The sequence below is a fragment of the Heloderma suspectum genome, chromosome 1, assembly GCF_057233095.1.
Source record: "Heloderma suspectum isolate Gila_16-S chromosome 1, 16-S_ref, whole genome shotgun sequence".
Lineage (NCBI taxonomy): Eukaryota > Metazoa > Chordata > Lepidosauria > Squamata > Helodermatidae > Heloderma > Heloderma suspectum.
This window is the reverse complement of record NC_139458.1, coordinates 21,729,168-21,873,346: the sequence shown is the minus strand read 5'-3', so window position 1 is coordinate 21,873,346 and position 144,179 is coordinate 21,729,168. Positions and strand designations below refer to the sequence as shown.

The 144,179-nt window shown below is 45.6% G+C and overlaps 2 protein-coding genes across 8 annotated transcripts; one reads left to right on the top strand and one right to left on the bottom strand.

The window, feature by feature from the left end:
• Nucleotides 1-7,593: 7,593 nt before the first annotated feature.
• Nucleotides 7,594-30,419, bottom strand: CKB (creatine kinase B). Of its 2 annotated transcripts, none has more exons than XM_084837908.1 (8): nt 30,356-30,419; nt 23,244-23,459; nt 19,677-19,831; nt 17,470-17,602; nt 15,796-15,967; nt 12,215-12,338; nt 10,527-10,716; nt 7,594-8,057 (listed from the first exon to the last, which is right to left on the bottom strand). In XM_084837908.1, exons 2-8 carry the CDS (start codon nt 23,434-23,436, stop codon nt 7,879-7,881), a joined length of 1,146 nt encoding a protein of 381 aa, XP_084694034.1. In that variant the 5' UTR covers nt 23,437-23,459; nt 30,356-30,419; the 3' UTR covers nt 7,594-7,878. The 2 variants fall into 2 exon arrangements, with proteins under 2 accessions (XP_084694034.1, XP_084694023.1); XM_084837897.1 differs by lacking the exon at nt 30,356-30,419 and adding an exon at nt 25,419-25,506.
• Nucleotides 30,420-49,444: 19,025 nt separating this feature from the next.
• Nucleotides 49,445-122,275, top strand: TRMT61A (tRNA methyltransferase 61A). 6 transcript variants are annotated; one of them, XR_014788251.1, is made up of 6 exons: nt 49,445-49,545; nt 53,903-54,267; nt 78,830-79,096; nt 98,089-98,207; nt 118,099-120,056; nt 120,195-122,275. XR_014788251.1 is itself a non-coding variant. In XM_084837846.1 (5 exons), the coding sequence occupies exons 2-5, from the start codon at nt 53,937-53,939 to the stop codon at nt 118,399-118,401; spliced, it is 1,020 nt and encodes a 339-aa protein (XP_084693972.1). In that variant the 5' UTR covers nt 49,445-49,545; nt 53,903-53,936; the 3' UTR covers nt 118,402-122,275. The 6 variants fall into 6 exon arrangements, 4 of the variants coding, with proteins under 4 accessions (XP_084693972.1, XP_084693996.1, XP_084693982.1 ...); XR_014788253.1 differs by lacking the exon at nt 98,089-98,207; XM_084837846.1 differs by having other exon boundaries at nt 118,099-122,275.
• The last annotated feature ends 21,904 nt before the right edge of the window (nt 122,276-144,179 follow it).

Genomic DNA, 144,179 nt, shown 5'->3' with positions numbered 1-144,179 from the left:
TGGCTCCTGCTTGTCCAGTTATAATGGATATTTTTCCATTTGTACAGACCAAGGATGTGCACAGGATCCTTGGAGAGGTGAAGCCTACGACTTGAGTGCTGGAGCCGTGCCCTTCCTGGCTTATAAAAGCAGCTGGGGGGGGGGGTAGAGCAGACTGGTTGTGTGGGTAAGGGCAGTAGTGAACACCTCTTTATGGCAAGCTATGTTTCCATCTTCCCCTTCATGGATCACTGCCTTGTTGTGGCGAAGGGGCTTGCGTAACTCAGTGAAGCCATAAGCTATGCCGTGCAGGGCCACCCAAGATGGACAGGTCATGGCAGAGAGTTCTGACAAAATGTGGTCTGCTGGAAAAGGAAATGGCAACCCACTCCAGTATTCCTGCCAAGAAAACCCCATGGAATGTATCACAAGGCTAAAAGATATGACGCCGGAAGATGAGCCCCTCAGGTTGGAAGGTGTCCAATATGCTACTGGGGAAGAGCAGAGGGTATTTCCAAGTAGCACCAGAAAGAGTGAAGCGGCTGGGCCAAAGCCGAAAGGACACTCAGCTGTGGATGTGTCTGGTGGTGAAAAGAAAATCCGATGTTGTAAAGAACAATATTGTTTAGGAACCTGGAATGTAAGATCAATTAATCAAGGTAAGCTGGAGGTGGTCAAACATGAGATGACAAGATTGAACATCGACATCTTGGGAATCAGCGAACTAAAATGGACAGGCATGGGCGAATTTAATTCAGGTGACCATTATATCTACTACTGTGGGCAAGAATCCCTTAGAAGAAATGGAGTAGCACTCATAGTCAATAAAAGGGTGGGAAAAGCAGTACTGGGGTACCATCTCAAAAACAATAGAATGATCTCAGTTTGAATCCAAGGCAAACCATTCAACATCACAATAATTTAAGTCTATGCCCCAACCATTGAGGCCAAAAAAGCTGAGGTTGATCGGTTCTATGAAGACCTACAACACCTTCTAGAGCTAACAGCAAAAAATATGTCCTTTTCATCATAGGGGATTGGAATGCCAAAGGAGGAAGTCAAGAAATAACCAGGATAACAGGCAGGCATGGCCTTGGTGTACAAAATGAAGCAGGACAAAAGCTAATAGAGTTTTGCCAGGAGAACACGCTGATCATAGCAAACACTCTTTTCCAACAGCACAAGAGGCGACTCTACACATGGACATCACCAGATGGTCAATATCGAAATCAGATGGATTATGTCCTTTGCAGCCAAAGATGGAGAAGCTCTATACAGTCAGTAAAAACAAGACCTGGAGCTGACTGTGGGTCAGATCATGAGCTGCTTCTTGCAAAATTTCGGCTTAAATGGAAGAACGTCGGGAAAACCACAAAACCATTCAGGTATGACCTAAATCATATCCCTGATGAATATACAGTGGAGGTGATGAATAGATTTAAAGGATTAGACCTGATAGACAAGAGTGCCTGAGAAACTATGGACGGAGGTCCGTAACATTGTTCAGGAGGCAGCAACGAAATCCATCCCAAAGAAAAAGAAATGTAAGAAAGCCAAGTGGCTGTCTGATGAGGCTTTACAAGTAGCTGAGGAAAGAAGGGAAGCGAAAAGCAAGGGAGAAAGGGGAAGATATATCCAACTGAATGCAGATTTCCAGAGAATAGCAAGGAGAGACAAGAAGGCCTTCTTAAATGAACAATGCAAAGGAATCGAGGAAAACAACAGAATGGGAAAGACTAGAGATCTCTTCAAGAAAATCGGAGATCTCAAGGGAACGTTTTGTACAAAGATGGAAATGATAAAGGACGAAGAAGGCAGGGACCTAACAGAAGCAGATGAGATTAAGAAGAGGTGGCAAGAATACACAGAAGAACTATACAGGAAAGATCTTAATGTCCCTGATTGTCATGATAGTGCAGTCACTGTAGTTGAGCTGGACATCCTCGAGAGTGAAGTCAAGTGGGACTTAGGAAGCATTAGTAACAACAAAGCTAGCGGAGATGACAGTATTCCAGCTGAGCTATTTAAGATCCTAAAAGATGATGCTGTTAAAGTGCTGCACTCAATATGCCAACAAATTTGGAGCACTCAACAGTGGCCACAAGACTGGAAAAGGTCAGTTTACATTCCAATCCCAAAGAAGGGCAACGCCAAAGAGTGTTCAAACTACCGCACAATTGCGCTCATTTCACATGCCAGCAAGGTGATGCTCAAAATCCTACAAGCTAGGCTTCAGCAGTATGCGAACCGAGAACTACCGGAAGTACAAGCTGGGTTTCGAAGAGGCAGAGGAACTAGAGATCAAATCGCCAACATTTGCTGGATCATGGAGAAAGCCAGAGAATTCCAGAAAAACGTCTATTTCTGCTTCATTGACTACGCTAAAGCCTTTGATTGTGTGGATCACAACAAACTGTGGCAGATTCTGAAAGAGATGGGAGTACCAGACCGCCTTACCTGTCTCCTGAGAAACCTGTATGAGGGTCAAGAAGCAACAGTAAGAACCAGACATGGAACAACCGAGTGGTTCAAAATTGGGAAAGGAGTACGACAAGGCTGCATATTGTCGCCCTGCTTATTTAATTTATATGCAGAGTACATCATGAGAAATGCCAGGTTGGATGAATCACAGGTCAGAATTAAGATTGCCGGGAGAATTATCAACAACCTCAGATACGCAGACGATACCACCCTAATGGCAGAAAGCGAAGAGGATCTAAAGAGCCTCTTGTTGAGGGTAAAAGTGGAGAGTGCAAAAGCTGGTTTGAAACTCAACATTAAAAAAATGAAGATCATGGCATCTGGCCCCATCACTTCCTGGTATATAGAAGGGGAAGAAATGGCAGCAGTGACAGATTTTATTTTCTTGGGCTCCAAGATCACCGCAGATGGTGACTGTAGCCATGAAATTAAAAGACGCTTGCTCCTTGGGAGGAAAGCTATGGCAAACCTAGACAGCATAATAAGAAGCAGAGACATCACCTTGCTGACAAAGGTCCGTCTAATCAAAGCTATGGTTTTCCCAGTAGTAATGTATGGCTGTGAGAGCTGGACTATAAGGAAGGCTGAGCACCGAAGAATTGATGCTTTCGAACTGTGGTGCTGGAGAAGACTCTTACGAGTCCCCTGGACTGCAAGGAGGTCCAATCAGTCCATCCTAAAGGAAATCAACCCTGAGTGCTCATTGGAAGGACACATACTGAAGCTGAAGGTCAAATACTTTGGCCACCTAATGCGAAGAGAAAACTCCCTGGAAAAGACCCTGATGCTGGGAAAGACTGAAGGCAAAATGAGAAGGGGACGGCAGAGGATGAGATGGCTAGATAGCATCACGGATGCAATGAATATGAACTTGAGCACGCTCCAGGAGAGAGCAAACAGGAAGGCCTGGCATGCTATGGTCCATGGGGTCACGAAGAGTCGGACACGACTTAACGACTGAACAACAACATGTTTCCATCTTGCCTAAAGAAAGCTGTAAGATCTTTGTTTATGTTTTAATTTAAAAAACCCTTCCTGAACCCCCCTTGGATAATTTCCAGCCAGTCTCCAATATTCCATTCTTGGGCAAGGGCTGGAGAAATCCCTTCTCAGCTCCAGGGATTTCTGGGTGAGATGGGATTATCTAGCTCCATTTCAGTCTGGCTTCCAGCCTCATTATGGGACAGGGACTGCTTTGATCTCCTTAGTGGATGATCCACACTGGGAACTGGACAGGGGGAGTGTGGCCCTGTTAGTTCTGCTGGACCTTTTGGCAGCTTTTGGTACCATCGACCCTGGTATCCTTCTGAGGCAGATGGGGCTGGGAGGCACCGTTATGCAGTGGCTCAGGTCCTTCTTGGGAGGCCGCTCTCAGAAGGTGGTGCTGGGGGATTCCTGTTCGATGCTTTGGCCCTTGGCCTGTGGTGTCCCTCAGGGTTCCATCTTATCCCCCATGCTGTTAAACATATACATTTAACCTCTGGGAGAGATTGTCCAGAGTTTGGGGGTTTGGTGTCACCAGTATGCTGATGACATCCACCTCTATCTCTCCTTTCCATCAAGAGTCAAGCAAGCTCTTCTGGTTCTAAATCGGTGCCTGATGTTGGTAATGGAGTGGATGAGATCAAACAAATGGAAGCTTAATCCAGATGAGACAGAAGTTCTTTTAGTCAGTCGAAAGGCAGATCAGGAAATAGGGATTCAACCTGTGCTGGATGGGGTTACACTCCCCCTGAAGACTCAGGCCCACAGTTTGGATGTACTCTTGGACTTGGCCCTGGAGCTAGATGCCCAGGTCTTGGTGGCAGCCAGGGGTGCGTTTGCACAGCTGAGGCTAGTTCCTAGAAATATCTGATCTAGCCATAGTTGCACATGTCTTAGTTGCATCCCATTTGGACTACTGCAACGCACTCAATGTGGGCTGCCTTCAAAAACTGTTCAGAAACTTCAGCTGGTCCACAGTGCTGTAGCCAGACTGTCAGGGCCGGTTACAAGGAGCGCACAATTCCCTTGTTACAGCAGCTTCACTGGCTAGTGGTCCGCTTCCAGGCAGACTTCAAAGTGCTGTTTATGACCTATAAAGCCCTGTACCGCTTGGGACCAGGCTACCTAAAAGATGGCCTTCTCCCATATTAGCCTGCCTGGTTCCTAGTGTCTTCTGGAGAGGCCGTTCTTTTGAGACCGCTGCCTTCAGAGGCACATTTGGAGGTAACCGGAGAGAGGCCTTTTTTCAGTGGCTGCTCCCAGGCTCTGGAACTCCTCCCAGAGCAGGCTAGGTTTGCTCCCTCTTTGATGTCCTTCTGGCAGCAGGCAAAGATCATTTTATTTAAGAAGCCTGTTGACTCTAAGTGGGTCTGGTAGGCTGGGTGCTGTTTTTAATAATATTTTGTCCTGTAATTGTTATGTTTTTATTGCATTTTACTGTATCACTTTAATCCACTTTAATTGGTTCTGCAAGCCGCCTTGAGTGCCATTTGGGGGTAGAAAAGCAATGTGCAAATAAAATAAATGTTGGGAATCTCTCTGTGGGGTCCCACAGACATTCCCCAGTTCTTTAGAGTGAGCTTTGGCCAAAAATGCACTAGGATTGGCTTCAGATGGACCTGCCAGAGGCAACCAGGCGCTTCAAGCAGTGCCAGTTCAAGGTTTTGGAGGGCCCTTGGAAAGACACCCTCAGTGGGCCCCCTCCCTCAGTGAGTCTGCCTTCTCACTGGTATTATCATCAGCTGCTGTTGATCCTCATCCTGCCTCCTGTAATTGCTACCACTTGCGTTCTTGACAGACAGAGAGCCAGTGAGCAAGTAGGGAGCGGCACCTCCTGCACCTCCTGCTCACCACCACTGTTGTCTGGGCCAGAGTGAGAGGCAGGTGCCATGGTGACGAGGAGGAACAAGTCCAGGAAGATCTTGTCAGTGGGCCCTTGTTGGGCTGTAGGCCCTCGGCAGGTGCCCCACCATGCCTACCCTTGACACCAGCCCTGCCTTCAGGAACTCCATGTAACATGTGACAGTACACTGCTGTGTATTTTTGTAAGTCAGTGTTCAGTACCAACCTTTTGATACCCAGGGCACAGCAGTCTTCTGGATTAAAACTGGAGCCATGCTTCCTCATGACTCATACGTATCTTCATAACAGCTCTACAAAACTGCCATGTTCAGAGGTGGGATACTACTACGTACCAATTCACAAGGGGAAACAGCAGGTGCCTCTCACTGAATCATAGTTATTTATTTTTATTGATTATTACATTTATGTCCTCCCTTTTTCCTCTTGCAAGGAACCCGAGATGGCTAACATAGGCCTCCTCCTCTCCTGTGAGGTAGGTTAAGCTGAGAGTCAGAGACTCACCTGAAATCACCCAGTGAGCTTCAAGATCGAGTGGAGACTTGAACCTGGATTTCCCAAGTCCAAGTCCAACACTAAGCACTACACCACACCGGAGAGCCAGTGAACAGATGCAGGTATACATAACCATTTCTTCAGGTAGGGGTAGGGGTGTGTGTGGCAGCGGTGAACAACGTAGCAGCATGAATACTTCTCATTATCAGAGACTTGGATGGTTTTGCCATCTTCTCAAGGTCTGTTTTTTTTAATCAAATAACTACATGGTTTTCATCCAGACATCAAGTTGCCTAGAAACCAAGATTTTTTTTTAACCTGTGTCTATTTGCTTAGTGGGCACCTTGGTGCAGTGTACTGCCTCTTTACACACAGCACACCAAGTCTAGCTGGGCGGAGTAGACAATGCATAGCTGCATTCCGGCTGGACGAAAGGACCAGGCCGCTCCGGTTCTGTGGAAACCAAAGTTGTAATTAAAAACAGAGAATCAGGCAATCAGGAGTAACAACTGGGATGCATTAGTCCCCAAAGCCACTGTGGCAAAGTGCTTATGATGATGGACTAAGACTGGGGAGATGCATGTTCAGCATTTCATGTAACTTACTTGATGGTTTGGGGCCTGTCATGGCTGGATTCACACAACACGCTAACCCACGCTCAGTGGTTGAGTGTGGGCTGTTTTGAGCCACGGGTTGTTTGTTGAACCGTGGATTAGCGTGTTGTCTGAACCCAGTGCATTTTCCACAGGGTGGCTTGTTAACCATGCAGTGTGGCTTGTTAACTACCCTGAACAACCCAACAACAAACCTGGGGTTCTCAAGGTGGCTTGTTTGAGAAAAATAAGCCACACTGCATGGTGGCTTTCTCAACATCTGTAGACATTGGGGGAACTGGAATCACAAGTCCAATTTTTATTTATCATGGGTAACTTGTGACCCTCCAGATGTTTTGGCCTACTAGTTGCTCACTTCTGCTTTAACAAAACAAATAACAGCTTTCAAGAGCCTTGTCTGTAGTATCCAACTGTGTTAGCTTTGGGGGTATTGGGTTTTCCTACACACCTAGAGCTCAACACCAAAAGACCCTTCACATATGTGCTTGGCTTATATGTATGTAACATGCATGCATCCATGTAAACTGAAGCATAACTTGGTTCACCTCACCTTTCCTTCTTCATATGAACCAGGAAGAACTTTACAGAGCAATCCTCTGGGGTGTGGGAGGCATCAGCAGCTAGCCTTGCTGGTGCCAGAGTGGTATTGGGCAGGAGAGAAAGACACCAGATTTTTCTTTTCCCCTCACATTGACTTCAATGGGAAAGAAATCACCACCTCAACCCTGGTTTCAGGCAAACTTCATGAGTGTCTTAGGAGAACGAAGGGCTTCAGATCCTATGCAGCCACTCCTGATAAACCCTCAGAAATGCCCCATTTCTCCCCCATCCCCAAAGATCTACACTAGCGGCCCACAGGTGTGCCAGCAGGGTCTCCAGCAACATAGGGGTCATCGTGCCTGTGGAGGGGCTGTGGCTCAGTGGTAGAGCCTCTGGTTTGCATGCAGAAGGTCCCAGGTTTGATCCCCGGCATCTCCAGGTAGGGCGAGGAAAGAATCCTGCCTGAAACCCTGGAGAGCCGCTGCTGCCAGTCAGTGTTGACAGTACTGCGCTAGAGGGACCCAGCATCTGACCCCATAGAAGGCAGCTTCGTATGACCTCCCTCCCCACCAACAGAGCCCTTGCACCGCCTCCTAAGGCCCCTCAGTCCGCTATTGACCAGCTGTAGAACTGCAGTCTTAGCTCTAAATGCTTATTTTAATATACATATGACGGAAGATGACAATCCAGACATTTCTCAGGCCAAACAATGGTTTATTTCAGTTTCTCAGTGACATTTCAGCCATCAAAAAAATAAACTCTAACACATATGGATGGAAGACTTTCTACAAGTGGTACTAAGTGGAAATTTCTTTTGACTCCAGGGTTTTGGACTGGAGTGTCTCCTTTTCGTGTGTGTATTATATTCATCCAATAAGTTAGGAAGAAGCATGGGGGTGGGGGCGCTGGGATGTTAAAGTGCTTTTCATTTCTGAGATGGGATGAGGTTGTCGATGCACTGGCCCTTTTCCAGGCGTTTCTCCATTTCAATCAGCAGCTTGACTCCATCAACTACCATCTGTACCAGCTCCACCTCGGAGAACCCAAGACGGTCGGCGTTGGAGATGTCAAATACTCCTCCCACTGCCGCTGTGTCCACACCACCTAAAAAACAAAATGCAAGTCAGGAATCAAATTGAGAGGCAGAGGCCTCCACAACAGGAACAGCTGATGTGGTACAGTGGATAGACTGCTGGCCTATGATGAGGGAGGCCTGGGTTCAAATCCCAGCTCAGCCACAAGGGTCATTGGGCAAGTCATTTTCTCTTGGGATAACCAACCTCACAGGTTAGTAGTAAGGATAAAATTAGGTAGGGGAACCATGAAAATTGCCCTCAGGCCCTTGGAGGAAGAAGGCAAATACTAAACAAATGAATACAATAAAAATATGACTTGCTCAAGTGTCACCTTAACTCAGGAGTGGGCAACCTAAGGCCCTCCAGATGTTTTGGCCTACAACTTCCATCAGTTCTAGATCACATAGCCCAAACTTCCCCAAATCCTGCACCCTCCAAATGTGTTGGACTACAACTCAATGGCCTTGACCAACGGCCAGGCAGGCTGAAGGATTGTGAGAGCTGTAGTCCAACACATCTGGAGAGTGCAAGTTTGGGGAAGGCTGGCACAGCCAATGGTGAGGGATGATGGGAATTGCAGGCCAAAATATCTGGAAGACCACAACTTGCCCACCCCTGCCTTAACTGAAATCTGAACCAAATTTCAGGTGGCAGGGGGGAAGCTCCCTGAAGATGAAACATCCAAGAATTCAAGTCAAGAGTACTTCTGTTAAGACCGAGCACAATTTCTCTTGAGGCGGAAGAGATATATACATGCTTAATATTAATTTTGATTTGTTAGTTACATTTGTATCCTGCAGTCTCCCCTCCATGCTTAACAGGCTGCAGATGTCGGCTGTACTGCCTAAGCAGTCATGCTGCATTTGCCAACTGCATGAATAAGAACTCTCTATCTCAAGCACTATCTGGAGCCAACCAGAAGGAGGTAAGCCATTTTGCAGACCACCCAAGCCCTGGTTCTTCTGGTAGCGGTAAACTTGTCTGGGTTATACCAATTCAGATGAAAGGTGGAGACATGAATCACAGAATTATAGAATGGTAGGGTTGGAAAGGGCCTATAAGACCATTATAGTCCAACCCCCGCTCGATGCAGGAATCCAAGTCAAAGCATCCCTGACAGATGGCTGTCCAGCTTCATCTTGAATGTCTCCAGTGTGGGAAAGCCCACCACCTCCCTAGGTAATTGGTTCCATTGTCCTAATGGACAATGCTCTAGTTAGAGCCGTTAGTGCTCTAACGGTCAGGAAGTTTTTCCTGATGTTCAGCCGGAATCTGGCTTCCTGTAACTTGAGCCCATTATTCCGTGTCCTGCATTCTGGGATGATCAAGGACAGATCCTGGCCTTCCTCTCTGTCACAACCTTTCAAGTACTTGAAGAGCACGAACGTATCTCCCCTCAGTCTTCTTTTCCCAAGGCTAAACACGCCCAGTTCTTTCAGTCTCTCCTTGTAGAGCTTTGTTTCCAGTCCCCTGTTCAACTTTGTTGCCCTCCTCTGAACCCTCTCCAGTTTGTCTGCATCCTTCTTAAAGTGCGGTGCCCAGAACTGGACACAGTAGTCAAGATGAGGCCTAACCAGTGCTGAGTAGAAGGGAACTAGTACTTCACGTGATTTGGAAGCTATACATCTATGAATGCAGCCCAAATAGCATTTGCCTTCTTTCAGCCATATCACATTGTTGGCTCATCTTCAGCTTATGATCTACAACAATTCCAAGATCCTTCTCACTTGTAGTATTGTTGAGCTTGAATTTTTCTCCATTTAAAAGATATAGGAAGGTAGGTGTTGGGAATAGTAAAATATGAAGTGCAAGTGGTCATCATGACAGCTCCCATAGTCCTAGGCCCAACAAGAGTGTCCAAAAATTCAGCTAGCATTTCAACAAACCAGTTCTAGCGCTTCTCATTTCCAACAGAAGTAGGACTTTTGTAGAGCCAATAGGCCTTAATCGCCCAATTCAAGACCAAGCCATCCCAAAATAGTTTACATTCCAACAGCGATCGCTCACAACAATACATCATTGCTGGGAAAGCAAGTATGTTTTGGGTGTATATTGTTGCTGTGAAAACAACTGTACAACCCAGCTATGGTGAAGATTGCAGCTAAGCTTGCAGGGAACAGGGAAGCCAAAGGGGGTGCCAATGATGTCACTGTCCCCCCCTTAATCCCAAGGTCCTGGCACTTCGACCCTGTGAGCTGGGCTCCATTACACCACTGTCTGGAGGAGACGACTTTTAGTTTTAACTTCTCCCCAATATCTCTATTTTATTTGTGTATCACGGAACACTTTTTGGGCTCAGATGAGAAGGCCTTTGGGCTTTGTTTCTCTTTATGTTGGGTTTTTAAATGCCTACAAAACAAAATCAGTTTGTTTTGAATGGTTTCCATGGTATTTTTATGATTCAGTTGGGATGCCTGACCATCCCAACTGAAGAGCTGGTTAGTCACTGTTAAAAAAATAAAGGATGAACGGAAGACCCCAAGTTTCCATTTCTCACCTGTGCCACGTTTCTGCAGCCTCAGCCTCTTGAGGACTTCACCGAATTTCTCATGCTTGCTAAGCTTGGGCAGCTTAATGTGAACTCCTGCACGGAGACCCGTGCCCAAGTTGGATGGGCAGGTCAAGATGTAGCCAAGGTGGGAGTTCCACATAAATTCATAGTTTTTGGATTTGAAGAGTTTTTCAATCTACACAGAAAGACAGACCATTATGAAGAGCCTTTTCCTTTGTCAAGATGGAAGAGCTGCAGACTTACTTTTATATTAATCGTACAAAGGCAACTTAGCTCCATCTCCGCCCAAAATACATTCAGTGGAGGAAAAGCTAGTGCCCACACTGCAGGATCATAAGAACATAAGAGCAACCATGATGAATCAGACCAAAGGCCTATGTAGTCCAGCATTCTGTCTCCACAGCGGCCAACCAGCTGCCTGTGGGAAGTCCACAAGTAGGACATGAGCACCCTCCCACCCATGTTCCCCAGCGACTGGTATTGACAGGCATGCTGCCTCCGATACTGGAGATAATATATAGCCATCAGAACTAGTAGCCATTGACAGAGTGATCTTCCATGAATTTGTCTACTCCCCTTTTGAAACCATCTAGGTTGGTGGCCATCGCCACATCTCGTGGCTGCAAACACCATCATTTAATGGCATGCTGTGTGAAGCGGTCCTTTCTTTTATCTGTCTGGAATCTCCCACCATTCAGCGTCATGGGATGACCCCTTTGGGTTCTAGCATTATGGAAGATCAGGAGTCATGGCATGGTTTTCCACATAGTGCAGTTTCCCTCTTTGGATATCTCTTTATGCCCCTTATAGTGGCGTGCTTAAACACAGGATCTAGAGGCATGTAGAGAATGCACACATGAATCCCTTTCAAAGCTCCATGTGGATGCCCCCTAGGGCAACTACTCCAGCGGGTCAAGCAGGGCCAGCCCCAGGTTTTGGAGAGTGCTTGGGCGTGGCCCCTCCACAGATGCCTCTCCCTGTTGGCAGCTGCTGCTCCTCTTCCTCATCATTGCTACCTCTGGCTTGCTTGACAGGCGGAGAGCCAGTGAGCAAGTACGCAGAGGCATCTATTACTCCTCCTTCTCATCACCTCTGTTGTCTGGGTCTGGGCCAGAGCGAGAGGCGGGTGAATAGGCAGGTTGCGAGGGCTCTTTGTCAGTGGGCCCCCTGCTGCAGTGTGGGCCCTTGGCAGGTATCCAGCTGTGCTGACCCTGATGTCAAGTTACTGTATACATGAATGCTACTTTTGAAGCTACATACAGCTGCCTGCTGGTGTTTTACATCTGCAGACACACGCACCACAGGGTTTGAGGAGTGCTGTTTAAGCATGCAGGGCGGTTAGCATCCCAATTCTGATCAGTAATTTCAGGGACAAAAGTCTTTATGGGTGCACATGAGGCACAGTTGATATGCCTCAGATTTCTATTCCTTCAAATACAAAGAGTGCAGGTACTCCAGTGCTGGCAAACGGACTACGTCATCAAGAGGGATCTGCAAACACACTGCACCACCACCTCTCGCCTGTACCAGGAATTCAAAGCCATACTGACGCATGCTGCTGCATTTATTTATTTCAGAGCCGACACCTAAGTCAGCACTTTGAGTTGAGCACTGCAGAGAAGGCTGTGCCAATTCAGCCCCCTAAGGATGCCTCTGCCACCAATCATATTTACCTGCGTTAGCCCAGTACAGAAGCGGGTAAAAACTTCCTTCATGTTTCCACCTTTCTGCATGGAAATAACTCTAAGATGGTCTTCCTCATTGATCCATACAAGGAAGGTCTTGTTGTCATTATGCCTGGGAAGACAAGCCAGCAAAGCTGATGAGCGCACGCCACATTTCTTCTACCCAAGCCACAGATCTAGTCAAAGCTAGCCACACTTTGATCTATATCATACGTGTGCACCAAACATTAGTTTCTGCTTTTGAAATCCCTTCCATAAACACTGATTGAACTCGCACACAAGTTACTCAGCTGTAGCCCCACAGAAGGCCACTGAAACTACCCCAAGCCGTTTTGACCTTTCTGCTTTAAAAGGAACATTATGTGCACAACTTTACCTTTTGGCCAGCAACCGATCTGCAGGCAGGTTTTGTCTGCTACCAAAAGATCAACACGAGGAATGTCCATGTTCCCTCGCCTAGGACAGTTAGTCAGCAAGGAGCTGCTCGATCCCAAACTAAAACTAATTCCTTTCTTATGTCAGCTTCCTGGTTTTAAGATGCAATCTATTTTTATGCTTAAACTGTTTCATGGCCACTGATTTTAGTGAAGAGGCAGATGGAAGGGGGCAGGTTATGATAGAGCATGTCCTAACTACTGCTGCAAGTACACTGGAATATTTATTCAGTATTGCCCCCCTTTTCTCCATCTCTGAACTCAAAGCACTGGGGATGAGGTTCCCAGAAGCCTCTCCATCCAGGCACAGAACAAGACCAGCTCTGCTTAGCTGCAGCCAGGTAGCTGCAGGGAGAGGCTGCCGCTCAATGGTACAGCACATGCTTGGCATCTTGATGTTCCCAGGTAATCTCCACGGCTTCACCAGGTAGGGCTGGGAAAACCCTTGACAGAAACCCTGGCAAGCTACTGCCACTAAGTGTCAACAATGTAGGGTACATGGGCCAATGGTCTAACTTGGTATAAGGCAGCTTCCTAGGTTCCTAGCAGCATCGTGTACCCTTCATATCCTCTGGAACCTAAGCACATTGAGTCCTCATTGGTTCGGGCGCTGGGAGAGCAGCACTACATATGGTGGTGGCTTTACCGACTGGTATAGTATATGGCATGGCTGAAAACGCAGAGAACTTTCCCCCTCAACTCCCAATCCCCATCAACTTCATTTTAAGCCAAAAACTTTGCAAGCCACCCTTTGCTTAGCTAACCTGCAAGACCTCCAAGCGGACATGTTGCTTTGTGCCCGCATGGGATAGCCAATGTTTTAAGTAAGGAAGTTCATTTCTTGGGGCTGGCTGAAGCCGGCCTTCACACCAAGATTCCTGACGGCCAGCTACCATGGACAGCACTACCCATTTTGTTGTCCCATGATGGAGTCGTGAGATTTACTCCTTTGCTAGAGATGAAGGTTTCAGAAGTGCATTAGAGGGTGACATCAAGAAACTAAAGGCTTTCAAGATGGATGGCTAGGGATAGTTACAAAAGTGCAGGACAGAGTCTGGGTTCTTAAGATGACTGCATTTTAAAAATGAATAAAAGTGAAGCGTGCCATTTTCTAATGCTTAAGAAAGGCTTTGAAATATGGGGTGCACCTGTTTCAACTTCTAAAAAGAGGCTACCCAGAATGGCTTTTCAGGTTTTAAGTTCTAAGCGCTCAAAGCTAGGAGGTGTAGTGGATAGCGTGCTGGATTTGAACTTGGCATTTGCATTCAGATCCTAACTAGGTAGCCTTGGCAAGTGACTATTTCTTTGCCTAACCAACTTCAAAGTTATTTCACAGATAAACATACTACAGTTGCGGAGATAAAATTGAATAGCCCTTTGTATGCCACTTTGAGGCCTTGGTATCTAGCCCCAACCTTAAGTTTTAGGACCCATTCAGACTCCCAGATAACTTGCCAAGAGGTGGCACAAGGTTATTTACATGACTTGCCCATGGCTACCATAGTTCATATTATTGATAGAATGTCTAACCACCAGGCACTGTATAGAACACACAGGAAGACAGACCATGTCCAAACAGGCCAACACTAGAGGAGAAAGTCAATATTACAATCCAGGCTATTGGAAGAATTATGCAACGGGGGTTAGTTTGCATAGCTGGGATTAATTTCCATTATAGAACTTGCATTCCTTGACACAAGATTTAGCTTTTTCCAACCCAAAAAATCCACACTGGTTGCAGTTTAGAGCTCTCAAGTTGCTTCTCATTGCAACTTGTGGCCCTCCAGATGTTTTGGCCTACAACTCTCACCAGCTGTAGCCAACATAACCACTGGTGAGGTATCATGGGAGTTGTAGGCCAAAACATCTGAAGGGCCATGCGCTGCCCACCCCTTTATTCCCTTTGAGGCTAGACAAAGGTTCTGGAAGGTTCTACCAATTTTACTAAAAGATGTAGATCTCTGAGAAGGCAGAATCCCAGGGTTAATTTGGCAATTGCCACTTAATAAGCTGTGAGACCGGACTGTCAAATACACTGTGGAGGTACAGCCAGGTTGAATAGGTTTTTTCCCCCTGAGATAAAGTCAAACACCATCCTGGAAGCTATTATACCAATTCCAGGTCAGTTCAGTGGAACAGTGTTTTTCCATTTTGGAACCTGCACCTACCTACAGAAGGGCTGTAAGAAGAGTGTGTTGATTCATTGGAATGGTTTCCCCAATGTGCCAGTACCTCACGTATCATATTATATTGGGTAAATGAAAGGTCTAGTATGGGGCAGTTCCAAAGTCAGAAGTATTTAAGCAGATCAGGAAACTATGGGCAGTATCCAATGGGCCAATGAGCTGATGGTGTTGCTCCAGCGGGACCCACCCCTTGAGCAACAGGGAGTTAGCGCTTCACGAAGGAACCCTGGAAACTCTCATTTCTGGAATCAGACTGGTCAACAGAGATCCTGTCTGCACGCTCCACTGACCTGCCCCGTTCTGGAAACCAGCATTTCCGCTCGTTTTGGATTACTTCAACAACTGCCAGCTCCCTGTTGTGCTAGTGGTAATCTGCTGGTGCAAAGGCAGCATAGGATACAAACCTAGGCCCACAAGGCAGCTCTTCTCTCTTTCACAATGGTTTTGAGGGTGAGCGCTGAGCTGGAGCGGCTACCAAGATGTCCTTATGCCTAAAGAGCATTTCTGTACATGCAGCATTTTCCCAACTCAAGTATCACTGTGTTGAATGGTAACCTTTAGAAGGGGGTATTATTTGACAGCAGATGTCCCAAGACTAATGTCTTCGAGTATTGAATACATTTTAACCATAACTTAAAACGGCTCGATCTCATGTCTACTGAAGCTATCCTTCACGAAGACCAGCACCTACCAATATTAGGTACTGTATTAAGTCGTACTTGCTGCTGGCCAAATCATTGTTCAGGTCTACCTGGAGGAAATGGGGACAATAGGTAAACGCCAACCTAAGTCCTACTTAGAGTAGGCCCATTAAATCAATGGGACTTAAGGTAGTCATGACTACCTTAAGTTCCCTTCATTTCAATGGGCCTACTCTAAGTAGGACTTAGGTTGGATTTAACCCAATTCCACCATTTGGAAGGTGTTATTTCTCCTGGGTGTTACTCACCAGATACCTCGGCCATCAGGCCAGTCTCGTGCCATCCCAGAGGCCAAGAGGAGAGGAGAAACTGGCTTGTCAAACAGGAAGTGATCATCAATGAGCTGCTGTTGCTCATCATCTGTCATGTTCTTCAGCGCATAGTACGTTCCATTGAGGTCCCCTTCCAGGCTAGCTAAAGCTGAAAGAAAGAACAGAGATGCTTGCAGGGTGTCTGTGTGTGTATGTGGGGGGGGGGGTTGTTGAGAGTCAAATCAACCCTCAGTTCTTAATGAAGTACAAACAAGGTTCTTTTTCCTAACTTAGTGCTCAGTATGCCAAGATAGCAACAAAATTAAGCTTAGCTCAGCAACCTGAGGGTGATTTTTTTAAACAACAACAACAACAACCCACTTTTGTTTACTATCCAGCAGGGCAAATAGCTGGCCATTTTCCAACAGGTCAGGGGGGGGGAGAGGGAAAAAAGGGAAGTTTCACTCCTCTCATCAGCTTGCCCTTTTAGTTGCTCCATGTGTCAACATGAAGTTATTCAGACCTAATAAATAGTTCCTGTATTCTCCTGTCAGGTACATGTTCCAGAACTGGGGGAGGAGAGATTCTCCATACCAAGCCAGGGCTTATACAGAAGAACGTGTAAGTGTAACAGAACTCCCACAGCCCAACTTCCTCTTCCAGGTGTGCCTTGGCCGGCCCTGTGTTTGCCTCTATTGTGAGGTAAACTTCCTCTTTCACACTGAGAATTGGAGGTAAAAGCAGAGACTTTTCAAAAGGTGCCTTGGACTATTAGGTGTACCAAATCCCAGCTTTCAAGCTGGTGCTGAGGACCTTAACTGGGTACATCCTGAAAGAACCTGGTCAGTCACAAGCATCTTATTTAAAATAGAACTGGTGTCCTGCATTAAGACCAACGATTCACCATTCTTCGTTTTGCCTATCATTCATTTTATTTATTTCATTTCTATACCGCCCAAAAGCCGAAGCTCTCTGGGCGGTTCACAAAAATTAAAACCAAAAAGCACAGGGTAAAACAATAGAAAAGCATTAAAACCACAATATAACAAAACAACCAGAATAAAACCTAGCACCAACACATAGATTTAAAATACCGATTTAAAACACCACATCTAAAAGACTAGGAAGCTAAAATGCCTGGGAGAATAAACAGCTCTTTACCTGGCACTGGAAGGAATAAATCATAGGTGCCAGACAAACCTCTCTAGGGTGCTCATTCCACAGCTGGGGTGCCACAGCAGGAAAGGTCCTCTTCCTGGTAGCCACCCACCTCACTTCCCTTTGTCTATTGGATTATCAGGTTATTGCAGGGCTGGCCGAAAACATTTTGCTTCCTGAAGTAAAGGACAAAATGGTGCCCTTCTCCCATTTCATGTACAGAGGTCAAACAGACCGACAGTTGAATCTTACTTCAACACTGGTGATGGGACATTGTCTTCCACTACACCTGAGTGCAGCAGGCTGGCTTAGAGGGCACAAAGCAGGATACATGGTACCCACCCCATCCACCAACATGTTTCGGGGTGGGAACAGCAGTAACATCTTCCACCTCAGGCAGTCACCTCACTCTACCTCATCGAAGGGCCAGCCCCGGGCTAGTTTTAAGGCTACAGCCAAACTATGCTTGTTTGCGCCATGCGCTTGTAAACAGCAAGCCGTGTTGAACTTTACCTTCCACAGAAAGCTTTTCAATAGCACGTCTCTCTCCTCTGCTACAATGAGGGGGAAGGCAGAAGCCACGAATGCTCCTACCAGTTCGGACACGTGAACTTAGGACATAGTTGGGGTCTAGGTCATCACCGCCCTACAAGACAGAAGAAATATCTTAAATAGTTTCATCATCGTAGCAGAACCCATCATCAAGTCCTGCCTTGAATTACCTGCTCCTGTAGCACTCAGCAATTTAATGAGCACAACCAAGCATTATTTGGTATGAACACAAGTCATCCTGTTAAGCTTTTGTAGTGAAGCTCTAGTAGCTTCCTTCATAGCCTTTAATTATAAAATGCTGGGTGTACAATTCACAGCCAGCAGAATGCAAGTTCCCAGCTGCCTCCATCTGCTATGGCCATTTACCATAGAATGGCCCAGCCGATGTATTTTTCTGGTAGGAGTTCAGTGCTGTTTTATACTTTCGCTTCAGATGTTTTAAGCAAGGCCAAATCCTAAATAACAGTGCTGGTTCTGAAGGCCTGTAGAAGGAAGCATTTCAGAGCAACTTTTGTTCAAAGCCTTATAGATAATAAAGGAAGAGTGAAATGCTCCTACAGAGAAGACTTATTGTTATGGCTGATCTCTATACTAGAGATGGGACCTGGGCAGTAAAGGCAAGACTTACTATAGGGCCAAAACAGCGTGGATGGGCTTGCTACTCTAGGATGCATTTTGTCCATCAGATCAGGCCAACTAGCAACCCTGGGGAGTAGTTGCAGCTTAATTTATGCAGCTCTGACTTCAATGAAAGGGAGAGAAGTACTTTCCTTCATCTCCCCCCCCCCCGCCCACTCCCCATGCAGTTTGGAGCACTAGCCAAAGCCGGCTGCTCTACAGCCATCAGCAATATGATGCCCATTCATTCTTGACACCCCATAGTGTGAGAGCGCGCGCGCGCACACACACACACTTACTTTCCCTATCATAAGATAAGGGACTGGAGCAGGTAACTCCCATGTTCTTTGTAGTCCCATGTGAATGCTCAAGAGTATTACTGGTTTATTATATTCCATTCTTCAAGAGAGTTCCTTATTACAAGCTTCACATTTGCGGTACGGAGTGCAGGGAGAAGAAAAGGAGCCAATATTGCAGTGGCAGCTATGCAGCAGAGGGAAGAGTGTAATATTGCACAAATATTGTTCCACGGGTGCCATACACCCACTTAAGAGGAAAACATTTAACCCAGGGGTCCCCAGTGCAGCACCTGCAGGCATCATGGTGCCCAAGGGGACTCCAACAGCACCCACAAACCTCTGTCCTCCCTGCCCCCCTAAAAAATGTTTTAACAAAATCCTGGAAAATCTTAGGATGGTCTTCTTTCTCTCTAGCCTTGCTCTCCCCTTTGCCTTGCTATTTTGCTCCCACTCCTCTTTTGACTAGCCAGGCCCCAATGGCAGCCATTTTGTGACTAGCCACATTCACTGTGGGAGCCATTTTGTGGTGGTGTGCACAGCAGTTTCTCAAATTCCCAAATGTGCCCATGGATTCAAAAAGGTTGGGAACCCCTGGTCTAACCAGAACCATTTAAAGCAGCAATACTCCTGTGTAGTCACATACTGAGAATGACCCCTAACAGCAAGGCCTAACCAAGTTTCAAGATTTACATTCGCACCCATGCCTAATGCAGCCACTATTACAACATATTGGCCAGGATCTACTCCTTTAAGAAGTTCAGTCTTCTTATCCTATGAGGGAAGATATATACACACACATGCAGCCAGCATCATGGGGTGTCAAGAGTGAAGGGGCACCATATTGCTGACAGCTGTAGAATAGCTGGTTTTGGCTAGTGAGCCAAGTTGTATTTTGGGGGAAGGAAGGCATTTTGGGGATCCTGTTCCAGACCCAGGGATGAATCATGGGGAGAAATCTGTGGCTGCCATAACAGGCTATGACTGGCAGGCTATTTGGTAGGCAAAGTTATCACTTTAACTTTCCCCTGCTGCCTTTCCAGCAGAACTAGTCATCCTAGTCAACTGGTGCCATACTAAGGTCAATCTAGAGATGTCTTTAAATAAGCAGAAGGGACACTAAACATAAAGACCATATGGCAGATACATATGATATCAACCCCGTTAACAGAGATGGCAAGCGTGCACAAACCAAGACAACAAATTAACATGCTATTCTGGTCAATACTGACTCATTTTAAGAGGCTTCTGTACCTGCAAGTTATCAGAATTCAAGTCCGTCTTGTGCTGGTCCGTAGGCTTATAGCCTCCATGTCGGTCCTCAATAATTGGGTCAAAGACTTCCTTAAACACATCATATGTCTCCTCATCACCAGCTACAATTCCTACCGTCAAAATGAAAGGGTGACCTATAGAGGTTAACAAGCCAGAAGAGCAGAGTTGGGATGATGGTCCAAGATACCAGCCTCTTGCATTCCCACTCTCAAGTCATCGGGAAGACAAGCCCACAGATTTTGCATGCCATTAGCTTTATGAGGTGTAAACAAAGCATATCTGCTGTGATGTAAATGGCCAATTCAATTAAGACTTTACAGTTTGCATTCAATTTTGAGAGACCGCCTGACATGCTGACTTACTAAAAGCTTAATACATACATATGAGAGCCAGTGTGGTGTAGGGGCTAGAGTGTTGGACTGGGAGTTGGGAGATCTGGGTTCTAGTCCCCACTTGGCCATGGAAGCTCACTGGGTGACTTTGGGCCAGTCACAGACTCTCAGCCCAACCTACCTCACAGGGTTGTTGTTGTGAGGATAAAATGGAGAGGAGGAGGATTATGTACGCCACCTTGGGTTCCTTAAGGAGGAAAAAAGGTGGCATATAATGCAATAAACCAAGCTCTTAATTTTTAAATTTTTATTTAACAGAAGGGTCTAGGTCTCTGCACTGATTACTTCAAAATGATGCAATCAGAAAACTAAAGTTCTACAGTCACAATTAATTGGTTTATTCATGTTACAAAGAGTCTTTAGCTTTGGGGAGGATTATGGAATAAAGGAAAGCCTTGACAGGTCACTAGGGAATATTTAATAGTGGAAGGCTATAGCTTGGCAAATAGATGTTGCTGCGCTGCCCTCCATTCAGGCCTCTTCACTTCTCCCAAGTGTTTGGCCCCTGCTGTTCGCATACAGGGCTATGCCTCTTCACTGCCAATATTAAAATTCTGCACCCAAGCAATCCAAGTTCTACAGTTAGTTCATGTTATGCAATTTAGAAAAAGACCCACATTTTTGCATAATTCATCCTGCAATATATACTTGTGCTTAATTTAATCAGGCAAGAGCAAGAAGCTAACGCAGGGCACTGAAACTGCACACTCACGCCTCTGGAATCTTATTCAGGGACCTCTAGCTTCTGAGGTTTCACCAGGCATTGAGGCTAATTTATTTTTTCTAAGCTAGCCAGGTTTGTCAGGAAACCAAACTCTGCATTTGATACTACATTCTGTGCACCACAGAATCGTAGCAAACACAAGGCCCTACTCATATATGCTGCTCTGATTATACCTTCTCTCAAAGGCCTCACTTCCATTAACACATACGAGTTGCCCAGAACTGATTTACAACCATAAAGGCTCAAATGCATGTACTGGAAAATCAAAGTGTGAGGGGGTGGGGAGGGGAGGTAGCCATCCTGACCAAAAGAAAAACACCAAAATCCATATTAGTGTAATACCTTTCTTTATTAGGACAACCCAAAGATCACAAGAACGTGCAAGCTTTCAAGATCACCAGACCCCTTCATCTGGCTAGATGTTGCAAAAAGCAGGTTTGGATGGCTTCAACTGACTTTAAAACAAAACAAAAAAAAACCTAATATAGGGTCTAAAATCATCTCCAGCTTGGTTAGTATAAAGACTGACTAGTTCCTCTCTCTGATCCACTGGTAAAAGGGAACTGTGTGTTTCACCCAGGATGGAAACATGAGTAACAGCTGGATTTTACATTTTCAAAATGGGGGAATCCAGTATGTTTCCCTTTCTTGCTCCCAGCAGCCTTAGAGGCAGCTGCAGGTCCAACCGTGTAACCATCACATAACCTGCACAGCCTAATTCGAATGTCTGCAGACCCCTCCTCCCACTCTTCATCTTGGCACTCTGAACATGCAGACACTGTCTTCACCAAGTCAGGTCCCCTCCCCCTTCTCCCAGCCTGCTTTTTGTAACATCTTGCCTGAAGCGATCTGGAGTTCTCGAAAGCTTGCACTTTTTTGTGATTGTTTTGTTGGCCTAATAAAAGGTATTATACTAATATGGTTTTTGCAAGTTAGAAATCTCTCGAATGTGGTGCAATCACTCTGGCCATGGATCAAAAATCTTTTCCATCATGATCACAGATCAGTGTGGGAGTGGGATCTGCCAGTTATAGATTTATAAGGAGGACCTTTGTGGTGCCAATAAAAGGCTATTTAGCCCAGCATCCCGTCTCCAACAGTTGCCCAGTTGTCAGAGAAACATGCGAACAGGGCATCAAGACAATAGCCCTCTCCAAACTGTCTGGGACTCAAGAGGGATACTGTTGACTTTAAAGGTTCTGTTTAGTTGTCCTGGGAAGCTCATAAGCAGGACACAAGGGCAATCGCCTTCTCCTGCTGCTGTTCCCCTGATATTCAAGGCATACTGGCTCCTAGCCTGGAGGTAGCCAACATGACTAGTAATGGTTGATAACAGCTTCATCAATCTCCTTTTAAAGTCAATAAAATAGTGGTATTCACCACATCTGGCAGTGATATTAGGGGGCTGTTTCCAAGTCAGGAAGTGGGGAAATCCAACAAGAATTAAGGAGCCCCATCATATATTATTGTCAGGCTCAATTAACAGCCCTTTCATTTGATTTGGCCTTCTTGTTCTAACCATTTTGCATTTCTGTAGCCACAACTGCAGCCTCTCTCTCTGTCTTGCTCACACACACACACACACACACACACACCACCAGTGTCAGCTTAAGCAAAAGCCACTGTTATGTCAGCTGGTTCACAGAGAAGCATCTCAAGGCTTTTTTTTTTTTTATCAGGATTATCAACCCCAGTCTGAATGCAATCATTCTCTCAGCTTCTGGTACAAATCTGGGGTTAGAACTTTGGCCATGTGGTTGTTGTGGGCGCTCAGGTCTGGATATTCCTCATCGGCGGGCAGTTTCTGGTTACTAAAGGGGGCCATTTTGATCTTGCTAGAGAGTAACAAAACACAAACACTGCAGGGTTAAGATTGACAGCAAAACATCACCAAGATCTGCTCCCCCTTTATTTGCAAAGAAGTGCCATGGCAGATATCCAAGTTTTAGGAAAGGAAATGAGAACCCAACTTGTATTTTTTAAGGTCCAAAATTAAATAAAAATTTCTGGCATGGTGCATCAAATTGAATATTTAGAGCAGTTACATAGCAGTTTCGTAAGAGTTGGCCATGTCAAGCCGCTGCATGCATTAATCCGGTCTTCCCCAACCTGGTGCCCTTGAGATGTTTTGAACTACAACAGCCATCATTGCTGGGGATGATGGGAGTTGTGGTCAAACACATCTGGAGAGCTCCAGGTTGGGAAAGGCTGGCCTAGATTGGACAATTTGCATCCCTCCACAAATAAAGCCATCATTTTGGCTTGGACAAGGCGCTTGCACCCCTCCTCAGGGTTTGGGTTTTTGTTTTTAAGTAGCTAGGCCTTTTGTAAGGCTGTAGGAGTGCCTTCTGATGCCATTTTCAAAACAGCACTTCCTCCTTAACGAAGGGAGAACAGATCCGGATCTGAGAAGGCACCAAAGTCCTTTACCTGGGTTGTCAACCCCAGTCTGAATTGCATCGTCCACAGTAAATCCACTAGGAGTCTGTTTATCCCTCAGCTTGTTATACAGGTCCAAGGTCAGCACTTTAGCCATGTAGTTGTTGTGGGCACTCAAATCGGGATACTCATCCTCCACAGGGTACTTCTTCTTCAAGAGGTTGTGGCTGTTTGAGAACGGCATGGTGGGCACCTGCCTGCGAGCAGCTAAGGAAGAAGAAGAGAGGGGAGCACCCATCACCTTGCCTCCTTCAGGGCATCAGAATGTAGAAAACAGGCACCGGAAAGAAGACGGGCCCATGCTGGAAGGTCACCTTGCGATTTGCCCTACCTGCCCACTCAAAGACTTTGCCTGCACGGCACCTGCTGTTGTAGACCATCCCCAGGTACTTGGCAAACATTGCTCAGCTCCGCCCAGCACAGGTGGCAGCCCACGTGCACCCAGCCCAGTCGGAAGCCGGTGCTAAGAGATTTGCCCAAGGTCAAGGCCAACAGCAGTGGCAGCGGTAGGAATTGAAAGCAAACTGCCCCACTTCCTCGACCAGCTCGTCAGAGCTTCGTGGACAGCGCCTCCCTTCCTCTCCTTGGTCCCCAGGGGTCACCTTCAAGGCGAGCGAGCAGACATTTTCTGCCAGGCGAAAAGGGAAGGGCTGGGGACAGGGAGACGGAGGACCCTCCCAGCTGGAGTCCTTCTTCGCGGGCCGGTTACGCCGCCGCGGGCCGGTTACGCCGTCGCGGGCCGTCCCCCCCCCCCCGCAAACAGCTCCGGCTCCCGGGCCAGCAGAGCAGGCTGCGAAGCGAGCCAGAGGACCCGCCCCGCCGCCGCAGCCTCCCCGCCAAGGGCCGCCGCGCCCGCGCGCCCCAGGCACCGGCTCGTCTCCCTGTCGCAAGAGCAGAGGAGCCGGTTAGATATGCGCCTCGCTCGGCACGAGGAACGCCGGAGGAAGAGACGGGGCGAGGGCGGGAATCCCCCGCCTACGCCGTGCCGACGGGGGCTTCTGCAGCCCAGCAGGTGGACGGAGGGCCGCATCCCGCACGCGGAAGGCAGGCAGGCAGGCGCGGGAGGGAGGCCGCCGAACACCGCGCCTCGCGGCGAGCAGGTCGCCGGCGGGAGCGCACGGGCGTTACGCGGGGAGGCTGTTGCTGCCGCCGCCGCTGCCAGGGAAATCGGAGGATGCAACCCGCTCCTTCTGCCTCGCTCGAGCGCGGGGAGCCGCCGAGGGGGCCAGAGGGCGAGTGAAAGCCTCGCTTTGCGGGAGAGGGAGCCGGCCAGCCGGCTGCAACTCAGCGCCTGCACCAGCGCCACTGCCAGGGGGAAGGAGGAAGTCGGCGACCAGGAAAAGGGCAGATTCCTACAGCTGCTGCCCTCCCGCTCCAGAAGGACGGCGGCTTCGCCAACCGCGCAGATCCAGCTATTTGCGCTCCGGCCCCCTTTGAAAACAACACACGAGCAAAGGGCTGGATGCGCCCGATCTCGTGAGCTAAGCAGGGTCAGCCCCAGTTAGTACTTGGATGGGAAACCGCCTGGGAATTAGGCTTCCTGCACTGAGCAGGGGTTGGACTCGATGGTCTTGTAGGCCTTCCAACCCTATGATTTGGTGAGACCCCCCACCCCACCCCCAAGAGGGCTGCTGCTGCTTCCCCCCCCCCCATCTGTTTTATCAGCCTAGGAGGAAGGGACGAATTGAAAACGAAACAACCCCATTATATAACGAACTTCTGCACTGGGATGAAAGGTATGCAAATACCCTGGTAAATATCAATTAGATACCAGTTCATCTGGATTTAGGAGACCCAAACTGGGCAACCAACGTACCCCCGACAAAAAAATAATTTTTTTAAAAAAGCGAGGAATAAAATCGAAGCATCTCCCTGGTATATTCGACGCATCCATGTTCTGTGCGGTTTCCCTCTTCCTCCCTCAAGCAGAAACAAGCCAAAAACGGCTTTATAATAAAGACGAGCATCCCTGCCGCCGCGATGTGCTTAAAAACGCGCACGCACGCACAAAAAGAAAAAAGTTGTCCTTCTCCCCTTTTTTCTTCCCACCCCCTCCCCAAAATGAAGGGATGATCTCGACCTAGCTTCCAGCCAGCTCCGTAGCTAACCCGAGCCTCGTTCCATAGCTAAAGAGAGCCGCGGTGCAAATGGGCCCCGAGGACTTACCGCGGGGTTCAGAGAAGGCAAACGCGAAAGGGAGACGCTCTTTGCCACTTACAACCTCGCTGCTCTCCCAGAAAGACCTGCCGGGAATAGAACCCAAACCCCACCTTCCCATCACTTTTATACACACCCAACGCAGGCTGCCTATTGGTTAGTATTTATATTCCATTCATTCCATTGGAGACTTGCTTCCACTAAGGGGGCGGGTGAGTTTTCGTCGGGCCATTCTTTGCCCGTTACTGCTCCCGGGTCTCATAGTCGGACGACGGGTGTGGGAGGGGGGGATCGAGCCCCAGACTTGAATTCTCTGACCGCAATGAAAAGATCTTCTGACAAAGGGGAGGGGGGCTGGCTGGGATGTATGATGCATGCTGCAACCCTGTGCACACTTTTTACTTGGGAGGGCTTGCCCTGAAAGGTGGTTTATCAGCAATGCAAATAAGGTATTTGAGAGTGAGTGAAGCCCCATTGGAAGCAATGGGGCTGATTTCTAAGTTAACAGGTATTGGATCAGGCGGCCCACTCCATCGAATGCCAGAAGTATGTTGGGTTCATAATGATGGATCTTCCATCGTCAGGTAGGTACGTGTGTCCAGGTTTTCTTATTCATGGCCCCTGGCTTTATTGAGCATGTAAGGATGATTGTTAAAAATGAGCTGGAATACAAATAAAAGCTTTCAGGAACTGAGGCAAGCCAGCCCAAAGAGTCATGTGAGTGATCAACTGCCTCTCTGTGTGAACTTCATAGAAGGTATCAGCAAGAGTGCTTTGGGCTGCTATGCCTACTGCTTTGTCTAGGAACTGACCCTCTGCCCAGTATTTGCAGGCCAACCCTAGGCATGTTTACTTAGGAGTAAGTGACATTGATTTCAATGGGACTTGTATCCCCAGATCTGTGTGTATAGGACAGCAGCTTTCGTTCCACAAGGAATTTTCCTTGCAGGCTCCCCCAATCTCGGGCCCTCCAGATGGGTTGAACTCCAAGTCCCATCATACTCAGCAAGCGCTGAGCGCCAAAGAATTGATGCCTTCGAACTGTGGTGCTGGAGAAGACCCTTACGAGTCCCCTGGACTGCAAGGAGGTCAGATCAGTCAATCCTAAAGAAAATCAACCCTGACTGCTCATTGGAAGGACAGATACTGAAGCTGAAGCTCAAATACTTTGGCCACCTAATGCGAAGAGAAAACTCCCTGGAAAAGACCCTGATGCTGGGAAAGATTGAAGGCAAAAGGAGAAGGGGACGGCAGAGGATGAGATGGCTAGATAGCATCACCGATGCAATGAATATGAATTTGAACACACTCCGGGAGAGAGCGGAGGACAAGAAGGCCTGGCGTGCTATGGTCCATGGGGTCACGAAGAGTCGGACATGACTTAACAACTGAACAAGTCAAACAACAACTGATCAACAACAACATGGGAGTTGTAGTTCAACATAACTGGAGGGCACAAGGTTGGGGGAAGGCTACAGCCCAGCTGATTATATTTTTCTAAGGGCGCAATCCTATGCAGGTTTAGACAGGAAAAAAAGTCCTACAACTCCCAGCATTCCCCAGCCTGCTATGTTATGCTGGCAGGGGAATGCTGGGAGTTGTAGGACTTTTTTCTGTCTAAACCTGCATAGGATTGCGCCGTAAGGCGGTGTAAAGGCTTGGTGTTGTAGGAGTAAAGATGCTTTTAAAAGTGGCAGAAGTACATTCTATTGGGGAGGGGGTCTCTTCCAGCTGATGAGGTCTCCTGTGTCTTTAAGGGCTTTAACAGAAAATTAAAATTTCTCAGATGCAACTGAGAAAAGAGTTCCTGTATCTTTGTGTAGGAGAAGCTTTTTCAACAGGTGCAGCTGCAAAGGCCTAGACAGAGACTCATTTTTAACAGGGCCCATATTGTGAAGGGCCCAAGAGTTCCTTCATCATTGACTCCCTCCCCAGCTGGAGATGCAAAAGAAGGGTTCTTTTTAGCTTCTTGCATGCCATGTGAAAAGTAGACAAACCTTTGGCAGAATTCTTCCTTTGCCTGCTACTCTGGTGGAATTCTGTTTGCAGTTCGTGCCATGAAAGAGGAATCAAAGAGCCCCTTTGCCTGCATCCATAGTCTGGTCATTGCATGAAAAGACTGCAATTTCTCAGACTGCAGATGGAGGGCTCACATTTTTGACTGCTCTTGAGTGTGGAAAAATGTTCACTGTAAGGAGAAAAGTAGCACCACAGAAAGCAGGCAAGAATAAACCCTTCTCACCAATATACTACATCTTTTATTGCAGGGAGATATTTTCATGTTTCTGAAATGTGGGGGAGAGTTTTTCTTTTTAAATGCTGCACTGCTGTGCAAGATTCAACCGCCTCATCCTGCTGCATGTGTAGACCAAGTCTCGGAATGAGTCACCGAGGTGTACAATTTGTTTATTTAAAGCATTTCTATCTTGCCTTTCCAAAACGTTCAAGGTGGCTAACAAGGAAAAAGAAATATGACAGATTAAAAATGCAGTCAGAACCTGATAACACTAAGGCTGCAATTCTGTACCCACTTACGTGGGAGTAAGCCCCTTTGAACTCAATGGGACTTAATTTCTGAACAGACATGTAAGGATTGTGTTGTACATCATTATTAAAAGAAGAAAGAGCAACATGGACCAGAAAGATATAAAACCCTAAGAACAGCAGCAAGAAACTGTCAACCAAACTTCACTTAAATCACCAACAACTGAAGATCTTTCCAAAAGGAAGGTGTTCACACTATGGAGGAAGAAAAAGAGTTTTTGTTGGTAGGAACACAAGACAGGGCCTTTTCTCTGGCAGCACCCCAGTTAGGAAATCCCCCCACCCTCAAGGAGATGAGACTAGCCTCAACCCTGATGGTGCTCAGGCAGGCAGTGAAAATCTTTTTATTCCATTGGCTTTTAACATATGATTGAAGGTTTTAACTCTGGTCCTTTTGATTTTAAGGATTTAATTTAAATTTTTGTTACTTCATGGTGTGTTGCTTTTGTTCTTCAATGCAAGCAGCTTTGGGGGCTGAAAAGCCACACAAAAATGTTTTTATACATTTATAATTAAGGCCAGCAGGAAAGGAGCAAGGTGCATCTCTCTGGAGTTCCAAAGTCTCGGTGCATCCACTGAAGGAATGCACCCCATTATAATAATTCTTATGCCAGCCTTCCCTGGCCTGGTGCCCTCCAGTTGTTAAAGACTTCAACTCCCATCAGTCCCAGCCAGCATGGCTATTGGTCAGGAATCCTCGGATTTGTAGTCCAAACCATCAGGTTGGGGAAGGCTGCCTTATGCATAGGAACAAGCAGCTGGGTCGCATTGGCGTGGGAGGGGTTCTTGGCAGAACAGCCCCCTTCAGCAACCTGGTGACCTTCAGATGCTTTGGATTCCAACTCCCATCATCCTTGACCACCGGCTATGTTGGAAAAGGTCGGATTGGGGCTCTACTGCTGGTCATATGCAAAGCATGATAAAGAGCCCAGTGTGGTATAGTGGTTAAAGTACTGGGCTGGGACTTGGGAGATCTGGGTTCTAGTCCCCACTCAGCCAGGAAGCTCACCAGGTGCCTTTGGGCCAGTCACTGAGCCTCAGCCTAAACTATCTCACAGGACTGTTGTGAGGATAAAATAGAGAAGGAGGAGGATTGTGTATGTCACCTTGGGTTCCATGGAGGAAAGGCAGGATATAAACATAATAAATAAATAAATCCTTCCCTAGCCTGGGGCCTCCCAGATGTAATGGACTGCAATTCCCATCATTCTCAGCCAGAACAGCTATGAATGATGGGAGGTGCAGTCTAACACAACTGGCAAGCACCAGGTTGGGGAAGGCTAGTATGGTGGCTAGAGGTTTTTTTATTTTTATTTTTTCTATTTTTTGTCCTTTTTTATTAAGTTTCTTCAAGGTTAAAACAGCAATAAACCTTTGACCCTTCCTAACCCCCACAGCACATAACCGTTACATAATCATTCACCCCAACACATATATTCACATACATACAAGACAGAAGCAGGCCAGACAAAACAAAAAGAGGTAGGGAAAGGAAAGAGAGGGCAGTATCAACAGGAAAGTTGCACAAATCTCCCATTCATAAATTTGGGGAAACTTGTGCAAGTCCCCTGTTCAATCTCTCCTCGATATGCATAAATTTCCTGTTTGTGCAGAGCGAGCTGCGAACAGCAACTGGGCATGAGATGAGTGACGAGACAACGCTTGGAGAATCCTGCCAATCTCGAACATCGCTCCTTCATGGCTTAGCGCTAGCACTGTGACGGCACTGGATACTGCCCAATAAAACCGGTAGTGGGTGGAGCTCCAAGCTCACCTATCTAAGACAATTACTTACACAATTTAGGATGCAATCCTATGCATGTTTAGACATGCTGGCTGGGAAATGCTGGGAGCTGTGGGACTTTTTTCTGTCTAAACATGCATAGGATTGTGCCTTTAATCAGCAAAACATGTCTTTAATTAAGTACTACTGGACTGACCAGAGACATCTAAGAACATAAGAGCCCTGCTGGATCAGACCAAGGGTCCATCTAGTCCAGCATCCTGTTCACACAGTGGCCAACCAGCTGCCCACGGGAAACCCACAAGCCGGACTTGAGGGCAACAGCACTGTCCCACCCATGTTCCCCAGCAGCTGGTATACATAGGTATCCTGCCTTTGATACTGGAGGTAGCACAGAGCCATCCGGACTAGTACCTGTTGATTCAAAGCTTTGCTCAGCCATGAGACTTGTTGGATAACTTTGGGCCAGTGACTATCTCTACCCATCCTTACTCACAAGGGTGTTGTGGGGATAAAATAGAGGAGGGAAGGAAAAACTATGTACCATAACTGCAAGTTCCCTGGAGGAAAGGTGGGATTTGTTTAAAGCCTCTGTACCTTTATGAAGGTAGAAGACGAGATCTTGACAAGAGCAATTTATCATCTGTTCTGCACCTACCAAATTCCCGCTACAGCTGTGCACCTCAGTTACCCTCCATACCGGCAGCTTCCGTAACTGCAATAATGTGATAGGAAAACAAGCCACACCTGACCAAATTCTCCCTGCTGTACAACTTTTAAAGGTACAGGAGCTCACTCAGGCTCGGGAGCCAGTGATTGTTCTTCCCCATTGGAAAGAGAAACAGAAACACACACAATACAGTTAAAGTGAAAAAGTTGTGGACAGCAGCAGTTTACAGGCTGCTTAACATATGGATATATACTGTTGCACATTTGATCATCTTGATCACTGTGAGTAAGTGGTCAGAGATTTAACAAAAACATATTCATGTCCCTTGATAGCTCGGACATCCCTCTTCAGTCTTGGACTGTAATACCCGTCAGAGTTTTGGGAAGGTGATACCCACCAATGAAGTGAACGGATGCAAAAGAGGATAGGGCTTCATCACTTTTACTAGTTGTGTCTCTTTTGCTCCTGGCCACCCTGCCCAGCAATTTGGGAGAGATAGTAGATCCCAAATGGTGGGGCCAGAGCAGAAGTAGGTGGAGTTCACAGCACTGCAAGACTGTATAGCTCTGTCTCTCTCTATACCAGCCCATCTCCGTGAGCTGCATGATATTAGGCTGAGGGCCACAGGTTCCTCACCCTTGGATTTGTGGACTTGCTGCAGATTTACTTCCAGTAATGCTCTGCTTATATATTTGTAAATAAAACAAACAAAAAATTAAATCAAAAAGACATTGTAAGTCTCCTCTACTTTCTCATCCAAGAGAAATGAAACCCTAAAGCACTGTCCCTGGAATGTATCATTTGGGGAAGTGGGAAGCATCTATGCAGACTTGCCATCTCCCCTACCACCACCACCACAAAACAGGGACCTGTAATAGCTGCAGAAATTCAACAGGTGCAGCTTTCTTCATCATTGCACTTCAGTGCAGAGGAAAATTGCATCTTGGTGAATTTTTGCCTGTCACATGGTCATTAAGGGCACAGAAATTCTGTTGGGAAAATAAAAAGGTGGCAGCCTTACACAGTAATTGTATTTACTTTGAATCTCAACTCTAGAATAGTTTTATAGCTGAACTTCTCGGATGCCTTTATAAAGTAGAACATCGTGTTTCAAAACATTGTGCAGCTCCATTAATTTAAATAGGGCAACACACTGGTACGTGTTTGTAGAACTGGTTCTTTATCCAAGATTTACACAGGGATATGGCGAGATGCTTTGTCAACTGCTCCAGTTAATCACTTCCTCCTCCTAGTTGCATCTAATGTTACACAGAAACACAAGCCTGACTTTGACGAGATGGCAGATAAGTTTTCTGCAGAACTGGGATCAACAGCATCAGCGGTCAGGCTCACTGCATGACCTTGGGCTATTCACTATCATCTCTGCCTAGTCTACCTCAGAAGATTGGTGTGAGGATAAAATGGGAGGAGACCCACATTCAGCATCTGGAGTTCCTTGGAGGGAGGATGAAATAAAAATGCCAAATAAATCTTTATGTCAGCCTTCCCCAACCTGGCATCCTCCAGATGTGCTAGACTACAGCTTCCATCATCCCCAGTCAGACATGCTATATTGGGATGATGGGGACTGTAGTCCAGCACAGCTGGAGGGTGCCAGATTGGAGAAGGCTGCTTTGAAAATGTATTTATTTGCTAGTTCTGCTCTCTACTAAATTATACTGTTAAGGGTCCTAACTGACAGGCATATTAAGGCCAAAACTAGAGAATAATTGCTGAATGTTCAAAGGCACATAATTTATACACAATTAACAGAGGCCCCATGCTAGGAAAAAGTGCAGAAACTAGCACCATATGCATCCAAATATAAATGGTCCCAAATAAGGGCTTCCACCCTGTTATATGGACAGGCAGAATAGCATTTCCCATTAGTGCTTCTGCATGCTGGAAAAAAGTCCCACTGTTATGTTTCAGCCCATCATGCAACAGCTAAGCTGTGTGTAATTTTTTGTATATGTCATGTGTGTGTATTTTCCCAGGCATTTTAGTTTTTCAGTTTGTTTTTATTCGGTATTGTATTTTAAATTTTTGCACTGCTGCTAACTTCAGTTTTGTTATTTTTATATTGCAGTTTTAAACTTTTATATTGTATTTTATCATCTTGTATTTTATGGTTTTAATGGTTGTGAACCACCCAGAGAGCTTCGGCTATTGGGCGGTATAAAAATATAATAAATAAAATGTATGTGTGTCTACCAGCCACCAATCCAACCCTGCATGCAGCCCTCGGGGCCAAAGAAGTTATCTACCCCAGAGCCCAAGGAACAGGAACCACTCTCCCAATGGCATACAAAAAATTCAATGTCTGTAACACAGGAAAAAAGAGCCATGCTGGATCGGACCAAAAGCCTTCCTAATGGAACACTCTGTTTTCCGCAAGTCCCATGCCTGTGAGAAACTCACAAGCAGGTCATGAGGACGTTAACTGTCCCCTGGCTTTGTTCCCCAATGGCTGGTATTCAGATCCACACAGCCTCTGATCCTGGAGGTAGTCTAGCCACCAGGACTAGTAGCTTCATCCTCCGTGTATTTAATCTCCACAGGCAAACCAGATGCCTGCGGGAAGTCCACAAGCAGGACATGAGCACAGCAGTACTCTCAGGGTGGGCCTCAAGGGTAGGCATGGTTGGGCAGGAACCTCCTACCTAAGCAGGAACCTACTGACACGAGCCTCCTGGACTTACTCCTCCTCTTCACCATGGCAACCTGCTTGTTCACCTGCCTCTCACTCTGGCTCACACAACAGTGGGAAGGAGGAGCTGTAGATGCCACTGCTGACTTGCTCACTGGCTCTTTGCCTGCCAAGCAAGCAAGCAAGCGCTAGCAAGAGCAGCTGTGACACTGGTGCTTAAAAGTAGACTCACAGAGGCGCCACTGAGGTCATTTTGCCCAAGGGCTCTCAAATACCTGGAGTTGCCCGCCGAATCCCCTCCCACTCATATTCTCCCAGCCTCTGCTACTGGAAGTAATATATAACCATCGTGCCTAGTAGTACATTCCAGGCTCTGATTTCTTCTGACAACTCTTATGTCATACAAGGAGATGCAAACAGACCCATTGCCTCATTAGTGCTGCTCCAGCTGAGATTTGTTGCTGTTGTTCAGTCGTTCAGTCGTGTCCGACTCTTCGTGACCCCATGGACCATAGCACGCCAGGCCTTCCTGTCCTGCGCTCTCTCCCGGAGCGTGCTCAAGTTCATATTCATCGCATCGGTGATGCTATCTAGCCATCTCATCCTCTGCCGTCCCCTTCTCCTTTTGCCTTCAATCTTTCCCAGCATCAGGGTCTTTTCCAGTGACTTTTCTCTTCGCATTAGGTGGCCAAAATATTTGAGCTTCAGCTTCAGTATCTGTCCTTCCAATGAGCACTCAGGGTTGATTTCCTTTAGGATTGACTGATTGGACTTCCTTGCAGTCCAGGGGACTCGTAAGAGTCTTCTCCAGCACCACAGTTCGAAAGCATCAATTCTTCGGCGCTCAGCCTTCCTTATAGTCCAGCTCTCACAGCCATACATTGCTACTGGGAAAACCATAGCTTTGATGATACGAACCTTTGTCGGCAAGGTGATGTCTCTGCTTCTTACTATGCTGTCTAGGTTTGCCATAGCTTTCCTCCCAAGGAGCAAGCGTCTTTTAATTTCATGGCAACAGTCACCGTCTGCGGTGATCTTGGAGCCCAAGAAAATAAAATCTGTCACTGCTGCCATTTCTTCCCCTTCTATATGCCAGGAAGTGATGGGGCCAGATGCCATGATCTTCGTTTTTTTAATGTTGAGTTTCAAACCAGCTTTTGCACTCTCCTCTTTCACCCTCAACAACAGGCTCTTTAGCTCCTCTTCGCTTTCTGCCATAAGGGTGGTATCGTCTGCATATCGGAGGTTGTTGATAATTCTCCCAGCAATCTTAATTCCGACCTGGGATTCATCCAACCTGGCGTTTCTCATGATGTACTCTGCATATAAATCAAATAAACAGGACGACAATGTATAGCCTTGTCATACTCCTTTCCCAATTTTGAACCAATCGGTTGTTCCATGTCCGGTTCTTACTGTTGCTTCTTGACCCTCGTACAGGTTTCTCAGGAGACAGGTAAGGTGGTCTGGTACTCCCATCTCTTTCAGAATTTGCCACAGTTTGTTGTGATCCACACAATCAAAGGCTTTAGCATAGTCAATGAAGCAAAAATAGACGTTTTTCTGGAATTCTCTTGCTTTCTCCATGATCCAGCAAATGTTGGTGATTTGATCCCTAGTTCCTCTGTGTCTTTGAAACCCAGCTTGTACTTCCGGTAGTTCTCGGTTCACATGCTGCTGAAGCCTAGTTTGTAGGATTTTGAGCATCACCTTGCTGGCATGTGAAATGAGCACAATTGTACGGTAGTTTGAACACTCTTTGGCATTGCCCTTCTTTGGAACTGGGATGTAAACTGACCTTTTCCAGTCTTGTGGCCACTGTTGAGTGTTCCAAATTTGTTAGCATATTGAGTGCAGCACTTCAACAGCATCATCTTTTAGGATTTTAAATAGCTCAGCTGGAATACTGTCATCTCCGCTAGCTTTGTTGTTAGTAATGCTTCTTAAGGCCCACTTGACTTCACTCTCGAGGATGTCCGGCTCAAGTTCAGTGACCGCACTATCATGGCTATCAGGGACATTCAGATCTTTCCTGTATAGTTCTTCTGTGTATTCTTTCCACCTCTTCTTAATCTCATCTGCTTCTGTTAGGACCCTGCCTTCTTTGTCCTTTATCATGCCCGGCTTTGCACAAAACATTCCCTTGAGATCTCCGATTTTCTTGAAGAGATCTCTAGTCTTTCCCATTCTATTGTTTTCCTCGATTTCTTTGCATTGTTCATTTAAGAAGGCCTTGTTGTCTCTCCTTGCTATTCTCTGGAACTCTGCATTCAGTTGGATATATCTTCCCCTTTCTCCCTTGCTTTTCGCTTCCCTTCTTTCCTCAGCTACTTGTAAAGCCTCATCAGACAGCCACTTGGCTTTCTTACATTTCTTTTTCTTTGGGATGGATTTAGTTGCTGCCTCCTGAACAATGTTACGGACCTCTGTCCATAGTTCCTCAGGCACTCTATCAGGTCTAATCCCTTAAATCTATTCCTCACCTCCACTGTATATTCATAAGGGATATGATTTAGGTCATACCTGAATGGTTTAGTGGTTTTCCCTACGTTCTTCCATTTAAGCCGAAATTTTGCAAGAAGCAGCTCATGATCTGAGCCACAGTCAGCTCCAGGTCTTGTTTTTACTGACTGTATAGAGCTTCTCCATCTTTGGCTGCAAAGTACATAATCAATCTGATTTCAGTATTGACCATCTGGTGATGTCCATGTGTAGAGTCGCCTCTTGTGCTGTTGGAAATGCTATCTTTGCTATGATCAGCGTGTTCTCTTGGCAAAACTCTATTAGCCTTTGTCCTGCTTCATTTTGTACACCAAGGCCATGCTTGCCTGTTATCCCGGTGATTTCTTGACTTCCTACTTTGGCATTCCAATCCCCTATGATGAAGAGGACATCTTTTTTTGGTGTTAGTTCTAGAAGGTGTTGTAGGTCTTCATAGAGCCGATCAACCTATCCAGCGGAGATAATTCCTTTTAATTCCAGCCTTAAACGTCCCACTGGGTTATCTTAGGTGCTGTTCAGCTTATTCTAGAAAAAAGCATCATGGTCAAGACACCATTGCTCGATGATGTCCTTTTCTGCATTCATTTTACCAGCCCAATCTCCTCCAGCCAATCAATTCACTTTGCTCTCTGATGCTAAATCATTAACTTGATCCTGTGAACACCCTTTCTCTTTTTCATTGTTACTAGCGGTTATCTTAAAAAAAAAACCTGTCCTTGCTTCTGTGTCTTATCCTATGCATGTTTACACAGAAAAAAGTCTAGTGAGGGAGCCAGAGGGGAAAAGATACAGTGGCTCCTCTGCATTTAACATCCTAATGACAGGCAGACATTCAAAAGGTGAAGCTAAGGGAGATGAAATGACAGGAAAGCTGCAGTTGTTTGAATGTCAGCATGTCACGTTACTCTTTAAGACACAGGAGTTCTGCCAGGAAAAAAAAGTGATAACCTTCAGGCTCCTAAGGCCCTTGGGGCCATCAGTTGCCCAGCAGGTAAAGCTGGCACCTTGTTTAATTTCTGCCTTACCGCTATTAAAGGCAGGGCCTCTGTCAGCTAAAGGTAGTAGCCCTATAGATCTAATACTTGGCATAGCTTCCCCACCCCAGCATCTTAAAAATGCTAGCGCTCTATCCAAAATCAGTAGTGCAGTTAGGTAATTTTAGACTCTATTTAATGGGGGGAGGGGTTCTTCAGATCAGGGAACCTCCATTCCGTGGGTGAAGGGTTCCTGTCTGGCCTGTGGAGGCTTTAGCTCCCACCCAATTCCTCCCCAAGTCTGACCCACTAACCCCCTTTTATCTCCTATCATTGATTGGTGATAACAAGGGGTTTTCCCCTACTTAACACACTGCTTCTCCCAAGTGTTCCGTCCACCCTGCATCCTTTCCGATGGTAATGTATAGTCTTACAGGGGAACACTTTAGATGGTAATGTGTATTACCGGGGGGCTTCCTGCACATTCTGCTGAGCGCATCCCCAGTCTCTGCCCCCAGGTCCTGCTTTGACAGCATCAATGTGAAGACAGCAAAAACTGGTGACTTTGCAGCAGCATCCTTGAGAAAATGGACAGATACAGGATGTCTACCTGCTCGCTCGCTCTCTTACATCAGCTCATCCCAGCTTCCCCTGTGAATTAATTAAAATTGTTGTGTATTAGAGTTCTATGTCTCAAACACAAGGCAGTTTTGGCCACTTTATCTCAGACCTTTGCTGAGGTGGGATGCTTCCACCTCCATCCCAGCATCCTGCTAGTAACAGCTCTGGGGCAGTAGAAGGTAGCATTAGATATGGCCTAAGCAGACTGTGTAAGTGTCTTGTTGAATTATACAGCAGTTGGGCCTGAATTATAGAGCAGAAAGCAAGTTTGCAACCAAATACGGAGCCGTCAGATAATTGCTGCAAAGATGGGGGAAGAAACGCAGAAGTTACTCAGGGGGCATGCTCTCAGCTTCCCTGGTGGCTTCATTATAAACGATATGTAGTAAATAAGTGCTATAGGAAAGACTTCTTACACTTCTAAAATAGTCCAAGAGAATCTATGGGGTTAAGCAGGCCTAACTGTACAGAACTGAGATGCATAGCAACCTGGGCAGCTATGCCCTCATTTCCCACAAGATGTAGTGATGGCCACCAATTTGGACAGCTTTAAAAAGGGATTGGAAAATTCCTGGCGGCCACTAGTCCTGATGGCTATATGCTACCTCCAGTATCAGAGGCAATATGCCTATGTACAGCAGTTGCTGGGGAACATGGGCAGGAGGGTGCTATTGAGCTCGTGTCCTGCTTGTGGGTTTCCCATGGGCAGCTGGTTGGCCACTGTATGAACAGAATGCTGGACTAGATGGACCTTGGTCTGATTCAGCAGGGCTCTTCTTCTGTTCTTCATAGAATGGGGCCAACCTAAATGTGACACACCAGATCCATGATCAGGAGGATATTTGGCTGTTTTCTATTTATTTACAGAAATACAAGAAGCTGCCTTTACCAAGTCAGACAGGTGGTCCATGCAATTCAGTATCGTCTACACTGTCTGTCAGCAGCTCTCTAGGCCCCAGAGGAGGGCGGCAGCAGAAGCAAGGGAACACAAGGACCATGTGCAAAAATGGCCATAACAGCCCGTATGCAGCCTGCTGCAAGCCACGTGCTGCCCACTCCTGCTCTAAGGTTTCAGACAGGAGTCTTTCCTAGCCCTAGTTGGATATGATGGAGATTAAACCTGGAATCTATTGCAAGCAAAGCTATAGTGGCCATGTGTCCTACTTTACAGAGGACATTTCTCTGTTTGAAGGGCTGTCTACTCCAGGTCCAGTTTAAAGATATAGAAATATGAAGGGAGAGTGCCAGGCCTTGAGGTTGTCCATCAACAGCACCTGGACCGCAGACTTGGCAGGCACACAAGTTTTCTTCTCTGTGGTGAGGTGGATTGTATTTGAGAAGGTTACAACAGCTGGGATTGTTTAGCTTGGGAAAAAGGCAGGTAGAGGGAGACATGATAGAGGTCTACAAAATTATGCCTCGTGTGGAGAATGTGGATAGGGAGACATTTTTCTCCCTCTCTCAAAATACTAGAACCCAGGGTCATCCCATGAAGCTGATTGGTGGAGATTCAGGACAGATAAAAGGAAAGACTTCTTCACACAGTGCATAGATAAACTATGGAATTTGCTACCACAAGAAGTAGTGATGGCCACCAGTTTGGATGCTTTAAGAGGGGGTTAGACAAATTCCTGGAGGAGAAGGCTATCCATGGCTACTAAACTTGATGGCTATGTACTTCCTCTAGTACCAGAGGCAGTGAGCCTATGTACACCAGTTGCTGGGGAACATGGGTGGGAGAGTGCTGTTGCGTTCATGCCCTGCTTGTGGGTTCCTGGTCAACAGCTGGTTGGCCACCATGTGAACAGAATGCTGGATTAGATGGACCCTTGGTCTGATCCAGCATGGCTCTTCTTATGTTCTTATTTCTATTTAAATTATAGTATTTATTTCTAAATTTGCATCTATGCATATAAAATAGCATGTGAAAATTTTGTGCAAATTGGTGTCCTCTTTTGTTCTCTTTATTGGTGATGTGCAAGTGGCCACTCTATGCAAAGCACATGCTCTACCACTGAGCTACAGTTCACTCCCTAAATAATAGCCAGGAGGGCAATTTGGATCAGAACCATGGAGAAGGATTAACACTTCCCCCTACTCCATTTTCCTGATTAAGGGTGCAATCCATGGCTGGCTGGGGAATGCTGGGAGTCGTAGGACTTTTTTCTGTCTAAACATGCATAGGCTTGTGCCTTAAAATAACTTTCTGGCCTGCTATTTGCCCTGTGGGGCAAAACATACAAGTGTGACATAGAATTTCTACATGTGTTGTTGTTATTATCTTTTCTTTCTTTCTTTCTTTCTTTCTCTCTCTCTCTCTCTCTCTCTCTTTCTTTCTTTGCTAAAACGCCATCAAGGCAGTGTGTTTATTTTGCTATGGGGTGAATAGCAGACTTAGGGGGAGTGATTTTAACTGAGAAAATGGTACGGGGGAAAAGGTTGACCTCCCCTCTCCCAGCACTGCTCCAAATGGGGGTATCCTGCTGCTGCAGTTTAGTAAAACTGCAAGAGGTCCTACTCACAGATCTTCTCTATCGAGAATGGCTCTTATGCACATTGTTTTTCAGCAAAGGTGCCCAAGTCAGGGCCTAGATCAATCCCCAGACAGTTTTATCCAGCCCCCAGTGTTCTACCATATCTTAATCATCATTATCATCATGGTGATCACTCGTGACTGAGTAAGATTGTCTTCCAAAGATAGAGTCTACATAGAAAACTCTTTAAAAGGATTAGACAGATTCATAGAAGATAGGTCCATCAACACATTAATCTCTAGCAGTGGGTCTGCAGGTGGCTGTAAAGGCCGATCCTGGATCTACACCGCCTCCCACAGTGAGGACATAGATTTCCAGGTGGAAGGCGGTCAGGGTGAGGGTTTGCTTGACATGCCTTCCGCTGAGCTCGTTTTTCCCTTTTGCCCTGTACTCGTGCTTCTTCAAAGTCCATAGCACCTGTAATATAGACTGACCTCCAGTTGGAACGTTCATGAGTTCCCAGTTCTCAATGCTTATGTTACATTTTTTTAATTAGCTTTAAGATCATCTTTAAATCTCTTTTGCTGTCTACCAATATTCCGTTTTCCATTCATAAGTTGGAAATAGAGTAACTGCTTTGGAAGATGAAAATCAGGCATTCGAACAACATGGCCGATCCAGCAAAGTTGAAGTTGGAGAATCACTGTTTCACCGCTGGTGGTCTTTGCTTCTTCCAGTACGCTCACATTAGTCCATCTGTCTTCCCAAGTAATTTGCAGAATTTTTCGGAAGCAGCGTTGGTGGAATCTTTTGAGAAGTTGGAAGTGGCGTTTATAGATGGTCCATGTTTCACAGGCATACAGTAAGGTTGGTAGTGCAATGGCTTTGTAAACAAGCATTTTGGTCTCCCTGCGAATGTCCCGATCCTCGAACACTCTACGCTTCATTCGGCAGAATGCTACAGTTGCAGAGCTCAGGTGATGCTGAATTTCAGCGTCGATGTTGGCTTTTGTGGAGAGATGGCTGCCAAGATAAGAAAAGTGATCGACATTTTCCAGCATCAACCCATTAAGCTGGATTGATGGCGCTACAGAGGATTGCTTTGTGCTTGCTGGTAAAGCACTTTGGTTTTTTTGATGTTAAGTGAGAGGCCGAGCTTTTCATATGCTCCTGCAAAGATGTTTATAATAGTTGGGAGATTTTCCTCTGAATGTGCTCAGATTACGTTATCATCAGCATATTGAAGTTCTATGACACAGGATGTAATTACCTTACTTTTTGCTTTCAGCCTACTGAGATTAAAAAGTTTTCCATCTGTTGGATATATGATTTCTACACCAGTGGGAAGTTTCCCTTCAACAAGGTGTAGAATCATAGTGATGAAGTTAGTGAATAAGGTTGGAGCAGTGACGTATCACTGTTTAACGCCTGATCCCACTTTGAATGGATCACTTTGAGAGCTATTGTTATTCAAGATTGTTGCCGTCATGTCGTCACGGAGGAGCCACAAAATGTTCACAAATTTATTAGGGCATCCGGTTTTCAGAAGGATGGTCCAGAGAGCAGTACGATTTACCGTGTTGAAGGCCTTAGTCAGATCAATAAACGCCACGTACAGGGGTTGGTTTTGCTCCCTGCATTTTTCTTGGAGCTGTCATGCGGTGAAGATCATATCCACTGTCCCCCTGGAAGGGCGGAAGCCATTTTGGGATTCAGGGAGGATGTCTTCTGAGATAGGTAGAAGGCGGTTTGCGAGGATCCTTGCCAGGATTTTGCCTGCCGTAGCTAGAAGGGAGATGCCTCAATAGTTTCCACAATCTGTTCTATCACCCTTTTTAAACAGAGTGATAATTATGGCATCCCTGAAGTCTGCTGGGATCTCCTCCCTCATCCAGATTTTTTCGATGAGCTTGTGAAGCTGTTGTGTAGCTTCAGGCCCACCTTCTTTAAAGACTTCTACAGGGATTCCATCGGGTCCACTAGCTTTATTATTTTTCATTTGGTTAATGGCTTTACTGACTTCCTCCAAACTAGGGGATACTGCAAGCTCATCTCTGGTTTGTTTTTGTGGGATTTGCGAGAAAACCTCATCAGCCACAATAGAATTATGGTTAAGGAGGTTGTGGTAATGCTCTTTCCAACGCAGTGCAATAGACTCTTTGTCCTTTAGAAGTTCTGCACCATCTTTTGAGCGTAAGGGGTTTGTACCATGGTTTGTTGGTCCGTAGATGGCCTTTGTGGCATTAAAAAAGCCCTGTGTGTCATGGGCATCTGCAAAATGCTGGATTTCTTGAGCTTTCTTTATCCACCAGGTTTTCTTAAGTTCTCTAGTTCTTCTTTGGACCTCAGCCGTTGCACTGGCGTAGATTTTTTTCTTAGCGGCACAGTTGATGTCTTTTTGCCATATTTGGAAAGCTTTCCTTTTCTTATCAATAATATGTTCAATCTCCCTATCATTCTCATCAAACTAGTCCTGATGTTTCTGAGTTTGGTATCTGATAGTTTGTTCACAGGCTGAAATAATGGAAGTCTTCAGTTTATTCCAGTGTTCCTCAACATTTTCAGGGGTTTCCATAGGTTCCTTGAGGGTTGTTTGAAAGCAGGCTCACTTAATAGGGTCTTGAAGGGCTTGGGTGTTCATTTTACACCTTGGTTTTCTTCCTTGAAGCCTACATTGAGGGACAATCTTAATGGCCATCGTGGAACAAATTAATCAGTGGTCTGTCCAGCAGTCGTCAGCACTCGTCATGGCTCTAGTGAGGAGTACATCGCAGCGATCTCTGGCACGGACAATTACATAATCTAGAAGATGCCAGTGCTTCGACCGAGGGTGTTTCCATGATGTTTTAAATTTATTTTTCTGACAAAAGAGTGTGTTGGTAATGACAAGGTTATGCTCTGCACATTTAGTCAGAAGTAGAATTCCATTCTGGTTGCTATTGCTGACTCGTTCTTTCCCAATGGTCCCTGGCCACAAATCAAAATCACGCCCAACGCTTGCATTGAAATTGCCCAGGAGGATGATTTTATCAACAACAAGGTATCTCTGATAAGATGGTGTCCAGTTGGGAATAAAAATTTTCTTTGATGTCTTCATCAGCATCTAATGTTGGTGCATAGGCACTTAGAATAGTTGCCTGCTGGTTTTTGGCGAGTTTTATTCGGAGGGTTGAGAGTCGTTCATTAATGCCAGTAGGAACTTCTGACACGAGCTTCATAAGATCATTTTTAATAGCAAAGCCTACTCCATGTATTCGTCATTCTTGTTCAGGCAGTCCTTTCCAGAAGAAGGTGTAACCTCCTTTTTCTTCCTTCAGTTGTCCCTCTCCTGCTCTTTGAGTTTCTTGGCGTGCTGCTATGTCAATGTTAAAACGTCTCAGCTCCCTTGCAATGATGGCAGTCCTGCATTCAGGGCATTCACTATCTGTATTGTCCAGCAGTGTCTGTATGTTCCATGTTCCAAAGTTCATTTGTCTTTTGCAACTGCTAAATGGTGACCCCACTAGACACAATAATCCAGTCAGGGAGAAGATGAGGCAGACTATGTTTAGGGCACCTTTTCTAGCCCCCTCCCGATACGGGGTGAGCAGAGTGGATCCTGAATAGGACTGCTCAGTCGTGGATACAGCTGCCGAACTACTCAACTGCCTCAGTCCTTGAGTCAGGACAACTGAATCTGTATCCAATGCCCATGTGCCGGTCCATGACTAGGGGCTTCCGTATTTCACAGTCCTGCCCCCGTTGCCATTCGCCCATCGCCATGGGACTTTTGGTTGGTTGGGTTTAGATTGGAAGATGCCTGTGCGTGAATTTGTTTTATGTGTGGAGATCAGTGCACAATGATCAACACACAGTCTTCACAGAAAAGGCTGTAATCCAAGGGCATGAATATCATGACAATTAGTGGTCCTTTATCTGCTGCAGCCTTCATCCTCCTTCTCAGCCATTGTAACATACACCTTGTTATCTTCCACCTGTTCTGCCATTGAGGACTTTCTTGGATTGTTCTTTGTCTGGTTCCTCCCCCTTGACCTTGCCGCCATGGGTGACCCTGCTGGGAGTACATAACTCCCGAGGGCTTCGCTCACAGGGTTCATTGGAACACACAAGCCCACTCACCGCAGCAAGGTGATGATCCAGCGAGTAGGATCTTAATCACAGTATGGCAAAAAAGGAGGGAAAAACCCTTCCCCTCAGAAAAAGCGACAAGACTGCCAGTGCAAGTCTATGCATACTTACTCAGAAAGTATGTGTTGAACGGAGCTTAGCGGCTAATAAGTATGTTTAAGATTGTATGTAGCCTGCATATATGTATATATTTCATATACATTTTCCTGGCCATGGAAAATTGTGTCAGGAGTGGGGAATACTTTTGGGTCTTTCCTTCAATATCCATAATGTGGGGTTCCTTTATGGACATTATTTTGTGAAGGAGAAGGAGGAACAACATAACACTAGAATTGCTAGGGCATGGTGTTCCTGGCACAGTACAGTTCTCTTGTGTGGCTGTACCACCTCAGATTCCATGTAGAGTGGCATTTATTTGAGTATGCCTCTACATCAAAATTAAATCCCATGTGGAAAGCATACATATCACTCTTTGACATGCAAGCTAGTTTTACAGAGCAACCTATTCATGTCTGCTTAGAAGTAATTCCCTTGGTATTCAGTGGAACTTACTGCCAGGAAAGTGTGCATAGGTTCTAAACACACTTACAAGGGTGTAAATCCCACTGAACATGAAACAACCTACTTCTGAGTAAACATGTATAGGTTTGTACAGCCTGTTTATTTCTAACCCTTGACAAAAACCAGTTGCTCAAATCACACTGGGTTTTAAAGCATGACAATAGGCATGTTAGCAAATTCTTCCAAATTCATTCAAGTCTGAGTTTTTTAAAACAGACTTCCTGGTTACAACTTAACTCTGTCTGACTCTCAAAAATAAAAGATTTGAGAATCCCATTTTTGTTTGAATAAAAAAATTCCAGACTTACAGGAACCTCCTTGTGTTATCAATACTCAAACACCAATGTCAGACTACAAAAGGATAAGAAAAACAAAATTGCATACATATACATACGGGACAAGGTGGCCATGTTTGATACCTGGAGAATAATGTATGTAGCGTGAGAAGTTAAGATACAAGAGTGGTGTGCTAAATTGCAACTTATTCTTTTGCATCTTGAGAGATTTCATAAAGTTCATGTTGCAACATTTATTACTTTCTGAACTTGAAGGGTTTGTTTGTATTAATGTTTTGCATTGGCTCTTAGGTTGTTTGTGTAGGATAGTAAGGGGAACAATGGCCCTTAAAGGAAGCCATGGATCACTGTAGTACTTGGGATCTTACAATATTTAGATCCTGGAATGTTTGAGCAAGTCCTCAGATGTCTAAACTAATCCTGCCCCCGATACTGTGTCCTCTCAGTGACCCTTACAGTTAAATTCTTTCAGACAAATGATTGCCTTCCACTCACATGTGAAAGAACAGAGGCTGTTTTCCTGAGTGTGGAGATTATTTTCTCAAACCACTAGGCTTAGAAAATAATATAATTAGAGACATCTTTGTTATTTGCATTTCCTGCAGAATGTTATTATCCTCTTAAGTCCAGGGAAGAGAGCTGCATCTCCCCCATTTTAAAAGATATGAAACCAGAAGGGTGACATTGACATGTTTCATTGGCTGAACTCTCATTGGGTTAGGAAAATTCTGGGTCCAAGAAATATTATGAGGTTGCATGCACAGCAAAATGACCAAACCACTTCCATTTGAACATTTTTCTCATTCTTCCAGAACTGCAAATGTTTATATAATCAGCCTTGAACACGGCCAAGCAGATTAATTGTTCCTCTTTAGGCATAACCAGAATAGGGTTGCTAACTTTAAAAACAAAACAAAACTGGCTCTCTCCTGTCCGTTTAACTACAGTTTGACATGCTGGAATGTAGCAGGTGGGGCTTTTCCTAGCACAGAGGTGCTAGGAATTATTCTCCTGAATAATTCCTGCATATCCGTGATGCTGTTAAAGTTACAGGAGCAGATCCAATTAAAACAAAACCAAAAAACATGGCACCTGGAAGTGCCAGCTTTTCAGCTGTTCTCTGTAGATGTGCCTTTAGCAGTGGCTTGATATGCAGGAACGAGCAGATGCACCTGTTAATTATTGCAGAACAAACCACTGCACACTTAAAAGGGCCAGCTGAAAAGTTGGCAACCCTGTTGGTAACCCTAAATAGCACCATCTTGTGGACCAGAATAAGTTGTAAACTTCTTGTCTGACAGGGTCCCCGGTGCCTTCAACAGTTGTATGATGGGCCAAAATTCAGTGTCAGGCCCTTTGATTGCCATGATGACACAATTCAGCAGATTACTGTTATATTTCTGCCTGTTGTGCCATTGTTGTACTCCAAGGAAAGAAAAGTCAGCAACCCTTCTCTGGAGCCCACAGAGGAGGTTTAGATCAGAGGCCCCCAACCTTTTTGGGTCAGTGGGCACATTTGGAATTTTGAGAGACTGTTACAGGCACCCCCACAAAATGGCTGCCATGGGAGGGAGTTGACCATTCACAAAATGGCTGCCATATTGTGCCGTTCACAAAATGGCTGCTAGTCACAAAATACTCATTTCCTAGAAGGCAAGCTGGTGAGGCTAAGAGCAAAGTAGCTTACCCAGGAACAAGCACAACACAGAGGTGGAGACTGAGCACAAAAGCACTCATTTGAATCCACAGTTCAGATGAGGCTCAAAGACATGTCACGTGACCAAGAATGCTGTGTGGGGCATAGAAGCACTGCTGGAAACAAAGGTGGTGGTGGAGATCATCACCTCCTGTTGCAGCATGTCAGCCACCCAGCTAAAAAAATGTTTATTTCTTTTTTTAAAAAAATCTGAAATAAAATGAATACCAGGAGGGCCCAGGAGCTGGCAAGCCCCAAGAGAGGTGTCTGTGGGCACAGCAGTACCCACTTGCACTACACTAAAGACGCGACAGCCTCCTAGCTCATCCTACTGCATGATTTCAAGTTACACGGAGGAGTGGTCCATTGTGGCCATGGGAACACCTTTATACCAGGTTAGACTAGCTCGGTATCATCTACTCTGGGGGTGGGGAAGGAGCGGCCCTCCAAATGTTGTCGGATGGCAACTCCTGTCAGAACCTAACCCTGTCAGAACTTAACCAGCATGGCCAATGGTCAGTAGTTTTCAGCCTCCGTTATTCCATGAGTAAAATGAGATAGTTATGAAGGTGGAGGTGAGGTTGTGTGTGTGTTTTTAACCATACGGAGTGGTGAAGCCACCAGAGGAGAGAAAAGTCAGCCCACACCCTACACCTTAAAGGAGATGACATGAATCAGTTTTTGGAGGGATACAGAATGACTTGAATGGCCTCTAACCCAGTAAAATTTCCTTCTTAGACAGTGTGTATGTATTGATTCCTCACATTGAATTGTTGGGACAGGGGACACTGTCATCTGTCCATCAAAATATTCCCCATCCTTCAAGTGCCAGCAACAAGTAAACAGCTTCCTAAAAGGCTGAAGAAAATACAGGGTAACTTTATAGGCATAATTAGCTTGCAAAGTAGTGATTTGCATCAGCAGTGCTGTTCATATTGATAGGAGTATTTTGTTCTGCTTAATTTCTGGTTGTTTCGTATGTAAAGGGTTTGTGAACTATGTGCTAAGTTGCTTTGGAGTGGTTTCTTGACAGCCAGACTTCATAAATAAAATTGTGCCTCATTAAAAAAAAGAATTTGCTGCCATATAAAGCATGCCTCTCCTTATCATGCACCCCACCTCCCTATTCAGTCCTAACCATACTTTCTGCTAGGGAGCTGGTGTAGCATAGTGGCTAAAGCTGCAGTCCTATGCCCATTTAGCTGGGAGAAATTCCATTGAACTCAATGGGGCTTACTGCTGAGTAGGATTGCAGTGTAAGAGGCTGAGGTCTGAACCATGAAATCACTAGGTAGCCTTTGGCGAGCCCCTCTCTTTTAACTACAGTCTCCCTACTGAAAAATGGAGGATAATAATACCATCCTACCTTACAGGGTTATTACTGAGGAGTACTAGGACTTAGTTTCAAGTAAACGTGCCTAGGATTCAGTATAAGGAACTGTTAATACTCAGTTTGATTAAAAAATCTAATATAAATATTATATAAAAATATTTTGGTGTATGTTGCACTATGATTACTGCTAAGGAAGGGGCACTATATTCAACAGGACATGCTATCTAATCCTATGGATGTTTACTCAGAAGTAAGTCCCACTGGATTTCGTACACTTACTCCCAGTAAGTGACATGAACTTTATTTAAGGCGCAATCCTATTCAATTTTTGTGAACTACCCAGAGAGCTTCAGCTATGGGACAGTATAGGAATATAATAAATGAAATAAATAAAATGAGGGAGGAGCCCCATTAAGGGTGTCTTGCCCAAGGGCCCTCAAAACCCTGGAGCTGGCACTGGAGACGGGCACCAACACTAGAGACAGTATGAACTATTCAATTAAGAAGTTTAGGGTGCAATCCTATGCATGTTTAGACAGAAAAAAGCCCTACAACTTCCAGCATTCCCCAGCCAGCATAGGGCTTTTTTCTGTCTAAATATGCATAGGATTGCACCCTTAGGGTGCAATCCCAGGCACATTTAGACAGAAAAAACTTCCGGCATGCTCCACCAAAAAGTTGTAGGATGTTTTTCAGTCTGAGCATGCATAGGATTGCACCCTTCTCAAGGCATATCTTGTACATTAGGGAACAGAGTGTTGTTCAAATGTTGGGAGTTGTCATCCAGCACACCCAGAGGGTCCCAAGTGGGAAAAGGCAGCTTGAAAGCAGGAAACCAATGCTATGGTGTCAACAGGGCACTCCTATAACATCTACTCAGAAGTCCCATGACGTTCAATGGGGCTTGTTTCCCTGGTAGGCGCATTACAGGATTGCAGCCTGAATCCAATAAGAAGGGTGCATTCATTTTGTCTAGCTTTACTGAAGATGATATAATTGTAAAGCATTAGATGTGGGGCTGCCTCTGAAAACTGTTCGGGGTCCAAAATAGGGGAGCAAGACTTAACAGGGACTGGCCAATGTGATCATATTATGCCAGTACGATTCCATCTGCACTGGCTGCCAGTCCATTTCCAGGCTGGATTCAAAGTTATTAACATCCAAAGCCCTTAAATGGCTTGGGGCCAGGTTATGAAAGATCGTCTCCACCCATATGTACCTGCCTGGGCCCTCTGATCATCTCTGGCAGTCCTTCTCTGACAGCATCTGCCAAAGGAAGTGAAGGGGGCAGCTACCAAGAAGAGAGCCTTTTCTGTTTTGGCGCCCAGGTTGTGGAACGAGTTTCCTAGAGAGGCTCACCCAGTGCCTACATTGTGCTTCTTCCAGCACCAGGTGAAGACCTCATTTCCCCAGGCGTTTTAGCCATTTAGCTCTGCTGCTTTAAATCTGTTGTTGTATTTTAAATCTCTGCGTTGCTCCTACGTTTTATTCTTTGGTTTGCACCTTTATACCGTAGTTTTAAACATTTACATTTCTATATTGTAGGTCAGGATGTATTGTGTGGTTTTACTTGTTGCGAGCTACCCAAGAGAGCTTCGGCGATGTGGCAGTAGAGAACTGTAAGTAATTAATTAAATTCTGATGAAGGGGGTGCTTCATCATAATGGCAGCGGTGCAGCGACCCCATTACGCCTTCCGTGGGAAGAGCCAGGAGGAGGAGGGATGCGAAATTGCATCAGGAGGCAGGAAGATCGAGCTGCGTAAAAGCTGGGAAGGAGCCGCGCGCGCTCTGGCTCAGAGCCGGCGAGCCGCGAGGGCGGGGGAGCGTCAGCAGGCTGCGACAGGAGAGGAAGTGGCCGAGCCACGTGTCTGCACGGGCGAGAGAGTGGCTGTGCTCTGGCCCTGATCCTGCGCGCCTTCCATGCAGGCAGGCACCCGGAAAGGTAAGGGAAGGGGGTGGGACTAGACATCTCCTCCTTACTGCTCAAGGCTGTTGGGCGGCGAAGTCAACCCCGAGCAAATCGCGCCGAGTGCGATCGCTGCCTTTGCGCGGTTCCCTGGGGCTGGGAGCAAGCCCCGTTGGGCAAAGCGGGGCTTACTTCTGAGTAAAGCTGTATAAGGATCCTGGTTCTTTATTATTGTGATGAAATGGAGTTTCATATATATCGCTTACCGTATTTAAAAGACCGCCCCCCCCCATCTCTAAGGGGTTTACAAGAGAATTTAATTTCTAAAAAATATACTGTAATATATATTAAATATAATGATGGTGTAAAGGGGGGAAGTTGGTGAGCACCTCAAGGGAGGCCGGGTGTCGAAGAGGACAGGGCTCCTGCCTCTTGAAGAGTTGCCTACCAGAGGGGATTTTAGCGGGTGTAGCTTGGCATGCAAGCTACATCTGGTGACTTTTTCTCTTCTACACAACTGTTGAAGGTGCACCAGCCCTGGCTTCTTTTGCTTCTGGCCACCCTGAGCTTCTTTCCAAGTGTGTTGCTATCACTTCCTTGATGTTGTGGACTTTAGTCCATGCAAACTCATCCCATAATAAATCTGTAAGACTTTAAGGTGCCACATTGCTTTTCCTTCACTAGGTGGATCTGGTTGCCCTTCTGACAATCCTTCCTTGCTCTGTGTATTGTCCTTAGGACAGGGGAATGCTCTGACAATCAGTGTTTTCTTTTTAATGATTTCTAGAGGGAGGGAATGTGTTGATCTTCAAAGACTTTTTGCTGTTCTCTTTATTGCACTCTAGAGCTGCCATTTCTTTTTTCCCTTTTTCTTTTCACTGGCCCTGCCCCTGTTTCTTTAACAGCAGTCTGATACCCAAAAATCTAGCCGGTGATGTTTTTTCTCCCACTTGTTTCTGTGCCAGGAAAAGCTTCACTTCCTATATTTCTGCAATCCAGCTGCTTTTAATGGCACAGGAGCCAAGCCATTAAAAAAGTTGGCAGCGCATTCATATTCTAGCAGTCCATGGCAAAAAAGCCTTTGTGCCACCTGCCAGTCGCATTGTCCTTCTATATATTGTTTGTTTCTCTTTCTCTCTCTCTCTCTCTCTGTTTTTTAAATTCTTGTTGGCATGTAAATAGAGAATGAAAGTTAATCAGAGCGCAGGTTCACACTCAATTAGCTTTTTGGATTAACTGCACTTGGCTCTCAATTACATTCTAATAGTATGTGTGCTGGGAACATAAAGTTAAAAAAGGAGAGTGTTCCCCTCCTTGAGGACTTGCAGTGTGTGTAATTTAGGTCCTGAGTAATTTATTTCATGAATTCTTTCAGAGTTGGCCTTGACATAAATGGGGGAGCGCTAAGGGCTTTTCCTCAACACTTAACAGTGCAGTCCCATGCATGTTCACTCAGATGTAAGCCCCATTGAGTTTAATGGGACTTTCTCCCAGGAAAGTGCATATGGGATTACGGCCTTGTTACTATTTAATACAGCCTTCTCTGTCCTGGGGCCCTCCAGATGTGTTGGACTGCAATTCCCATAATTCCTAGCCAGCATGGCTAACAGGCATACTGGCTGGGAATTAATGGGAGTTGCAGACCAACCTGTCTGGCGAATGCTATGTTGAAGGCCTGATTTAGGCTGCAATCCTATGCAGGTTTAGATGGAAAAAGGACCCACAACTCCCAGCATTCCCCAGCCAGCATAGGATTGCACGCTTACTATATTTCTTAGCCACCTTTCAAGACTGTGCTTACTTGCTACTCTATTTTGGAGTAGGTGTAACAATTTCTAGGGTCCAACTTCCAGGTAGAGTCAATGGCCCTGTGTAAATAACAATAACCACAATTCAAATTTCAAAAATTTTAAGCACTAATATTTGGCTCAAGAAATGCTGTAACCCTTTGGATACATTCTGCAGTGAGGGCTCTTGTTAGGCCAATGTCAGCTACTAGTTTTACAAACCCTTTGGTACTTAGAATGCTTTTCTGTCCAGTTCTTGTGTGTGTTTCTGGAGAAGGCGCATCACCTCGGTCCACCTAATCCAAGAGAGTAGTGATGGTTTATGTATCCCCTCAGAGCGTCATGCCCTTGTGGAAGAAATTTGCTGCCATGGGCCCTGTCCTATTAGGATCTCTGGTCTTGCCGCTTAACTCTGTTCCTCTGTAACTCCTATCCCATGAATCTGTTTTCTTCTATTTCCTAGGACAATCTTCCCCACCTTTGTGCCATCCAGGTGTTTTGGACAACAGCTTCCATCAGCCCCAGCCAGTATGGTCAGGGATGTTTTGGACTACAACTCCCAACATCTGAAGGTCACCAAGTTGAGAAAGAGTGTCTTTGGTTGCAATGCTATGCGTGTTTACACAGGAAAAAGTCATACAGCTCCCAGCATCCCTCCACTCAGCCATGCTGGCTGCGGTATGCTGGGAGTTGTAGGACTTTTTTTCTGTCTAAACATGCATAGGGCGCAATCCTATCGCCTCTAGTCAGCGGCTAGACAGCCATAGTAGGTCAGTTCCTGGAGAACCCACCCCCACCCCCTCCTGCGCTGCCTCGTAGGCAGCGCTGATCGGCCCCGTGCTCCGCACTCATAAGAGCAATGCGGAGCAGTGAAAACTGGGCGTTCCTGGGGGTGGGGAGGTCAGAAATGCTGGTATGACACATCCTATGTGTTGTCCGGCCTCCCGCGCCCCACAGTCCCTTGGTTAGACAGCTGAAATTGGCTGTTTAGTCGCAAAAGCAGGTGGTGGGGAGCTAGGAGGAGATCCGCACTTCACCACTCCTCCCGCCCTGCACTGGATAGGTGGTTGCGTCTGGGCTCGGAGGCAACCGTCGATCCACATAGGATTGCTCCCTCTGGGTATTAAATTGGACAAAGTATGCTTATGCGGGATTGATCGTCCAAGGTTGGTACTTATACGAGCAAAGGGCTGGATGCGCCTGATCTCGTCTGATCTCAGAAGCTAAGCAGGGTCATCCCTGGTTAGCACTTGGATGGGAGACCACCTGGGAATCAGGCTTCCTGCATGGAGCAGGGGGTTGGACTCGATGGTCTTGTAGGCCCCTTCCAACCCTATGATTCTTTGATTCTATGATCTACTTCTGGAAGCCTTGCACATTTCATCACATTGGAATTGCAAGGATGAAGGAGAACTGGGATCTAAGTAGGTCTCCATCCTGAGGTAGCCTTTGGACTTCCCCAGATAATATATCCACGTTGCCAGTGCGACAGCCTGCTGTTTGTTGCCCAATTCACCTAATGACAAAATACAAGTAAAGAACTGAGATTTGAACGGCTCTGTGTCTCCAAATAGCACTTGGAGCACTCAGAATTTTACGTCTAAACCCACTGAAAAACAGTCCCTCTGAGAGTTGTTTATATGCCTTGTTTGTAGTCAGAAAGCTGTTTTGGCATGTATACTAATCGCTCCCTGTGAAAGCGAACTAAGGTGTTGAGTGCCAACAGAAATGAAACCCAAACAGGACCACTGGAAGGGGGCCTGACTGGCATCATCCTATTAGAAGGAGAGAATACTTGGTAACATTTTGCTCATTTCATTCTCCTGTTTCTGTGTCTTCTCCAACCTGGTACCCTCTAGACGTTTTGGGTCACAAATCCCATTGTCCCTGAGCACTGGCCATGCTGAAGTTGTAGTCCAAAAGATCTGGAGGGCACCAGGTTGGGGGAGACTCAGAGAGGTTACAGTCTAAGAGACAACAGTCAAAGGAAAGGCAAACAATAAGTGTTGAATGTGAGCAATGTTTGATTATTAGATTTATATCAGAGGTGCTCAACGTCCGGGGGACAGGAGGCCGCATTGCACCCTTGGAACCCACCTAGACTGCCCCCTGCCCCTCTGCTGTCATTGCTACCAAGTTTATCGCCACGGCGATTTTGCAAGGAAATAAGTACAGGCTTTGTCTCCCTGAAAGATCGCTATGTTTTTTGACACAGTGGTGGGAAATTCAGCAATGGAAGCCCCCCTCCCCCACAAAAATAGCCATGTGGGGCCACATACAGCCCTTAAGCTGTGTGCTGCCTGCTCCTGGTTTATGTCTTGTCTCAAGGTGGTGTTTACATGGGGTTCCAAGTTGGTCTTTCCTGCAGTTCCTGTCTAGGGCCAGGCCTGCTTAGCTTCAGCAAGGGTGCTGTGTCAGGTGCCTTCAGACCATGACCTGGCATCATGATCTTAAGCTTCCTCTCAGTTGTGGATGAGGACTAAGGAGTTAAAGTCAAAGGCACAAGGAGGGCTTAGAGTAAGTTTTCTAGGCAGGAGTGGTAGGCATTAGGGGAAGCAAGGGGAAATGGGTGGTCAGATTCTGATGTGTGTTTCCTTCTCCCTTAGCTGTAACTAAGCTGTCAACGGCAAGGTTATCGTGATGAGTTTCCTTGAATATGGAGACAAGATAAAAGAAGGGGACACAGCTATCATCTTCTTGGGCCATGAGTCAATGTTCCCGGTGAAGGTCCAACATGGTGGCAAAACTCAGACAAAGTATGGGGTCATTCGGCACTCCACCGACCTCATAGGCAAACAGTACGGCTCCAAGGTGACCTGCAGCAAAGGAGGTTGGGTGTATGTTCTTCATCCAACCCCAGAGTTGTGGACTGTGAACCTCCCCCACCGAACGCAGATTCTATATTCGACTGACATCTCTCTAATCACTATGATGCTGGAGCTGAAGCCGGGATGCATTGTGTGTGAATCAGGTAATGGTTCTTGTTGCCAGGCTTTTATCATGATAATTAGAAAGACTCTGTTTTGTTGTTGTTGCTAATTTCCATAGCTTGTTCTTTAAAAGCAGTCACCCCAATCCAAAAGAAAGTACCGCATAAACATAATTTCCCCCGCATAAACATAATTTCCCCGTAAACATAATTTCCTGTTTGTCCCCAACCCCAAGTAGATTATTTGGCTGCATTTGCATGGAACGCCAAGCCATGATTTATGTTACCCGTGGGTGTTGCTCTAGCCATGAATTGACAAGCAGACAAAATGTGGCTTGTTTTCCCAGTTTCTGCTTTGTTTCTCTCCCGTCTATTTTGCCAGCCTTCAGAGTGGTTTTGTTTTCAAGCTGCTCTTGCAGGCAGCAGGGCGAAAAAGCCAGGGATAAGCCACAGTTTGGGGCTCAGACATCATGACAAGCCATGGGCTTGTTTAAGCCATGGGGATCATGCGAACCAGACCATTGTGTCCAAACCCATCCTCACAGACAAGCCATAATTTGTTAACTAGCTACAAACCACAAATAGAACGTACTTGAAGCCAGATTTCAACAAACCACACCATTAGGAGCAAAGCAGGCCATTGAATGCAGTCCAGTCAGGGCTGTGTACATGCAGCCCTGGCTTTGTGAGTATATTTCCTCTTATTGGGTTGGAATTGACCTGGTTTGCATGATCGTTTTAAGCCACTGTGGCTGAAAATGATCGTGTGAATCCGCCCATGGTGTTTCTTGCTGGCTTGGTTTCTGTGATCTGAGGCATATCCACAGGGGCAGACCCCCAGCTCCTGTCCTCCCCCTCCAGCATTTTGTCTTTACTACTGCAGTCTGCAACACAATCACGGGAAGATGGAAATTGCAACGGAGGGTATCCCAGGATAGCCCTGTGCGAAATGGGCAGATGTAAGCTGATACCCTGCGGGTATGCACTTTGGGGCTCAGACATAGAAAAGGAAGGAGAGTTTGTTTACATGGCGAGCCTGTTTTAGTTCTTATTTAAAATATTTATATACCACCTTATAATCATGCTGTCAGGGAGGCTTGCAACAAAAGTAAACTCAAATATATAAAACATAGAATAAATCAATAAAATGTCATAAAACTGTAGCCCAGAGAAAATGAGTTTAAAGTGCAATCCTATGCAAGTTTAGACAAAAAAGTCCTACAACCAGCTAGGGCATGTTGGGAGTTGGCTAGGGAATGCTGGGAATTGTAGGACATTTTTCTGCCTAAACATCCATGGGATTGCACCTGTAAAGCAGGAACTATTTAAAAAGGGCCTGCCGAAATGACACCAAGATATAGAAGAAGCTGCGCTTAAGCTAGTGTGTGTTAGTTTTAATAGCCTGCCTCATCTCCAAGACCCAGGGTGGCTAATAAAACTAATTGCATAAACGCATCCGATAGATCAGAATAACATTTCAACTAAATTCAACTGTTGCTATCTTTCCCAACTTGATCCTGAGTCCCATACGCCACCCCCAAAAGGCAGGCCTTGTAAAGGGCTCGGGCTTGGTTTTTGGCAGGTCTGCTGCAGGAGAGAGTTCCATAACGGGGGGTGGAGGTAGCCACCGAGAATGTGGCGGCCACGCTCTTGCTCTCTGATGTGCTTGTGCCTCATCCTAGCCCCTTGTGTGCTGGCAATGTGGCGTAAGTGAATGCCTGTGGCTCTCGAGTGAAAGCAATAATGTTACGATTGCATAAGTCTTGGCAGGCTCCTGGCATGACCGTGTCTTTCTTGGACTGCCGAAATGCCATCTGTCATCCTGTTTCCTTACTCGGCAGGATGTTTCTCCCCCTCTGTGTGGGAAAACTTGTACTGCTGGTATAACAGTTCAGGGACTGAATACTCTCTGATGTGCTGGATTCTGAAACTAGGAAATGTGGTGCAGTTTTGTTGTGCTCCAGTCGCTTTAGCCTCTCTGTGTAAGATTAGGTTTGGAAATCCAAGATGGCAGCTTCAATCTCAGGGTTGATAAATAGGTGCTCTCTAGGTGAGTAAGATTCCTGTTCAGGTGACCAACCACAATGCACCTGTGAGTGGAGCGGAAATTGTTTCCTTTTTCTTTCTTTCCTTGCAAGTCGTCTGTGTACCACAAAGGCTTAACATAGGTATGGGCTAGTCATTTTTTGTGTATGGGCCAGTAACTTTTGTAGATTTATTTGCAAGTAGGGTTGCGCATTTGACTGATCAAAAAGGGGTTTGGTTAGTTGACCAGTCAAATATTGTTAATAAAGGCCAAATATTTTAAAATTACATTAACTTTATTAAAACAACAAAAAAGATTTTGGGTTTCCCTGACTCTCCAAAATTCAAATGTCTCACTTGTGGCAGTATTTGGCGTGTGTTGCTTAAACTGTTACCGTCAGTTGTTTCAACAGTGACTGTCTTTCTAGACCCCAGTCCAATCCCTTAGAGTAGTTTTACAGAGTAGATAGCCAGATTGCATGGAGGAAGCACTCCCAGATTCCTGCAGGAAGCAAGATGGCGTCAGGGGCACTCCTAAGCTGTGACCTTTGCCACTGGTGCCAGCTTCTGTTCTTGTTCCTGTTTTGGAGATGCCTGCAGTTACAGCAGATGACCAGTGGGAGAAGGTTTGCCCTTGGTTATAACAGGGCTAGTGGGCAAGCAGTCCTCATGATACCGCTTTCTGCGTAGCTCTTTCCCCTCTTGCAAACACCATAATAATATGCTGCCACCTTCACAGTGGCATTTCGTGTCTTCATGGAATATTTGAAAATACTTTACCAGTTTATTGACTGGCATGGCAGGACACTCGGGGAAGGGCCGTAGCTCAGCGGTAGAGCGTATACTATGCTGTCTGGGTTCAGTCCTCAGCATCTCCGAGTAAGGCTGAAATTGACCACCTGAAACCCTGGGAACTGCTGCCAGTCAGTGTAGACAATACTGAGTTTGATGGACTAAGGGTATCCTTCAGTGTAAGGCAACTTCCTGCAACCCAGCCCTGTCTGCAAGGCTGTGTTACATTTGCCGCAGGGATCAGCATCCTTGTGGAAAGTTTCCTGCCCATCTACCCTTCCCGTATAATTTCATGGAACTCTCCACATGGGTTGGGGGCCACCAGTTATGGGTGAGAAAACACTTGCTACGTGTTTTTCCCAACTCATATGGTAAATTCTGTTGAGTGAGGAAGTCAGGAATGGGTGTCCTGACACAGGTGTCAGTGCTCATGGCAAATGTAATGACTCATCAGCATGTCTGGTCATGGTGACCTTGTAGTCTAGATTCTTCACATTGATCCATGGGTGAGTGCTGGGTGCATGGGCCTTCTTTTGGGGCAAGGGGTTAGTCTAGGTCAGGGGTGTAGAACCTTAGGCTTGGAGGCGAAATCCAGCCTACCTGGGGTCCTCATCCGGCGCTATGGGTTTTCCTAGATGGCTCCTTTCCCTTCTCAACCACTGATCATTTCCCAGCTTTTGTGCAGTTTTTCCTCATTCTAAAAGGTTGAAATGCTTCTCCTAAGGCTTAGTTACTGGCAGTATGAACTTTAAGCTACAATATGCTGGTATTTTTGGTATTTAGTTCCCACCCATCACTGGAATACGGCTCCTGAAAGCTTCTCCAAAATGGAATTCAGTTCTCTGGGTCTAGATGGTCTCTTGGTTGCTTCAACTTGTTGTTTCTGTGCAATATTGCTAAATGCTCTACTAGAGATTAGCAACTGGAAGCCCCTGTGGAGAAACCCTGGCCTTCTAGTTTGGCAACCTGGAGGCCATATAGGGATGTATAAGGAGAGGTGGCTGCAGCATTGGGAATTGCTTGTGCTTGGCCACTTTGGGAGCAGAGGTTGGAAGGGATCAATTTTCCACCATATCTTTCTGGTAAAAGTATTTACGGACCAAGTTTTTGCTAGACCAATGGCAAATGGGAGATGTTCGCATTTATGTCAGTCAGGATTAGTCGGTGTTGCAAGTGAGTACAAGGGAGAGGGTCTTTTTGTGGTGGCCCCATACCTCTGGAATCCGCTTTCACTCTTCTTTGCAAGTCTTCAGGAAGGCTCTGAAGTCCCACTTGTTTTTGTTGGTCTTTTCATAGTTGGTGGGCTGCGAGTTTTATCAGTGTTACCTGTTCTATATCTCCCCTATGAGAGAAGGTTACAACAGGGGAGATATTTGGATGTGCATCAGTCAGGATAAGTCAGTATTGCAAGTGAGGTCCTGTCTGTCTGTGCCAGGAACACAGGGCGTGGGGGTTTGGCTTAATGGTGAAATTTATTGCCAACTTGACAGGCAGGATTTTTAATCATATGCCACCATCCTTCCATTGAGTCTCGTCAATTTTGCATTTGTTTTAAAATGCTTTTTATGTATTGCTCTGGCTTGTTTTACGTGTCTGTATTGTGTTTGAAATCACTCAACAGTACATATTGTCAAGCGGGGGCAGGCAGTTTGCTCAGTGAAAAGAATCGCATTGGAAATACACATATGCCCTGTGGGAAGTAACTAATTAACATTTTCAGTAGGATGTAATATAATTCTGCTAACATTTTTTGCATACGCGGTGGATGCCAAGCTACAGCTGAAGGACGTGTTGCTGCACTTTCATGTTGGCAAATTGTTAACCTTGAAAGTGCCAGATTTTGACAGTAAAGCCCTTGGAAAAGGTTGAGATGGTCATAGACTTCATGGGTTGCATCAGAGATGTGCAGTGGGAAAAATTCTGCCAGTGGCAGCATTCCGTGAACAGTTGCGTAAGGGCTAGTGGAAGACAACGTGTGAGGTTGTGCAGCATCTTGTACTAGCATGCATCTTGAGACCTTGTTTAAGAGATTGTGCAATGCCTTACACAAATGAAAGTGCACCTCAGTTCTCTTCTGTTACGCAAGGATCTTGCGCTAAGTTGGAAAAACGCTTCTGCGTGGGAAAGAGGCCTTCTACTCATAGAAGGGTGTGATTTGAAGAACGTTATTTATTTGTGCCTCTGCTTACCCTGTTACTTTTGATCTTTGAACCTGTGTAGCATAGGTCTCATAGGTGACTTAACAGTGCAGCCCTGTGCATGTCAACTCAGAAGTAAGTCGTACTCCCGGGTTAGTGTGTATGCTATATAGGACTGCCGCCTAAATCATGGCTTTTGTGGTACCTATTGCTCCCGGGCACTTGAAGGGTAGATCTTGAGTAACTGAAGAAGTGACTCAGTAGATTAACAGTTCAATACAAGTCTACTCAGCAGTAAGCCCAATTGACTTTGGTGGGATTTACTCCCAGGTCAGTGTGTATAGATCTGCAACGTAGTGCTCATTCCTGTGCGTGTTTAGACAGAAAAAAGTCCTATAAATTATAGGACTTTCTCCTGACCCATCATGCATAGGATTGCACTCTTAAAGGATGTAGCACTTTATCTGTTAAATGCAGCATAAATAATCTTTGCAAAGCCCTGGAAAGGGCAGACTGAACCAGCTTAAAAGGGGGGGGGGGTATTGATGATGTTGGATGTGATTAAGTTAGTTGAACTCTGAATGGAGAATCTCTTATAATTTATCATATCTGTATACAAGGCCAAGCCTGCTCAGGATGGTTTACAAGATAAGGTTTTAAAATGGTAAAATATAAAATTGTTGTTGTTGTTCAGTCATTCAGTCGTGTCCGACTCTTCGTGACCCCATGGACCATAGCACGCCAGGCCTTCCTGTCCTGCGCTCTCTCCCGGAGTGTGCTCAAGTTCATATTCATTGCATCGGTGATGCTATCTAGCCATCTCATCCTCTGCCGTCCCCTTCTCCTTTTGCCTTCAGTCTTTCCCAGCATCAGGGTCTTTTCCAGAGAGTTTTCTCTTCGCATTAGGTGGCCAAAATATTGGAGCTTCAGCTTCAGTATCTGTCCTTCCAATGAGCAGTCAGGGTTGATTTCCTTTAGTATGGACTGATTTGACCTCCTTGCAGTCCAGGGGACTTGTAAGAGTCTTCTCCAGCACCACAGTTCGAAAGCATCAATTCTTCGGCGCTCAGCCTTCCTTATAGTCCAGCTCTCACAGCCGTACATTACTACTGGGAAAACCATAGCTTTGATTAGACGGACCTTTGTCGGCAAGGTGATGTCTCTGCTTCTTACTATGCTGTCTAGGTTGGCCATAGCTTTCCTCCCAAGGAGCAAGCGTCTTTTAATTTCATGGCTACAGTCACCGTCTGCGGTGATCTTGGAGCCCAAGAAAGTAAAATCTGTCACTGCTTCCATTTCTTCCCCTTCTATATGCCAGGAAGTGATGGGGCCAGATGCCATGATCTTAGTTTTTTTAATGTTGAGTTTCAAACCAGCTTTTGCACTCTCCTCTTTCACCCTCAACAAGAGGCTCTTGAGATCCTCTTCACTTTCTGCCATTAGGGTGGTATCGTCTGCATATCGGAGGTTGTTGATAATTCTCCCAGCAATCTTAATTCCGACCTCTGATTCATCCAACCCGGCATTTGTCATGATGTACTCTGCATATAAGTTAAATAAGCAGGGTGACAATATGCAGCCTTGTCGTACTCCTTTCCCAATTCTGAACCAATCGGTTGTTCCATGTCTGGTTCTTACTGTTGCTTCTTGACCCTCGTACAGGTTTCTCAGGAGACCGGTAAGGTGGTCTGGTACTCCCATCACTTTAAGAATTTGCCACAGTTTGTTGTGATCCACACAATCAAAGGCTTTAGCGTAGTCAATGAAGCAGAAATAGACGTTTTTCTGGAATTCTCTTGCTTTCTCCATGATGCAGCGAATGTTGGCGATTTGATCTCTAGTTCCTCTGCCTCTTCGAAACCCAGCTTGTACTTCCGGTAGTTCTCGGTTCGCATACTGCTGAAGCCTAGCTTGTAGGATTTTGAGCATCACCTTGCTGGCATGTGAAATGAGCGCAATTGTGCGGTAGTTTGAACACTCTTTGGCGTTGCCCTTCTTTGGAATTGGAATGTAAACTGACCTTTTCCAGTCTTGTGGCCACTGTTGAGTGTTCCAGATTTGTTGGCATATTGAATGCAGCACTTTAACAGCATCATCTTTTAGGATTTTAAATAGCTCGGCTGGAATACTGTCATCTCCGCTAGCTTTGTTGTTACTAATGCTTCCTAAGTCCCACTTGACTTCACTCTCTAGGATGTCCGGCTCAAGTTCAGTGACCGTACTATCATGGCTATCAGGGACATTCAGATCTTTCCTGTATAGTTCTTCTGTGTATTCTTGCCACCTCTTCTTAATCTCATCTGCTTCTGTTAGGTCCCTGCCTTCTTTGTCCTTTATCATGCCCGTCTTTGCGCAAAACGTTCCCTTGAGATCTCCAATTTTCTTGAAGAGATCTCTAGTCTTTCCCATTCTGTTGTTTTCCTCAATTTCTTTGCATTGTTCATTTAAGAAGGCCTTCTTGTCTCTCCTTGCTATTCTCTGGAACTCTGCATTCAGTTGGGTATATCTTCCCCTTTCTCCCTTGCTTTTTGCTTCCCTTCTTTCCTCAGCTACTTGTAAAGCCTCATCAGACAGCCACTTTGCTTTCTTGCATTTCTTTTTCTTTGGGATGGATTGAGTTGCTGCCTCCTGAACAATGTTACGGACCTCCGTCCATAGTTCCTCAGGCACTCTGTCTATCAGGTCTAATCCCTGAAATCTATTCCTCACCTCCACTGTGTATTCATAAGGGATATGATTTAGGTCATACCTGAATGGTTTAGTGGTTTTCCCTACGTTCTTCAATTTAAGCCGAAATTTTGCAAGAAGCAGCTCATGATCTGAGCCACAGTCAGCTCCAGGTCTTGTTTTGACTGACTGTATAGAGCTTCTCCATCTTTGACTGCAAAGGACATAATCCATCTGATTTCGATATTGACCATCTGGTGATGTCCATGTGTAGAGTCGCCTTTGTCCTTCTACATTTTGTACACCAAGGTCATGCTTGCCTATTATCCCGGTGATTTCTTGACTTCCTACTTTAGCATTCCAATCCCCTATGATGAAGAGGACATCTTTTTTGGGTGTTAGTTCTAGAAGGTGTTGTAGGTCTTCATAGAACCGATCAACCTCAGCTTCTTCGGCCTCAGTGGTTGGGGCATAGACTTGAATTACTGTGATGTTGAATGGTTTGCCTTGGATTCGTACTGAGATCATTCTATCGTTTTTAAGATTGTACCCCAGTACTGCTTTTCCCACCCTTTTCTTGACTATGAGTGCTACTCCATTTCTTCTAAGGGATTCTTGCCCACAATAGTAGATATGATGGTCACCTGAATTAAATTCGCCCATTCCTGTCCATTTTAGTTCGCTGATTCCCAAGATGTCGATGTTCAATCTTGCCATCTCATGTTTGACCACCTCCAGCTTACCTTGATTCATTGATCTGACATTCCAGGTTCCTAAACAATATTGTTCTTTACAGCATCGGATTTTCTTTTCACCACCAGACACATCCACAGCTGAGTGTCCTTTCGGCTTTGGCCCAGCCGCTTCACTCTTTCTGGTGCTACTTGGAAATACCCTCTGCTCTTCCCCAGTAGTATATTGGACACCTTCCGACCTGAGGGGCTCATCTTCCGGCGTCATCTCTTTTGGCCTTGTGATACGTTCCATGGGGTTTTCTTGGCAAGAATACTGGAGTGGGTTGCCATTTCCTTCTCCAGTGGACCACATTTTGTCAGAACTCTCTGCCATGACCTGTCCGTCTTGGGTGGCCCTGCACGGCATAGCTTATGGCTTCACTGAGTTACGCAAGCCCCTTCGCCGCAACAAGGCAGTGATCCATGAAGAGGAAATATAAAATACAGCTACCTAATAGCCTGGTGACAGTTATCCATGCTCTGGTAACTTCCCAGTTGGATTACTGCAATGTGTTATATGTGGGCTACCTTTAAAGACAGTTCAGAAACTTCAGAGAGTTCAAAACAGAGGTGCTAGAATACGAACAGGGGCTGGCTGATATGACCATGTGATGCCAATGTCTTGTCAGCTGCACTGGCTCCCTTTCTGTTTCTGAGCCAAATTCAATGTGTTGGTGGCTTGGGACCAGAATATCTAAAGGAAGTCTCCTTGCACGTGTACCTGCTCAGACACTTTGGTCATCTTCATTGATCTTCCTCCAGGTGCCCCCACCGAATGATGCTAGGAGGGTGGCTATAAGAGAGAGGGTCTTTTCAGTTGGGGCACCCCACTTACGGAATGAACTCCCCAAAGAGGTCCGCTTGGTGCCTACCTTGTTATTTTATTATTATTATTATTATTTACATTTATGTACCGCCCCATAGCCGAAGCTGTCTGGGCAGTTTACAAAAGTTAAAACATTAAAATACAGTCTACAAAGTTTTAAAAAAAAACATTTACATAAAAGCATACAGACTCGATATGCAACAACATACAACTAAAAGCAACTTTGAACTAAAACAATATTTAAAAAATCCAACAATAAAACAACACAGGTTAAAACACCACAGCAGAAAAACAGCATACAAGAATCAACAAAGAGGAATGAGAGTCCTGAAAAGGGAAGGCCTGCCGGAATAGTGGAGTCTTTAATGCCTGCATAAAAACCTTCAACAAAGTCAGCAAAGGAAATGTCCTTTTCGGCACCAGGCAAAGACCTTTCTTTTCTGCCAGGCATTTTTAGCAACCTAGTTCTAGATTTTTATGGTTATTTTATCGATTTCTGTGCTGTTTATTGTTATGCATTATATCATATTATATTTTTTTAAATCATAGAATCATAAAATAATAGGGTTGCAAAGGGCCTATAAGAGCATCGAGTCCAACCCCCTGCTCAATGCAGGAATCCAAGTCAAAGCATCACTGACAGATGGCTGTCCAGCCTCATCTTGAATGCCTCCAGTGTGGGAGAGCCCACCATCTCCCTAGGTCATTGGTTCCATTGTCATATTGCTCTGTCAGTCAGGAAGTTTTTCCTGATGTTCAGCTGGAATCTGGCCTCCTGTCACTTGAGCCCATTATTCTGTATCCTGCACTCTGGGATGATGGAGAAGAGATCCTGGCCTTCCCCTCTGAGGCCTACCCAGTGCTGAGTAGAGGGAAACTAGTACTTCCTGGGATTTGGAAGCTATCCAAATATCTATGAATGAAGCTCAGAATAGCATTTGTCTTTTTTGCAGCCACATCACATTGTTGGCTCATATTCAGTTGTGATCTACAACAATTCCAAGATCCTTCTCGCTTGTAGTATTGTTGAGCCAAGTATCCCGCATCTTGTAACTACGCATTTGGTTTCTTCTCCTGGATGCAGAACTTGGCATTTATCTCTATTAAATTTCATTCTGTTGCTTTCTGCCCAGTTCTCCAACCTATCAAGATCACTTTGAATTTTGTTTCTGTCTTTCAGGGTATTAACTATCCCGCCCAATTTTGTGTCATCTGCAAATTTGATCAGCATTCCCTGCACCTCCTCCTCCAAGTCATTTATAACCGTGTTGAAGAGCTCTGGGCCCAGGACTGAGCCCTGCGGTACCCCGCTCGTTACCTCTCTCCAGTTCGGGAAGATCCCATTGATAAGCACTCTTTGAGTCCAATTCTGTAGCCAACTGTGGATCCACTGGATCGTTGTTTCATCTAGCCCACTTTGAGCTAGTTTGCTCATCAGGATATCATGGGCCACTTTGTCGAAAGCTTTGCTGAAGTCGAGGTATATTATGTCCACAGCATTCCCACAGTCCACAAGGGAGGTGACCTGATCCAAAGATTGTCTGGCAGGATTTGTTCTTGACAAATCCATGTTGGCTTTGAGTAATCACTGCATTGTTTTCAAGGTGCTTACAGATGGATTGCTTTATCATCTGCTCCAGAATTTCCCCAGGGATGTCAGACTGACTGGTCTGTAGTTCCCAGGTTCCTCCTTTTTACCCTTTTTGAAGATAGGGACCACATTAGCCCTCCTCCAGTCATCTGGCACTTCACCCGTCCTCCATGATTTCTCAAAGAGAATAGACAGCGGTTCTGAGAGTTCTTCTGCCAGTTCCTTTATTACTCTAGGATGCAGTTCATCTGGCCCTGGATATTTGAACTCATTCAAAGTCATTAGGTGTTCCTTGACCACATGCCTATCAATCTCAAGCTGCAATCCTGCCCCTTCGTCCTGTACTTCGTCTTTGCCAGAGGGGTAATAGACCCTCTTTTGAGAGAAGACTGAGCCAAAGTAGGAATTGAGCACTTCTGCCTTCTTTTTGTCATCTGTTATCATTTTGCCATCCTTATTTAATAGTTGAACCACCATTTCTTTCCTTTCTTTTACTATGTACATATCTGAAGAAAGCCTTTTTGTTGCTTTTAGCATCCCTCACTAACCTCAGCTCGTTCTCAGCTTTAGCCTTCCTGACGCCATCCCTGCAATTCTGTGCTACCTGCCTGTATTCTTCCTTTGTAGCTTGGCCTTCCTTCCACTTCCTGTATGTGTCCTTTTTTGTTTTCAGGTCATCTCTAAGCTTTTTGTGAAGCCACATTGGCTTCTTCTGTTGTCTTCCACCTTTTTTTCTTGTTGAAATTGTTTGTGATTGTGCCTTTAGAATTTCCTTTTTTAAGAACTCCCACCCATCTTGGACTCCTTTTCTCATTAGAGTCGCTTGCCATGGGACCTTACTGATCATTGTTCTGAGTTGATTAAAATTTCCTTTTGGCTACACTCATCTTTTGCTTCCTTTAGAAGCAAGAACTCAAGTATAACATGGTCGCTTTCCCCCAGAGTTCCTGTAACTGCTACTTTATCAACTAAGTCATCTCTGTTGGTTAGGATCAAGTCAAGGATAGCCGATCCTCTAGTTCCCTCCTCTACTTTCTGTAGGAGGAAGTTAAAAGCGATACAAGTCAGGAATTTCCTGGAGGGGCCATGTTTTGCAGAATTTGTCTCCCAACAAATATCAGGGAAATTGAAGTCCCCCATTACTACTGTATCATGTTTCCTTGAAACCTTGACAATTTGCTTTTCAAAAATTTCATCCTTGCCTTCTCCTTGATTGGGTGGCCAGTAGTAGACTCCGACCACCATGTTTCTTTTATTCTTTGCTCCATTTATTTTAACCCAGATGCTCTTAATAGGGCTACCAAGCTCATCCTCCTGTATTTCTGTGCAGAGATATGTATTTTTAACATATACTGCAACCCCACCTCCCTTTCTGTTCCTCCTGTTCTTTTCGAAGAAGTTATGTCCTTCAATTGCTGTATTCCAGTCATGGGAGTCATCCCACCAAGTTTCAGTTACACCTATCAAGTCATAATTTCCCTCCTGTATTAAGAGTTCAAGTTTGTTCTGCTTGTTTCCCATACTCTGGGCATTCGTGTATAGACATTGAACACCATGTGCTTTATAGTCTGGCTTTCTTCCTACATGCTTCTGAAGACTATTATTGGGCACTATTAGAGCTGTTTTCTCCATTGTGGTGCATGAGCTTTCATCCATTGTTAACCCCAACTTTCCCCCCGTAGGATTCAGTTTAAAGTCCTCCTGATGAAGTTCTTCATGCTGTGGCCAAACACATTCTTCCCAGCCTTTGTGAGGTGCAACCTATCCCTTGCCAACAGTCCATCTTCCAGGAAGTATAGCCTGTGGTCCCAGAATCCAAATCTCTCACGCCAGCACCACCTTCATAGCCAGTCATTCACCCAGAGTATTTTTCTTTCCCTTTCTGTCCCTCTTCGAACTACTGGAAGGATGGATGAGAAAACTGTCTGGGCCACAAAGTTCTTGAGTTTCCTTCCCAAAGCTTCAAAGTCTGACATGATTTCTTCGTAGCTCCGCTTGGCGGTATTATTTGTCCCCACATGGATGAGAAGAAAGGGATACCTGTCAGTGGGCTTTATGAGTGCATGCAACCCTTCAGTCACGTCTCTAATCCATCCTTCCAGGGGACAGCGTACCTGGCGAGTCCACGGGTCTTCGTGACATACTTGGGTTTCGATCCCATCCAGCAAGGAGTCTCCCACTATTACTACTCTTCTCTTCTTGTTGTAGGCCTTGGTTTCATCGCCTCTGCTTGACTGACCTGCAGCCTCTTGCTCGCTCTCAAGCAGGTTTCCCTGTAATTCTTCCTCTGCAGGCTGTCCTCCAGTCTCACCCTCAAATACCTGGAATCAGTTCCATTGCTCCACTGCTTCCACTGTGGTGCAGAGTGGCTTCTAGTTCCTCTGCTCCTTACTGTCACCCTTTTCCAAGGAGTATCTTGTACTGTATTTTTCCTCACATCATCATTTCCCTCATCTGCCTCAGCTTGGTGTTGCTCTTCTAGCTTCTGTTCTTCACTTTGCTGCTGCAGTTCCCCATTTCTGTCTAAGAATTCTTCGTGTTCTCTTATTCCCTGGAGGGTCGACAGTCGCCGCTCCAGTCCTCTTACTTGCTCTTCCGGTAGCGTGATCAACTTGCCCTTGTTGCATGTGTAGGCCATGTTGATCTCAAGCAAGAAAGCAAACATTGCACAGATTTTGCAGGTCACCACCACTGGAGGGTCTTTTCCTTCCATAGTCTCTCTTCCCTTTATGTTTCTAGCTTTCTGATTGTACTGGAATAGGCTGTGCTTTGTCCTCTATTCACTGGAGGTTAACAACAGAGTCCCACTGGTATGGAAGTGTGTGTTACAAGAAAAAGATTGTTTTTAAATGTTGGCATTGCATTTTATATTTGTATTGTATTTTATATTTTTAAGTCACAGAATAGAATAGAATCATAGAATAGTAGTAGGGTTGGAAGGGGCCTACAAGGCCATCGAGTCCAACCCCCTGCTCAATGCAGGAATCCAAGTCAGAGCATCCCTGACAGATGGCTGTCCAACCTCGCCTTGAAGGCCTCCAGTGTGGAGGAGCCCACCACCTCCCCAGGTAATTGGTTCCATTGTCGTATTGCTCTGACAGTCAGGAAGTTTTTCCTGATGTTCAGCCGGAATCTGGCTTCCTGTCACTTGAGCCCATGATTCCGTGTCCTGCACTCTGGGATGATCAAGAAGAGATCCTGGCCTTCTTCTCTGTGACAACCTTTCAAGTACTTGAAGAGTGCTATCATATCTCCCCTCAGTCTTCTCTTCTCAAGGCTAAACATGCCCAGTTCTTTCAGTCTCTCTTCATAGGGCTTTGTTTCCAGTCCCCTGATCATCTTTGTTGCCCTCCTTTGAACCCTCTCCAGTTTGTCTGCATCCTTCTTAAAGTGTGGTGCCCAGAACTGGACACAGTACTCCAGATGAGGTCTAACCAGTGCTGAGTAGAGGGGAACTAGTACTTCCCGGGATTTGGAAGCGATGCTTCTATGAATGCAGCCCAAAATAGCATTTGCCTTTTTTGCAGCCACATCACATTGTTGGCTCATATTCAGCTTGTGATCGACAACAATTCCAAGATCCTTCTTGCTCGTAGTGTGGTTGAGCCACGTATCCCCCATCTTGTAACTGTGCATTTGGTTTCTTTTTCGTAGGTGCAGAACTTGGCATTTGTCCCTATTAAATGCCATTCTGTTGTTTTCTGTGTTCTATGGCATTTTAGTTTTGTAACTGTGTGTTATCCGCCCGGAGACCATTAGTTAATAAATAACCCAGAGTGGCTGGGTGACCAGTCAGATGGGCGATTAATAAATTTAATAAATAAAAAATAAATAAACCAACCAGCATAAAACATTTACAGTAGGGGATACCTAACGGGGCCACAGTGCTCCCACTGATTAAGCTGCGTTAGCAGGACCCACTTCTTGTGTAACGGGGAATTGGTGCTTTGTAAGGGAACCCTGGAAATGAGCGTTTCCAGGTTGGGACAGGTGAGGTTTGTGGTGGAGGGCTGAATGAGCCCTATTTTTTCTCTCTCCCTGCTGGAAGGAGGCCTGGAATTCTGTGCCTCTGTCTAGCATGGAGGAAGGGACACGGCTGGGGCAAGGCGGGGCATCCACTCCTCTCAGCACCGTGGCGCCCCTGGCTCGGCACAGCTCCTGGCTCCCACAAATCCACTCTGCCTACACCAGCTGCTGTTCCCCACACAGGCAAGTCCCTCTGCCCCGAGGGGATTCCTCCAGCAGACGGGTTGGAGCCTAAACCCTGGCCCCTGGAGAAATCCTAAGAGGATCTGCGAGCCAGGTTGGGGTGCCTCGCAGGCCGAATATGGCCCGTGGACTGGAGGTTCTGCACCCCCTGATGTAGAAATTAAAAAGCAAGGGGGACAAGATAGAACCCTGAGGCACCCCGGAGGCCAATGAGGTGGAACAGTTACAAAAGGTCTCTTAATTGAAGGCTGGGATGAATAAGAACAGGGAAGACTGAAAGAATGATGATGATGATCAGGAACAAGGAAAGAGGAGGGGACTGACATCACAGTCATATACATGTGTACTTACAAGTAAGTCTTAGTGTGTTCATGGGGCTTACACTCATGTAGGTGTGTGCATAGGATTGCAGCTCAGAGATCAAGAACAGAACAGGAAGAGGTAATAATGAAAATCCAAAGAATGACCAGTAAGATGCTTAGGGCTGGGCCAAACGAGTGAGGGAAATAATCAAGAAGAGTAGTGGACCTCTGAGATGAAGAGAAGAGTTGTTGTTCAGTCGTTCAGTCGTGTCCGACTCTTCGTGACCCCATGGACCATAGCACGCCAGGCCTTCCTGTCCTGCGCTCTCTCCCGGAGTGTGCTCAAGTCCATATTCATTGCATCCGTGATGCTATCTAGCCATCTCGTCCTCTGCTGTCCCCTTCTCCTTTTGCCCTCAGTCTTTCCCAGCATCAGGGTCTTTTCCAGGGAGTTTTCTCTTCGCATTAGGTGGCCAAAATATTGGAGCTTCAGCTTCAGTATCTGTCCTTCCAATGAGCACTCAGGGTTGATTTCCTTTAGGATGGACTGATTGGACCTCCTTGCAGTCCAGGGGACTCATAAGAGTCTTCTCCAGCACCACAGTTCGAAAGCATCAATTCTTTGGCGCTCAGCCTTCCTTACAGTCCAGCTCTCACAGCCATACATTACTACTGGGAAAACCATAGCTTTGATAAGATGGACCTTTGTTGGCAAGGTGATGTCTCTGCTTCTTACTATGCTGTCTAGGTTAGCAAGATCAAAATTAATATGGACACCAGGAAATACTGATATTGATAAAAGCAACTGCCAGAGAGGAAGAAAGAATCTGAGACTGGCAAAAGACGAAAGTGAGAATTGGGGTTAGAGAGGAATGAATCAGAAATGACCTATAAAAGGAGAGAAGAGATGTATGGAATGAAACTCTAAAGAAGGGGAGAAACAAGGAGGGAAAGGAAGAGACTGAAGATGGCAGGCAGGGGCCGGGGCGGGGTGGGGACAGAAGACGATTGGCACCACCCTGGCCGATAGAATGGCGTGTACAAAAAAGAAAAAAAAATGCCTAGAGGGAGGTCATAGGGTCATAGAATAGTAGGTTTGGAAGGGGCCTACAAGACCAACGAGTTCAACCCCCTGCTCAATGCAGGAATCCAAGTCAGAGCATCCCTGACAGATGGTTGCCCAGCCTCATCTTGAATGCCTCCAGTGTGGGAGAGCCGTAGGTCACTGGTTCCATTGTCATATTGCTCTAACAGTCAGGAAGTTTTTCCTGATGATCGGCCAGAATCTGGCTTCCTGTTACTTGAGTCCATTACTCCATGTCCTGCACTCTGGGATGATGGAGAAGAGATCCTGGCCTTCCTGTCTGTGATAACCTTTCAGTACTTCAAGAGCGCTATCATATCTCCCCTCGGTCTTCTCTTCTCAAGGCTAAACATGCCCAGTTCTTTCAGTCTCTGCTCATAGGGCTTTGTTTCCAGTCCCCCGATCATCTTTGTTGCCCTCCTCTGAACCCTCTCCAGTTTGTCTGCATCCTTCTTAAAGTGTGGTGCCCAGAACTGGACACAGTACTCCAGATGAGGCCTAACCAGTGCTGAGTAGAGGGGAACTAGTACTTCCCGGGATTTGGAAGCAATGCTTCTATGAATGCAGCCCAAAAGAGCATTTGCCTTTTTTGCAGCCACATCACATTGTTGGCTGATACTCAGCTTGTGATCGACAACAATTCAAAGATCCTTCTCGCTTGTAGTGTGGTTGAGCCACGTATCCCCCATCTTGTAACTGTGCATTTGGTTTCTTTTTCCTAGGTGCAGAACTTGGCATTTACCCCTATTAAATTTCTGTTGTTTTCTGCCCAGCTCTCCAGTCTATCCAGATCACTTTGAATTTTGTTTCAGTCTTCCAAAGTATTAGCTGTCCCACCCAATTTTGTGTCATCTGCAAATCTGATCAGCATTCCCTGCACCTCCTCCTCCAAGTCATTAATAAAAATGTTGGAGAGCAGTGGGCCCAGGACTGAGCCCTGCGGTACCGTGCTTGTTACCGTTCCCCAGTTGGAGAAGATCCCATTGGTAAGCACTCTTTGAGTCCGATTCTGTAGCCAATTGTGGATCCACCTGATCATTGTTTCAAAGAATCCATGTGAAGCTGCAAGATTGTGGAGAAGGGCAGTTTTATTAATAGAAGGACGACCATTTATTTAACTGCCCACAAGTAAAGAATGCAGCAGAACAATAGGTAGAAATGAGATTTGGATGGGGTGAAAAGCAAGAGGTAGAGTCAGAGCCAGCGTGAAGGAGGTACTGCCAGTTGAAAATAATAGGAATAAAAAGAAAAGGAAGAAGATACCCAACATTGAAAGGCAAAAGCCATTTGGGGGTAGAAGGGAAATACAAGAGAGATGGGTGGTAGGGGAGAAAGAAGAAATGAACTCACTCACTCAAGGTCAGTCAGCACAAACAAAAGGAATAGAAATGCAAGACTAACTGTATTTGTCCTGGAAGACAAGTGGGGAGAAAAACCAGACCCAGCAAAACACCAGGTTAGTTGTAAAACTTTGGATAGAGCCCTTATGGCCTTCCCCAAAGAGAGAGGTAGGTAGGGGTGTGTGTGTGTGTGTGTGGCTGAGCAGGTGGAATTGCTCCTGCCCCTGACGGCTGATGCGTCACCCATTGCTTTTCCTGGAAAAAAGCAACCAAGCCCCAGTTCTGGGAATAGGCCTCCAGAGGCTGAAGACGGCTGGGGATGTCTAGGTGTATTCCCTCCAGCCCCTGGTGGTAGATGAATCATGACCGCAAGATGCTGTGATTTTTATTTGCATGTGCAAAACATTAGGGAATTATTAAATATTTAGATCTGCCTCGCTGTAGCTGAGTGGCTTGCGAACAGGAACGGTGGGTGCAGGCGGATCCGTGCAGTCTGCGGATGGCATTTGTATGCATGGCTGACTCCAGGAGCAGCAGCGGAGGCAGCTAAGGACAGTTTCTCATAACAACGGTGTAAAGCAACCTGGATTCCCGCTCTCATTTGCACTCCGAACACATCCATGATTAATGCGTCCTAGCTGAGCTAAAGGGCGGGCGTACTTTTCAAAGAGATTTTAATCAAGGCAGCACAAGCAAGGAACTGCTAGGTTTTCTTGCTGTTTCGGGGAGAGCATCTGGCATGCCATTGACAGGACGGAAAGAATCAGCTCTGGAATTTGAGCTGAACTTGCACCTCATCAACAGCATCCTATTTGATCTGTGCACCTTTCATTCTGGCCCTTGCTGGATGCACCAGCAGCTGCCAATAGTCATAATCCAGCGATAAATCCAGGAGGCCCTGTGAGCTCACTGTGGCGGCAGAGTTCAGTTTCTGCATTGCTGAAACTGAGGAAAGAAAGCTCTTGTGCCCTCTGTGCTTGGTGCTAGAGCACATGCTTTTACATGCACAGGGGCCCATGTTCGATCCCCAGTATCTCCAGGTAGGACTAGGAAAGGTTCCTGCCTGAAACCCCTGGAGAGCCGCTACCAGTCAGTGTCAACAATACTAGACCAGATAGACCGATGGACCAACTCAGTGGAGGCTGGTGGCTCCAGTGTCAGTGGGGCAGTGAATTCACTCCGGGTTTCAGTTAGAACCAGTCAGAACTCTAAAGGAGCTATCCAAGGTTCAAAGCTTCTGCTTTAGAGTTCTGACTGAAACCCAGAGTGGATTCACCACCCTACTGACATCGGAGCCACCAGCCTGCACTGGATGCCAGGGATTGAATTCCAGACCTTTTGTGCAAAGCAAGTGCTCTGCTAGTGAGGTATGGCCCTCCCAGAGCTCCCAAAAACCAGGGCAGTGAAGAGGGTGGTACAGGCACTCTGCCCTCCAGGCATGTTACCTCAGTCACGATTACATCAGCCCGGTAATGTAGTTGAGTAATGTAGTTGAGTATTATTCGTTGCAGAGATAGGGAGGCTGAGATTGATTTGCCTCGCCTAAGGCCCTTGAATGAGTTCCCGGCAGAGGTGAGCTTTGAACTGGGGACTTGCTGCTTCATAGTATATGTTTTTTTCCTGGCCATCCCTTCCTCCATCTCCTTCCTCTTCCTTGGTTGTCTTTTGAATGGTGGATATTAGACTGTGAACTTCTTGGGGCAGGGACCTGTCCTCTTATACTTAGTAAAGTGTTTTATTTTATTATTTTTATTAGTACTACTCATATACTGCTTAATATAATAACATCTCTAGGTAGTTGTGTGACTTCCAGACATGATGACATGGTGTCAAATGTTTATTTTTAGGTATTTATTTTGGAGGTGCAGACCTGTTCAAAGTCACCTTCAAACAGGATCTGCACCTGTACTCTGAATAAAGAATTCTGAATCAACTTAAGTGAGTTTCATGCAGGCCAAGAAGGAAGGGAGTCCAGTCAAGAGCTTCTGATTTTTCAATCCTCCCACAGCCTCTGATTTGTACACAAATAAATTGCAGTCTGAAGTAAGTCATAGCTGCGTAAAGAAGCCTACTTTGGATGCACACACAGGACAATATTAAGTTAGCTGATGGTGTGTGTCTGTGACAGACTGACTGCATGTAGCACTCATGATAAGCCTTGTTATCTCAGGTGTCTTTCAGGGAGTACTAATTTGTACAGGGTTGTGCATTTCAAATGTTTTGTTCTCATTACAACGGGAGCATTTGCAAGAACAATGGCAGATCTTGGTTGGAGGCAGGGCTGTCGTAAAAACGACTACCAAAAAAGAGCATTAGTAGCCTAAGTAGAAGAATTATGGGTATATTCTGCATTCTCCACATAGCAGTCACAGGTAGGGATAGTGTGGCATGAAGACCATGCAAGCCCCTAATGCTTTTTTGTGGCTTCCAGGCTTTCCGCCCTGCTCCTCATGAATCTTGAGAATTTCAGCTTTTTTTTGTTGTGCTTTGTTTTTTGTCTTTGTGTCAAGTTTCTAGTCCTTGTGAATACAAAGAACCTGAAAAAGCAGTGCGCCACTATAGAGCAAGTTAAAGTAACTGAAATGCTTTTCACAGTTTCCCTCAGTAACGAAGTCCACCTCATGATTGATTGGGTTCACACATGTTTTTAACACAGAGGTGCACAACCTTTTCTACCTCAAGGGCTGTATCAGGTGCCCGTTGGGCTGCAGTGGGCCACACATGCATGTGCACATCCACTCACAGGCACTCCAGCAGCAATAGTATTTGTTCCATGTCACAGCATCAAGGCCTTGAAGCCCCCTCCCCTCCCCAGCCCACCCACCCCCAACCCTGATCACCAAGCAAAAACACTCTAGGAAGGGGCTCTGTGTTTCCTGACATAGAAGCCTCATTCCTAGAACATCCCCAGAATATCTAGGAACGAGGCTTCTATAGCAGGAACCATAGAGCCGGTTCCTAGAGCATTTCCCCCACATACTTCTATTTTGGGCTGGCTGCAGATTCTGGGGCTTGGGGGCTGCCTGCAGTCCATGGGCAGCACCTTCTGCATCTCTGTTTTAAACAGTTGGAGTTAACACTTAGAAGGGAATGTTTTCACTCCAGCAGGTGTACCTAGTGAAGGGGGTGATAGACCATCTCTGCAGTACCTCTTTTCCAGGCTGCTGTCATTTGTAGCACACTATATTAAGGGGTAGTTATATTGTTGGCTTTACCTGGTTGCTGTTTTAAGGGCGAGGCTATGGCTCCGTGGTAGAGCACATGCTTTGCATACAGACAGTTCCAAATTCAATCCCCGGCATCTCCAGGTAGGGCTGGAAAAACTGCCCGTGTGGGCCCCACAAAAATGTATAGGTGTGTTGTTCTATTTCCCTTTCAGAATTGCTCCCCCTCCGTTGACACTCTCCTGCCATTCACATGCCCCACTCATACATACACACCTTTTTCACACACTTGCTCAGATTCTAACTCCGATTCTCAGATTGCTCAGATTCTTGCTCAGACAATAATTTCTGGTAGTTCTGCTCCACTTCTCTGCACCATATTGGTCCCTACACCTGGTCTGCTAACTTTTTTCAAAAAGTATTCTGAGAAGTTGGAATGTTCATAAACGTTCCATAATGCATCAGCTGGGGCAGTGGTCATAGTGGAGAGCTCATATCAATTTAATGGATGCCGGAGCTGCGACTTGTGTTTACCTCTCTTCTTCTTCAGAAGTTTCTCTGAAGATCTTTAGATTGTCAAGCCCATTATTTTTCAGCAAACCTATGTGTTCTGTGCTTTAATTAGATACTGCTTGATTTTTTTTTCCCACTGTTAAGTGCCCTAACAGATGGTCAGAAATGGACTTTGTGCAGTACATGTAAGACTAGTCAGACCATCTGTTCTGAGACAGTAGGGCTGTTCATTAGGCTCAGTCTGTTGATGGCTATTTGCCATTATAACTAATGGAACCTCCATGTTCTGGGGCGGTATACCTCCAAATGCCAAATAGGGCAGGACTAATGCCTTTGTGCCTAGCTTGTGGGATTTCCAGCGTTTGTGGCTGCAGAACTATCTGGACCTCTTCTTATGTTCTTAGTTGCATTCTTCCTCCTCCTCCTCCTTCATCTATTTCCAAGGCAGCTTTTTGGTGAGGAATTAACAAATAGCCTGCTGCTACCGTGGGGGGTTGTCCTGTTGGTAAGAACCACAAGCGCCTGGCATTAAAAGAAAAAAGTGGTCAGATTCCGGGCTTGGCATAAACAGGGTTTGTGATTAATCCCAAGAGCCAGGCAATGCGCCAGAGCAAGTTTTAATGGGGGTTCCTAGAAAGGAAAGGAGAACAGTGCCCTTCCCTGGTAGTTTCAGAGCAGATTTCAAAAGGCAGGTGATTAAAAATGTAGAAGAAATAGAGAGTGGGGGAAATTCAATATTTGTGCCAAGCTGCTGCCTTTGCTTCTCTCCACCCCTGCTGTGTTGACATCTTTTCTGTTTGCTTCTGAAGATGAACAGGAAGAGACCCAGAGTGAGGGCAGTGTTAACCCTCTGGGAGGCAAAAACCATTACACTCCCTGGGATACTGGAAGTCCCCAGTCACACAATTGTGGCTTCTGGCAAGAGAGGCTTCAGCGCGATGTGCTACTCTCGAGCTGTCGGTACTTTTGTCATGCCAAGCAATTGATAGGTAGTATTGTTCTCCGCTGGTTGTGTGCCGGTGAAATTACAGAAGCCTTGTGGTTACACTAGTAGAGCAGAAATGCTTGTGAGGGGTGGAGGGTTGACAATCCATGCGTGCAGGATAGCATCACACAATACTGGAACAGCAAGTTTCTTTGGGCTGTTGCAGAGAGGAACTGGGTTTTAGAGGTATGGAAAAGGTTTTGGCGGGTTGGGGGAGAGGTGACATATTATCTCAGAGGCAAAGAGGAAGGTATATTGGCTGCATATTTTATTCTGATTTTGCTTATCAGCGGGAAGAGAGGGGTGATATGCAATGTACTAAGCAGGGCTGGCGTGAAGGGTAGGTATAGTTGGGCCCCTGCCAAGGGCCCGCACCACAGCAGAGGCCCACTGACAAGAGCCCCCTGGAGTTGCTCCACCTGTTCACTATTGCAACTATTAGCCCATCTGTAAGCAACGCGGTGGGTTGGCTACCATCTCTTCTGCAACTGGCAGAGAGCTTCGGCTATTGGGCAGTATAGAAATGAAATAAACAAACAAACAAACTGAAGTCTTTCAGATAGCTTCTTGTTGCAGCATTTCCAGGGCATGGTCTGAAGGGACATGAGGCAACCACCTTGCTGAAGCTAAGCAGGTCTGGGTCTGGTCAGTGTGTGGAGGGGAGACCACCTGGGAACCACATGTAGTCACCTTGAGTTCCACAATGGAAGAAAGGTGTAATATAAATGTAATAAATACAAATAAAATAAATAAAATAAACATCTAGAGCAGGAGATCAGTTATTTGCAGTAGCGGCACAACAGCAGCTGTTGATTCCCAAGCAAATTGCTTCTGTTGGCAGTGAACCTGGATGCTGGATGGTATATATTCCTCTGGACCAGATAGTTCACATTCCTCTGGATCTGGGTAGTTCTTCTGGATAGTTCATATTCCTCTAGAACTGGCTAGTTCAAGATCTGGCTGCAAGCTCTCCTTTTATCCCTGTTTGGTTGGCACTTTGCAGCATACAAAACACTGCAACCAATGTCTGGTTAGCTTTGCTGTAACAGAAGGTGACCTCCCACAAGGCAGATGACCCTAACAGCCTCTTGACTCAGTTCTTTTCCCCACTAAGTGATGAACATATTCTACCACTGCCGACAGGAAATGGGTCAGATCCCCAGGCATGATAGAGCCAGTGTGGTGTAAGTGAATAGAGTGTTTGATTAGGACAGGGGAGACCCAAATTCAGATCCCTGCTCAGCTCTGAAGCTTGCTGGGTGACCTTGGACCAGTCACCATCTCCCGGCCTAATCTACATGACAGGGTTGTTGTGAGGATAAAAGGAAGGAAGAGAGACAATGTGGTGTAGTGGTGAGAGTGTTGGACTGGGAGCTGGGAGACCCAGGTTCAAGTCCCTACTCAGCCATGAAGTTCACTGGGTAACTGTGGGCCAGTCACTGACTCTCAGCCTAACCTATCTCACAGGGTTGTTGTGAGGATAAAATGGAGAAGAGGAGGATCATGTATGCGACCTTGGGCTCCTTGGAGAAAAGGTGGGATATAAATGTAATAAATATATAAAGAACCATGCATGCCATCCTGAACTCCTGGCGGGGAAGGGTGAAATAAAAAAGTCCATAATCATGTAATTTCAGTCTTCGGGGGAGAGCGCTGTTGGTTACATAGCCAAAATGGCACCATCTGTATCAGCCGGCTTGGGGGAATCCCAAGGTCTCCAGAAGTACAAAAAACCTTTTGGAATAACCAGTGGAAATTGGTGGCTCTGGTGTCAGTGGGGTGGTGAATCCACTCCGGGTTTCAGTCAGAGCCAGTCAGAACTCTAAAGGAGTTATCCAAGATGCAGAGCACCTTGGATAGCTCCCTTAGAGTTCTGACTGAAACCCAAAGCGGATTCAATGCCCCACTGACATCAGAGCCGCCAGCCTCCACTGGGAACAACAACAACAACCCAGTGAGGACTGAGCATGCTCAGTGTCCATGAAATGTCGACTGACTGGGGAGGGGAATGAAATGGAGTGTCTGGAGTCCTGAACAGGAAGCATACCTTGTCGCATGTCCCCTTTCTAATGATCAGTTGGGTTTTTATGAACCTTTATTCTAAAGTTGCCTACACTTGCAGACAATGGAGGTCAGATATAGAAGCACTTGCCCATGCTCCCACTGTGGCTGTGCAAATCCGTTTTTAACAAGCGTCTCTCTCAATGGCTGGGGGTTTTGCCCTTTCTTCCTAGGCACTGGAAGTGGTTCCCTCTCTCATGCTATCATCAGGACAATCGCTCCGACAGGGCACCTGTATACAGTGGAGTTCCACCAGCAGAGAGCCGAGAAAGCCGTAGAGGAGTTCCAAGAACACAAGATCAGCCACTTGGTGACAGTGAAGAACCAGGATGTCTGCAAAAACGGGTTCGGTGTCACCAGCGTTGCGGACGCGGTGTTCCTGGACATTCCATCACCATGGGAAGCTATAGGGCATGCGGAGGGAGCACTCAAATGTGAAGGTATGTGACCTGTGCCAAGATTTATCTGTTCAGGGCAGCCTTTCCCAAGCTGACGCCCTCTAGACGTGTTGACCATGCTGGTTGGCAATGGTGGAAGGTCCCAGTTTGGGGAAGGCTGATCAAGGGCCTCAGACTGGGGGAAACAAGTTTTCCAGATGCTTCAGTTGGACAACCCAAATGATGTGACTGGATTGGATTATACACTGTATAGTGTGAAATATCTTTTTATTCATCCGGCTCCACACTGTGAACGAGCACGTGTTTTAAAAAGTCCTACATTGAAAAACGATGTTAACGTGAAATCTCCTTTGGAAATTTTGGAATCTTGGCAAAGACTGGAGTGATCTGGAGTGGGGCGAAATGCAGGGGTCCCCAAACACTTTGGGTCAGTGGGCACATTTGGAATGTTTGGAGAATGGTAAGGGCACTCGCACAAAATGGCTGGCTTGCCCATTCATAAAATGGCTGCCAGGGTGGGCATGGCTGGTCACAAAATACGCATTTCCCAGAAGGCAAATGGTGAGACTGAAAGAAAGGAAACGTCTCCAAGAATCTTTCCCTATGAGGAGAGACTGAAAGAACTGGGCATGTTTAGCCTTGAGAAGAGAAGACTGAGGGGAGATATGATAGCACTCTTCAGGTACTTGAAAGGTTGTCACAGAGAGGAAGGCCAGGATCTCTTCGCGATCATCCCAGAGTGCGAGACACAGAATAATGGGGTCAAGTTACAGGAAGCCAGATTCCGGCTGAACATCAGGAAAAACTTCCTGACTGTTAGAGCAATACGACAATGGAACCAATGACCTAGGGAGGTGGTGGGCTCTCCCACACCGGAGGCATGCAAGACGAGGCTGGACAGCCATCTGTCAGGGATGCTTTGACTTGGATTCCTGCATTGAGCAGGGGATTGGACTCGATGGCCCTATAGGCCCTTTCCAACCCTATTATTCTATGATTCTATGAATCCAAATACAAGACAGAGGTGGGGGATCTGAGCTCCAAAACGCAATCAAGTATTTTGAACCCAAATAAAGATGGTGCAGGAGAGCAGCACTTCACTTTGCAGCATGGCAACCTCCCAGGTCAGAACAAAATTATTCTTCTAGAAATTTTAAGAAATAAAATATCAGGAAGCATCAGGAGCCTGATGGATGTCAAGAGAAGTGTCTATGGGCACGCTGGAGCCCACAGGCATGACATTGGGGACCCAAGGGTTAGGAAGGGGCAGGTCTTTTATCTTTGGGCAGGTCAAGTAAGGTTGGCAGCCTATGGGTTGGGCTTGTATTTATTTACTACATTTTTATCCTGGAGCATGCATGGTGTTCTCTCTGACCATTTTTATCCACACAACAACCTTGTGGAGTGGTTAAACTGAATGAGAGAGAGAAACTGGCCCAAGGATAACATAAGCTTTGTGGCTGAGTATGGATTTAAACCTGGGTCTCCCCGGTCCTAGTTTAACCGCTACATGACACTGGCTCCCATGCAGGTCTGTAGGATGCAGAGGCCATGAGGGAGGATGGATGGATGGATGGATGGATGGATGGATGGATGGATGGATAGATAGATAGATAGATAGATAGATAGATAGATAGAGATCATCATAGCCACTACATGTAATTCATTTAGAATTAGATGATGATGATGATTAAATTTATTAATTGCCCATCTGGCTGGTCACCCAGCCACTCTGGGCGATGTACAACATACAATAAAACAGTTTAAAACAATAAAATTCTACAGTAAAAACATTTTCTAAAATACCCTAACCCACCCCAAATGCCTGCCTGAACAACCACGTTTTTAATGCACGACGGAAGCTCATTAAAGAGGGGGCATGGTGGAGTTCCCTAGGGAGGGAGTTCCACAGAGTGGGGGCCACCACAGAAAAGGCCCTCTCGCTCGTCCCCACCAGTCCAGCTGTCCTGGCTGATGGGACAGAGAGAAGGCCATCCGAGGCTGAACTTGTTAAGCGGCCTGTCTGGTGCTGCTGGAGGCACTCCTTAAGATAGGCTGGGCCAGAACCATATAGGGTTTTAAAGGTCAAAACCAACACCTTGAATTTGGCCCGGAAAACAACTGGTAACCAGTGCAACTCCTTCAGCACTGGAGTGATGTGATCTCGCTGGCGGCTGCCTTTAATCAGGCGAGCCACCACGTTCGGTACCAGCTGCAGCTTCCGAACCGTCTTCAAGGGTAACCCCACGTAGAGCGCATTACAGTAGTCCAAACGAGAGGAGACCAGGGCATGTACTACCGATGGGAGCAGATGGTCGGGAAGGAAGGGGCGCAGCCGCCGTATCAGATGGAGTTGATACAGCGCTGTCCAGCTCACAGCTGACACCTGAGCCTCCATGGACAGCTGGGAGTCCAAAATGACCCCCAGGCTGCGGACCTGGTCTTTCAAGGGTAGCCATATCCATTCAACACCAGGTCAACATCCCCCAGCCTCCTCTTGTCTCCCACCAAAAGTACCTCGGTCTTGTCAGGGTTCAGCTTCAGCTTATTCCTCCCCATCCAGCCACTCACCGTCTCCAGACATTTGGACAGGGATTCTACGGCCAACCTTGGTGAAGATTTGAATGAGAGGTAGAGCTGCGTGTCATCCGCATATTGATGACACCGCACCCCAAACTTCCTGATGATAGCCCCCAGCGGCTTCACATAGATGTTAAATAGCACCGGGGAGAGGATGGAACCCTGTGGCACCCCACAAGTGAGTGGCCACGGGTCCGAAACCTCCTCTCCCAGTGCTACCCTCTGGTACCTGCCGGAGAGGAAGGACCGGAACCACCGCAATACGGTGTCTCCAATGCCCAACCCCTCCAGGCGGTCCAGGAGGATATCATGGTCAACGGTATCAAAAGTCGCTGAGAGGTCGAGGAGAACAAGGAAGGCGCATTCACCCCTATCCAGAGCCCTCCTCATATCATCTACCAAGACGACCAAGGCCGTTTCTGTCCCGTGCGCAAGCCTGAAGCCCGACTATATATCTATATAGATAGATATAATTCATTTTATTTGCAATTATAAATAAACAAAGGTTAAGGGAACTACAAACAACAACAGCAATAGCAGGAACATAACTATAAAAAACACTTCAATCCGCCATAGCTTTCCACTACACCATTGGTTAAAAGAAAGCAAAAAATGATTTGACACTTCTGGTTCAAATGTGCACATTAGTAAAAGCAGACCATATATCTAAATATATCATATCTAAATAAGCATCCAGATGAAGTTGGCTACTGTAATATATACATTCAAATACAGTAAGATCTTTAGTCCATTAAATAATACATGGTGGGTGTTTATCCTTCCAAGCTTGGAGTATAAGTCTAGTGCTTATATGACTACAGTGGAAAGCTTTGATGCTGTAGTTCTCCTTTCATCTCTGGACTCTTGATGTATGCTACGCAGAGGTCCACCACATCCCTGATCTTGTACATCTCACCTTATCCAGTTATATTCAAGGTGTCTAAGAGGCAGCTTCCCGTTCGACTGAAATGTATGTACTCTGCTCTAAAACAACATATTTTTTCCAAAAAGGCAACCCAGATTCTGGCCCAAGAAAAATCTGCCATCTCTGAAATCATGTAACATTGGCATAATTCTGCTCAGAGAACTTAAGGTAGAGGCAAGGACTAAAAAGAGTAATGAAATTCTACTCCATGGCTGCTAGTATTATACTTGACCCCTCCCTCACCATCTAATACTTCACTAGACATTGCCCTCCATATTTTCAGCCTTTTAAAAAATATCATTAAGGACTAGAATCTTGCTGTCCTATATTAAGCAAAAGCTAAGAGTCCCAGTATTCTTCACCAATGTCAAATTCCACGTTTGCAAAATGCATAAAGCCCTGCTTCAAGCACTCTGTAGCAACGAGTTAATGCTTTCACACACGCACGCTTCACCCAAACTGACTGGAAAAGGATCGCTGATGGAGAAGATGGGGGAAAGGAGAATCCTTCTCACTTCACATACTACTATTGTTAGACTGGGAGAAAAGAACTCTGCCTGCCCGCTCCTGCTCTATTCTTTTGTTGTTTGAGCACACATGAGAGCAAATACCTGCCTGTGTGAGTAGGTGTACTTGGCTTTTTGTGTCTGTGCATGCGCGCTGATGTGAAAGGCAGCTTATAGACTTGCATTCTTTGGTGTAATTTCACAGACCAATTTATATAAATTACCCACGGCGTAAATTTCTTAGTAATATTTTACATCCCGTTGCTAATAAGTCTACCTTAGAACCAAGCTATATTTTTCTTGCTGGCAAGGATGTGCATCAGGGGTAAGCAATCTGGTGCCCTTGAGCACCAGTGCGCCACCAGATACCCCTCTTGGTGCTCACCAAGGTGCCCTTCCCCTCCCACTTTTGGTGGTAATCGAGAGAGAGAGAGAGAGAGAGAGAGAGACAGAGGAATAGTGGGAAATGAGGTGCAGCGGAGGCTGATGGCTCCCATGTCATTGGGGCAGTGAACCTGTTCTGTGCTTCACTCAGAACTTTAAAGGAGCTATCCAAGGTGTGGAGCACCTTGGATAGTTCCTTTAGAATTCTGACTGGTTCTGAGTGAAACCTGGAGCAGATTCACTGCCCACCGACATTGGAGCCACCAGCCTCCACTGATGAGTTGGCTGGTAGAGGAGGAGGGAGAGAAAAGGGGGTTGCCTTCTGTGACGTTATTTTCTTTTGGGGCTGCAAACTGTGGCTTCAAAGGAATTGTTTAGTGTGTTGGGGCTCAGACCCCACCTCTGCCTTGTATTCAGTCTTTTGGGCAGATTACTTGTCCTTTGTGACCTGGCACGCCTGCCTTGGCAGCCATTCCACGGGCCCTGATTTATATTACAGTGGGGGTGGCACAATTCGCTTTGTCTGCAAAGAAAGTCCAAACATAATAAATAAAAGATCATGGGGTGAGTTACGCTTTTGATCCTCTTACCTGATATTAAATATTTTATTTGTATGGAGGTTTTGAGATTTTAATATTTTGTTATAAGCCTTACAGTATCCAGAGCGAATTTATTTTGTTTTTATACAGTTGTGGGGTATTGAAGTTATGGTTACCATTTGTTTGTTTACTTCTGTATATATTGGAGGGTTTAATTTTGTATCTCTAGATTATGGTTGCATCAGCTAGAAGCAATAACATTTGTAGCAACTGTCCAATTGCCAATTTTAAATCGGCAATATGTATGATAGAGCAGAAAATGGTTTCTCATCTCTGTCATATCTGGCATTGCCCATACTTTTTCATCCTATACAACAACAGTCATGAATCCTTGGAATTTGGTTTTTTATGTTTTGTTATTTTTAAATAAATGAAAACTGAAGTTGTATGAGAGATGGTGTAGCTGCAGTCCTACGCACATTTGCTTAGGAGTAAGTTCCATTGAGTTAAATGGGAAATGTTTCTGAGCATTCATAGGATCTCACGGTAAGAGACTGAGCTATAAATCAGGAAGTTCCCAGTTCGAATTTTGCTCTACCATGAACTCATGGTTTTAGGTAAGCCAGTCTCTTGCAGCCTCAGTTCCCCTTTTGGTAATATGGGGGGGAAATAATACTATTATCTTGCAAGCCTGTTATCAGGGTCACAACTAGATCATGCATGTTTTATTATTTATAAAACAGTTCTGTACCACATTTCAGGTGTAAAAAGAGCCCCCAAGGTGGTTTACAACAATAATGCATCAATGCAATGAAAAATAGCATTCAAACTACAATAAAACGGATAAATAAAACCATAACTAGATAAAATGAAAACACATTGAAAGCCAGACAGAACAAGAATATCTTAAACCGCTCACCTAAAAGACAGCAGAGAAGGAGCCAGTCTAACCTCCCTAGGGAAGGAGTTCCACAGTTGGGGTGCTGCCACCAGAAAGGCCCTATCCCACATTCCCATCAACTGCCTTGGTGACAGAATGCAGAGCAGGGTCTCAGTAGATGACTGCAATTGACAGGGAGGTTCATGCAGGAGGAGGCATGCATATAATACAGATGATGATGATGATTTATTTCATTTCTATACTGCCCAATAGCTGAAGCTCTCTGGGCGGTTTACAGCAATTCATAAGACAATAAAATACAGCAGAAAATATAGAATGAAGAGTTAAATAGACACAATTTAGACAGCAAAGAACAATTTCATTACAATACTAGACCTGTTTAGACGACTGGCATAAATGCCCCATCATATGCCATTAAATGCCTGGGAGTAGAGGACAGTCTTAACCTGGCACCGAAGAGATTACAGTGTTGGCACCAGGCAGGACTCAGTGGGGAGGTCATTCCAGAGTTGGGAGGCCACCACTGAGAAGGCCCTCTCCCTTGTCGCCACCCTTTGAGCCTCCCTCGAAGAAAGGCCCCAGATGTTGATCATAGTGTCTGGGCAGGTTCAGGTCAGGGGAGGTGTTCTGTCAGGTATTGTGGTCCCAAGCTGTATATGCATATGATTACTCTTGTTCGTTTTCTTATTTTATTGCCAAGTTGTGAACAGGGCAAGTGTCATGTAGATTTTTATTTTTTTTGTACTCCAGCCTCCATCTGTATTTGTGTAGAGCTTTTCCCAACCTACAACCCCCAGCATTTCTGACCATTGGCCATTCTGGCTGGGGCTGATGGGAGTTGAGGTCCAAAACATCTGGAGGGCACTATGTTAAGGAAGGTTGGCATAGAGAAACATGTTGCTGCATGTATGGGGCTCTTAACTTTAAGCGGTGTGATTCTCGTATTCTAATGCTAAGCCTGTTGATGCCAAGATCTATTAAGACTTAAAGTGGGAAGCAGGGAGAGAGCTTCAGGTTTTGCAGGAAGAGACTAGAGATCTGGAAGGAGAAAAACTATTTTCTCCTGCTGTTTTTTCTTTGATTGCCACTGTAGTTGGCATGTGCAGAATATAAAAAGCTCTCAGACTTCTGTCAAGCATGTTCTAGCTGAGCTACCATTGTGTGGGAAGACGTAGTAACATAACTTGATGAGAGTAAGTGCTCTCTGACATTTTGTTGGGAGGGTATGTGTGTGTAATAGATATCTTTCTTTCTTTTTTTAATCCTTCCTGCATCGGAAATTGAATGGAACATGGGGAGCCATCTCTTGCGGACATTTGGCTTTAGTCAGAAACAAACACATATTTCGTACACTTGGGCATTCATCTCTTGATGACAAGACCATCAAGTGATGGGTGATTTGCATGTGTAAATGGGCCAGTACAGATGTAACAACACTGATAGATCTTTCACATCTCTCATTGCCTCAGATGTAGTGGTTTAGATCCAAAGAGGTGTGTGCGGAAGGAAAATAGCCACTTGAGCTGTTCTGCAAATGCCTGTGCAAGAGTTTGCACAGTGCCCTAAGCAGGGATGAGGGAGAAATTTATTTGATTTGCATTTTAAACCAGACCTACCTAATTATCACTCCCTGACCCAATATGCCAGGTAGGACTCAATTATTCTTTGATAGTCACACTTTTCTGAATTTTGCGATATAGTTCTCCAAACAGAAAATGTGTTCGAAAATGTCTTTTGGGGTAAATGAAGCACAAAAATGTGTATTTTAGTGAAAACAATGTACAAAAAACACATTAGGCAAAACTGCTTGCAAAAATGCACTTTAATGTATTAGGCAAAGTTGCGCACAAAAATGCATATATTAGGAAAAATTAATACAAATTCCCATGCAGTCTTAAACATAAAACTGCAAACCAATGTGGAAACTGGCTGAAATGAACTGAAGGTTGGAAAAAAGAAAAACTAAGTGAACCCGAAATTTAGAGCATCTGTCTCTAGCTCTAAGGGGTAAGTTCTGTTGTAATCTTGAGCTTATGCTTGCACAATAGATTGCAAAACATATTTCACAATAGGTTGTGCAACATCATTTTTCTCATGCTGCTCTCTAGCACCAGGTATAAAACAGCACTTCTATGGAGTGGAAGACATCATCTGCATGCAGAAGGGCAGGGCACATTTGGATCCAACCCAATCCTCCTCAGTGCAGTTGGTTTCCCACATTCATCTACCTTTAATCAAGTACAGAGATTGCTTCTCCATCATCCTAGAATGCAGGACACAGAATAATGGGCTCAAGTGACAGGAAGCCAGATTCCAGCTGAACATCAGGAAAAACTTCCTGACTGTTAGAGCAATACAACAATGGAACCAATTACCTAGGGAAGTGGTGGGCTCTCCGACCCTGGAGGCATTCAAGACGAGGCTGGACAGCAAACTGTCAAGGATCCTCTGACTTGGATTCCTGTATTGAGCAGGGGGTTGGACTCGATGGTCTTATAGGCCGCTTCCAAGCCTTCTATTCTATAATTCTGTAATTCAGGTCTCCACTTTTCATCTGAATTGTGTGAATGGGTCTGGGCAATCCTGCCAACTTCGGGTGTGGCCTTGCCCATGACTGGCATATGTGCCCCAATGTGCTTGCTCAGTGGCTTCCAAATCACATGAAGTACTAGTTCCCCTCTACTCAGCAATGGTTAGGCCTCATCTGGAGTACTGTGTCCAGTTCTGGGCACTGCACTTTAAGAAGGATGCAGACAAGCTGGAGAGGGTTCAGAGGAGGGCAACAAAGATGATCAGGGGACTGGAAACAAAGCCCCATGAAGAGAGACTGAAAGAACTGGGCATGTTTAGCCTTGAGAAGAGAAGACTGAGGGGAGATATGATAGTGCTCTTCACGTACTTGAAAGGTTGTCACAGAGAGGAAGGCCAGGATCTCTTCTCAAACATCCCAGAATGCAGGACACAGAATAATGGGCTCAAGCGACAGGAAGCCAGATTCCGGCTGAACATCACAAAAAACTTCCTGACAGAGCAGTACGACAATGAGACCAATGACCTAGGGAGGTGGTGGGCTCTCCCACACTGGAGGCATTCAACAGGAGCCTGTACAGCCATTTGTCAGGAATGCTCTGACTGGGATTCCAGCACTGAGCAGGGAGTTGGACTTGATGGTCTTGTAGGCCCCTTCCAACCCTACTATTCTATGATTCTAAATAAAAATAGCATAAATTAGGAGAAATGGGTGTATGGCTTCTCCCAGAGGACAGAATTGATTTGTCCATGTCAGTTTGGGAATGGGAATTGAGTGCTATCAGAAGCTCTCGATTCACGTCACGTTTAGATGAAGCAGAGGTAGAGAACCTGGTGTCCTCCAGATGTTTTGGACTACAGCTCCCATCAGCCCCATCCAGAATGGACAGTGGCCAGCCATTACAGGAATTGTTGTCCAAACATCTGCAGGGAATTCATGCCGTTGCTTACCCCTGACCTGAAGCATGGCTTCAAGCTCAGCCGCCTCATAGTCTGCAATCTTATATTCAGTTAGCTGGGGTGAAGGCCCACTAAACTTAGCAGGGCTTCCATTGGAGTAGGCATGTCGAGGGTTGCACCGCTAATGCGGGTTAACTCCTGTATTGTTTTCATGATGAATGTCTTTGGGAGTCGTTGCTGTTCCCATGGCAAGGCAACTCTTCGCTTCAGGAACTGGGAGGCTTGTTGATCTTTGATCTGGAATAATTTGTGCAGAAAGTAATGTTACAAGATTCCCGAGCAGTGGAAGAGCTTTCCCACAGTCCCATGGGTGCTACAACATTGGGTGTGTTCAAGCCGAGTCATGGTTGCAGTTCAAGTGAAATGCCTACGTTTCCAGTTAAGCTCACAGAAAATGTTTGTAGAATCATGGCTAGCGTACTCTAAGGAATCAACACTTCAGAGATTAGGACCTTCCCCCAACAGTTCAAGATTATGTGATCTCCCATCCCCATGCCTTTTTTTCTTCTTGGAAAGATAATGCTATCAGGATTTGGGTTGGCCACCATTGGGCAAAAGATACCAATGGAAAGGTTTCCAACACTTATCAGAACCCATAAATGCAGTTAGGGCCAAAGTGCACGGAACATTAAATACATAATCGCATTTAACTTGAATGTCTTATTCTCTTTTTAGTTTTATATGGCAGCTGTGCCATTATAATGGACCACAACGTGCATGAAAGAGCCCTTTCCTCCACTTTGCAGTCCCAGTGAAAAGAGAGGTTCAGTTATGGGGCGGCATAGAACTAAAATAACATAAATAAATACCCACCCACCGACCCCCGCCAGCAGCTGCTATTGCTGCAGGAGGGAAGCTGCTATATAGCAGCACCCAATAGCAGCTTCCCTCCTGGGCCAAGTAACAGTTGGGGGATGGAGGTGATTTTTGATCACAATGCAAGATGAAAGGGTCCCTGCACAACGTGGTCCTGATTCTGAGCAGGAGGCCCTGCAGTTGCAGTTTAAAAAAGACAACAGACATGTCAAATGTCATCACACATTTAATGTCACATTTAGCCTTCATATCAAAAGTAGGAATTAACTGAGCAGTGTTTCTGTGTGTGTTGTGCTGTAGCTCAGACATATCTGCATTTTACATTAAGAAAAGTAGGAAAAAACCATATCCCAGGACCCAACTTTTGCACTGTTGTTTTCTTCTGCTACTGCAAGTCGCAGAAGGGGTAAGGCACATAGCAGAATCACTACAAACCTTAGCCAATTCTCTCTCCTTGGCTTCTGTGATTTCACAAGATGTTGCTCCCCCACTTTTAGCCACTGATCTTCACCCCCATAAAAGACTAGAAACTTGCTTTAAAGAAATGAAAGATAGATAGATAGATAGATAGATAGATAGAGAAAGAAAGAAAGAAAGAAAGAAAGAAAGAAAGAGGAAAAGAAAAGCTGAAATTTCAAGGATCCTGAATTCAGCACATTATTCTATTCTGGGTTTGCATGAAATCACAGAGCTGCTTCAGACATGATGCAAATGCTTGGGAGATATGGAAGCTTCCATTGTGGGAACCATTTCCACATCCCTTTGTTGTGGTTTTGGACAAGATGGAAATGCAGAGGAACAGGAAATGCAAAGCAACATTGTGAAGCTCTGCACAGAATACACTCTCTTCCCACACATGCCCAACAGTGTCAGAACCACATGTTACGATGCCCACACTGCAGGGCAGTGCTTGAATTTCTGTGAGTGTGTGCACATGCAGAGGGACCCTGGTTACCTTACTTTTTAAGAACACAGGAGCCCTCCTGAATCAGGTCAAAGGGCTATCTAGTCTTTCTGTTTCCTACAGTAGCCAGTCAGATGCTGATGGAAAGCTCACAGACTATCGGCCTCCTTAGCTACTGTTTTTAGACATCTACCGGGGGGGGGGGGGGCATAATTTGGGTAAAATTTGGGGTAGTCAGAGCAGGGCTTGTAGATTTCATTCAGAGGCCCCTCCCCCGTCAGGGCTGGCCCTGTCCTTACGTAGACTCTACCTAAAGGTAGGACCAGCCCGGAGAGGGGAGCAATCTACCTGATAGAGTGAGGTGGCTGCCTCAGGCAACAGCTGCTTTGGGGTAGAGGTCAGCAGCAGCAAGACGTTGGAGGGCAGGACTGCCCCTAAGCTAGCCTTCTGCCTTCACATGTGGTGGAGGACACTGTCCCATTGCCCGTATTGAAGTAAGATTCAACGGCCAGTCCAGTACATGGCTTTAGTACATGGAATTGTGATTTGGGGAGGGTGGGGGATGTTCTTTGCCTCAGGTGGCAAAATGTCTTGGACCAGCCCTGCCCCACTTGGTCCCTTATCATTCAAACAATGCTGCACGGGGGCAGACATGTGGGTCAAGGCTAACCCATGACAGGTTGCTGCCTGAGGTGTAGCAGTACATGGCCCCTCCCCCACCCAAGTCTAAGTGCATAGTCAAGGCCAGTCAAGTTATTTTTGTCACCTGAGACAGGAAATCACACAAGTGCCTTCCTCCCGCCCTCCCTCGCAATAATATATCTATCTATCTATGACTAACAATTTGTTGTCCTTTCCTGACACCCAAAATTAGCTGCCTGAGGCAGCCACCTCACTCTGCTTAATGGTAGGGCCGGCCCCGACGTGGGCATTTCCCATTTGGAACTCCACCCCTCAGGAGGATGCCAATCAGCTGGGAAAGACCCACATGATTGGCCCCATCTCACATGGACATATAAGTCATGCACCTGCCCATGTGTCGTGTGATCCCACCACACAGAAGCAGCTCTCCCCTCCCCCACCCCAAACTGGGAGTATGATGGGGGCCTGATTTGTAGCCGGATGTACAGTCACTTTCTTATTGCTCAGTGGTCAAACAATTAACACAGTGCGGTGTGGTGCCCGTCCCTTACTCTGATGTTCCAGTCCAGTGGTTGTACTGCTTATCTGATTTCTCAGATGAGTGAACTGTATCGTGTTGAGTTATTATAGGCTGAATAATTCAGTAGATCTAGCTGTGCATTTCCACAGCTAAATGCTTTTCTGGTGGTTCTCTGGAAAAACCCACTGCGTGTTGAGGTATTTGAGATGTTACTGCCTGGCCATCAGCACCGTTTTCAGTAGTAAGAGCTGGATTGAAAATACCTTGTGGACTAGAAGACCAAAGTTACCTTTTGTATGTTTGATCCGCATAACATTAAAAAAAAACACATTAACATGGAAGATACCAGTCGGTGTGCTTATTCTACAATGTTCTTGGAGCCAACCTGGATGAGATTCCATTCATGCAATTAGCAACTGCATGAGTGGCCATTGAAAAGTAACTACAAAGCATGCCCTCCCAGTCTAGATTGGAGGGGGGATTAAAGGGTTAAAACTCCCTACCCCGTCATTAGGGTCACAATCCTGGGTGACCAGCCAGATGGGCGATTAATAAATTTAATAATAAATAAAATAAATAAATAAAAATCCAGATCAGCCCTTGCTCAGCACCTATTTACCTTTAAAAGCCAATTAATGCAATTGCTAATTATATGAATGGCCTCTCATCTCATTTTGCCCTAATTCTGAAACTGCAGTTCCTCAAATATTTAAAATGCATTCATTCATTCATTCATTGCATTTATATCCTGCCTGTTTTCTTCTTGCAAGGAACCCAAGGCGGCTTACATTATCTTCCCCCTCCTCTCCATTTTATCCTCACAACAACAACCCTGTGAGGTAGGTTGGGCTGAGAGTGTGTGACTGGCCCAAAGTCACCCAGTGACCTTCCATGGCCGAGTGGGGACTAGAACCCAGATCTCCCAGCTCTGAGGCAGCCCCTGAATAATCTTGATATGTGGACTTAAGGCAGGGATTGGCAACCTCCAGGAGTCATGAGTCTGCATTTGCTTTCCCTGACCCCTCTGGGGCCCAGAATTACTGCCAAAATTCAGCAGTGAGGCAGCGGCAAAAAAGCAGCAATTTTTTTACTTCAAAACAACGTGTGCAGAGGAGCACGTCTTATTTGGAAGCAACATCACACTCCCAGGAGGCTTCCAGAGCATTCACAGCTCCACCCACAGCATAGCTGCAGGTCATCAGGGCAACTTGAGGAAAGGTCTTACTGAGGAGGAGAGGCTCGCTCCTGAGTAACCCTTTACTCATGAGGAGTCTTGTTATTTAGATGGGCATTTGTTCACTTGGTGGCCAGCTGAGCCTCCACCGTTAGACATCTTGGACTAGGCAGTGGCTCGACACTTGCCTCTGAATCAGAAGAGGGAAGTGTTTCTCTCCATCTCAAGGGAACAATTTGGAAGCTGTCTTTCCCCAGGGCTCAGTATCCCCTTGATCTGCTGCCAGGCCCCTTGAAGCACACTGCTCCTCTGAGAAGTTCAGCTCAGAGAGCTCTAGATCCAACGAGGATTCCTCCAGAGCGGGCATGACATTGTAAATTAAAAATTAAGACCAGATTCCAAAAATCCTTAACTGGGGGGTGGGGGGAGAGACAGAGAGGGAGAGAGCTCACCCCCCCCTTGCGTGACTCAGTCCTGATCTCTGAATAGCTGCAATTCATTATTTTAATAGGCCCGAGGGTTAATGGTCTGTTAAGCATGCATCTTTCCTTGCTGTTCCTGCCCCAGATTGCTTTGAACTCCCTCTTTAACAACCTGTTATATTGCAAAGAATTAAGAAGCGCCATGCTTTGGGTTTGTACAATTTGGAGGTCTTTACTTGCTGCTGGATGGTGTGCAGGAGTGCCTTGTGCCTCACTTTTCGGCTGGGGCCTTCTGGCCAATGTCGCTCTTCGGTTTCTGACAGCAGCACTTCTTGTGTATCCGAAAGCTGCTGCACTGTGGATCTTGCTTCATCTTCTAAACCTGCAGAAGCTCCCCACCCCACCCCCTTCTTCCCTTTGCAGCATCTGTGGATGAATTCTTTTCGCTGCAACGGTTGCTGCCCCTGATGCCTGACCTTGATTTGAACGGAATATTTTAGAAAGTCCTTTAGGCTAAGGGTTTTTTTTAAGAGAGGAGGCTCTTTGCAGCTCAGCTGTACATAGAAAAGTGCAAGGACAAGCTTATTCTGAATTCCAACAACATCGGGAGGGCCACAATTTGCCACGGTGACTTGTTTAAATCATGGCACATGCGGATCGTGATTTGAATCATCACCATTCTGGTGCGGCTTGTTGTGTTGTCTGAACCTGGGTGGCATGGCTTGTTAGAGGGGGAAACAACCCTCCAATAACCCTACAACAGCCTATGGGTTATTGGAGGGTTGTTTCCCCCTCCAACAAGCCATGCCACTCAGGTTCAGATGACACAGCAAGCAGTACCCAAGTGGTGATTATGGAAATGGTGCCCAGGTCATTATCTCAGTAAGCCTTACAGGAACCCTATGTGGAAGATCAGTGTTGTCACCCCCTTATTGTAAATCAGGGCTGGGCAACTTGTGGCCCCCCAGATGTTGTTGCATTGCAACTCCCATCATCCCTCACCATTGGCTAGGGCTGATGGGAGTTGCAGTCCAGCAACATAAGGCTGAAAGTTGTCTATCCTTGTTGTAAATTTGTTTTTAAAAAATGAATCTTCCTGTCTGTGAAAGCTAGTAGGGAAAGGCAGAGTGGTAGAGCACGTGCGTTGCGTGCAGGAGGCCCTGCATTCGGTCCCCAGGGAAAGACCCTGTCTTGATACTCCAGAGAGCCAGTGCCAGTCAGTATTGTGCAGGATGGATCAGAGGCCTGCCTTGATTATTTCCTGTGTTCCTCGCATATCAAACTTCTAGCTTAGCCCAGGCTCCGCTGTGCTGGTTTTGCAGCACCGAGTAGCCCTGCACAGCAATTCTCCTCATGTCTAAACTGTATATATGAGGAGGGGGGAGCAAGGCCAAGCGAAGGACTGTGCCCCTCCTTCGCCTTTCTTGTTGCCTTCTACGTATGGGCTCCCTCTCTCCGTGGAAGTTTTCCCTGAGATTCTAGAACCCTGGAAAATTAGGATTCTGAGTTCTCCGGGAGAGCCTCTATGGATAGGCTATCAAAGAAATTGAAAATCGAGCCCCTCCCCCTCAGTCTGGAGTGGAACAGCCTCTGTTGGTGGGCTGTACCATGTTCATTTTCTGAGCCTGTGGATCAGCTCGTAGTGTCCTTTGAGTGACCTAAGGTAGTTCCCTAAGAGTGACCTAAGGTAATGCAACCGATCTGGAGAAGGCTGGGATAATGGAACTGTAGAAATGTTTATTTTTAATTCAAGTCTCGGGTGTGATGATTCAACTCTTATCACTGCTTGAATCGGGTAGCAACAGAAGTTCCCGGCTTGCAGAATCAACCTGCCTTCTCATTTTTTCCTCTTTCTGTATTAACCAACTAGACAGCTACGTGACTGCATGCCACTACAGAGCATCCGCTCTCACACTGTTCTGTCCTCAGGAAACACTTCCCACATCAATGAACTCGGGTCTGCCTGCTACAGAAACCCTGTGCACTGCAGGGGATTATTGGATGGAGGTGTTCCAGGGCGCTTGCATAGGACACGGGCAGGTAGATCTCCAGCTGATTTGCAGTACATCAGCAAGGATTTCCGACTCCCAGTGGTTTAACTATAGCAAAAAAGAAAAGACTTTTCTGCCCGCCCGCCCCCCTCCTGAATTAGGCTGCTGAAATCAAGAAAGCCAAAGGAGAAACAAGCATAGATTTATCTGTGAGCTCCAGTTCTGGTCCTGAAAATGCATTCCTGGGCTGAGCATGTGCTCAGAGATACCTTGTTACTCGATTCCATGTTTGTCTTCCTGAACCACTATTTTGCACCAGGTTTCAGTTTGTGGCCCATGGGGTTCTAATGAAAGGCAAAATAGATCCCACAAGTGTAAGGTCTGCTCACCCCTGCCATAGGTAGAAAAAAAGAGACTAGAATGACACAAAGCCTGAATGGCCAATTAAAAACTGAAAGCCGCCAATGGCCATGAGTCTGTCTGTGGGCATAAAGTGGTGTTGCTCCGTCTCTTCATATATCTGTGGTGAAAACCCATTTATAGCAGACTTCCCCAACCTGATGCCCTCCAGATATTTTGCAGTGCAATTCTCATCATGCCAAGACAGCATGGTTGGGCATGATGGGAGGTGTAGTACAACACATCTGGAGGGCACCAGGTTGAGGGACGGGGGGCTGCTATATATCTTGCATTGGAAGTTAGAGTGGAAGGTTTTTAGGCCAGCAGTGTAAATAAGGACTGTGATAGTGTGTGACTAGTCTTTTCATGTCTCTCTAGGGCAGGGTTAGACTACCTGGTGCCCTCCAGATGCTTTGGCCTACAACTCCCATCAACCCCAGCCAGCAAAGCCAACAGTTGGGGATTATGGGAGTTATAGTCCAAAACATCCAAAGGGCACCAAGTTGTCCACCTCTGCTCCAGGGTGCGCACTCAGCATGTGACGCTGACCAACCTCTCAGGCTTCACCATGACAAGAGTTGAGGGATGCACTGTACAACATATTCAGTATTCACCTGCAGATCTGTGTTGCAGGGAAAGGTGAGCAGGCAACCTGTCTTCAAGGAAACGTTGGCTGCCCTTACACATGTTGTGGTTAAAGGACCTTTGCTGAATTAATTCATTTTATTATCTAGTACATTTTATATTCTGGTTTTCTTCCGTCATGGAACTTAAAGGGGCTTACGTGCGGTGGTCTCCCATCCAGACACTGACCAGACCCAGACAAGTGTAGCTTCCACAAGGTGGCTGTATGATGTGCCATCAGACCATCAGGGATAAATTCTGTATAGCCCTGCTTTAGAGCCTGCCACATTGATATGATGTGTCATGTGGAATTCAGCATCTTGCAAAGAGTATTGGGAACTGCAGTGGGTATGTGGGGTGGAGGAGACTGCACGTTTGTTCCTGTAGCATTTTATACACAAGCATGCTTGGCATCTGTCTTCCATGCTAGGCTAGAGGCAAGCTTTAATGACACCCCCCCCCCCCGTAGTTCTGTCCCCTGTAGCGAACTACTTCCAGCCACTACAAGGACAAGTCTTTCTTCTCTTCTTTTCCTTTCATCATGAGCTTCCCCTCACCTACGGAAAGCTGAAGAGTTTGGGGGATTTTATTTTTTAGGCACAAAACATCGAGCTTCTAATAGAATTCCTCTTTAACTCTGTGCTGGAGAAGCGGAGATGCTGTGCTTCAAATAAACTGTGCAAAATTTAATTTGCATAATGTTCTGACTGCAGCATTTAAAGTCTTGAATAATTAGGAATAGCTTTGCATGGATGAGGAAGGCAGAGGACAAAGTAGAGGAAGCGAGGAATAGATGGATGAGGAAGGCAGAGGACAAAGTAGAGGAAGCGAGGAATAGATAGTTGTCCAAGGATGAAGAGCCCTAGAAAGAGAGGAGCTGTGCAAGGCTGAGAAACTACACCTTCTGAGCCAAGGGCCTATAGTTGAGGGCCAAAACAGACCTTACTTTAAATCCTTATGTAGCACTTACATCTTAAAAAAAAAAAAAAAGATTACTGTAGAGTAGGTGCAGGGGCCCTGATCTGGATTGGAACCCTAGCATTGGGGCAGGGGAGAGGGGGCCTTTAAGATCCAGATCAGGATCTAGCTGCTAGAAGTATATTTAAAGTAACATCTGTTTTGGTCCTTGGTTTGATAATGAGCTGAGCCTGAGTTTGATAATGGCCTGGATGAGGGTGAACAAGCCAAGATTAAATCCAGCCAAAATGGTGGGGCTGTTGGTTAATAGGAACCCTGGTTTGAAGATTGGGAGACAACCTGCTCAGGATGGGGTTGCACTCCCCTGAAAGATCAGGGGGGTGTTTCTACGACAACTGAAGGAGAAGGGAATGGAGGAGTATCAGATTTTTTTTTAAAGGAATCAGCTTTGCTGCACTTTGGTCTGTGCAGGGCTTCATGAGCGAGTGCTCCGCACCAGTAAAAATTGCTTGACAGAACATACTTCAGGGTGGGAATTGGAGTGAATGTCATCTGATTGGTAGGGGCTGCTCAACCAATAAGAGAGGCTCCCCCCTCCCCGCTGTCCCCCCTTTCTACTTTCCCCTGAAGGTCCAGATGCACCTGCATTTCAGGAGCAAGCCTCATTGAGCACAATGGGAGTTACTTCTGAGTAGACACACATATACTTGTGCTGGGAAAGGGCAGGGGGAACGCAGGGATGGGAAACTAGCCCCCTTTCTAACCCGATGCTGCAGAGGATCTCTGTAACGAAGGTGCAGAGTAGTTACTTCCTAAGGCAATAAACCAAACAACGGAAAATCGGAGCCTCAAGATCGCGCTTTAGAGCATTTAGGGAATCTGTGCTTTAAACTGTGCCATTTCAGTTGAGGGGGGATCTCTGTAAATTCTGATGTGGGCATTCAGGGGAGAAGCCTCATTGAGCACAATGGGAGTTACTTCTGAGTAGACACTAATTGGTTTGTGCAGGGACGGGAAACACTCAGGAAACACCCCTTGACCGGGGTCAGGGTGAAAGGCACACCCCTGGGCAGGGCTAGCATAAAAAAAAAAGGTAAAGGTGTCCACAACCAGTCGTGTCCGACTCTAGGGGGTGGTGCTCATCCCCGTTTCTAAGCCGAAGAGCCAGCGCTGTCCGAAGGCGCTTCCGTGGTCATGTGGCCGGCATGACTGAACACCGAGGTGCACGGAACGCTGTTACCTTTCCCGCCGAAGCGGTACCTATTTATCTACTTGCAATTTCTTGCTTTCGAACTGCTAGGTTGGCAGAAGCTGGGACTGAAGACGGGAGCTCACTCCGTCACGCAGCACTCGGGTCTCGAACTGCTGACCTGCCGACCTTCCAGTCTGCAGTTCAGCGTCTTAACCACTATACTCGAGGTAAATGCGGCGGTCGGGGCGCACAGCAACTATACTGGAGAGAACCCGACTTAAGGAAAAGAATCGGACTTTAAGCAGTCTCAGGAAATCTGGGGCAGCTGCTGGATGGCCATGACATCATATATCTCTAACAACCTCCAAACGCAGCCAGCTTGGAGTAAATCGCTCATGGAGACACCCCCCCCCCCCCGGTTTGTAGCTTGGAAGTGTTCCTGGATCCTACGCTGTCCCTGGATCTTCAGGTGTCAGCGGTGGGGAGGAGTGTGTTGTACAGTACATTTAGTGTGCCAGCTGTGGCAGTTCCTGAGCTAGTCTGACCTGGTAACAGTTATCCATGCCTTCGGTACGTCATGGTTAGACTATTGCAATGCACTATATGTGGGGCTACCCTTGAAAAGCACCCAAAAGCTTCAATTAGAGCAAAATCCGGTAGCTGGGCTGCTAACCGGTGCACAGTACTGTGATCACATCATCCCAGTACTGAAAGATCTGAACTGGTTGCCAGTTGTTTTCCGAGCTCAATTCAAGGTGTTGGTTTTAACCTTTACAAATCTAAATGGCTTAGAGCGTGGATCTCTGAGGGACCATCTATTTTGGTATGAGCCTGCTTAGTTATTAAGATCAGCAGGAGAAGGCCTTGTTAATACACCCTCACTTGCAGAGGCCTCTTTGTCGACAAGCAGAAAAGACCTTTCTCCTGTCTTGCCCCCAAACTCTGGATTCTGTCCCTGTGGAGTTGTGACTGGTCCCCATTCTCTCTGCATTCAGGAAGGGGATCAAGATGCATCTTTTTAACTTGGCTTTTAAAATTGTTATTGATGTTGCTTTTATTGTTTTATTATGTTTTTATCATCTAAGGGTGCAATCCTATGCATGTTTAGACAGAAAAAAGTCCTATAACTCCCAGCATTCTCCAGCCAGCCATGTTTACTGTTTTATTCTGAATTTCTTTTTCTACACCACCTTAGTTGGTTTCAGAAAGGCGATTTAAAAATACCTTTAAATAAATACATATATATCTATCTATCCCAAGGCTGAACAGAGATCTACTGGTAGATCTCTGGGTGATTTGCAACAGAGCGGTGGCAAGGTTTTCTAACTCCTGTCTGTTTAACAATAGCAACAACAAAAAGACATTTCCCACCTAAATTAGGCTCCTGAAATGAAGAAAGCTAGGGGCAAGGTGTGAAAGGGCTATGAGCTGAATTCTGATACTGAAAGCAAGTTGTATGCTCAGAGGAACCCTGTTCCTTAGTTCTACTAGGTATATGTCTGCCCTGAGCCACTATTTTGCCCCTGGCTCCATTTGGTGGACCTTGAAGTTCTAGTAAAACAATGCCAAATAGATCCTGGAAGCCTGAAGTCTGCCCACCCTGATCTGCACTATGAATAGTCCTTCCCTCTCCCCAGAGAAGTCTTGGAACAGTAGTTCTGTGAAGAATGCTAGAGTTCTCTTAACAGATAATCATCAGCATCCTCATCAAACAAATATTCCCAGGATTCATTGAGGGTGGCCATGACATTTAAACTGATATAAAACTGCATACATTTGTAGTATAGATATATGCCTAGAAACTCTGCCCAGTTCCTTTGCCTTCATCTGCATGCTATCCATAGATCTTCAGACTTTTTTTTCACTCCAGAACAGTGAGCACTAGAAGCTTGATTTTTTTTTTACTTTATTAAAGCAGAGACAATTTAGAAAGGCAAATGCTGTGCCAGCCAGTTCCAAAGCTGACATGTACAGACTCTTGCATGCTTTCCTTTCAGCCTAACCCTGCTTGAGTGAAAGGGGTGATGAGGATATACTACTTATCACCGACGTCTTCTGATTCTTTAAGGCTGACCCTGTCCATGGTGTCTTAATACAGGAAATGTGATGCTAAAACATCCTGATGGATAATGCTGTGATTTCTTGAAATCACATATATAATTTACTTAATTAAAACAGGGATTATTTAGAAAGGCAAATGCTGTGCCAGATATATAGTACTGAATAAAGAGCATTCCCCCCCCGCCCATCTCTTCTGAGAGCTGAACCCTCCAGTTTCCCTTGTCAGCGAAACCAAAACGTCAGTTTGCCCACGTGTTTGCTCACTTGAAGGACATTCTGTCCCCCTCTTTCCAAAGGCAATATTTTAGTGTGCTAGTAAGCAACTGAGCAAATGCCAAAAGGATGCTGTTGTCGGATGTCGCTGCCTCGCTCCCACCAACCATCCGTGCCTCCCACCACCATCACCACCACCAAGATACTAGCAATTTACCGCTGCTGTTGTGACGCTGCAGTGGCATCGCAGAACACAGTGAATGTTTTTCTAAAAATACATAAAGCCAAAAACTGCAGCGTTGCTGCTGCAGTTTCTTCCTGCTCCTTTATATCATTATGCAGAGTGTAGAGTTTGTGGAGGCGGGCGGGCACCCAATCTGATGTTCGAGGCTAGTATTAAGAATAAGGTATATAAATATGGGGAGCTACTGAGTCAGATCATCGGTCCATCTAGCTCAGTATTATCTACACTGACTGGGAGCTGCTCTCCCAGCTTTCAAGCAGGGATCTGGAGTGGGCTGGATGTGCCTGATCTTGTCTGCCAGGGATGGCTGGGCACACTGGCTCCTGATCTTGTCTGATCTTGGAAGCTAAGCAGGGTCAGCCCTGGTTAGTACTTGGATGGGAGACCACCAGGGAATCAGGCTACCTGCACTGAGTAGGGGTTGGACTCTATGGTCTTGTAGGCCCCTTCCAACCCTATGATTCTATGAATAGAACCTGGGAATTTCTGCATGCAAAGCCCTGTTCTGTGGCCCTTCTGATCTATGTGGTATGGGACACCTGTCTAGGCAGGGGAATGTCCAGTTAGACATTTGTTGAGATCCTGATGTTTTTTGGCATGCAATCCTTAGCAGATCTTACACACACCCCTCTTAGGGGGCCTGCATCCTTTTCAGGCTCTTGAAGCTGATCATCCTCTGCCGGTCCCATAGGTCAGCTAAAGAAGCAGTGGCCCCACTCTTAGGAGAAGAACCCCTCCTTGGTAATGTAACCCTGGATGCTGGGTGAAAACAACATAACAGGGCTTTTGCATCAAGGCCTTCCTGTGAGATGCCCAAGGAAAAAGCTGGCCACTGATGGAGGCAGGATCACAGATGAGAGATAACACCAGGATCTGTCTCTCCAGCTACTCCCCAAGCCACTAGTAGCCTCCAGGAGGCAGGGCTTGGGTAGAGGCCTGCCAAGGGAGCCCAAACCTTCATGGGCCGGAGGTTCCCCATCCCTTACTTAGATGGATGATGATCTGCTGCAGCATGGCAAATCCTACAGGGCTTAAGTTCTTGATGCAGGCATCATACATTTCATCCAAAGAGCACTGATCTCAGACTAATTCTAGATGCAGGTTTACCTTTCCTCTGTGAGAACTTGGAACAGCCTTGGGGAACATTGTCACTGCTCTTAGTACAGGCCCAAAATCCAACCTTTGTTCCTATGTCTCATTTCCACCAGATAAGTTTCTAGCTCTCATGATCTCCTCATGGGTCCAGGATTTGTTAGAAAACAGAAAAGAACAAAAATCAAACAAACCCATAGAGGATCATAAACAAAAGTGCAGGTAGAAAAACAGCTAAATATTTACTTCCTTCAGTTAAATGATTTCTACGTCTGTCATGGCAAGGATTGTCAAAGGACTTACACAGGTTTTTCTTACGCATAACAATTTTGGAAAGTGACTGTTTGCAGTACAGTAAGGGGCAGCAGCACATCTGCATCAATTGCAAAACATTAATCTGAGTTTTCTGAAAGCGATATTCAAATTATGGGAGTGCATGAATTATCCATGCCTTCCCCCTGTCCCTTTTTCTCTCCTGAGGGATTTCTGATACAGCCTTTATTGCAAAGCAGGCTATCCAAACCACCTGCCACATTTTAACATCGAAAAAGTGCCTGGGAAGATTCAGCACTGTATTTTATTTCTCCTGTATCTTTCCCTGCCTCCCACCCCTCATTTCTAATCTCCCCACCCTGAGCTGTGCTTTGACCTGTACAAACTCTGAACCCATTGGTACTAATAGCGTCTGCTGGCCTTCCGTCTAACTTCTTTCCCCAGCCTATGGAATGGGGAGATCTGACCTCTTAGTAAAACTGTTTCCGTGAAACTCTTCCCCCCCCTGCGTTGAATGGATGTGGGGTGGGAGAGTTTCCACAGACCCTCGTATTGTTTCCCCCGCCCCATGCTGCCTCCACATCAGTAGTTTTCAGTTGCATTATACATGAGTGCATTCATTTTTTAAGACAGCTCCCTCCAAATCAAAAGCCTCACACGGCTTCCCAATGTAAGCAGGACTAATCTGGGATAATTACTGTATCAACCCAGGCTAGCGTACAGATCTTATTAAACAAATTGAGCGGTGGCAGCTCCTCTGAAAGAGAAAAAAAGAAGTAGAAAAAACGCTTGAAGGAGCCATCTTTGGGGGAGAAGGTAGAGTGGCATTTGCACCACACCTCTTTCTCATTGGGGGGGTGTTCCTGTGATAGGATTCTCTTGGGAAACCAATTTGTGGAAATCATAGGCTTTTGCAGAAACTGCAGACCAGCAGTCCCAAGAGCAGACATTTTCCTGAATTAGGTTTGCCTCCTTGAAAATGCAGGGGGTTCTCTCTAAAACTGCATCATTTTAACAACTCTTATCTGTTAGAATCCTGTTCTGTGAACAATCCCATGGTGTGTATATACATACTCTGTCCATTTGAAGATACTATATATATATTCTCTCCATTTGCTGCTTTCTGGGCCTTTTTAATGGTTTTTGTTGTTTTTGTTATATAGAGTAATAACATTATTATTTTTACTATTGAATGGGCCTGGATTTGGACAGCTTGGAATGGCCTTTAGTCTGATACAGCAAAGCCTTCAACCGAATTTACACGGCTGTCAGAGGGACATATTGTCCCACCCCATCTGAGTGAAGCCACGCCCACTGGCACCCCTAGGCGCAGCTCCTGTCATGGTTCACCCCTCTAGCCCCTTGAAGGAGGGGTCTGTCTACTCCATTCACCTCAGAGGGGCTGGCCCAACAGCAGGGAGCGGGGACAGGTGTGTAACTCTGTCCCTCGGCCTACTAATCTCCGCTGGCTTCAAACTGGAGGAATGCAAAGCTATGTGCTGGTTATGGAAGTCTATCCCTAATGGCTGAAGATGTTACTGCAGGCAACCACATGAACACATTTAAATTAATTAAAATGAATGTGTTTTTAAAACAAAATAACCATTGGGTGCACATCCCTAGGGTCCCTTTAGTATGTGTGTCATGTTTCAGGTGTCTAGGTTTCATGTTCTTGGAGCTATGGTGCAATGGACACACAGACAGACATCTTCTTTATTATCATTATAAATTTCTCTGGAGCATGGCATATCATCATCAGGCGCCATTTCGACTGTCAATATAACACTCTCATAGCTTACAACATTCCAGCATAAACCACTACACAAAAACTCTTTAAAAGCCTGACATGAACAATAGCAAGCTGCTCTCATGTCTCCTCAGTGCCTTCTCCGAGCACAAAGCATTTATTGTGAGCTGACATTTCACTGAGATGAGATGCTCTGCTCCCCATTTCCTAAACGCTGAGAACTAGAAGATCTCTCCCTCCCCCTTTTTTAAACAGCCTCTACTTTAAAAAAAGAAAAGAAAAAAAGCCCCTCATGTTGGTGGCAAAACTCTGGAATATATTGTCTGGGCTGGGAAAAAAACTCTGTTCCAGATGTTCAGTGGTTTTGATGACTATACTGGGACACACACACACACACACACACACACACACCCTATCTCATTTTGTTCTTTGGATGTTCAAATTTAAACAGCATGGTCCTCAAACAGTGGCAGGTGACTGGGATTTCTGCGTTTTTAGCTGTTGCATTTTGAGAGAGAGAGAAAAAAATGCGTCTTGGATTTCAAAGGTCCGTGATAAAAGATTCATCAGCAGCAAGCCTGCCTTGACCTTTGTCTGTGTGTATTTATATACTGAGCTAAAAATCCAGCCTGCAGAACCATTTCTAGCAGGATTAGTTGGTGACGATTACTTTGACTGTGTCTGAATTTTCCTGCAACATCCATTGTATGCTCCCAGGGGTCCCAATTTACAAGGGACAGCTTCTGTTATTGGGTGTTTCTCACTGAGCCTATTTCGCCCTTTGAGTCTGCCTTTTTAAAACTTAAGTTAGTGAGCTCCTAGTTGCTCCCGTCCTCTAGAATTTAAATCTTTGGAGTTCCAGAAGCAGGAACATGGGTACATCTTAATATGCTCTGTGCGCTGACTATATGGTGCAATTTAATGCGTGGCCTGCTGTGTCTTATGCTGCAGCTGGGGAGGTTTGTTCTGAATTGTTCATCTACTATAGGCCTATTATGGATGGATGGATGGATGGATGCGTGGGTGGGTGGGTTTGTTTGTTTGTTTGTTTACTACATTTCTATACCACCCAATAGCTAACGCTCTCTGGGTGGTTCACCACAATTAAAACCATCAAAATACAACATGATTAAATACAATATAAACATTTAAAACTATGGTATCAAATAAAAATAAAAACCAAAATAAAACCTAGCAGCGATGCAAACATTTAAAATACAGTAACAGATTTAAAACACCAGAAACCGAAAGACTAAAGACTTATCATTTTTTCTACATCTTTTTTTTAAAAAAATGCTTTTAGAGCTAGTGCAGTATAGTAGTTAGAGCAGCCTTTCCCAACCTGTGCTCTCCAGATGTTTCGGACCAGTGCAGTGGAGGCTGCTGGCTATGAAGTCAGTGGGGCGGTGAATCCACTCCATGTTTCAGTCAGAACCAATCAGAACAATAAAGCTATCCAAGGTGCTTCCAGCATGGATAGTGGTCATGGACACTGGGAATCATAGAATAGTAGTAGGGTTGGAAGGGGCCTACAAGACCATCGAGTCCAACCCCCTGCTCAGTGCAGGAATCCAAGTCAGAGCATCCCTGACAGATGGCTGTCCAGCCTCATCTTGAATGCCTCCAGTGTGGGAGAGCCCACCATCTCCCGCAATTGGTTCCATTGTCGTATTGCTCTAACAGTCAGGATGTTTTTCCTGATATTCAGCTGGAATCTGGCTTCCTGTCACTTGAGCCCATTATTCTGTGTGCTGAACTCTAGGATGATCGCGAAGAGATCCTGGCCTTCCTCTCTGTGACAACCTTTCAGTACTTGAAGAGCGCTATCCTGTCTCCCCTCAGTCTTCTCTTCTCAAGGCTAAACTTGCCCAGTTTTTTCATTCTCTCTTCATAGGGCTTTGTTTCCAGTCCCCAGATCATCTTCATTGCCCTGTCTGAACCCTCTCCAGCTTGTCTGCATCCTTCTTAAAGTGCGGTGCCCAGAACTGGACACAGTACTCCAGATGAGGCCTAACTAGTGCTGAGTAGAGGGGGACTAGTACTTCCCAGGATTTGTAAGCTATGCTTCTATGAATGCTGCCCAAAAGAGCATTTGCCTTTTTTGCAGACATATCACATTGTTGGCTCATATTGGGAGTCATCACCTGAAACAACTGGAGGGCATCAGGTTGGTTAAGCCTGGTTTAGAGTGTTGAACCAGGACAGGAGAGACCAGGGTTCAAATCCCCACTTAGCCATGAAGTTCACTTCATAGGCTAATTGCCCGTCTTTCAGCCAAACCTAGTCACAGAGTTGGTGTGAAAATATAATGTGGAGGGTGATGTAAATTGTCCCGAGCTCCTTCGAGGAAGGGCAGGATAAAAAAAATATATTATTAATATTATTAGTAATAATAATAAATGTTAGGACAATCTACTGCAGCGTAAAGGACTGCAGAACAATCTACTTTAGAGCAAAGGGGTACAGCATATAACAAGCAGAGAAGAATCTTCAGAACTGTGCATATTTGTGTGGGTAATTTGATGTGAGGATAGCTGTGTATAAAGTACTATTTTTTTCCATGGAATATTGGCGCGTTTGTACTCAGAGATGTTCCACAAGACCCTTTTCAACAGACACAGAAGAATGAAATGGTGGAATCCTGAGGCAGTGGAGTGGACATAGGGTGAGGGCTGCCTTTACTGTTCTTTTTAAATGCTCCCTCACATTCTGTCTGTCTGTCTCTCTCTCTCTCTCTCTCTCTCTCTCACACACACACACACACACACACACGCACACATATCTCTCTCCTTGCACTTAGATAATTAGTTTATCAGGCAGAAAGATTTAACATAACCCTCTTTCTGGTTCAGATAGCTGTTTATGTGGAAGATTTAAAAAATGTGAACTTCCCACCTTCCCTTTGAAGTAGTACAAGTTCTACCACCTCATTTTGCTTAACTTGTGCAACATCTTGCAAGAATGATGCTTTCTTTTTTTTAGATGCAAAGCTTTTCTCTCTCTCTCTTTCTCTGCCTGCACCTTTCTCATTTTTAAAATGAGAGAATTCAGTATAAACCAGTGTCCCATTTAGCCTCTTATTTTTAGCTGATAGGTTGCCTTGTTATCAGCTGCATGAATTACATGTTTTGGGGGGGGGGTAGCTTGGTTAGAGGTCCCAGCAGCAAACGAGAGAGGTGGGAAGGAATGCAGAACAGTTCAGCAAAACCACGCCACTCCAGATATTATTTTTTCTTTCACATCCCCCACCCTTAAAACCCCCTTGTGTGCCCGGAAGCCTGCATTTATGGGGACATTATTACATCATGACCCAGATCACATGGTCCCCGGATTTCTGGCAGGCAAGATCCTTTTTAATTCCTTGAGCTGATTTGGCTGGGTAGCTTTTCAGAGTAAATCTGAAAGCATTCTATTCTCAGCTGCAAAGGTGACATTGTGATCAACAGGGATGGGTACCCCATAAGATGCTCCATGTCTTAAAAGCTCTGGGGTGGAAACTGTTTCAGCAGTAGAAAGGGTGGAGTCTTGCTAAAACAATACCGACACCAGGCTGTGGGTGTCTACCCCCTTGGTTCGGTCTGACTGATCAGTTAACCTTCAGGGGATTTTCCTTTGTCATCTGTTGTCAACTTGATACGTTCAGGAGTATGTTCAGGAAACGGGAGCCCTCTTGGCTAGAAAGCTAAAGTCTCCAGAGTTCTCCATCTAAGGACTGGAGATATTCTGTATACACATACCATCCCTCTTAAATAAACACAGCCAGTTCCTTCTCGTTCTCTGTCTCTCTCTGTATGTTTAATTGCAAGCAGTTCAAGTGCAGAGGCTGCCAGCCAAATCACAACCCATAAAGATTCGATGAATAGAGCAGGGTGCTAAGATACTTGAAGGACATATTGACGCTACAGATACTCTATCAGTTTAACTGGCTTTTCCCCAAAGGATCCTGGGAAGTGTAGTTTGGTGAGGTGTGGAGCATTCTCTGCCAGACATTCCTAGCTCCGTGTTCACAGAAATAATTTCCTGGGAAAAGAGGAATGATTATTGAACTAGTTTATAGTCTATACCAAACTCTGTGCCTAGCTGAAGATGAATGTTATTTTGTTTATGAAACCTCCATAAAACCTATGAACACTGAGCCACACCCTCCCCCCACTCCAGATTTTATCTTCTACTTTAGTTTGCCTTTTTGCTGTTATGGTTGTGTTTGGTATGTTGGTGTAAAAAACAAAACCCAGAATGGCGTAAGAGGTTCTTGCTATTTTTATTTAGTGTTCGGCTCTTTTGTTCACATGCCATGATGCTGTGGGATCTAGTTTTACCTCACTAGAGAAATTTCATTTTCTCTCTTACTTATGTATGTATGTTTGAGTCACCTTTTGGCTCAAATAGAACCCCCAAGATGACTTACCATTAAATGCAAGTTAAAAACATTAAATCATCACAAACAGCCCAATAAAGAGCAGGAGAAAATCTTAAAAACAGAGAGCAGAGCTACTCAGAAGTAAGTCCCATTGAGTTCCATGGCGCTTGCTCCCACTGATCTAGCACCTTTAACTGACTCTGACGACAAGGAGAAGTAATGCTGAGCATCATCAGCGTACTGGTGACACCCCACCCCAAAACTCCAAATGACCTCACCCAATGGCGTCATATAGATGTTGAACAGCATGGGGGATAGAATAGAACCCTGTGGCACCCCACAGCTTAATAGCCATGAACGCCGGGTTGGATGCATCACAGGTCGGAATTAAGATTGCCGGGAGAATTATCGACAACCTCAGATACACAGACAATATGGCAGAAAGCGAAGAGGATCTAAAGAGCCTCTTGTTGAGGGTGAAAGTGGAGAGTGCAAAAGCTGGTTTGAAACTCAACATTAAAAAAACTAAGATCATGGCATCTGGCCCCATCACTTCCTGGCATATAGAAGGGGAAGAAATGGAAGCAGTGACAGATTTTATTTTCTTGGGCTCCAAGATCACCGCAGACGGTGACTGTAGCCATGAAATTAAAAGACGCTTGCTCCTTGGAAGGAAAGCTATGGCAAACCTAGACAGCATAGTAAGAAGCAAAGACATCACCTTGCTGACAGAGGTTCGTATCATCAGAGCTATGGTTTTCCCAGTAGCAACCTATGGCTGTGAGAGCTGGACTATAAGGAAGGCTGAGTGCCAAAGAATTGATGCTTTCGAACTGTGGTGCTGGAGAAGACTCTTACGAGTGCCCTGGACTGCAAGGAGGTCAAATCAGTCAATCCTAAAGGAAATCAACCGTGACTGCTCATTGGAAGGACAGATACTGAAGCTGAAGCTCAAATATTTTAGCCACCTAATGCGAAGAGAAAACTATCTGGAAAAGACCCTGATGCTGGGAAAGACTGAAAGCAAAAGGAGAAGGGGACGGCAGAGGATAAGATGGCTAGATAGCATCACCGATGCAATGAATATGAACTTGAGCACACTCCAGGAGAGAGCGGAGGACAGGAAGGCCTGGTGTGCTATGGTCCATGGGGTCATGAAGAGTCGGACACGACTGAACAACAAGAACAAGAATCCCCCAATACCACTCTCTGGAATCGGCCCTGCAGGTAGGAACAGAACCACTGTAGCACAGTGCCCCCAACTCCCATCCTGCAGAGCCGATCCAGTACGATACCACGATCAATGGTGTCAAAAGCCACTGAGAGATCCAGGAAGATCAACAGGGTAGCACACCCCCTGTCTTTCACCCAGAGTAGGTCATCAGTCAGAGCAGCCAAGGCCATTTCAGTGCCACAGCCTGGTCTGAAACCAGACTGAAATGAGTCCAGATAATCAGTTTCCTCCAAGAACATCTGAAGCTGCCCAGCCACCACACGCTCAAGCACCTTGCCCAAGAAGGGGATATTAGTAATGGGGCAATATTTCTCACACACCTCTGGGTCCAGGGAGGTCTTCTTCAGGAGAGGGTGCATTACAGCCTCTTTCAAGGCAGCAGGAACCACCCCCTAACAGAGTGAAGTCTTTACCGCTCTCTGGACCCACCCGGCCAATCCACCCCTCCTAAATCGTATTAGCCAAGATGGGCAAGGGTCAAGCTTACATATGGTGGGATGGACTGATTCAAGCCTCTTGTCCACATCATCAGGCTGCAACAACTGAAACTGATCCCAAGAAACACAACCAGATGGAACATTGGACACCTCCCCAGACTCTGTGATAACTGTGGCGTCAAGCTCTGAGCGAATACAAGCGACTTTCTCCTCGAAGTGCCTAGGAAATTTATTACAGCAAATGACTGAGGGTTCCAATCCCAGTTTCTCTGAGCCCAAGCAAGATCCCAACAGGCTCTTCACCACTTGCAGCAATTCAGCTGGGTGGCATTTCGAGGATGAAATAACAGACTTGTAACAAGGTTTTTTTTGCCATCCTCACTGCTGTGTAATAGGCACAATGAAGAGTCTTTGCTAATCTTTATAGCAGTTTAAAAAAAGTAGTGCCATTATAAGAAGTATTAAGGCGAAACCAAGTCATAGTATGGGTTAAAAAAAAAACCCTCTACCTATTCCCACTTGCAGGTTAAGCAAGTCCCTTGCCCTCATTGGAGGCGAGGAGGATGAAGATCCTAGGCAAAATGTTTCTTGGTATAAACAACTTGCCGGAGTCACACCGTGGTGCACACATTGGCAATCACCAGAGCAAAACATGCTTTGGAATCTGGACGAACACCAAGAAAGACTGTTTGGATTGGCATTGGAAATTAAGGTGGCCTCAAGTGTTATGCTATCTGGGAACAGATAATAATGGAACAAGAAAGTCCAATGGTTTTGTTGCCCAAGTCTGATGATTTTGTTAATAACCAAAGACTGGATAAAAGATTGTGCTTCTTTCCAATAATTCCCACTGGAATGTGAATGGTGGACTGAAGAATGAAATAATTATTGTGGAACTAGGCTTGGCTTGTGATTAATCATTCGGCTGTGTTTGTGGGTAGATATGGTTGTTATAAAGCAGGGGTGGGAAACCTATGGCCCACCAGATGTTGTTGGATTCCAACTCCCATCAGCCCTAGCTAGCATGCTGAATAGTTAGGGATGATGGGAGGCAATGATTAGGGATGATGGGAGTGATAATGCTGTACTAAGGGTGGCCTATTCTTTTTAAGTTGCGGAGAAGGCCTTCCATAGCATGGAAGGATCCAGTCTCTTTGAAGTCATAGAGATGGTGGTCTGGATAGGATTTTATATAGACGGAACTGTTTTATGAATCTCGAGTAGCTAAAATAATGACCAATGGAAATCTGTAATGCTCAGATGTTCGGTTTGTTGCGAGCAATTTGCCAGGGCTTTCTCCTCTCTTGTTCACATTAATAACAGAATCCTTGGCAGAATTGCTCTGGGGGAGGACGTGGTAAAACTGTTGTTATATACGGATGAAGTTGTGCTATTCCTTTACGATTGCCTGAGGTCTATTGTAACTTTGATAGATATTATTTGTGAGTTTTCTGTTATAGCTGTGTACAAAATGCAGTGAAAATAGTCTCCAAAACTTTGTACTGAGATTAATAATAATTCTCCAAAATGTCTGGGGAGAATGATTAGCCCCAGATCTGAATGAATTGTTTAGACTGAACTACGAGTTGTATTTAAGAGGGGTAGCCATGTTAGTTTGTTGTAGCAAAAACAACAAAGATTCTCGTGGCACCTTTAAAGACACAACAGATTTATTGTGGCATAAGTTTTGGTGGACTAGAGCGCTCACTTCATCAGATGCATGAACTCACTATGGTCTCTGTAGTACAGCCTTCTCCGACCAAGGACCCTCCAGATGTTTGGACTACAATTCCCATCAGCCCCAGCCTACATAGCTAATGGTCATGGGTGATGGGAGGGCATCAGGTTAGGGAAGGCTGCTGACAGTACTGAGCTAGATGGTCAAATTATCGGACTTGATACGATGCTACTTCACATGCATATTGGGCAGTATCCAACTGTGTCATTCCATTAGTGCAAAGGATGTTGCACTAGCAGAAACTAGGTTCTGAACTATGTGAAAGAGAAGACTTCAACTATAGTTATGTTTGTGCAAGCACGGCTGCACAAATGGCTGTGCATTATGCTTGTGCAACCTGTTGGGCAACTGGTCACACAAGAGTTATGCACAGCTGAGTGCACAAGAGTTATGCACAGTGGGTTACACAATGCATCACACAAGCATAATATACAACTGCTTGTGCAGCCATGCTTGCACAAATGTAATTTTAGTTGTTGCACAACTGGTTGTGCAAGCGTGGAGCTCTGCAAGCACTATTTGAGTTTGCAGAATGACACCATTGGATGCTGCTCTTTGATTCTATAATACACACCATCCAATAAAATCCTAAAGGTGGTAATCTGTTCTGCCAGTCCTATTATTATTGGTGGACTGCAGCTCTTCCCAACCCTGATGACTGTCCATGGTGGCTGGGGTCATAGGAGTTGTAGTCCAAAACATCTGAAGGTCACCTCCAGTTAAGGCTGGTGTAGTATGTAGACCATTGTAGTTCAGTCGTTCAGTCGTGTCCGACTCTTCGTGACCCCATGGACCATAGCACGCCAGGCCTTCCTGTCCTGCGCACTCTCCCGGAGTGTGCTCAGGTTCATATTCATTGCATCGGTGATGCTATCTAGCCATCTCATCCTCTGCCGTCCCCTTCTCCTTTTGCCTTCAGTCTTTCCCAGCATCAGGGTCTTTTCCAGAGAGTTTTCTCTTCGCATGAGGTGGCCAAAATATTTGAGCTTCAGCTTCAGTATGTGTCCTTCCAATGAGCACTCAGGGTTGATTTCCTTTAGGATTGACTGATTGGACCTCCTTGCAGTCCAGGGCACTCGTAAGAGTCTTCTCCAGCACCACAGTTGGAAAGCATCAATTCTTCGGCGCTCAGCCTTCCTTATAGTCCAGCTCTCACAGCCATACATTACTACTGGAAAAACCATAGCTTTGATTAGACGGACCTTTGTTGGCAAGGTGATGTCTCTGCTTCTTACTATGCTGTCTAGGTTTGCCATAGCTTTCCTCCCAAGGAGCAAGCGTCTTTTAATTTCATGACTACAGTCACCGTCTGCGGTGATCTTGGAGCCCAAGAAAGTAAAATCTGTCACTGCTTCCATTTCTTCCCCTTCTATATGCCAGGAAGTGATAGGGCCAGATGCCATGATCTTCGTTTTTTTAATGTTGAGTTTCAAACCAGCTTTTGCACTCTCCTCTTTCACCCTCAACAAGAGGCTCTTTAGATCCTCTTCACTTTCTGCCATTAGGGTGGTATCGTCTGCATATCGGAGGTTGTTGATAATTCTCCCGGCAATCTTAATTCCGACCTCTGATTCATCCAACCCGGCATTTCTCATGATGTACTCTGCATATAAGTTAAATAAGCAGGGTGACAATATGCAGCCTTGTCGTACTCCTTTCCCAATTTGGAACCACTCGGTTGTTCCATGTCCGGTTCTTACTGTTGCTTCTTGACCCTCGTACAGGTTTCTCAGGAGACAGGTAAGGTGGTCTGGTACTCCCATCACTTTAAGAATTTGCCACAGTTTGTTGTGATCCACACAATCAAAGGCTTTAGCGTAGTCAATGAAGCAAAAATAGACGTTTTTCTGGAATTCTCTTGCTTTCTCCATGATGCAGCGAATGTTGGCGATTTGATCTCTAGTTCCTCTGCCCCTTCGAAACCCAGCTTGTACTTCTGGTAGTTCTCAGTTCGCATACTGCTGAAGCCTAGCTTGTAGGATTTTGAGCATCACCTTGCTGGCATGTGAAATGAGCGCAATTGTGCGGTAGTTTGAACACTCTTTGGCGTTGCCCTTCTTTGGAATTGGAATGTAAACTGACCTTTTCCAGTCTTGCGGCCATTGCTGAGTGTTCCAAATTTGTTGGCATATTGAGTGCAGCACTTTAACAGCATCATCTTTTAGGATTTTAAATAGCTCGGCTGGAATACTGTCATCTCCGCTTGCTTTGTTGTTACTAATGCTTCCTAAGGCCCACTTGACTTCACTCTCGAGGATGTCCGGCTCAAGTTCAGTGACCGCACTATCATGGCTATCAAGGACATTACTATCATGGCTATCAAGGACATTAAGATCTTTCCTTTATAGTTCTTCTGTGTATTCTTGCCACCTCTTCTTAATCTCATCTGCTTCTGTTAGGTCCCTGCCTTCTTTGTCCTTTATCATGCCCGTCTTTGCACAAAACGTTCCCTTGAGATCTCCAATTTTCTTGAAGAGATCTCTAATCTTTCCCATTCTGTTGTTTTCCTCGATTTCCTTGCATTGTTCATTTAAGAAGGCCTTCTTGTCTCTCCTTGCTATTCTCTGGAACTCTGCATTCAGTTGGATATATCTTCCCCTTTCTCCCTTGCTTTTTGCTTCCCTTCTTTCCTCAGCTACTTGTAAAGCCTCATCAGACAGCCACTTGGCTTTCTTGCATTTCTTTTTCTTTGGGATGGATTGAGTTGCTGCCTCCTGAACAATGTTACGGACCTCCGTCCATAGTTCCTCAGGCACTCTGTCTATCAGGTCTAATCCCTGAAATCTATTCCTCACCTCCACTGTGTATTCATAAGGGATATGATTTAGGTCATACCTGAATGGTTTCATGGTTTTCCCTACGTTCTTCAATTTAAGCCGAAATTTTGCAACAAGAAGCAGCTCATGATCTGAGCCACACTCAGCTCCAGGTCTTGTTTTTACTGACTGTATAGAGCTTCTCCATCTTTGGCTGCAAAGGACATAATCCATCTGATTTCGATATTGACCATCTGGTGATGTCCATGTGTAGAGTCGCCTCTTGTGCTGTTGGAAAAGAGTGTTTGCTATGATCAGCGTGTTCTCTTGGCAAAACTCTATTAGCTTTTGTGCTGCTTCATTTTGTACACCAAGGCCATGCCTGCCTGTTATCCCGGTGATTTCTTGACTTCCTACTTTAGCATTCCAGTCCCCTATGATGAAGAGGACATCTTTTTTTGGTGTTAGTTCTAGAAGGTGTTGGAGGTCTTCATAGAACCGATCAACCTCAGCTTTTTCGGCATCAGTGGTTGGGGCATAGGCTTGAATTAGTGTGATGTTGAATGGTTTGCCTTGGATTCGTACTGAGATCATTCTATCATTTTTAAGATTGTACCCCAGTACTGCTTTTCCCACCCTTTTATTGACTATGAGTGCTACTCCATTTCTTCTAAGGGATTCTTGGCCACAATAGTAGATATGATGGTCACCTGAATTAAATTCGCCCATTCCTGTCCATTTTAGTTCGCTGATTCCCAAGATGTCGATGTTCAATCTTGCCATCTCATGTTTGACCACCTCCAGCTTACCTTGATTCATTGATCTAACATTCCAGGTTCCTAAACAATATTGTTCTTTACAGCATCGGATTTTCTTTTCACCACCAAACACATCCACAGCTGAGTGTCCTTTCGGGTTTGGCCCAGCCGCTTCACTCTTTCTGGCGCTACTTGGAAATACCCTCTGCTCTTCCCCAGTAGTATATTGGACACCTTCCGACCTGAGAGGCTCATCTTCTGGCGTCATATCTTTTAGCCTTGTGATACGTTCCATGGGGTTTTCTTGGCAAAAATACTGGAGTGGGTTGCCATTTCCTTCTCCAGTGGACCACATTTTGTCAGAACTCTCTGCCATGACCTGTCCGTCTTGGGTGGCCCTGCACGGCATAGCTGATGGCTTCACTGAGTTACGCAAGCCCCTTCGCCACAACAAGGCAGAGATCCATGAAGGGGATGTAGAACATAGCGGATAGCAATATGCCACCAAATACTAGCTGGTAAGGAGCAACAATGGGACAGAGGTCTTTCCATCATGCCCTGTTTGTGCTCATCCCAGAGGCATCTTGCTTGCTCCTGGTTACTGTGGAAAGTAGGATACTGGACTAGATTGACCTTTCGCTTTCACCCCAGCAAGTTGCTTTTACTTTTTCTTTGTTAATTTTTTTATTGTGAAATTTCAACCAAAAAAGCACACAAAAAGAAGAAAATAAAAAATGTAGCTACATACATTTCAATATATCAGTTTTAATGCATGCCTATGAAGTGTGCCTGTGTGCATGTATATATGCATATGAAAATGCAGCTTTATGAGAATTATACATAAATTTCAACAAAAGCAGGCCAAATATCCAAATAAGTATCCATTTGCAGGTGGCATCTGTTCAAAGGTTGAAAGCGTTGTAAGGTCTCCAATCCATTTCATTATAGGAGGAGAGCATTTATCCTTCCAATTTTGTAATATCAGTCTTTTAGCTGTCAGAAGGGTGAAGAAAATCCATTTGTGTTGACCATGCATTTAACTTCCAGGAAGCAGGTAGATAATTTGAAATGACATGTACATGTCCCAGTATGAAGTTTATCCATATAATAACTGTAGTGAGCATATAATAAATGTAGTGAGTGTGTTGGTGAGCAATAAGGTGGACTTCACACCATTCCTATATGCTGTTGGTAGCCACCTAGAGACTTGTGTAGTTTGGCCTAGCCAGCAGCTTTACAATTAATTAGGAAGGCCTCTCACATAGGCTGGTAATTTACAGCTTTCACCTTGGAGTTGTTCTGGCCAACTTCTGATGACCTCACCCTGCTTGAGCAGAGATAGATTTCACTTCCCATGGGAAAGAGAGCCCCCTTCTCTTGATTGGGCAGAGGTAGCCAGTCAACTCATGAATTAAAACGGGAGAGGTTTATAAAACCCAGCCCACTAGCTTTGCTCTTTGGTCTCGCTCCAAGGGGGAATATGCACGCTACCAGCCTGGAGAAACTTGTGGCCCTAGGAGTGACTTCTCGTCTATCTGAGATACACTCAGCTGTAACAGCTTCATTGGCTGATGAGAGGTGTGAGCTTTCTTTGCTTATTTTCCTTTCTGCATCCATTTTCTGTCAATAAACTGTCATCCTTTTGCACAAGTAGCTTTGTTTGGTCTTGGTCATCCAAAATAATCTAATTTGACCGGGACATGACAGAATCAGGACCCCTGATTAATACAATAACCTCCTTCCAAAAAGAGGCAACTATTGGACATTGCCAAAACATATGGTTAAAAGAAGCATTCACTGTGTTACACCTCCAACAATTAGCTGACTTAGACAAACCCTATTTACTTCATAAATTCCAAGCCACAGATTTTAGCTGCTGAGCCATACTCCTCTTTGGGATTATTTTATAATAAAAAGCAGGCAAGAAAATAAATAAATAAAATGATGATACTCAAATTGAGATTAGCAGTCAGCTGTGTAAGAACCATGAATCCACAGTCCTTATCTAATATGCTGTTGGCATTCATATGAATACTAAAAAGTTAACGGAAACAGTAGTATCTCTGCAGTCCATGAGGCATGCCAACCCCTTGTCAAGTTTCAAGTAGACCCTTGCAGCTCCAGAAATGATAATTGTGTGTTTCCTGTACCAATGTGCTTCCTTCTCTTGGGATTGCATGCTCCTGTTTGGGTTTGATTAATGTCTGTTTTTGTTTTTAAGCACCAGAAATGTGCACTGACTCCCTCCCCCCCCGCCCCCAAAGGCAACTTTATAACATCCATAAAAAGTGGAGTAGCCAAAGATGTCCAAAGTTAGGAGACGTGTGGTGCCCTTCTTCTTGCAAAGAAAAGGAAACACAGCAGGATTACTGGTTAGACGTGTGTGCATTCACCATTAAAAATGTTTATTTTTTTTTAGTGGGGTGTGCACATCGAGGAGGTGTCATGGGAGGCCAGCTGGCTGTTTGCCTACAATGCAAATAAAATCTTTTTCTCTGGCCCAAGATAATTTGCGCAGTAAAAATGTTAGAATCTAAATGCATTATCGCCCCCCTCCGCCCCCATTGTCACTGTTTACACAAATCTGACATTAATAGCTCTTTGGAAAAATGTGAAGGGCATTGTGAGAAAGTCGCTGCCTCTTTAATTAGGTGCTAACATCTGTGGGAAGAATCTAGGAAGTGGAGCACTAATCAGGGACAAGGCACAAGAATAAGGTACAGACTGTTCCAGCCATCTCTCTCTGCAGTGACAAAGTATAGGGGAAAAAATAGAGCTGATGCAGAAATACCTTGACGGTGCACTCCTACATGTGTCTAGTAAGTGTCATTAAGTTCAGTGGGGCTTACTCCCAGACCAGTGGGAACAGGATTACAACCTAAGATACCCATTTAAATTCTGCACTTTCTAGATTCTGTACAGAACTTTGCAAGCACGGAATGCTAGGATACATCCCTCCCCTATCTCTAAAGTTTAGGATTCAAGGTTCCCCCCACCCCCTTTACATAAACCAGGGGTAGCTGTTGTGCAATGTATTTCAGAGGAGTAGTCCCACTGACTTCCATGAAGCTGCTTTGGAAAGAAATGATTCACAGAATTGCAGCTAGGGAACTGAGTTTGGATGAAATTATTTACACTGCTGGTTCTCATTCATTCATTGATTCATTCTCTCTCTCTCTCTCTCTCTGTGTGTGTGTGTGTGTAGGTGGACGCATCTGTTCCTTTTCCCCTTGCATCGAACAAGTTCAAAGGACCTGTCTGGCTTTGGAGGAACACGGCTTTACTGAAATTAATACTTTTGAGATCCTGCTTAGAGTGTACAATGTTAGGACAATTAGCTTGCAAATCCCTGACCTTGGAAAAGCAGCCGAAGATAGATCTAGGTCCGGGTTTGACGGAGGCAACCCATCAAATCGAGATGCCTCGTGTGCAAGTCTTCAGCAGGGAACTGTGCAATTTAAAAGTGGTGTACCGCTCAGGGAAATGGTGGGTCACACTGGATATTTGACCTTTGCTACCAAAAGTCTATTTTAGCTACACACGTAGGGAGGCCTTCTCCTGCCCTCCCTTCCAGTCAAGCATCCCAAGCTTTTTGCTCGGCCAGCAATTCCATATATAGTCAGATTGAGTAAGATTATGCTTTGTTTAAATAGCACGCAGGAGCACTAACCATATCAGCCTCGGCAGTAACACTGTCGTTCTGGAACAGGGCTTGGCTAGCTGTCTGGTACGAAGATGGATTAGCAGCTAATAGTTGTGAGTTGGAATTTATAAAGTAAAAGCCACTTGCTGGGGTAAGAAGAAAAATGTCAGCAAGGTTTCCTTGTGCGTCCTGGAATTCCTGCTAAGGGGACAGGGTTTTTTTCTTCTTAAAAAAAATTTACTATGAGGATTTTCTTTAAAAACACAAACAAAAACCAACCAAATATTCAATAAAGAATTCGAAAGAGGTCTAGAGTTGGCTGTCACATAATATTGTTAGGAACCATATAGTGGCAGGCCAAAATGGTCTTTGTTCATGCCATAACTCAAGGGTGCTGACCTTCAGTCCAAGTCCTGTCCACCTGAGTGCCCAATCCAGTTCTCTGGTGTTCCCCAGATGGCTGTGCTCCCTTCCCCGCTGCAGCTGATTATTTGATGTTTTTTTTTCTGGTTTGTGCTTGTTCTTCCCCCCCGCCCCCTTCTAAATGCCTCTCCTAAGGCTTTGTTACTGACAGTAAGAGCTTTAAGGTAAAATATGCTGGTAGTTTTGGCCATACCCCCTTTGCCCCCACCCACCACTGGAATGTGGCCCCCCAAGAGCTTCTCAAACTGAATTCAGTCCACGGGCTAAAGAAGGTTCAACACCCCTGCTGTAAATCATTTGCTGCCACACACCCCATTAGTAATGAGCCAGCGTTTTTAGCCAAGCATGGCTACTTAATGAAACATTTCACTTAAGAAATATGTCCAAGCTGCTTAATGGTACAATCTGCCAGATACTGGGCACTTCACATGCCATTCAAATGAACGAAGGACATTCTTTGGGCTTAGAGTGCATCCTTAACACCCAGTTGTGCACACACAGCACTTGGGCGTATTCAGTTCCCTCACTGGTTTTGTTGGAGGGATATAGTCCGCACGTACCCTTCCTTGGAATGAGTGGAGGAACGCTTGAGGGTGAAGGACACCACATGTAGATTGAGCTCCTGGACCCATATGTGACCTCTGAGTCAGGTTGCCTGTCTGTAGCTATTAAGAAGAATCCTGTTGACATCCGTGGTAATCTATTGTGGTTTGGGGAACTGTGGCCTTTGGTGGCCATTCTCAAGTCGGGTAGTCCAGAGTAATTCTGAGGCATCTATTGACATCATTCCAAAGTGATTTTGAAGATGAGATTTTGAGGCCATGATGTGCCAAATACTTGCTCTGGAACAGTCAAGTCGAAGTCATTGGGGCTGCTTCTTGGAATAAATCATTTGAGGGCAGCTGCTTCACATACGATGCAACTCAATAATGGGGGCATGGGGAAGCACTGTTAGGATTTTTCTCTTTATCAGCGGAATTCAGCAAAGTCGCAACAGGTAAGGTGGTAAAACAGGTTTTGGACTGTACCACTTGCATGATTGAATGGGCTTCCCTATGTTATATTTTCATGCACAGAACTAACTTTTGACAGGGAAGGTTAAGCAAGCCTTCCCCAACCTGGTGGCATCCATATGTTGTAGATGTTAACTCCCATAAGCCCCTGCCAGCATAGCCAATGGTCAGGAATGCTGGGAGTTGTAGTCCAAAACATTGGAGCACACCAGGTTGGGGAAGGCTAGATTCTCTTATGGCAGAGGTGGGGAACTTGCGGCCCTCCAGATGTTTTATCCTGCAACTCCCATCATCCCTCACCATGCTGGCTATGGCTGATGGGAGTTGTGGCCCTCCTCCAGATGTTCTGACCTACAAGTTGCTCACCCCTGCTCTTTGGAGAATCATTCAGTCATGCATTTCCCTGCCTGCAGACTCTGTTGGGAACCATTTTACCACCTTATCTGTTCTTGTGAACAAGTCCATAGTACAATCATACATCTGCTTGGGCATAAATAAATGGCTGAATTTGCATCCTGCCTCTTCACTTGAAAAGCTCCCTTGGTTTGATCTATCTTGTACGTAAAACTGAACTTGTACTTACAGATGTCATGATTGTAAATATTGAAATAAATTATCTCCAGCATTGTTAGCAAGCATCTGTGCACTACTTAGCAATCTTATCTGCCCAGTACTTGGATAAAATGCAGCACACAAGGTACACCTTTTTATCCCCTCCGGGCACCAGCTGTTCAATATACCTGCCTGAAAAAGTGAACCAGGTTTTGCCCTTTTCTTGACAAAAATAAACATTGAGCTTTTAACGGGTTACAGCCCCGGTGCTAATCTGTAACAGTTTAACACAAGCTTCACCAATCAGGACATGCAAAGATAAAGCGGCTGTGGAGATTAAAAATCAGGAAAGTAAATCATCTGAGCTGAGGCGGTTACGTAAGTGTTCTACGGCTCCAGCTTTCCTCCTCAGAAGGATGTGAAAGTCTGTATTAGGAGCTGCTCTAAAATACTTTTGAGGGAAAGCAGGATGGAAGTTGCTGCATCATTAAAAGGGTAACCATAAGTGCATTTCTGCTAGGGAAGAGAAACTGCATGCATATGTAAACATAAAATCAACTGAACTGGAAGGAGCTGGACTGAACCTGCAAATGACTAAGCTAATGACTGTCCTCAGGATACTTTGCACTTCATTCAGCACCCTCTCTGCTGAACTGGGTTAGAACAGAGTGCCTTCAGTGCATCGTTGATCCTTCGATCATATACACAACAGAAGTGGGGTGTAGGGATTGTGGGTGTGTAATCTGTTAGCAATATATATAGATTCATTTAAAAGATGTTATATATCACCCTTCAGCAAAGCTTCCAAGGGGGGTTGCAAAAAAAACAACCAAAAACAAGATAAAATACAAAAATAAAATAACAGCATGTTAAATACTCAAAAAATCGTCTGAGGGTGAAATAAGTATCTGTCTTTGTGGTTGTCTGTTGCTTCTTTTCAATCCTTTGCTTCCAGGCCTGTTACATTGTTGTTTAAGACATTTTACCCACCTTTTCATAGCTCAGGGCAGCTTACAGTAAATACAAAAATAGATACAATTTATTAAATAAAAAATGCTACAAAGGAATTGCAATCCAGGGCAAATCCCTACCCCAACACAAATTACCGAAGTTAAAAGTAAGGTAAAAGAGCCTTACAGCCCCTCCTAGACACTGGTAAGAAGGGGAAACACCTCAGGAAGCTGGCTGAACATGTACTTTTTTCACACAGTGTCCTAGGAACACGAAATGGGACCGGATGGGAGGACTGAAGCTGCTTTGGGGGATGATAAGGAAGAGGCAGTCCCCCTCTGTTAAGTATGGCAGCTTTTGCACCCTCCCTTAAAATTATGTGCTTTGCTAGGCAAGCAAATGGGCCTGAGATGAGGGTGGGGATTGGTGTAATGCTCGCTGATGTGACGGAAGCACTGATAGCTCCTTAAAACTGGAGAAAGCCGTGACAGCCTGCAATGCAGCTCCTTAGAGGAAGTGGCTTGTTCTTGTGTGTGTGTGGGGGGGGGGTTCTGCCATGTACAAAGTTACACGCTGTCCAAACACAGTTGTCTGCCTTCCCCTACCTCTTAGCTTTCAGGTGGTTGTTTTCCCTCCCATATAAATAAAGTAGGTCACAAATAAGGGGACCAACAGACTGAGCATCACACTCCCTGTGGTAGCCTCTCAGAGGGCAGAAAATAACTAAGCATCCTAAACCTGCAGTTTAGGATGCTTAGCTATTTCCTGCCCTCTGAGAGGCTAACATGGGGAGTGTAATGGTCTCTTCCATTCAGCTGTAATGAGGCTTTAGCTTCACCAGTGTTGTGGCACTGGATGTTCCAGACCATTGACTGGGTCCAAGCGCACTTATTCAAGAAGGCACATGGCATCTCCCTGGCAGCGAGAGCTTTAAGCTAAAATATATTGGCATTTTGGCTCCAGTCCCACCCACCACTGGAATGTGTCCTCCGAGAGGTTCTCAGAATATGGCCCTTGGGCTGAAAGAATTTCAGCACCCTTGCTTTAGGCCATGCGCTAGTCTGGAGCCCACCCTGGTCACCTTCCTAGCCACATGAAAGACATTCTGAAGTGTACACACACTGCTAATGTTTCTGATCCAGTGATTTGGAAACTCCTGAATCACTGGCTCGACAAAGGGTAAGCTAAGTTCTTCCAAGCTGAACCTTAGCCACTCTCAAAATGCCTCCCTCCATTGATGCTGCATTTAGTGCACTGCGGTGAACTGAGAAATGGTGCTCTAATAGGGGCATGATTTGCTTTCCCTTCTACTAGAAAATCAAACACAGGGGTTTGATTTTCTGCAATTTTCTTCAGTACTGAAAAATAAGAAATGTAGTCTTCTAGAGCACAGAAATATTTGCTTCACTCTCCACCCAGAATCCAGCTATTCATCTTGCTTTTCCATCCAGGCAGTCTGTTACCTTTTGACGTCTTGCTGATTAGAGAGAACTCCACGTACCTTTGGTCATGTTGGTATCAGGAACGGGGGGAGACGACTTCAATTTGATTTGAATTTGTGTGCCATGAAGGGACCTTCAGGGAAATTTCCTACAACCCCGGATTGCTGGAAGCCCGTGATAGACTACGCAGCGGAAAACCACCTCACCACGGCCCAGCTCAGACTCTTGCTTGAGTGATGATTCTCTCCTGGTGGAGGAGCAGACACCCCATTCTCAGCATGTACCCCACTTCTACCATCCACCTAAAGTAACAGGTGATGTGGGTCCTTTGTGCAGAGGCCCATAATCGTGATGGTCTGATTCACAAACTAGAGTGGAGGGAGAGAGTGAAAATCACAGCATCGTGTGTGAGAGCCTTCACCGTAGAGGGCCAGCATCATACAATGTTTGAGGTGTGTATTTGAATAGAGGGGCAAATACCTGCTCTAGCACCCTACGAATAGATCCCTACCTGGTTAAGTGAATTGGACCAAATTCACTTGATTTGGGGGCGGGGGAGAAATCCCACATGAGATGCGGCTATCGTTACCAGTTGAGATGGCTTTGGAAGGGGATTCAACAAATCCATGGAGGACAAGACTATCTTGCTATGCCTGGTTCAGGCTCAGCATTGGGGCAAGTCAATAAACTGGCAAAGGTCAAACAAACATGGTTGACTCAGCCCAGCAGGAGGGCAGTTTGAATAAGAGTAATCAGTAAACAGGCGATGGTCAGAACACAGCATTACCAGTCAAGAAGGAGCAGTCCAAGAGAAGGGTCTGAGGCATGGCCAAGATCAAAGCACAGGCAAGCAACCCTATACAAATGCGGCTCCAAGGGCAGGCAAGCAGAGGTCTAGAAGTCAGCAGCACAGAGGATCAATCACAAAGCAAGGTCAGGGAGACACAAGGCAGTGGAGAAAGTAGAACAACATTGTTCCGGCAGGGGTTAGCCTGGAACTGAAGGCTTATGTAGCCTCAGCTCCCAGAGCCCCACTCAGGCCTCAGCTACAATTCATCATAGGCCCTTTGACAAAAGTCCTACTTGTGAGTAGGGCCTTGCTCATGAGCAGCCCTTTACTCATGAGGAGCTCTCCTTTGTAAACGGGCACCCCTCACAAGGGTTCCTCCAGTCTGACTCTTGAGACAATAATGTTCTCGGGGGTTAGGAGGTTCACTCAACCAATTCCTCAGAGGCAGAGTCCCCTGCCTTTTGGGAGGATCGGCCTGCAGCCATCTTCCCCGAGGGCCAAGGCTCCTCCTGGTCTTCTGCCATGGGCTGTTGTGTGGTGTTCTTGTCTCTGGGAGCTCCAGCTCCTCCTCTGAGGAGGATTCCTCTAGTGGTGCATGCCACTATCAATGGCTACTAGGCATGATGGCTATTGATTACCTCCAGGATCAGAGGCAGCCTACCTCTGAATACCAGTTGCTGGGAAACACAAGAGGGAAGGGGCTATTGCTCTCATGTCCTGCTTGCGGGTTCCCATTGGGGCATCTCATTGGTCACTGTGGAAACTGAATGCTAGACTAGATAGGGTTCTACTTATGCTCTTACGAAATAAACGTAGCAGTTGCAGTTTGTGCTGGAGGTTCCTGGCCAGTTGGTGACACTAGTGCCTCACTCCTGTGGACATGCTGGAACTTTTTTTGCCTAGAAACGAGGAAGCACGTCCCTTTTTCCCCATAGGGATGAGTTTGCCAATAAAAAGAATGAGGGTTGGCTCTTGTCCACTATATCTCTGCCTCCAGAAACATCATAGGAGAGTCTCCACTCTGTTGTGCAGAACCAAGTATAGAAAGGGGTTTTCTCTGGCTGTTATATCAGCTAGATTGCTACTAAAAAGAAAAGGTGGGACCTGCTGCAACAAAATGTTGCAGTGTGGAGTGTTCCCTGTTCAGGATTCTAGACGATCCATTCCATCCCCCCTCCCCAGTTTTCTGTCTCCCCCTGCCCAGCAACAGCCAGCCAACATTACATGGTCACTGAGCACGGTCAGTCCTCAGGCTGTTTTGAGCATTCTCGCCTCCCCTTAGGATTTCCCCCCTAATGATATGTTGTAAGTCTGCAAACTTCGGGGTTCCCCTAAGTCTGCTAAAGCTCCCTTTTGTGCGTGGGTGGCACTGTTTTGGCTGCATAAACAACAGCATGCACAGCTTGGGCATCAGTCATAGAGGGAATGACTTGACATGGGTAACCTTTATATTCTGGTCCCCTAAGGGTCCATTCTTCTTTAAAGTGATTGCCATTTTGAAACCGAAGTGAAGGGGTTAAGGGCTCCCTTTTCTGGCGTGGGCTGGTGTAGAGTTGCCAACAAATTAAGTGGGGGAGAGACACAACATGGGTGTACACAAATAAGCAGTCTGGGAGTCCTCCTGGACTCTAAGCTAACTGGGGAAGCCCAGGTGGCCGAGGTGTCCAAGAGTGCATTTTACCAGCTTTGGCTGGTAAGCTGCAGCCCTATCTGGAGAGGACAGACCTTGCCTCAGTTATCCACGTACTAGCCATGTCCAGGCTGGACTACTGTAGTGTATGTGGGGCTGCTTTTGAAGACGGTTCAGAAATTTAGCCGGTGCAGAATGCATCCACCTGAGTATTGGTGGGGGCAAAGCGATTTGATTACATAATGGCTATACTGCACTGGTTACAAGTGTGTTTCTGATCCCAATTTAAAGTGTTGGTTTTGACCTTTAAAGCTTTAAACAGGTTGGGACCAAGTTATTTGAAGGACCGCCTTCACCCATATCAGCCTGCCCACACGTTAAGATCAGAAAGAGAGGCCCTTGTTGTGAGAGGGCCTTCTCTGCAGTGGCCCCACATCTTTGAAACGAGTTGCCATTGGAGGTCCGCCATGCTCCGTCACTGCAGGCTTTTAAGAAGGCCTTGAAACCATATTATTTTGCTGTGACCTTCTCTTGATAGGACTGTTCTTGTTGCTGTTTTTGCTGTTGTCATAGCTTTTATTGTCGGCTTTTATTGTTGCTTTTATCGCTATTTTATTGTGTTTATGTTTTTATCACTTTTAATATCTTAACTGTTTTTATGCATTTTATTGCTGTGAGCTGCTTTGGGAGGGCTTCTGCCTTGAAAGGAGGCCAAGACATTTTAAAAAATAAATAAAATAAAGAAATGGCCTGCTCAACAGCTGCTTGATCTTTTTAAACCGCTTTGGGGAACGTCCTGGCTGAAAGGCAGTCTGTAAGATCTCCAAGGCAGGGAGATCAGTGTTGCCAGCTCATACCTGCACATCAAGCTGTTGCTGAAAGTCACAGGAGCAGGGACACGTTTTAAAAGCTGGCCAGGTAAATCCACAGGCACTTTCACAGTTGCGTTCAGCTCCAGCTGGGTGGCTTAAGTCGTACATGCATAGCTTAGGGTGCACACGCCTAGCCTCCGAGTCCCTCGCAACCTGCTACAATAGCACTGCCAAGCTGGTGGTTGACATCTTAGTAGGTATGAAAGCTGGAGGCCCAGCTCTGCTCCTGGATTTCACAGGAGAGTGACAGAGTGTGCAACCCGTTCTGTTTGAAAGCGGCCTTCCACCTTTAATCTGCCATCCAGGCAGCGGGTGACAAGGCTGTCATGCCCCACACAAGTCTCTGCATGCCCACTGAATTGCAAAGCCTCCCCTGGCATTCCTGACTCCCAGGAAGGACTTCTGCGCCAAGCTGGTGCTTGCTGGGTAACCGAGACTGTGACAACCAACCAGTTCTCTGCAGCTTTGGTCACCTGGCAACGGGCCTGGAGGAACTATTATCCTGCTGCTGAAGTGAAGCCTGTCTAAACCTGTCAAGTGCCTGGATGAGAGACATCTCTAAGCCGCTCCCTGCTCTTCACAAGAAGAAATCTAATTAATACATTTAGGGCGCAATCCTATGCATGTTTAGACAGAAAAAAGGCCCCCTTCCCCATGCTGGCTGGGGAATGCTGGGAACTGTAGTCCTTTTTTCTGTCTAAACGTGCATCGGATTGCACCCTAAGTGAATGCCGAGGGAAGCTAGCTGGCCCCCTCTCTCTTGTATTTCCGTTGGTAGGCCAAGATGTTTTCATTCAGGCAGACCTTTAGCACATAAACAGGTCTGTTGCCAAAGGGTATTTAATTTTGGTCAGGCGCTGTTTATTTCCTTTATTGCTGTGTTGTTAATTGTATGTTAATGTATTTCTCTTTATGTTATGTTTTAATTAAGCTTTTGTTTTTAATCTGTATTGGCGCCTTGGGCACCAATTTTTAGTGGAAAAGTGGAGTATAGAGGTAATAAATAAGTAATAAAAAAAATGATCAGGAATGCCACATTCAACTCAAAATTGAATCCGTGGAACACTGGTAAATACATTTTTCCTCCTTCCCCCCAAATATACTGTTCAGCTGTACATTGACGGGAACACGGGATGTATCAGCCATCTCACCATGTGTCTCATTGTTACTAGACCAAAGCCTCTTTCACACTATCACATCCTTGGCTTATTTTTTCATTTTGCTGACTTTTTTTAACCTTCTTGTCTACAGGGACTGAAACTTAAATTGGTGAAGATGTCATCTGAGAATGGCACCATGGGCTCAGTTTCCAAAATATTATATTACATTTTTATCCTGCCCTTCCTCCAAGGACTCAGGGTGGCATATATCTCCCTCCCACATTTTGTCCTCACAACACAAGAGCTCTGCAAAGTAGATTAGGCTGAGAGATGGTGGCCGGCTCAAAGTCACCATCTTAGAGCTTCATAGCTGAATGGTGATTTGAACCCAGAACCCCCAGTTCCTAATCTACTACTCTATCCAAGCTTTCCCAACCCAGTGCCCTCCAGATGTTTTAGACTACAACTCCTACAATGTATGCTTGCTGGGAATTATGGGAGTTGCTGTCCAACATCTTAAAACAATAACAGTGACGTTAAAAACGGTGACGATTTAAAAGCCAAGAAAGAAAGAAGAGATTCTCAGGTGGCTTACCATTTTTGAGGGCAACTGGCAGGTCTACAGAATGCAGAAAGATCTCGATTGCTGTTCCTAAAGACAGAGGTTCCTAGTTTAGTAGAAGGACCATAACTCAGCGGTACAGAACATGTTTTACATGCAGATGGTCCCAGGTTCAATCCCCGGCAACTCCAGTTAAAAGGATGAGGTGACACGCAATGGGAAAGATCCAGTGGAGGCGGTGAATCTACTCCAGGTTTCACTCAGAACCAGTCAGAACTCTAAAGGAGCTATCCAAATTGCTGAAATACCTTAGAGTTCTGACTGGTTCTGACAGAAACCCAGATTGGATTCACTGCCCCACTGACATCAGACCCACCACTGGAAAGACCTCTATTTGAATTCCCAGAAAGCTGCTGCCATTCAGAGTACTGGGCTGGATGGACCAACAGCCAGACCTGGATAAGGCAGTTTCCTCTGCTCATGGCTAAAAGCCACTGCTGGCTCTCTCCTTCATTGGTTTGCCTGATTTTTTTCTTCCTTTCTCAAAGCCATCTGTTACTCGCCATCACAACATCTGGGCTTAAACAATCCTTCCCAAACAGAAACATCTTTAACACTACAAATAAATCGGACTTGGACAGGGAATCCTATAAGTCAGCTATGTACCGTGTGATGTATTTTTTAGAATATTTATGGCGTGCTTTTGCTGAGCGCCCCAAAGGCATAACTTTAATTTAACCAGAACTTGCTGCCAAATCAATCTAATTGACCCTGAGTTCTGGTTCTAATTGACCCTGAGCATGCAACATGCTGTATGTGGGGCTGCCCTCAAGGTTGGTCCGGAAGTAAGTTTGTATCTTTGTAATACCATAGGTCTTGCAGGTTTAAAAAAACAAGGACATGCAGTACTAACAGATAATGGGTTAGGTAGAGGCATCGCCTGGGTAATATCATTATGCTGCACTCATGGCAACGTGAGGATTGACTCACGGCCAACATAGCTGGGGGTGGGGGTGGGGAGGTGGCATGAGGGAGCCTATAACTGATGGCCAAAAAGTGGGCAGACAAATGGTGGTGTCGTAGGCATATACTGAGAATACCCAACACCGCACAGCATCCTAAAAGGTCATGTGAGACCACTGGCTCTGCTTTAGCCCCACGAACCTATCCATATACTGTGATAATCATCTGAGGCCCTCCTCCAAGGGTGGTTCAGAGGATGGCAACATGGGAGAGGGCCTTCTTGGTGGTGGCCCCATTTATCGAATGCTCTCCCCACTGAGGTCCACCTGGCGCCACCATTGTCATTCATCTGGTGCAAGGTCACTTTACTCCCAGGCATTTGATAGCATATAAGGTTTTGAACGGGTTCTGGGATATTTATTACTGATTGTGTAAACTTGTTATACCTGTTTGTACGTGAATGGTTTTGTATCACATTACTATACCGTATTGTCATGGTTTTAATCTTTGTAAACTGCCCAGAGAGCTTTGGCTATTAGAAATGTAAGGAATGAAATGAAATGAAAATGAAGCTGAAGCTGAAGCAAACAGCTCAGCTGTTTTCAGCATGTAACACCTTTGCTAAGGGAAATGCACTCGCTGCCTCTTTGCTACCTGGCCAGGATTAAGGTTTTATGATTGGTCTATAAAGTCCTAAATAACGTAGGACCAGGATACTTGAGAGAGCATCTCTTTCCCTTCCAGCCTGTCCAGTCACTGAGGGCATCAAATGAGGCACTCCTAGTGGTGGATCTGCGATCCGTCTGGAGTCCACGTGGAATACAGCCTTCAGGGTATTGGCTCCCTCTCTCTGGAACTCCCTGCCTGTTGATGTCAGGCAAGCACGAACATTGCTTAATTTTGATGCCTGCCTGCTGAAGACATTTTTATTTAAACATGCCTTCCCAGATTGACCAGCTGCGGTTTTACGGGCATAATTTGATTTGAAATATTTTAATTCTGTACTTTGATTCTTTTTTTCTTTCTTTTTATTGTCCACTGCTTGGGAATGTTATCAGGTATAGACTACAGTATATAAATCTTGTAAAAAAGGAAGGAAGGAAGGAAGGAAGGAAGGAAGGAAGGAAGGAAGGAAGGAAGCAAGCAGGAGTGGTCTCTTCCAGCCCAAGGGCAGAATTCCATTTCAGAGAAACTCTTTGGGGGTGCATTCCACTGGTGGGCAGGGCCAAAGGCAAAAGGGGGTCATGCCAAAATACTAGAAATGCCAGAATATTTAGCTTAAAGCTCTTACAGCCAATAACTAAGCTTTAGGAGAGGCATTTCAACCTTCCAGAATAAGAAGAAGAAAAAACTGAACAAAAGCTGGGAAACCACCAAACAATGAGTGGCCAGGGGAAGGGATGGGGCCAGGGGAAGAGCTGAGGCCATCTGGGCCAGATTGGAACTCCACGCAGGCCAGATTTGGCCCATGGGCCTGAGGTTCGACACCCCTGGCCTAATGGCAGTTCTTAAGTGTTTTTAAAAGCAAAGAAGTCCCATAGTCAACATCAGAGACAGCGATGACTGGCCCAAAGCCACTCTTGCCACAACAAATCATACATTATTTCTTGAATTCTTGTTCAAAAATGCACAGGCCACATAGTCCATTTTGAAAGGTGGATGCACATCTAAGGGGCTGAAGTCCCCTGCCATTAATGCGGAAGCCGGAACTGTGGGAAAGCAGATGCTACATTACATGGATTGCTGCTTTAATCCAGCAGGGCTCTTCTTATGTTCTTATGGCCAGAAATACGCTACAATATCTGATTTTGGCTTGTGAGCACCAAAAAGGGCTTGCCATAGGACAATTCAAAGGAATATGTATCTGGTGCAATCAAATGACAATTGAGCATATGACACTGATGACACCTTCTTTATATGGTCATGCTGGTCAGGAATGATGGGAGTTGTAATCCAACACACCTGGAGGGTGCGAGGCTGGGGAAGACTGCTCTACACCCACAGTTCACTGCAGTTAACTTAGGGCACAACCCTAATGGGTTACCACCTGCTAGGCAGAAGCCTCCAATCTCAGAGGCTTCTGGGATTCGTGTGCCCTCCGTCCTCCTTTAAAATTTTTCCCACTAGATGGGCCTCTGAGCCCAGGAGCTGGAGAGGCTGGCCCAGGGCTGGGGAGGCCACAGGATACAACCGATCCTGGCCTCTCCTCCTCCTTTCCCTCCCCTCCCACCAGCATGTCCCTTTTTCCTCTCCCCATCCTTGACTGAGGTCGTGGCACCATCCTCAGACGAGCAGCTGCCACAGAGCGTTCTGCAGCAGCTGGGAGGGGGGCAGAGGTGAAGATCTGAGTGGGGATTTTCACTTCCAAGATTGTAGCTATGTCTATGGCCTCAGAGGTGAAAATCCCCAGTATCCTATGACCCCCTCAGACAAGGTCTACGGGCCATAGGATTGTACCCTAGGTATATTTATCATATAACACCAGTTTTAAAGGAATTGCACTGGCTGCCAATACGCTTCTGGTCAGAATTCAAGGTTTTGGTGATGACAGTAAAAGCCCTAAGTGGCTTGGGACCTCTGCACCTAGGAAAAAGAAGCCAAATGCACAGTTACAAGATGCGGGATACTTGGCTCAACAACACTACAAGCGAGAAGGATCTTGGAATTGTTGTAGATCACAAGCTGAATATGAGTCAACAATGTGACGTGGCTGCAAAAAAGGCAAATGCTCTTTTGGGCTGCATTAATAGAAGCATAGCTTACAAATCCTGGGAAGTACTAGTTCCCCTCTACTCAGCAATGGTTAGGCCTCATCTGGAGTACTGTGTCCAGTTCTGGGCACCGCACTTGAAGGAGGATGCAGACAAGCTGGAGAGGGTTCAGTGGAGGGCAACAAAAGTGATCAGGGGACTGGAAACAAAGCCCTATGAAGAGAGAACGAAAGAACTGGGCATGTTTAGCCTTGAGAAGAGAAGACTGAGGGGAGATAGGGTTGTGCTCTTCAGGTACTTCAAAGGCTGTCACAGACAGGAAGGCCAGGATCTCTTCTCGATCATCCCAGAATGCAGGACACGGAGTAATGGACTCAAGTGACAGGAAGCTAGATTCCGGCTGAACATCAGGAAAAACTTCCTGACTGTTGGAGCAATACGACAATGGAACCAATGACCTAGGGAGGTGGTGGGCTCTCCCACACTGGAGGCATTCAAGATGAGGCTGGACAGCCATCTGTCAGGGATGCTCTGACTTGGATTTCTGCATTGAGCAGGGGGTTGGACGATGATCTTATAGGCCCCTTCCAACCCTACTATTTTATGATTCTATGATATTTGAGGGAGTACCTCTCCTATAAATGCCTGCCGGAGGACTGAAATCTGTTGGAGGGACTCTCCTCTGCATCCCACCAGTGCGAGACATACACTATGGTGAGACATGGGAGAGGGCCTTCTCTGCTGTGGCACCCAGGTTGTGGAATGCCCTCACCTTGGAGGCCTGATTGGCCCAGACATTGGTTTCATTTCGTCACCAAGTGAAAACATAGCTTTTCACCAAAGCCTTTGAGAGCTAAATGCATTCCTTAAAGTAGCACATTGTTTTAACTGTTTTATTGTGTTAGGCTGAATTTACACATAGCAATTATACCATTATAATACCGTTATCATACGTATTGGTACACATGACACCAGTGGGCACCAATAGTTACGATAACAGCATGATAATGGTATAACTGCTATGTGTAGATTCCGCCTTAGATTTTCTTATTGGTATTCACTTGTTTAGTGGTTTAATATGTTTTTAGCTGTTTAAATTATTCATTGTTTTATACTGTTTAAATTTATTTTATCTGTATGCCGCCCTGAGATCTTAATGATATAGGACAGGATACAAATGCTTTGAATATAAATAAATAAATATTCCTAAGTAATCAGATTTTCTCCGTGCTGGTTGACCAGATGCTTATTTGTTGTGCTAACAGTAAGAACCAGACATGGAACAACCGATTGGTTCAAAACTGGGAAAGGGGTACGACAAGGCTGCATATTGTCACCCTGCTTATTTAACTTATATGCAGAGTACATCATGAGAAACGCCGGGTTGGATGAATCACAGGTCGGAATTAAGATTGCTGGAAGAATTATCAACAACCTCAGATACGCAGATGATACCACCCTAATGGCAGAAAGCGAAGAGGATCTAAAGAGCCTCTTGTTGAGGGTGAAAGCGGAGAGTGCAAAAGCTGGTTTGAAACTCAACATTAAAAAAACAAAGATCATGGCATCTGGCCCCATCACTTCCTGGCATATAGAAGGGGAAGAAATGGAAGCAGTGACAGATTTCACTTTCTTGGGCTCCAAGATCACTGCAGACGGTGACTGTAGCCATGAAATTAAAAGACGCTTGCTCCTTGGGAGGAAAGCTATGGCAAACCGAGACAGCATAGTAAGAAGCAGAGACATCACCTTGCCGACAAAGGTCTGTCTAATCAAAGCTATAGTTTTCCCAGTAGTAATGTATGGCTGTGAGAGCTGGACTATAGGGAGGACAAAACACCCACTTTTTACCTAAAGAGGTAAAAAAAAAAAACACAGAAAGACACAGCAGAGCCCCTCAAATACAAAACAGCCACTGAAGTGTTGCACCCCCACACTCACGGGACTGCACAGCTGCGCATTTCAGTAAAATGGCAACAACAAAAAAGGCACGGCGAGTCTGTTCAGGAAGCCGCAGTACATCATGAATGTATCGCAGGGCATGTTGACTCGAAGCCGCATTGCTGCGTAGTTGCGACGGAGTGGGCAGTCAAAGTGGTGCCATATAGATGGGGCTCTGGACATTGCCAAAACATACGTTTAAAAGAAGCATTGGCTGTATTGCACCACCAGCAATTAGCTGAACTACTCAATCCCTTATTAGAGAGACAGTGCAGTGTCCGATAGACACGAAGCAAATGTTTTTGCTGAATAAGACGCAGCCTAAGATCCATGGATGTGAAAGGTAGATGCCAAAGCAGCCATCCACGGATTAGGCATTTTGCGACGCTGCCCCCAGCAGTTTCTCAAATTCTCAAATGCACCCATGGGTCCAAAAAGGTTGGGGAACCCCTGCTGTATGAGGTAGCGATAGAGGAGGAGACCAGCAAAGGAATTGCACAGCAGGAGTGGGAGAGCTTGAGCATGTTGGCAGTCTGGGCAGAACATGTGGAACATTATAGGAGGAGGTCCGGGAGCTTTGTCCTGTTTGCCATTAGGCAGAGTGCGGCGACCACTGCAGGCTGCTGATTTTGGATGATACAAAAGGACGGCAAATGGCTGAGCTCTTTAATTTATTATTATTGCATTTTTGCTGCTAGGATGGGGAAGAGTTGCATATACAGGGGTGCAGAACTGCAGGCCTGGGGGCCCAATCCAGCCCTCCAGGATTCCCCAGAAGGCCACGCCCTTTTCCCACACCTTTTCCCCTCAAAATCCAATCATTTGATAGCTGCCCAGCTTTTGTGCAGCTATTCCCACATTCTACGGGTGCAATCCTGTGCATGTTTAGACAGAAAAAAAAAGCTGGCTGGGGAATGCTGGGAGTTGTAGGCCTTTATTCTGTCTAAACATGCATAGGACTGCACCTTAAAAGGCTAAAATGATCCCAGTCCAAATTCTAAAAGGTTAAAATGACCCCAACCTGGCCCTCCAGGGTTCTCCAGAAGGCCAAGCTCTCATCCCCTGATCCCACCCTTTCACCTGACCGCTGACCATTTGGTGGTTTTTCAGCTTTTATGCAGTTTTTCCATGCTAAAAGATTGAGTTGCTTCTCCTGAGGCTCCGTTACTGGCAGTAAGACCTTCAAGCTAAAATAGGCTGGTATTTTTTGTGTGTCCCCCCCCCCACGACTTTCGCCTTCAGCCCCACTCATCACGGCGATGTGGCCCCTGAGAAGTTCTCCAGAGTGGAATTCGGCCCTGGGCTGAAAGAGGTTCTGTATCCCTGTGCTTATGAGATTTTCTGCCTCAGATACCAAAAAGCAATGTGAACAGGCTTGCGTACTATGTGCCTTCACTGGGGAAGGGGGAGGCAATATTTGCTGCCCCACCTTGGGCAGCAAAATATCTTTGACCAGTCTTGCTTACTTGCCCCTGTTCCCAGATCTCCCCATGCTTGGATGAAAACATCAGTGATCTCTGAGAAACCCAAGTTCAAGGCCCTGTTCTCTGCCATGAAGCTGAGTGGGAGGGAAACTGAGAGCAGAACACATGGGCAAGAAGAAATCTCTCATGTCCTACTCACAGTCCTTACATGCAGGTCTTGGTCATTCCCTTCCTGCTTAGATTTCTTTGTGAAAGATGGATCTTGCCAGGCTGGCCCTACCATTAGGCAGAGTGAGCCAACTGCCTCAGGCAGCAGATGCTGGGGGACAGCAGTGGCAGCATCCCAGCTGTTACTCTTGAACTCTCCAACTGCCCATCTCCGTCGGAGGATAGAGCTGTGTATATCATACACCTGTCTTGGACTCTCTAAACTCGCCTGCTGCCTCGGATGTGGTGGAAGATGCTATCCCCTTCCCAGAGTTGAAGTAAGATAAAACTGCAAGTCCACTCAGCTTCTGTACATGAACTGGGTTGCGGGTGCCATCTTGTCCTTCCTCTCAGGCAGCAAAATGTCTTGGGCCAGCCCTGGGATCATGGCCATCCTGGACTTCATGCACACACAAGAGGAGAAGCAGAGAGATGGGAAAACATGCCTTCTGTTCCTACTTTTCTTTCTTTCTAAACAAAGCTCCTGCTTGCAAAGTGATTCCTGAGTAAGAATACATATTGATTGCTTTCTGGTCTGCCACTGCTAGTGCAGGGGAAAACAGAGCAGTCTTTTAATTCAGCGAACTGATTAATAGATGGACAGCAGCAGCTGACAATCTGTGATTAAGCACCTCTAGGATCTAGAAGATGCAAAGCCATTTGTTATAAGCTATGAATGATTTATGCAAGGAGACAACTAATTTCTCCAGACTGCACACAGATGTGTATTGGCATCACCAGTTAAGGCCTTCACAGGTACAGATCACGGGCACTTAAATAGTACTAAATCATCTGTGGATGCATATGGTGATAGGAGATCAGGAGTAAACCTGTGGGCTTCTTGAAGGACCTCTGCTAGAGGCAGATCCGTAGGAAGCTGCTCTTTACTGAATCACACTATTGATCTGTCTTGCTCAATACTTGTCTACATCAGGCTGAGCACACTTCAGACTTTTTATTAGTGCCCCAAGATCCACCAACCGGAGCCTGGTGCACAAGAAATATACTTAGAATGAAAGAATTCGCAATCCAAAAATTTGTTTCCAGCGCCAGAACTGAATTCAACTGAACTCAGCAGTCCTTCCACACAAAAATCCATTCCTGGTTACCCCAACTTTTTTTCATTTCAGCAGTAAATTTGGGGCAATGGGGGTGGGGGGAGGTAGTGGTGTCATTTTGTTGGTTATATTGTTAAACAATTGGGAGTCAGAAATCCTTGCTGATCTATTGCAAATCACCTAGATATCCAGATCCTTCTGTCCACCCCTGGTCTATGCTGATAGGCAATATTTCTCCAGCCTTTCAGACAGGGTCTTTTCCCCAGTCCTACTGGAGAAGCCAGGAATTGATTTTGGCCTTCTACATGCAAAGCATGTGCTTTACCACCAAACTACAACCTTAGTGGTACTTTGCCTTTCCAGAATGCACAAGATAGCAATAATAAAGTAAAAACACATTTGATGGAAGGGAGGGTTGTGTGTTATAGCTGTGGTGCAGAGACCACTTTAAATCACTCCATTATTTCCCTTTTTAGGGCTGTTTTGCCATTTTTAGGAGTATGTAGGTTTATTGTTATTTAACAATCCTGCAAGCTCCCAGAAGTGTGGGGGAAACAGATTTTTAAAATGAGTTAAATAAATAAAACATGTTTTTTTAAAATGAGCTACATTTCAGATGTCCCCCAACTCTAATTCTAACCTACATGAAGATGTGACAGGAGGAACAGAGTTGCAAAATCTAGTCCAGGCTAACAATGGAGAGAACTAGGCATGGGGAGGGGTGTGTTATATGAGGTTAAGGGTACAATCCTATGCATGTTTAGACCAAAAAAAAAGTCCTACAACTCCCAGCATTCCCCAGCCAGCTATGCTGAGAACACAAGGATACATTTTTAAAATACCTCCTTAAATATAACTGCTTTTGCTAATGGTACAGAAAGTTATTTTCTGTGACAACTTTGTTCTGTGATGTGCTCTAGTTAGACCCATGTACAAACTGCCACACTTTCTAACGCGACCCACTTGCCCGCTTATGAGGAATCTTTAGACATTGGCAAATTTTCCCTGGGAAAATTCTAGAGCAGTTGATAAAGCAATCCATCTGTAAGCACCTTGAAAACAATGCAGTGATTACTCGAAGCCAACATGGATTTGTCAAGTACAAATCCTGCCAGACAAATCTGATCTCAATAACCTCCCTTGTGGACTGTGGGAATGCTGTGGACATAATATAACTCGACTTCAGCAAAGCTTTCGACAAAGTGCCCCATGATCTCCTGATTAGCAAACTAGCTCAAAGTGGGCTACATGAAACAACAATCCGGTGGATTCACAGTTGGCTACAGAATTGGACTCAAAGAGTGCTTATCAATGGGATCTTCTCAAACTGGGGAGAGGTAACGAGCAGGGTACCGTGGGGCTCAGTCCTGGGCCCAGTGCTCTTCAACATTGTTATTAATGACTTGGAGGAGGAGGTGCAGGGAATGCTGATCAAATTTGCAGATGACACAAAATTGGGCAGGATAGCTAATACTTTGGAAGACAGAAACAAAATTCAAAGGCATCTTGATAGACTGGAGCGCTGGGCAGAAAATAACAGAATGACATTTAATAGGGATAAATGCCAAGTTCTGCACCTAGGAAAAAGAAACCAAATGCACAGTTACAAGATGGGGGATACGTGGCTCAACAACACTACAAGCGAGAAGGATCTTGGAATTGTTGTCGATCACAAGCTGAATATGAGCCAACAATGTGATGTGGTTGCAGAAAAGGCAAATGCTGTTTTGGGCTGCATTCATAGAAGCATAGCTTACAAATCCCGGGAAGTACTAGTTCCCCTCTACTCAGCACTGGTTAGGCCTCATCTGGAGTACTGTGTCCAGTTCCGGGCACCACATTTTAAGAAAGATGCAGACAAACTGGACAGGGTTCAGAGGAAGTCAACAAAGATGATCAGGGGACTGGAAACAAAGCCGTATGAAGAGAAACTGAAAGAACTGGGCATGTTTAGCCTTGAGAAGACTGAAGGGAGATATGATAGCGCTCTTCAAGTACTTGAAAGGTTGTTACAGAGAGGAAGGCCAGCATCTCCTCTCGATCATCCCAGAGTGCAGGACATGGAATAATGGGCTCAAGTGACAGGAAGCCAGATTCCGGCTGAACATCAGGAAAAAGTTCGACAATGGAACCAATGACCTAGGGAGGTAGTGAGATCTCCCACATTGGAGGCATTCAAGACAAGTCTGGACAGCCATCTGTCAGAGATGCTCTGACCTGGATTCCTGCATTGAGCAGGGGGTTGGACTCGATGCCCTTGTAGGCCCCTTCCAACCCTACTATTCTATGATTGTATGATTCTAAGAGAGAGTCTATGGCTAAGAAGGCAATTCCCAACCAAAGAGATCCACGCTCAGACACTGTTAATGAGGATAACACCACAATGGCACATTTACTGAGTTTTACAGAGATTCAAATACACAAGCTGGTCTTGGGGGAATTAGCTGAGCAAATGGGTTTGACCAGTTGGGATGCTACAGCCTTCACCAAGTTATGCCTTGATGGGGTAATTAGCTGCATTCTCGGTGAAGCTGAGCTCCAAACATACTTTTCAAGAAGCACAAAGCATACACAAACACATGCAGAGGTGAAAGACAGGGGTGGAGGCTACAATTTGTACTAAGAACCTCGAAGAGCAATATACCTTTCACTGGGCAGAAGCCCTTTCCTGCAGAGAAGAACTAGCAAAGGTGAAGAGGAAGAAAGCAGGAAGCCTTGACTAGGGGAGGCAAGATACCCAATGATGGCACCTTGCTCTTCAGCCATTTCAGCATGGAGCCTTTCCTCTGGGAGGAGAGACACTGAGTGATTTCAGCAGCAGTGTGGCACCTTATCCCTGCAGGGGTGAGGCACCTAGTGATTTCAGCAACAAGGCCCCGACGACTCTAAGAGGGGGCAGGGGACTCTGGCTGCCCAAACCTGAGGCTTCTTGTACAGTTTAGAGAAAGGCGGTGGCATCACAATTTTGATGACCCTGCTCATAGGCACTGGAAATGGTGCTACTTGCTATGGGAGAAAAGACTGAACTGGCCTTTCATCTGGTATAACAAAGAGGGTGGTTGGGGGATGATGGCTGTACTTGCCAGAAACAAAGTCCTTCTTACTATTTCTGTTCTTTTAACAAAAGGTGACCTTATCCACTAATGATTGTCTTAAGGACAGGTGTTAAGGCTGGACTTCAACAACAGGAGCACATTGCAGGTAGTTGACCAAGTAACTTACATCACTCTTGCTACCTGGCATGTTCATGTTTTGCTCAGTTTTTACCCCCGCCTTTGCCTTTGGGGAATGCATTTTAGGACGTCTGTTAGAAACTGAATTGCTTGATCTAGGGCATTTCTACACCAGCCTAAAATCCTGCATTTAAAACGGGGCTTTCTGCTTCCATTTTAAATGCAGGATCACAACTGACTCCCTTTACACACGCTCCCTTTCGCCCCTCCCCTTCCCCCTCCTTCTTCCCGTATCTTTCATTGATCTCGCTCCTCCTCTTGCCGCTTTAACTCTTTTCATGAAGAAACTGAAGCGGAGCACTGAAGCGGGGTAATTTGATAGCTCATTATCTACAATCTATTTAAAAATGGAACAAAGGGCATTTAGTGCAGGAGACACCCTGGAGGGCCACGGTGTCATGTAAAGAACCCGCAAACTTCCATGAAGGAGCAATCTCAATCATAGGATAAAAGCTGGGTGTGAAGGAGCCCCTAGTCTTGCATGATGCTCTCAACTCCATTCCTGTGCCTTCCACCTTTGCTGAAGCTGGGGATGAAGATGCCCGGCTTTTTGGCTGTGTCTCAAAATGGAGTCAGTACTGTTCACTCAAAAGAGAGCTACTTCATAACACCTTGATCTGTTGTGCAGGAATACCCAGAATTAACTAAGAACATAAGAAGATCCATGATGGCATCAGATCAAAGGCCTCATCTAGCTCTCTGTTCCCTCAGTGGTAGGGTGGCCATGTGTCCTTCTTTACAGAGCTCTATTTGAAGGCATCCTCTGTCACCTGGTCACAGTCTTTGCCATTATAGTTAGATTGGATGTATTGTATTGCTTTTTAAATTATAGTAATCATTTGTAAATTTGCATCTATACATCTGAATTAGCACGTGTAAATTTTATGCAAATCTACTGTTGTCCTCTTTTATTCATAATGCATTTTCTCTTTTCTGGTGATGCGTAAGTGGCCACCCTACGCAGTGGCCGATGTCTGTGTGAGCAACAATGCATGACGGAATGAATGCAACAAGGATCTATACTCGAAAACTGTTGAAAACTACGCTTGTGAGCGTAGTCCTATCAGGGATAATACTATTTGCTGAACAAATCCTGTGCAAAAAAATTGGTCACGTAAGAAAGAAACTCTAGCCGGTAGGTGGCCAGGAAAATTAATAAGATTGAGGGAATAAATATCTGAAGGTTACAGCTTCAAGGATGTTGTAGACCAAGGCAAGTACAATAAGGGCAAGGCATTTGCTCAGCCTTTGCTTGGATACATCCACATTCAAAAGAAGTCTGAAGGTCAATTAATTTGCTTTAGAGTGTACAAAGGACTGTATGCAATTAAAAAACAAAACAAAAACCCTCACCTGGATTACGTTACCATAGAGGCAAAGTTCACTTTAATGCAGGCAAGAGATTGGTAAAGATCTTATCGGCACTACAACACAACGTCATTGTTCAACTTTTGCATGCCATGTGTAGATTGGGTGCAAAGGGGAAGCAGCAATGTTTTACACTAATGAAGTCCAGGTTGGCTGGGCTGAGTATTTGCCCCTTATATCAATCCTATGGTAAGTTCTACTGAGCAGTTTGCTTGCTGGATGCAGGAAGCAATAAACCAACTGGGATAAGCAAAGAATATCCAAACAGTCTGATAGCATTGCTTTATCTATAGAGGCTACAAACAAACAGACATGAACAATAGAAGACAATAAAATCAAGTTGTACAATCATATCATCCACTTGCTGGGTGCATCCACTACTGTAGCTACTTCCCAGACACCGCTTGCTGCCGTTGCAGTCTCCTAAGCATGATTCTGCCATTTCACTGGGATGGTGGGGGCGGGGAGGGGGGGAGGATCCTAGAAAAACTATATTGTAGTTGCTGGGCTGCCACTTCCATCTTTGGAAGTGGGAATGGGAGTAGAGAAATGCACAACATGATGCCATCATACAGTGGAGCAAGGAGAAAGACGAAACACAGGGATGCCATTTTCAGCAGTAGATCTGTGTTGAGTGGAATGAGCAGTTCCCCCCTAAGGTACCAGCTTTGATGCGTGGCAGTTTTTCAGATTTGGGCAGGAGCGTAGTTTTGTTTTGTTTTCTTCATGTACTTATAACTTTCAGTGGGAACTTTCCAGAGGGGAAAAAAGGATTTGAAGCTGTGTCACCAGTGTCTCATTATGTCCCAGGAACAAGAAATAAATAAATGAAATCTCAACATTTTAGACACCATGAATTGTGATCTTCCCTGGCTGTCTGGGGAGGGGGGGGAAACAGGGTGCAAGAAAGGGATTCATCACAGTTCCTGAGATACTAATTGTCACACTTGTCAGTCACATAAATGAGCAAGCACCGTTTCTGCAGGGCCCCTGTAGTTCATGATAAATTTCCATTATGGTCCTGGGCTGAAAAAGTTCCCCCTGACAATAATGGAAATGTAAAGAAAAGAAGGCCATGATCAAATTTCAGAAGAGAAGGCTTGTAAATCTCCAGACTTATTGCAATAATAAATTAGCCATATTTTAATAATGTTACCCTGTGCAGTAGGCAAGCCAAGATGTGATAGATTACTGTTCCTTGGGAACTTGTAAAATGGAACAGAGAATTTTGGTACTTCTGCACAGGAATATTTGATCCGAGCCAAAACACATAACCACCCAACAAGTCTGGCCCCTCACCTGTCCCTGTGGCTGATGTAGGCAAAACATCAGCCTGGCATGAACCACGCTGGCCAAAAGTCCCAAGGAGGAATGGTGATTGCCTTAGGTTCTCCCCACATGTTAACATGCCGTAGCTGGACGTTACCTTGAAGCTGCAGAGGTGAGGGAAAGGACAATCTGGCATGGTACAAAAGGGTTTTGAAGTCACTGGTCAGAGGGAAAAGGACTGCTGGAAGGTTGCACACCTCCCAACAGGGAAAGACCAGCCAGAGAAGGAAAAGCTAGTGGGAGGAATGTGCTCCTCCCTTCCAGAAAGAACTCTGTTGCAATTGACAAACAAGCTGACAGCTCCAAATTGCTGCAGCAGGGCAATAGTGGATTTGGTCTTCAGGGAATAGTTAGGAAAATCCCATTTCATAGTTGTTTTTGCATTCCTTTTCCCCTTTTAAATGTAATAACTTAAATATTGCATCAGTTGCTCTGAGCCTTTGGTCTGGGGTGGGATATAAATCAAATGCAGAACCAAACTGAAGGTGCTTCCAGATGGAGGGCTGCTAGCACTCGCAATGAGAAGGGATTATACAGCTATTCTTTCTTGTTGTCCTTAACAGATTTTCTGCAGTAGGAGAAAAGATATAAGAAGCAGTGGGAAAACGTAGGAGGGTTACAAGTAGAAGACGACATCTGCCCCCCTCCTGTAAAATTCCATGAATGAGGCAAGGTGAGAATGTGATAAATGCACCCTGAATGAGTGAGGGTGTTTCTCTTTCAGTACTAATATTTGTAGACTTTTGTTACACGAACATATCACATAACCATCTAGTATATTTTTAATTTTTGTTGTTGTTGTTCAGTCGTTCAGTCGTGTCCGACTCTTCGTGACCCCATGGACCATAGCATGCCAGGCCTTCCTGTCCTGCGCTCTCTCCCGGAGTGTGCTCAAGTTCATATTCATTGCATCGGTGATGCTATCTAGCCATCTCATCCTCTGCCGTCCCCTTCTCCTTTTGCCTTCAGTCTTACCTGTCTCCTGAGAAACCTGTACGAGGGTCAAGAAGCAACAGTAAGAACCAGACATGGAACAACCGAATGGTTCAAAATTGGGAAAGGAGTACGACAAGGCTGCATATTGTCACCCTGCTTATTTAACTTATATGCAGAGTACATCATGAGAAATGCCGGGTTGGATGAATCACAGGTTGGAATTAAGATTGCTGGGAGAATTATCAACAACCTCCGATATGCAGACGATATTTTTAATAGTTGGTCCTGAATACAGAGCAGGGGTGCAGAACCTTAGGTTCAGGAGCCAAATCTGGCCCTCAAGGGGTCTCAATCCGGCCCTCCAAGGTTCCCCAGAAGGCCTCACCCTCTTTCCCAACCACCAAGCATTTGATGGTTTCCCACTTCTTGTTTCCCACATTCTAAAAGGATGAAATGCCTTTCTTCAGGCTTCGTTACTGGCAGTAAGAGCTTTAATCTAAAGTATGTTGGTATTTTTGGCTTTGGGGACCTGTTTCTTTTGCCTGTGGCCCTGCCCACTCCTGGAATGTGGCTGCTGAGAGCTTTTCCAAGATGGCATTCCGCCCCCAGGCTGAAATAGGTACTGTACCCCTACTCTAGACTGACCAAGAAACTGAATCGAGAATGGGGTTATGCAGATTAAGTGGCCAGACTGTGTAGCAGCAGACTTGATTACTAAACTAAAGCAAACTAAAATGACTAAGAGGCTAGAGCATCTCCCCTATGAGAGAAGGTTACAACAGCTGGGATTGTTTAGCTTGGAAAAAGGGAAGGTAAGCAGAGATGTTCCATGGGGTTTTCTTGGCAAGAATACTGGAGTGGGTTGCCATTTCCTTCTCCAGTGGACCACATTTTGTCAGGGTGCATTTTGTCACCCTGCTTATTTAACTTATATGCAGAGTACATCATGAGAAATGCCGGCTTGGATGAATCACACCTCGGAATTAAGATTGCTGGGAGAATTATCAACAACCTCCGATATGCAGACGATACCACCCTAATGGCAGAAAACGAAGAGGATCTAAAGAGCCTCTTGTTGAGGGTGAAAGAGGAGAGTGCAAAAGCTGGTCTGAAACTCAACATTAAAAAAACTAAGATC

Excerpts from the sequence above, each read along its gene's own strand:
- CKB (XM_084837908.1), bottom strand. The coding sequence starts at position 23,436 with ATGCCGTTCTCAAACAGCCACAACCTCTTGAAGAAGAAGTACCCTGTG. Across the intron at positions 19,832-23,243 it reads GACTGGGGTTGACAACCCAG|GTCACCCTTTCATTTTGACG; the intron begins GTAAAGGACTTT and ends TAACCTCTATAG. Across the intron at positions 8,058-10,526 it reads GCTGCAGAAACGTGGCACAG|GTGGTGTGGACACAGCGGCA; the intron begins GTGAGAAATGGA and ends TTTGTTTTTTAG.
- TRMT61A (XM_084837846.1), top strand. The coding sequence starts at position 53,937 with ATGAGTTTCCTTGAATATGGAGACAAGATAAAAGAAGGGGACACAGCT. Across the intron at positions 79,097-98,088 it reads GGGAGCACTCAAATGTGAAG|GTTGGCAGAAGCTGGGACTG; the intron begins GTATGTGACCTG and ends TCGAACTGCTAG. Across the intron at positions 98,208-118,098 it reads TCTTAACCACTATACTCGAG|GTGGACGCATCTGTTCCTTT; the intron begins GTAAATGCGGCG and ends GTGTGTGTGTAG.